Source organism: Schistocerca gregaria, chromosome 2 (genome assembly GCF_023897955.1).
Source record: "Schistocerca gregaria isolate iqSchGreg1 chromosome 2, iqSchGreg1.2, whole genome shotgun sequence".
NCBI classification, from domain to species: domain Eukaryota; kingdom Metazoa; phylum Arthropoda; class Insecta; order Orthoptera; family Acrididae; genus Schistocerca; species Schistocerca gregaria.
Window position 1 is genome coordinate 793,694,078 of NC_064921.1, and position 144,179 is coordinate 793,838,256.

Here is a 144,179-nt window from a genome sequence, read left to right on the forward strand (position 1 = left end):
AAAATTAAAAATTCAAATTTCTGGAAAAATATTAATCCTGGATATTTTATTATGTTTTTCTGTTAAAACTCAGCTATTTTGCTTTACACATGCAAAATTTTACATTCTTACATTAATAAATATGGCTGTAATGATTTTTTATATAAATGTTTACATTGCCCAAAACATCCCCCCTTAATGACCTAGCAGACAATATTGATAGTAAAATCAGGCTTTTTGCAGGTGATGCAGATATATATAATGAAGTACTATTTGAGAGAAGCTGCATAAATATTCAGTCAGAGCTGGATTAGATTTCAACGTGGTGCAGAGATTGGCAGCTTGCTCTAAATGTTCAGAAATGTAAAATTGTGCACTCCACAAAGCGAGAAATGTAGTATCCTATGTCTATAATATCAATGAGTCACTTTTGGAATTGGCCAACTCATACAAATACCTGGGTGTAACACTTTGTAGGGATGTGAAATGGAATGATCACATAGGTTCAGTTGTGGGTAAGGCAGGTGGCATATTTTGCTTTATTGATGGAATACTGGGAAAGTGCAATCAGTCTACTAAAGAGATTGCTTACAAATCACTTAAGCAATTCATTCTTGAATATTGCTCAAGTGCATGGGACCCGTACTGGATAGGACTAACAGGGGATACTGAAGATATATAGACATGGGCAGCATGAATGGTCACAGGCTTGTTTAAAGCATGGGAGATGTCCCAGAGATACTGAAGGAACTGAAATGGCAGACTCTTGAAGACAGACATAAACTATCCTTAGGAAGTTTACTAACAAAGTTTCAAGAACCAGCTTTAAATGATCACTCTAGGAATATACTACAACCCCCTGCCTATCGCTCACACAAGGATCACGAGGATAAGATCAGAATAATTACTGGACACACATAAGCATTCAAGCAATCATTCTCCCCACGCTCCATACGTGAATGGCAGAGGAAGAAACTCTAATAACCGGTGCAGTGGGTCATACCCTTTGCCATGCACCTTACGGTAGTTTGTAGAGTGTAGATGTAGATGTAGATTATGGAAACAGCTATATACCAGACAAGGTATCAGTAGATGTGTTGATGCCATCTGTTAAAAAATCACTAGATAAATGGGAAAAAACTGTTAAAAACTGGAATTTCAATGATATACACACATGAAGATACTGAATAGCGTTTGTTAGTAGAGGACACAAGGAATTGGGAGGCAGATCACAGTTTTAAGCTTCTAATAGAAATGAAAATAGATGGAATGCTGAGTGTGGCTCTTATTGATGGTGACAGTACAGTCGCAGCTCCCTCTGATATACTGTTTCAACATCTTACATAAAACTACATAACAAAAAAATAAAACAATAATAATCCCAGTGACCAAAGTCAGGGTAGGAAATACCTCTGGAACGTTGCTCCCACCAGTTACTAAATTAGCATGTGAGGCAATAAGTCTAGAAAACTTTGAAAAAGAGCAGAAGTTTTTTTTACAAATACCAAAACTTAATGTTGATATGCTGGGAATGGGCATGCTGAGCAAATATGGAGTAAAGACAGATTGTGGACAGAGACATGTATAATTTACAAGAGATGATCTGACTGAAATGACATTTTTTTTACAGTGCCGCATTGAGAGAAGACGCACAAATTGTCATTTAAAAATAGAAGAGTATGAGCGGTCTGATCTTGAGGAGCTGGAAGTGGAGTGCAACAATGAGACAGCCATGAGCAATAATGAACTGGAGTATCAGATAATAGAGGAAGTAAAACGCATCAAAACCATTGTGACAAAATAAATAAGTGGCTGATGCTGAAAACTGTCCTGTTTGTAACATTACCACCAATTAGCACAATGAATTGAAGAAGTTGTTCTAAGACAAAACCACATCAACTGTTTGTCATAAAACATTACCATAAAGGGTTGGTCAAAAGAATTGGCAGTGTAGGAAGAACTTGGAAAAACAGAGCAGTGGGGAGTAATTGAAAGAACTGATTCAGCATATAGCAACCCATTATTTGTAGTAAACAAGCAGGATGCTTTAGTATGAATTGTTTTAGATGACAGACATCTTAGTAAAATTATTGAAGCAGAGACTGATAGGCCAGAAAAAAATGTTTGGTGAATGACCAGTTCCAATCTGACATATGGTTACTGGTACGTACATCTGTTTAAAGAAAGTCAGAAGCACATAGCTTCTTTCTTTGATGGAAGATGTACCAGCATAGAGTTGTGCACTTTGGTATCAGAGTAGCTGCACTAGCATTATTAGAACCTTGGATGCAGTCTTGGGGCCCAAGCTAAGTTCAGAACTGACCATCTGTGTAGACTGTCTGTTGATAGCTACTGAACAATGGGAGGAACTTGATGAATTATTAGGAGTACTTATTAAGACATAAATGATTCTGCAAGTTGCTAAGTCAGAATTTCTACCAAACTGGATCAAGTTTTTGGGACATTACATTTTACAAAAGGGAACTGAGCTGGATCCAGAAGGGATAAGAGTGATAAGGGAACCAACTCCTCTGAAAGACAAAAGGTAGTTGATACAAAAAATATTCCTATGCCTGTGTTATTCTGAATTGCAATGCAATGTTCCTTTGGACACACCTGAATGTATGAAGGAACACGCATTGTAATTCAGAATAACATAGGCACGGGAATATTGTATTTATCTGCCAACACTGGGCAAGTGATTTTCAAGTAAAATGTCTCCCCTGTATGGGAATATAAATAATGGACGTATGAGTACAGATTGTAGATACTAAGTTGAAAACATGTGGAAGCTTGGGTGTGGCCATTAGTCATGCTCAGATAGTCTTAAGAGCAAGAAAGGGACACTGAAGAATAAAACTAGAAAGCAAAAAATTGTCAGATTATGCAAATGTATGTCACAATTAAAAGTTACAAGTCTCAACTTGATCAGAGCAATACTTTGGTTAAAATTGATGTTTCTACAAAAAAATGAACCCACTAAATATTAGACTCAGGAAGCTAAATATTCATATGTAGCCTAAGTTTATGGTAAAATAATTTAATATATGACACCAATAAGTTAAGTCAAGTTGTCAAGCTTTCAAAAAGCAAATTTGCGACGAAAACGTCCTCATTCATGGTAGATTAAGTACCATTTGTATTTGTAATAGAAATTTCTAATTACATGCATGAAATATTACATCTGTACCAAGTTTTGAGACTGTATTATAAATAACAATGGTTCCAAGGAATCTTAAAGAGGCAGTTCAGAGGTCATGTTCGACTGTGGGTTCCATTCTTAAAATTCTAGCTGGCAAATTTTAAATACAGTTGAGTGAAACATTTTTCAGTAACTAAAGCAAACTTAACTCTATTTACATAAAAACTAAGAAGATTGCAAATTGTTAAATGCGACAAAGTTGTCAATTAATATGTGTCTGAGAAATGGGCTACTTAGATACTGTTACCTGTGCCTAAGGTGCCTGATGGCAGATGTTTCATGTGGTGGTCCGCTGCACCCTTATATAAATACAGCCAGGGAGGCAGTAGTAGGACATACTTCGCACTGGGATAGCAAACTATTTGCATCAGTCAAACACCAGTGTGCATTGTACCTCGGGTGATGTCAGAGCTGGGCAGACCTGAATGCATTTTCAGTAAAAGTAGGAAGTGAACTCACGAGGACTGTACACCATCCTGAATTGCTTTGATTTCACAGAAATAAATATTTGTGTACCATTTGTAACATAGACAAAACTGCCTGGCAAGTGGCCAGATTATTTTCAATTTTAAGGTGAGCAATTAACTTTTTGTGATTAAAAGTCAGGGAGATAGACCATTTTACTTGCAACTCCCTGTACAGTTCACTGCTGAGCAGTTAACAATATGTTTCTGATGAGGATATTAGTTACAATATTAAGACTTATATTTTGAGTGTGTGAAATTTTACAGAATATACAGCAATCGATTAAAAATCAAAACTTTTATTTACAAACATACTTCCTGATTCCACTGAGTAAATAACACGTAGAAACATTTTTTCCAGTGATAACAAATAGTAATATGGATTTACAGACTGTAAATTACGGTCAGTATATTCTCCATCACTTTCTGGCTGACCGTAAAAATAATGGCACTGCAGCTTCCAGGATGATAGGAATAAGTGAGAGGAGCGGACGTGTGAGTGTGTGGATTTCAAAATTCAGTTTTGTAAATAATAATATGTATCTATGTATGTAAGACTAGGTAATAATAATAATAATAATAATATGCAACATGTAGTCAAACTCGGTACAACATAACAGACATGCACAGTGGATACAAGCAGAAACAGACACATACAAGATGATACCACAAATGCCTGAAGTGATAATTTTGCAACATGAAATCACCCGAGCAATTAATTCTACGCACAATAGGAAAGCCCCTGGAAAAGATAAAGTAGCAAATTTCTGGCTAAAGAAGTTCACCTCAACACATTCACATCTAACTAAATTATTTAACAGTTACATTGCAGACCCATACACAGTCTCTGATACACTTACACATGGAATAACTTATCTGAAACCTAAAGATCAAGCAGGCCCAGCAAAATATCGCCCCATAACATGCCTACCAATAATATACAAAATATTAACTTCAGTCATTACACAGAAATTAATGACACACACAACACACAACACACAACAAAATTATAAATGAAAAACAAAAAGGCTGTTGCAAAGGAGCACGAGGATGTAAAGAGCAACTGACAGTAGATGCAGAGGGGGCATATCAAGCTAAAACTAAACAAAGGTCGCTACACTACGCATACATTGATTACCAGAAAACTTTTGATAGTGTACTCCATTCATGGTTACTAAAAATATTGGAAATATACAAAGTAGATCCTAAATTGATACAGTTCCTAAACATAGTAATGAAAAATTGGAAAACCACACTTAATATCCAAACAAATTCAAATAATATCACATCACAGCCAATACAGATTAAGCATGGAATATACCAACGAGACTCATTAAGTCCTTTCTGGTTCTGCCTTGCTCTGAACCCACTATCCAACATGCTAAATAATACAAATTATGGATATAAAATTACTGGAACATACCAACACAAAATCAAACATTTGCTATACATGGATGATCTAAAACTACTGGCAGCAACAAATCAACAACTCAACCAATTACTAAAGATAACAGAAGTATTCAGCAGTGATATAAATATGGCTTTTGGAACAGACAAATGTAAGAAAAATAGCATAGTCAAGGGAAAACACACTAAACAAGGTGGTTACATATTACATAACCACAGCGACTGCATAGAAGCAATGGAAAGAATAGATGCCTATAAATATCTAAGATACAGAAAAAAATAGGAATAGATAATACAAACATTAAAGAAGAACTAAAAGAAAAATGTAGACAAAGACTAACAAAAATACTGAAAACAGAATTGACAGCAAGAAACAAGACAAAGGCTATAAATACTTATGCTATACCAATATTGACCTACTTATTTGGAGTATTGAAATGGAGTAACACAGACCTAGAAGCACTCAACAGACTTACACGACCACAATGCCACAAACATAGAATACATAACATACATTTAGCAACAGAAAGATTCACATTAAGCAGAAAGGAAGGAGGAAGGGGATTTATTGACATAAAAAACCTACATTATGGACAGATAGACAATTTAAGAAAATTCTTTATGGAACGGCAGAATCTAGCAAAATACACAAAGCAGTCACTCATATAAATACATCGGCTACACCATTGCAATTTTATAACCACTTCTACAACCCTTTAGATCACATAACATTAACAGAAAGGAAGAAAGTAAATTGGAAAAAGAAAACACTACATGGCAAGCACACGTATCATCTAACACAGCCACACATCGATCAAGACGCATCCAACACATGGCTAAGAAAAGGCAATATATACAGTGAGACGGAAGGATTCATGATTGCAATACAGGATCAAACAATAAACACCAGATAGTACAGCAAGCATATTATTAAAGATCTCAATACCACAACAGATAAATGCAGACTTCGCAAACAACAAATAGAAACAGCAGATCACATCACAAGAGGATGTACAATACTAGCAAATACAGAATACCCCAGAAGACATGACAATGTAGCAAAAATTATACATCAACAACTTGCCATACAACATAAACTAATAAAACAATACGTTCCCACATACAAGTATGCACCACAAAATGTACTGGAGAATGATGAATACAAATTATACTGGAACAGAACCATTATAACAGATAAAACAACACATAACAAACCTGACATCATACTCACCAATAAAAAGAAGAAATTAACACAACTAATCGAAATATCCATACCCAGTACAACAAATATACAGAAGGAAACAGGAGAACAAAATTGAAAAATACATCCAACTGCCTGAGGAAGTTAAAGCCATGTGGCATTAGGATAAAGTTGACATCATACCAATTACACTATCAACTACAGGAGTCATACCACACAATATCCACCAGTACATCAACGCAATACAGCTACATCCAAACATATATATACAACTACAGAGATCTGTAATTATTGAAACATGTTCAATTACCCGAAAGTTCCTAAATGCAATGTAACATATACCATACAGTTAAAAGGAAGTCACGCTTGATCAAGGTTCGCATCACTTTTCATTTTTAACCAGACATAACGCCTGTGAAAGGAAAGAAATAATAATAATAAATGATTCTTACAATTGAGTTAATATTTTCAGTGACATCATGTATGTATACCTTCTGCACATTTCTGAAAGTTTTGGCACAGTAGGAAACATTTTGTCAGTGTAACAAAAAGTTGAGAGATAAAATAATTGCTGGGATATGGATGTTTAAGATCGGACGACCCAAGCATGGGGTAATTTAGTGAAAAAATAATTACTTTGTGGAAAGAAGAATGGCTTTAGTAGTAGTGGAAAGGAAAGAAGTTTGAAGGATAACAGTGTTAAAATTTTGAGAGAGAGAACATATTTGTTTACAAGCAAGGGCGAATCAAAGTTCAAACATTCTGGAAGACCCTTCCTGGACCATTGCTGTTATGATTTCCTGATATTTCAAGAAGAATATTTTATTTTTGAAGATTCGTGTAGAAGTGTTGAAGATATTGGCAATGAGAGAAGAAATTAGTGACAAGCAGATTTGTTTCAAAATGGTAGTATAAGATACAGAGATGATGAAGATAACGAAGAGGTGTGGGACAGTCCAAAATCAGCGGCAATCACACTAAGAGTGTGCAAGTACATCATGATTTATTTCAGCAGCAAACTGAATATTTTCTGTGATGTTTAAGGAAAACAACAAGGACTGTGTATTTTACTGTTTTACAGCATTATTACTGGAGACTGACCAGTACTGTCCTATGTATTGAACTGCAAATTGTTTTCTAAAATGAATTTTCATAATTTGAGAGCTAAGCTTCCAGTCACTTATTTTGAATGAGAAGTGATAAACTGAGGGCTCTCTAATTAAATATATATTAAGCAGTTATCATTGTTGAAAGAGCAAAATCTATGTCTGTGATATTAACCTGGCTCATCTCATCTTGCATCATTTTTGAAACTGTTTAATGTTAGTTTATAATTTGTGTTTTGCTATCAAACAATGTGCCACAAAGTTTTATTCCAGTTTCAGTATTTCTTTTAAGCTGATAGCCACTGTCATCTTGAAATGACTCAGCAGTCTTCAAGAACAGGAAAACCCCAGCGTCAGAGAACGTCCTTCACAACAGAGGCAACACCAAGTCAGACAAGTGAATTTATCAATTACTTCAAATGCACCACTAGCTTTGTCTCTATACTGTAAAGACAGAATCTTTATCCAAATAATAAATATGGATAAATTACATGAATGGTGATACTCTTGAGTCCTAACCACAGTAACAACAGTTAGCACTTTCTCTCACAGCTGTAATCTTTGAAGTCATATGACTTAACAAAATAGTGTGGACAGAGTTTATATATAGAGTATGATTTTTCCCCTTCTTTTTCCCTGGGCCTGATCAAAATGGAAGCATTTGTATTAGATACTTTCTAGTCGTTGTAAATGAGATTAAACATGACAGTAACTTTTGGTTGAACATATGAGATTACAAATACAACTTGTGAAGCATAATCGAAGTTTACATTTGACTGACCACATCTCTTGAAAATGAGAAACTATACAGAAGTGAGTGTATCATTAACTACACTTGATTGCTAGCCAGTATTACCACTAATTTAACTTCAGTCACATCATATGCAGCCTGCCCTTACAATAAACAACATTTCACTATTACAAACAATGGAAACTCCAAGCTCAAATATCTACAAGGAAAATATACATCACTACTCACCTTAAAGGTGACACGTTGAGTTTCAGACAGTTACAACATTGTGCCTATCCACAATTCTGTGTCATCTTTACAGTGAGTAGTAATCTCTCTTTTCCTTATGTTGCTGATTTTGCTACAAAGTGTACAACTTTGCTTCTGCCATTTCCCCCCAACATTTCAGGCTTTAATGAACAAATTGGTTACATATGTATCATTCAAAGTATTTTCCATCACCGGCCACTACTTTCTCCCATCTTTTGGGCAGTGTATGAATTCTGTGTTGAAAAAATTGTTCATCTTTTGAAGCGATCCACGAATCGATCCAATTTGTGACTTCTTCATGAGATCTGAAGTGTTGGTCAGCCAGGCCATGCTCCATTGATCTAAATAGGTGATAGTCAGAGGGAGAATACAGTGGGTGGGGTAGGACTTCCAATTTTAATGTTTCCAAGAACGTTTTGACTTTTGCAATGTGGGGTCAAGCGTTATCAAGCTGCAAAATCGCTCTACCGTGTCTCTCACTGTATTGTGGCCGTTTGTCTTTTAATGCTCTGCTCAAATGGATTAATTCTGTTTGATAACAAGCATCTGTGATTGTTTCACTTGGTTTTAACACCTTGTAGTACACGATGCCGAGCTGGTCCCACCAAATGCAAAGCATGATCTTGGGGCTGTGAATATTTGGTTTGGCTGTCGACGTGGAAGCATGGCCAGGATATCCCCATGATTTTTCGCGTTTAGGGTTATCATAATGAACCCATTTTTCATCCCCGGTCACAATGCAATGCAGAAATCCCCTTCCATTTTTGCCTCTGAAGCAACTGTTCACAAACACGCAAATGCCGTTGAACGTCTCTTGGTTTCAGCTCACACGGGACCCAAGTTCCTTCTTTCTGAATCATTGTCCATAGCCTTGAGATGTTTTGAAACAGCTTGCTGTGTCACTTCCCTTAATCATGCCAATTATTCTTGAGTTTTACGTGAGTCTTCACTCAGCAATGTCTCCAATTCTGCATCTTCAAAAACTTTCTCCCTTCCACCACTGTGCTGGTCTACGACATTAAAATCACGGTTCTTGAAGCATTGAAACCACTCACAACATATTCTTTCACTAATATCGTCTTTACCATATGTACTTGAGAGCATTTGATAAGACTCCACCGGTGTTTTCTTCATATTGAAACAAAACAGTAACACCTCCTGCAAATGAGGAAAATTAGGCTCATAAAATGACATTTTCAATCAAAAACAACTTTATGATGCAGACACAAATCGACTAATGTTTGAATGAGGTTACGTTGACTGAGGTCCAAGCTAACTGACTGCTGTCTGCGATCTGTTTCTTTCGACCGCTACTTACCATTGTCGCCACTTATCGGCAAACGGAAGAAGCAAAGTTGTACACCTTGCAATACAGTCAATCTCAATTTACACTACAGTGATTTGATAACAAATTCTATTGAAGCATATTCATTCTCTTACAGTTTGAATAATTATTATGAAAAACAGAATTAAATTACTTATCCACATCTCTGCTTACAATAACAAACTCTTAATAATTATTAGCTATTATTACAACAGTACTTTAAGCCTTTGTTTATTTATGTCTATGTATGAATTTCTTTATGATCATTGGTTGTAGGAGTGAATGTGGGTGTATAAATGTGTTGTCTTGCTCATCTGAGTCAGGCAATAGAATAGGGCAAAGACAAGCATAAGACAGTTATCAGTTATCAGAGATTCATTAGTCAAGTTTTAATTCATTTTTGGATAAGACAAGCCAGTTAATGAGGGATTCATACTTCAAGTTAGTTTTGGCTGGCAAGGTCATGTTGTGAAGGTCACTAAGATATTGAGTATCTGTAACATCACAGTGAATAGAACTCTTATTATCAGAGCATTATATACAGCATGGAAAGACTACTGGTTTCACTCATATTTGAGAGTTACAATCAAATATGTTGTAACTGTGTCAATGATTTACAAGCTACACTGACTTTTGTAAACAGCCCTAACCAAACCGGAAAGAGTCATGATAGTTAGTAAGATGGAAAGCAGAGCTGTTAGGACCATTTTAGACCTCGTCCAGTTTACCAGTCCCTCATTAGTGTTAGCTGCTGTCTATCGGGCAACAGCAACAGAGGATGTACTAGCATTTCTGGTTGGTTGGTTTGGGGAAGGAGACCAAACAGCGAGGTCATCGGTCTCATCGGACTAGGGAAGGACGGGGAAGGAAGAGGGCCGTGCCCTTTGAAAGGAACCATCCCAGCATTTGCCTGGAGCGATTTAGGGAAATCACAGAAAACCTAAATCAGGATGGGTACTAGCATTTCTGGATTACCTATTATCAGCTGTGGAGTTTGCTTTCGTGACAGATGAGCAGTTGTTACAGATGACAAAGTTGCACTTGATGGGGGGAGTAAAAATGTATGTTATGTACCATGAGGATTTCAGGTATGCGCTGATGCAGGAGCAATTTGAAGAAAGTGTGTTACAACATAACAAGAAGCAAAATAGCTCCAGAGCCTTTTGAAAACAGCTGAATGCAGCATCGCAAAGACAAAATGAGTCTGCAGAAAATTTTCTGGATAGAATACGGAAGGTTAATATGAATATCCATGAACTGGTAGGGAGTGATGAAGCAAACAGAATTATTCTGCAGGAAACAGGACATTAGGTGTTGGATGCGTTCCTAAGGAGACCGCTACTTGATGTACCAAGAAGGATTTAGGACAGAAATAGTAACGGAAGTGTGGGACAGAAAGAACATCTCTTCTACTTACGTGAGGTGTTACTGATGTGGACATTCAGGACACATTCAAAGGGAGCATAGCCAACCACCATGTAAAAGATGTGAAATAGTGCAGCACTGGAAACCAGGTTGCAGAAGTAAGGGACAAAATGGGAAAGGGTACACTAAAAATAATCTATCATTAAATGATGATGGGAACTCCAGATGCAGTTGATAGCATTCCCAGTAAGTTTTGTTACTGTGAAAACATATGCAGAGCCAGAGTTTTGCTTAATCAGCATAAGAGGTGGTAGCGAGCATAGGTTTTTGTTAGACACAAGGGTTCACATGTCTGTTGCAAGTCTGGACATCTTGAGGAAGAGGCAGTTAAACCCTCATCGATATAAGTTACATGGGGCAGGGAATAATGATGTACGGTTGTTAGATGCAGTTGTGTTAAGTTTTCAGACTGGAGCAAAATAGTTCCAGGAGGCTATGGATATTTTGCCCCATGTAGGTTAAGGGTACTTCATGATCCTAAGGTTGGATTTCCTGTATAAGCATCAGGCTTAAATTGACCTTCAGCAATGCACAATAGAACACAGGGGAACATTGGTCCAATGGGACAACTGGGGGAGACTGTTGCCAATGATGTACTCTTACAAGCTTCATCTGTTCAAATGGCTCTGAGCACTATGGTACTTAATGCTTCATCTGTCATGAAATACAAACAATTTAACCGCAGGCAAGGTCATTACTGCTCAGTTCAAGTGATAAAGTGCAGCAAGGCACAGGGCAATCACTTTGGGTGCAAGTGGGAATAGAACTACCTGTAAATGTATTATGTGTAGTAGAACCATTGGAAGAGAATGATAAGCTAGTCAGAGGGAAAGTTTTTGTATGTTGGAGTGTTGTAAGGATACAGGAAATGGGCAGTGAATGAGTAATACCCATCAGAATAGGTAATTTCAGTTCCAATGTATAAGTTTGTTAAAAAGATTGTTAGTAGCCAATTGGGATGTTCTAGACAAGGATGATCTCGGTAAGTTTGGACCCTAGCTAAAAGAAAACTACCCTTATAACTGCATTATGTATGAAGGTGGAACATTTGGAAGGAGCAGAGTGTGTGATAATGGTCAAACTGCTGTTGGTATTTGAGAATCTGTTTAATCTTTGTGGCCCACTGGCTGTAAACCCCAGTGACATAGCACAAGATTCGAATTACATCACCCATGTACCGTAAGCCATGTAGGGTGGTATTCCATCACTTACAACCAACAGTGGAAGAATTCATTAATCAACAATTGAGTGATGACATCACTGAGGTATATACTAGCTCAAGGGTTGCACCTGCCATCGTAGTGCTTTTCCACAATAGATCTGAAAAGTACATACCGTCAATTGGAAGTAGTGCCAGAGGATGAACGAAATACTGTGTTCACAGGTCTTTGGGGTCATTACCAATATCAGTGAACACAATTTTGTTTGAAGAGTGCACCGGCCATATTTCAACTGTTGTTGGATGGAATATTGATTCAAGTTAACATACTGACTATTTATGATGTACTTTGATGATATTACTGTACTTGCAAAAGACATGGAGGAACACGTACGACAGTTGAAAAAAGTTTTTAGGAGATTATGTTCTGTACATCTGATGCTAAGCATCAAAAAGTGCTATTTTGCTTTGAAATAAGTGAATTACTTAAAACTTGTAACTACTATCAACACAGACAAAGCTGACACTCAGCACAGTGGCTGATGGGAGCAACTGTAAATGGGAAATGCTTTTTAAGTTGCTCCCATCAGCCACCATGTCGAGTCTCAACTCTGTGCATGTAGTAGTCAGGATAGAGTGAGACGTTATCCAAGATTTGCACACACAGTGTAAAGTTTCCCAACACCACAGACAAGTAAAAAATTAAAGTCATTTTTTGGACTGAATAATACTAAAGGAGATTTGTAATGCAATTTGTGGATATAGCAGAACCATTTACACATTTACTGAAGGAAAGGATAAAGTTTTATTGGATAAAAGAAAGTGAAACCACGTTTCAAAAACTAAGCACTGTTAATCACTTCTCCCCTCTTGATCTTCCCAGATTAGCAAAAGAAATTTATTTTATCATGTGATGTTAGTAACCATGGTCGTCAGCTGTGTTTTAAATTTAAAAAAATACAGGGTATGGAGCATCCAGTCACATATGCATCACAGCAGTTGACTAAGGGTGAGAAAAATTACTCTGTCACTGGTGGTTACGTCTGAAGGATCCACTGTATAGATTTACGCAGTGGACATTAAAACTAAATGAGTTTGATTCTGAAATGGTTCACAGACTCAGTAAGGAACATAGTGATGCATATGAGAGCAGCAGAAAAGTCAGCATAGTATGGGCAGTGGGTTGTTGCCTTGCTGAATGCAAGAAAGCACATGCTGCAGATGCAGACTGCAAACATTTCACAAAACAACCACAGTTTACCTTTCAGGAGCGGATGTTGCAGAAAACAACAAGATTCAGGCTTTGTGTAGTGGTCCTGCTGTGGTACGTGAAGACATATTGAAGGAAGCACATTATCAAGTATTTACTAGTCACAGGGTTTTTCAAGTCACAGAACAGATGGTAGCTGAGCATTGTCAGTGGAGGACACAGAAAGAGATGTAGATCAGTACATGAAAAACTGTGTGCATGTGCACAATGTGCGGATAAATCAACAATGTGCCACTACAGTTGTCATCAGAAGTGATTACACTTTTTGATACGTTTGGAACTAATATTTTAGGACCTTTTAGCCACAGACCTGTTACTTTTTGACTATTATAGATGATTTCTTTTAGTATGTGGCAACAATCCCTATTCCAAACTGACAAGTGTGCACAGCAGCATGTGTGATGGTGGATAATTCGTTCTTAAAGTTCAGTGCTCCAGAGATAATAATCCTGGATCAGGGCACCAGGTTTATGTCAGAGAAGAAGAAGCCGTTATGTCACCTGTTACTTATTTGTAAACTGTGAACATCCATGTTGTTGTTGTTGTTATCGTCATCTTCATCAGTCCAAAGACTGGTTTGATGCAGCTCTCCATGCTACTCTAATCTGTGCAAGCCTCTTCACTTCTGAGTAACTACTGCAACCTAAATTCTTATCAGTCTGCTTACAGTATTCATTTGTTGGCCTCCATCTGCAATTTTTATTCCCCACACTTCCTTCCAGTACTAGATTGGTGATCCCTTTATGACTCACAATGTGTCTTATCAACTGATCCCTTCTTCTAGTGATGTTGTGCCACAAGTTTTTTTTCTCCACAATTCTATTCAGTACCTCCTCATTAGTTATGTGATCTAACCATCTAATCTTAAGCATTCATCTGTAGAACCACATTTCAGTAGTTTCTGTTCTCTTCTTGTCTAAACTGTTCATTTTCTATGTTTCACTTCCATATATGGCTACACTTCATACAAATACTTTCAGAAAAGACTTCCTGGCACTTAAATCTATACTCTGTATTAAAAAAATCATTCTTCAGAAATGCTTTTCCTGCTATTGCAAGTCTACATTTTTGTGTCCTCCCTACTTCTACCATCATCAGTTATTTTGCTACACAAGTAGTAAAACCCATCCACTACTTTAAGTATCTCGTTTCCTAATGTAATTCCCTCAGTATCACATGGTTTAATTTGGCAATATTCCATTATCTTCATTTTGCTTTTGCTGATGTTCATCTTACAGCCTCCTTTCAAGACACTGTCCATTACATTCTACTGTTCTTCCAACTCCTTTGCTGCCTCTGAGAGAATTACATCATTGACAAAGCCCAAAGTTTTATTTCTTCTACTCCAAAATTTTCTTAGGTTTCCTTTACTGCTTGCTCAATACACAGACTGAATGATGTTGGAGATAGGCTGCAATCCTGCTTCACTCCCTTCTCAACCACTGCTCCCTTTCATGACCATCAACTCTTATAACTGCCACCTGGTTTCTGTGTAACTTGTAAATAGCTTTTTGCTCCCTGCATTTTACTTCTACTACCTTTAGAATTTAAAAGAGAGTATTTTAGTCATAATTGTCAAAAGCTTTCTCTAAGCCCACAAATACTATAAATGTAGGTTTGGTTTTTCTTAAGCTATCTTCTGTGAGAAATCGCAGGATCAGTATTGCCTAGCACGTTCCAACATTTCTACGGAATCCAGACTGATCTTCCCTGTGGCCAGCTTCTACCAGTTTTTCCATTTACCATTCATCTGTAAAGAATTCATGTTAGTATTTTGCAACTGTGACTTATTAAGCTGATAGTTGAGTAATTTTCACACCTGTCAACACCTGCTCTCTTAGATATTGGAATTATTACATTCTTCTTGAAGTCCGAGGGTATTTCGCCTGTCTCACACATCTTGCTCACAAAATGAAAGTTTTGTCATGGCTGGCTCACCCAAGACTATCACATGTAGATATGATTTTAGCCAGCTACCCAGCTGTCTTTGGATTTCATTATGGCATACTTTCCCTACAAGCATCCTTCAATGAGATATGATTTTAAATTAGATTTAAAACTTGCTTCATTAGCTGCCAGACATTTTGTGTCATTGAACAAATGATCAAACATTTTTGTTGCTGAATACTGAACTCCTTTTGTGCCACTGACAGATTTAACAATGGGTAATAAAGGTCATTTTTCCCTTTAGTGTTGTGGTATGTACATTACTGTTCTTCTCAAATTGTGATGGATTATTTATAATGGATTTCATTAGCAAATATATGTACTGTGATGGCACAGTTAAAAAGCTTGCTTGAGTTAGTTAGATAGTAACATGTTCCATTGATCATTTTGCACAATAGACTGTAATGATGTGGAACAAGTCTCTATACATTCATATAGCAATTTAATTCTAAGCATTCCCAATTTTTTTACAAAAAGAAAAAAAGATATACAAATTTAAGTTAGTAATTCCTACTCGCCACCTTCTACACATTACAATAATAGAAAATCTTCTGTGGAATAGGAGGAGTTGTGAAGGAGAAACTTTCTCAGTTTGTTATCAGCTTTACTTTGCTGTCTGTCAGACATTTTATATCACTGGGTAAATGATACAAAATTTTTAATGCAGCATTTTGCTCCCCTTTTTGTGTTAAAGACAACTTTTATGTGGCGTAATGAATGTCATTTCTCCTTCTGATATTGTAATAGCAAATCTCATTGTTCCTCTTGAGCTGCAGTGGATTATTTACAACAAACTTCATGATGGAATAAATATACTGTGAAGCAGTAGGCAGAATGTTCAACTCCTCAAACAGATGTCTACAATATGACCATGGGTAACACCACGTCATTCTCACAGCACATTTTGCCGCAATGAAGACTTCCCTTCTTAAAGATGAGTTAGCCCGTAACATTATTCCATATGACATTATTGAATGAAAATATGAAAAGTATGTCAATTTACTGATACGTATCTCCCCAAGATCTGCAATGACTCTAGGTGCAAATGTGGCTGAACTATTCCTCACCATGTGTTACACTTACCATTGGTGTAGTGCCCCTAGATGTGCAGAACTGAATATGTTGTACCTTTTTAAAATTGAGGGTGAGACCATTTGCAGAAAACCAGTCAACGATACATTGAAGAAATTTGTTTACCATTTCTTCTGTTTCTATATGTATGCTTGGATTGATTACAACACTGGTGTCATCTGTAAAAAGAACTAATTCCGCTTGTTGTATACTAGGCAGAACATCGTTTACATATGCGAGTAACAGTAGTGGACCTAAGATTGAACCTTTGGGAACCCTATACGTGATTTCTCCCGTCATAATTATGTCCCTGATTGCTTGAATTACTAAGTACAAATTACTGCATTCTTTTGGTTATGCCACGGTTATACCATCAATCCCACAAAATGTTAATTTGTCTAGGAGAATACTGTGATTCACACAGTCAATGCCTTAGAGAGGTTGAGAAAATACCAACCAGTGCTATCTTATTATTTAATGCTTGTCATATCTGCTGAGTGAACATGTAATGGCATTTTCAGTAAAGCATCCCTTCTGAAACCCAAACTGCGATTTGCTAAGGATACTATTGTTGCTACGGTGAGATCCTATTCTAGAATACATACCTTCTCAAAAATTTTGGAGAATGTTGTCAGCAGTGAAACATGCCAGTAATTCTTGGTATCTTTATCATCACCTTTCTTAAAGAGTGGTTTAACAATGGCATATTTCAGTCTGTCTGGAAAAATTCCTTGAGTTAGTGATGCATTACAGATTTCGGATAAGACATGGGTTTATTACATGGGAACAAATCTTTAGGCCACTATTCGAAATACCACCAAAACCATATCTGTTATTTTTGAGAGAACATATAATTTTCTTAATTCCAGAAGAAGTTGGCGATACATTTATATGATTGAATTTTATTAGTTTCACTTTCAGGAAACGGCTTTTTTTTGGTCTTGAACTATTTGTACCTATGCTTTCAACTATACTTAAAGAAATGATTATTAAATGCATTTTCTACCTGACACACATCATTTATTGCCCTTCCATTCAGTTCAATAGTGTTATTGTCTTGTTCTGTGGCTGGTTGTCCTGTCTCTCACTTCATTCCATTCCATATTGCCGTAAGTCGGTTGTCAGGAGTACTGATTTCTGACATTATGTTCATGTTCTTTGATTTTTTCAATAACCTTTCTTAATAATTTTGAGTACTTTTAGTGGTGTGCAACTACTGCAAGATCCCTACTTGTTCTTGGCAAAAGATACATTTCCCTTTTCCTTTCACAAGACACTTTAACCCCTCCAGTTAAAGTTTTCACAAATATGTATTCCAAACAATTTGGAGCATTCTACCCTATGTGCTGACTCCAACTCACATGGTACATCAATTGTTGATATGACTATTTGTTGTACAGAACTGACTGTAGAGTATTTTTCCGAAATTTAGGGAGTTCATTTTCATAGGACCACTTAATATTTCTTGGGAAAATACCTTTACCAAGTCTTCTGTTGCTTTCTCTCTAATGAGATTTGTTATAACACTAGCATCATCTGCCGAAAGTATCAATTTTGATTGTTGAATGTTAAGTGGAAGGTCATTTACATCTATAAGGAATAGGGGTGGCCCAAAATTGAACCCTGCGGTACTCCCTTTGTCATTTCCCCCTTGTATTTTTGTTTACACTACTGAACAGTAGTCGCATTGTTCATGTTGGTCGTAAAAAAATGGTTTGTTCATCAGCTATAACTTCATGATATTAATTAGCTCATCTTGTTACTTCTTTACAATTGTCAGTCTTGAGAAGCTTGGACTTCATTTTCCAAACTCTGCAGTATTCACGGGAAACCAAGAGCACAGCAAAACACCCAATTTCAAAAATATATTTGACACTTCTCAAATTAATGTGACATATGTTCTTGCTCTCAAATACAATTACTTCTTGTGTTAATATCTCTTTATAGGTTACAGCCCAATAATCTCCATGTAAAATGTAAAACTGACAAAATTACGATACAGCTACAGGCCATACATATTTCACAGGTAATGAGATTCTTCTCTTATCTCTGATGACATCATTTGTATTGCCAAAGGACACTATTTCCATGGCACACCCCCATGTCTCTATATTAGGACACTGCAACAGTGTGGAATAACAGTGCCTAGCATTGGTCAAGTTGCAACTGCTGTCTCGCCTTGAAGACGCATAGCACCCATCAATGTATCGCGTACACATACAAACAATGACAAAAACTTCCAAACAGTTTGGGAAAAAAATTACTTAACTAATGAAAATACTTACATATATCATGACTACCAACTCGTAGGTGTTGGGTAACACACTGGTTTACCTAAGTGGTTTGTTATAGCACATAGTACAACGATTAATAGGGCAATGGGACAGTTGCATTAGCAACCCCTTAGACCAGTCATCCCCAAACTTTTTCGATTTGCGAATCCCTTCTACAGTGATTTGGGCAGGGTGAACCACTGAATTTGAAATATACATACAGTAGACATAAATTAAATTTAAGCAAAAGGTTTAATAACCTTGAATTAACCCTTAACAATTAAAAGTTACACAATGTGTAGGCCTGGCACATACAAGTTTTCATTTATTTACTCATCTCTTTCTTGGAATTCAGTGAGAAGTTTGCAACTGCTTTCCGTGGCACAGAGCTTCAAAGTTAGCAACCACAGAAGTGAAATCAAGTCTCAAATCACTTTCAGCAAAAAGTCTGTTTCCATGTTTATTTTTTTAAATAGGCATATGAAGAAAACAACTTTTTGCACAGATGTGTGGATAATGGCTTTAACACTGGAAACTGCTTTAAAATTCACCAAAAATCAATTAACAACAAACATTTAGAACTTTTTTGCAATTAAAAATCAGGGGAATTTCAAAAATGTTCTTTTTCATTTACACTTAATGTGGAGTCTAAAATTGTCGACTCTTTGAAGGGATTATGAATCCAACTGTTGTTATTGGAAATAAATCCCTTTAAATTTTCTTTAACCACAGTCTTGCCATTTTTGTCCAAGGAAAGATGGTTTTCCACAAGGAAGTTGTGCAGGGTATGAAAGTACTCCATTTAATTCCTACTGAAATACATTTCCCAAAATTAAATTTTTTAATGAATGATTTGATAGGGTGCACAATATAAATGTTGAAATTTGACCCCTGCAGAGAGAGGTTTCAACTGATAATTTTTGAGAAAATATCCGCAAGTAAGCTAAATTCTGAAGCCAGATTTCATCTTCCATGCACTTTCCTTTTGAAAGGTATGACTGGTAATAAAAACGTAAACTTTGTCTTCGAGCTCATACAGTCTGGAAATAGTTCTACCTTTAATAGCTGCCTAACTTCAATGTGAAACAATTAACATTTATAAATGCTTCCCATTACCTCACAAAGCACTGCAAAGATGCGGGAATCTGTGGCGTGAGCATTAATAAAACTATTTTCATTGCATCGTACAGCACAGATTTCAATTCATACTACAAGCATTTAGAAACAAGAGCTTGTCTCTGAATGCAACACTGGGTCAAAGAAGCATTTGGTGCTACCGATTTTACTTTGACAAAAAGCACAGCTCAGCATCCTGTCATACATTTCGTGTGAGCCAAACAAATGCCTATAAAGCGAGTCCAGCCTATTGAATTTTCCCGAAAGTATTCATCAGTGCACTTAAATATATCTCCTCCTGTAGGTCTCTTTCAAGGGTCTGCAGAATAGTAACTCCTCTTCTACAGCCTCCCTATTAATATAAAGGACGAAAAGCAACAAAATGGCCAAACTGGTAACATCGGTCGATTCGCCAATTTGAATCACAAAAGGAGGACTAGCACAAATTCTTTCCCAAATTTCATTTTTGACATAATCTGACACGTCTTTAATCGCATGGTTGACTGTATTGTCACACAATGGTACCATACTGACTTTTTGTGAAAGTCTCAAAGCATGCACTGTACTATATCATTTATACATGGAAACACTAACTCTTTATTGAATAAGGTTCTGCATTTTTAGTAATTCTGTAGCTAACATGATAGGACACTAAGAGCATTCCCATTGTCGCTGAATGCAGTGGATATAAATGTAGTTAAATAATTTTTCCACTCATTAGCTTTTTTGAGGGGGGGGAGACAGCAGCAGCAGATATGATTATATGGGTGAGGTGTTTAGTTTCTAAATGACATTTACGTAGAGAAGGTTTCAGACCGTTAGTAAGCATGTCACCACAAACAACACACCGGGATCTTGGACAGTGTTTGTCACCTATATACGAAAATCCAAACCTGGTGCAATTATCATTGTACTTTATTTTCTTTGCCCACAGTTCACTTTTGTTGGATTGACACACGTCATGAGCAGCTGAGTGACCTGCTGACACAACACTAACTTGCAGTTTTGTTAAACCCTGTTTCCATTTTGCAATGAGTTATACCTTTTAACCCTTCAGAGGGCATGGCTTTCATACTTCCATGAGGGGGTGCATTGCGACTTTTACACCGTTATTAGTATTACGGTTTGAATCTAAGGAAAAAATCTGTATACAATCGCCAGTTAGCTTTTATTGGAGAAAACATAACATCGCATTACGTGGCTCTCTTAAAATAATCTTTTATTTATTTGTTACCTTCACAATTGTCTATTATTGTCATTGCAATTTATAACAAGTCAATATTCTTTATTGCCTTCATTGTTCCTTTAGTTATATAACTTAACTGCACTGATTCACATGAAAAGAAAGTAACAAGGGAACACATTACAAAATGGAGCACTCAAACTTCCACTCATGTTTATGATTGCGAATAAATTAGTCAACTTCCGTCTGCAGCTCACTTTCACATTGCACACATTTTGTATCTGGGCCACTATGTTTCTTGCATTTCATACATACTGTTTTGATCCCGTTGTTTTTATGCCTGCACATATGTAACAAATTACAGGTTTTGTTGGCCCCTTGGTCTTCTCTTCCTCACACCTATACTTCGTCAAGAAGGCGCGAATATCCTTGGGAAGTGTCTCAAGCAATACTCGAAGATTCAAATGTTCTTCCATTAGGTCCAGAGAAAGATGTTTAAAAAAGATTGGTCTTCTTTCTTTATAATCAGGATTGTTGAATTTGAAAATAATGTTTGCATTTATCCCAGCAATATCTAGATGTCTGTAGAAAAATGCAAGTGGCCATCATCACGTTATTCTGGAAGTACTGTAGGATGAGCACATCTGATCTACAGTGTCTACGACTCTGGCAGCATTTTAGTCCAAATTCACTCTCGATTTCTTCATCTCTTGATCTATTTCACAGCTTTATTGTTTTTAGGAACAGTTGAGACCTATACAAAAATCGTCTTGGAAACCGAACAGACATGACTGGACTTCTCGGGTTTTATTTGCTTCGAATTCTTGAGGTATTTCCTTTTTTTTCCCATGGTTCCCAAGAAAGTAAAACCTTTGCCAAGGAGATTTACAGGCAGAGGGTAGGTACTGTAGCAATTGTCGGTCATAGGATTTCTGTTTTCTCAATTGGTGTTTTTAATCTTTGCACAATGGCATCAGGCTTGTTAGACTTCAGGTAGGGTCCTAGCATCTGCTTGCTACAGTACATTTCAAAGTTCAGGGTGTAAAATGTTTTTGCATCACACAAGGCATAAATCTAAGAGCTCATATTTTGCAGGCTTATTAGGGATATACTGTGCAAATCCACAGCATCTTCTGAAAGGATGCAACATCTCGTCAATAGTGACAAACTTTCTGACAATGTAGTGAGCAAGGCAGTTGATGCCACACTCGTGATGGAACTCCCGAATAGATGCTAGTTTGTCACTTTCTTTTCTTTCATTACGGGTACCCAGGTTGTTGAACCTAAGAGTTCAAAGCAGAAACTGAAAGCTCTAGTAGCTGAAGAGAGCACATAAAATAATCATTCCTTTACCATCTGCATCCCACAGTTCACATCAATTCGTGTCCCCTTTATACCTATTAGATATCATGCACCTAAAAGAGCCTTTATCTCTGGTTTTGTGGTGTCTCTGCAGTCTCGTTCTCTTGAATATTGAACTTCAGCTCTTTTACTATTCTGGATGTATCAGTCTGTATTTTCCACAATGTTGTCAATCATCGCATCAGTAATAAATAAGTAAAATGCATGCATTTCTTTTTCCATAATTTCAGTACTTGATTTTGGACCTGGCAAAAGTTTTAGTATGTTCTTGGCCTTGGTTTTACAAGAGAGAAGAGGTTCACTTATCCAAATAGTTTCTTTATCTTTTCCTATGTAAAATTGGTAATCATCTGTTTGAAACTTCCTGGCATATTAAAATTGTGTGCCCGACCGAGACTCGAACTAAGGACCTTTGCCTTTCGCGGGCAAGGGCTCTACCATCTGAGCTACCAAAGCACGACTCACGCCCGGCCCTCACAGCTTTACTTTTGCCAGTATCTCGCCTCCTGCCTTCCAAACTTTACAGAAGCTCTCCTGCGAACCCTGCAGGACTAGCACTCCTGAAAGAAAGGATATTGCAGAGACATGGCTTAGCCACAGCCTGGGGGACGTTTCCAGAATGAGATTTTCACTCTGCAGCGGAGTGTGCGCTGATATGAAACTTCTTTCAGGAGTGCTAGTTCTGCAGGGTTCGCAGGAGAGCTTCTGTAAAGTTTGGAAGGCAGGAGACGAGATACTGGCAGAAGTAAAGCTGTGAGGGCTGGGAGTGAGTCGTGCTTCAGTGGCTCCGATGGTAGAGCCCTTGCCCGCGAAAGGCAAAGGTCCCGAGTTCGAGTCTCGGTCGGGCACACAGTTTTAATCTGCCAAGAAGTTTCATATCAGCGCACACTCCGCTGCAGAGTGAAAATCTCATTCTGGAATCATCTGTTTCTAGTCTCCCCTCTTCAACCAGGTGGTCATCTGTTTATTGTTTGGAGTCACTGCTGCGGTTTTCTTCTTCAATAACTTCCTCTTCAGACTTAGATTCACATGAATCTGACAATTCTTGTAATTGTTCTTCTGACAATTCTAGCAATACTTTCTCATAGTCTTCAGGGCGTACAATAAGATGGTGCCTATCAAATGCCTTCTTTTTCTCCATTTCCACACTTTTATGAGACCTAACAAAACCTATGTTTTGTAAAAGTAATATACTGTAGCAAATCAATAATAATAATAATAATAATAATAATAATAATAACTATTATTATTATTATTATATTATGATAATGCCGCAGAAACTAAAGAAACAGTAATAGGCCTAACCTCAAAACCTGCAAACCACAAGTTGGGAAACGATGCTGTAGACCAGTGGTTCCCAATCTGTCTGTAATTACCCATCAGGGGCAAAATGGAATTTTCTGAGAGGTAGAAACTAAATGATTCAGTTCTGTTTCAGCCACAACACTACATTAGTTTCAAAAGATAGTTACTATTATCACAATTTTGTATGACTAATACTGATTATATAAGTTACCAGTAATTACTTTTCCTCAGTTAGTAGCATTAATGTGATGAAGGTTACAGGTTCCTCATACAGTTCAACCCCTATGCAGATATGTTGTGCTTTGTCCCATACATTGCTGGTGATAAAAATGAGACACATATGTAACAAACACTCAACATCTCAAGAACATGTCTTCTCCAAGTTGTAGTTAGTACCTGCAGTACATAAGGACTAATTATAGTGCTGTACACCACCACCACCACCACCACCACCACCACCACGGTAGCAGAGTGGTCAGCACAACAGAATGTCAATCCTAAGGGCCTAAGTTCGATTTCCTTCTGGGTTGGAGATTTTCTCTGCTCGGAGACTGGGTGTTGTATTGTCCTAATCATCATTTCAACCCCATCGATGCGCAAGTCGCTGAAGTGGTGTCAAATCGAAAGACTTGCACCTGGTGGACGGTCTACCTGACGGGAGGCCCTAGTCACACGAAATTTTACTACTACTACTACTAATAGTAGTAGTAGTAGTAGTAGTAGTAGTAGTAGTAGTAGTAGTAGTAGTAGTGGCTGTGGTCAGATGTGAAGCATTAACAGCCTGAAGTCTTCCACTTTCTGCCACTTCAGAAGTAAGGTGTGTGATGAAGTGATTTACGAACAGTAAGTAGTATAGTGCACGTTTTAAATTGGTTGGTTTAAAAGGGGTTGCAGAGTGCAGGTCAAGCAAGTGTTGCAATGGAGAGGAGTAATGCAGCAGAAGTATGTTTTGCAACAATGCCCAACCTCACTGTGGATAGCTAGCTTTCTTATCAGATAAGGAGTTTTGTGTAACCTGTGAGGCACCACAAATTCCTTTGTCATTTATTCCCCCCCCCCCCCCCCCACCGCTCGCTCTCCTCCCCCCCTCTCTCTCTCTCTCTCTCTCTCTCTCACACACACACACACACACACACACACACACACACACACACACACACACACACACACACAATCATTCACCTTTCCTTATTTTGAAAATAAAAGTGTTCCAAGAAAAGTCTTTCATTCTACAGCTTAGTAAGGTGCTAAAGTTGGTAACAATGTGTGGGACAGGGCAGAGGGTGGAGGGAGAGGAGGAGGGTGCAGCAACAGACAGCAGGGGGGAGAGAGAGAGAGAGAGAGAGAGAGAGAGAGAGAGTACGAAATAATGTCCGTCTGCACTCAGGTAATGGTCTAAGAAAGGTCAGGAATCACTGCTCTAGACAATAAACAAAGCCAAATAACTTAAAAGCAAACATGCATTCAGAAACCTGACAACATTATTAGCAATTTAATTAGCAGTAAAGTCACAACTACAAGGGTATTTTCCCTGAGCACACAGTAAGACTCTTCCCTTCTCTCAACATTTTGTGCCAAGGTTAGTCCACTGGACTCGCATTCGGGAGGACGATGGTTCAATCCCGTCTCTGGCCATCCTGATTTAGGTTTTCCGTGATTTCCCTAAATCACTTTAGGCAAATGCCGGGATGGTTTCTTTGAAAGGGCACGGCCGATTTCCTTCCCCATCCTTCCCTCACCCGAGCTTGCGCTCCGTCTCTAATGACCTCGTTGTTGGCGGTATGTTAAACACTAATCTCCTCCTCCTCCTCCCAGGTTAGTCAGCTGAATTACCAACACGCACATAACATATCTTCATCCCATTTAATTAGTTTCTCCTACTTGTTGACTGGCACTACATCTACATCAAATGTGAATGCTGCACAAACTCTTCATTTTCTTGTTCATGTACAGTGATATACTCGATACAAACATGTAAGCAAGAATGAAAACCAACCACCACTTAATCATTCACTTTTCTTCTGGGTAATGCTAACACTCTACATTTACTGGTGATCAGAAACTATCTATGTAAACACCTGTGCATGAAAATGATTTAAAACTGACTGTGTGGTGAATGTGCTCACAAATTGTAGGGAAATTTTCATGTCCTAGAGGTTCATCTCAATACTATTTATGGTCTTTGAAACTGGTTTACCTAACTAATTTATGTAACACTGGAAAAAATATACTGTATTTTTATTTTTTTATTCATAATTAAAATGGAATTTCAAAATATTACAATTTCAGGCACAATAGTACAGTCTTTCAGTACAAAGAGGTGTCTTAAAAAATACAGTTAGAAATTATTGCAACAATACCCAATATCAATTCCATACAGGAGCACACAACTGATATACTTACAATGAAACAATTTATGTTGTCCTTAAATTTAAGCAACTGTACGCTATTAGAAATACCTGAGCATTTATTCATTAAGTGCAACATTTTTCTGAAATTGTACAGCTTATTTTCAGGCATTACAGTTACTAAGGCATTACTAATGCAACATTTCCACTTTTCTTAAAGTATGAGCACTACAGGCAGTGATACTCTTAGGTCATTTCATTACACCTGTTAATATAAGCTCTTTAATCACAATGTATTTGAATATACATACACATTATGCGCTCAAAATACAAATGATTTTAAAATTTATGATGCAGTTACAATTTAATTTCATTGGCTGCATAATGTTATAGATCTGCACAATAAAGTCACGAGGTAAAAAAGACAGGTAATTTAAACTCTTTACTAAATATAATTTAATTTGTTTCGATCATTCAGAAAGTGCATTTTCAAAGTAATTAATTATTTCTACTCAAAATTTCGCTTTTCAATGCACTTGTAAATTAAAAACTTCAAAACAGCACGAGAAGAGAACCAATATGTGATTTGATTACAATGAGAGAACACTGCTGCACCTACATGTGATGTTACTTTTATCCCTTGTGCTCTCCCATTAACATTACAGTGGAACTGAGATGTTGGTCTGAGTGGATATGTGGAAACTAAGCTTAATATGATTACAAAATGACATGCAGCTAGTAGGACCATTGACAGTAAGTCGTCATACCCACAACCTATGAAGTAATATCGATGAGTGTCTTAACGAAAGATTTGCCACTTATACACCAATACCCTAACAACATCAAAACAATTAAGTCCACTGATGGAATGCTTGTGTTCTTAATATTTTGTTTTTAAGCATATTAAAATGCCACACACTTTTAAGACAATCTGTGTCAACCTCATGCACTGGCAGCAATGGGAATGCAGTTTTGTTTTTTTATCTGCCAATATGAGGACAATCTAGAGTTCAGATTTTCATCCATGTACCTTCAGTTTTCACTGGAAGTTTCCCTTTAACTGTTTGAAGAGTAAACTTAGTCCAAGTAGGAAACCTCACTAGGGAATAAGAATAAAAGAATTTCTTGTTCTAGGTAAATACAGTGTGCAACCACAGCATACCACCACATGCATTACTCTACTAACACAACAGAAAATGGGTATCTGAACGCAAATTATGTTTATAAAAATACTGCTTATGAAAATAGAATTTTTTTAACTATTCATAAAACCTATGTTTTCATTTTTCATACATGAAAGTGTATAAGAATGTTTGAAAATGGCCACAATTTATAAAAGAATACAATAAAAATCTTTCATTTAAACAACATAAAAATCTTTTATTTAAACAACACATATAAAAGATTTTTCCTTTTATTTGTCTGGTACATCTTTTCAAAACCGAGGAGGTTATCTTTACTTTGGTCTCCCTTATAAACCACAGCTGCCCTAACTACAGAAAAAAAAAATCTTTGTGGAATGTTAACTTGCAGACTACACAAGAATTAAAGTAAGTGCTACCACCTCGTAAATTTCTATACTTAATGAGCATCAAAATCCATCTCAAAACTTTAAAATACTAATCACTTGTGATGCAATGCAGATTTAAACAATGTGAGAAATGGATGATAAAAGGACAACATGAGCAAAAATCTAATACAGATATGAAACAATGAAAAATCCAGGATGGAATGCAACAATATTATGAAAAGGATAGTTGCTACTTACCACAGAACAGTGGAGCTGAGTCGCAGATAGGCACAACAGAAAGACCATCAGAAAGTGCGCTTTCAGTCTCAACAAGGCCTTCTCTCTCTCTCACACACACACACACACACACACACACACACACACACACACACACACACAGAGAGAGAGAGAGAGAGAGAGAGAGAGAGAGAGAGAGAGAGAGAGAGAGAGAGAGAGAGAGAGTTGCTGAGACCAGGCTCCTGCGTCATTCTCGCGTGTTATTTCCTCTACCCTCCCGTGCCACATAAACTTTTATCTCATCCTACCAACCCCTCTCCACCCCCACTCCTTTTCCTCTCTATTCCAATTTGCACCTACTTACTTCACTTAAGGGAGCCATGTGCATTTGCTTGTGTTGTCTATTTCTGACGAAGGCCTTGTTGGCCGAAAGCTCACTTTCTGACACTATTTTTGTTGTGCCTATCTGAGACTCAGTATGTCCGCTATATGTCTAGTAGCAACTATCATTTTCATATAATATTGTTGTAACACAGATATGACATTCATATGAGAAAATAAATATTTTATCTACAGGGATATATAATGGTCATGTTCGGATCAGATATTTGATTATAATGAGATTCTTGTGGCAAAAGATTAGCTTTACACAATTGCCAGCCAAAATAAGTTAATCACTTCATATGAATGTGAAAAATAACAAATATTTCTAGTGGGTGAAATATTCAATTGGTAATCATTAAAAATCTACAGCCCAATGACAATACGCTATTTGAATATTAACAGCTTATAAGTAATTCTGAGGTGAGAATACAAATACTCTTGAATTTGTGTGTAGTACAGATACAAAATGACACTGTGGACTTTACAATGAAAAAATATAAATAAAAAGTGTTGCAGTATACAGAGATGGTGGGCCCACAAATTTGTGTCCAAAAGAATGGCCCTGGTACAATTCTTTCCGAAACAACTTGATTCAGTAGTACTCAGTTTTTACATGACTAAGAAACTGCATACACATATGACACATGAGAGAAATGGAGATACCACTTCAACCTTGAGTAAGAAAATACTATGGTGCTCAAACCAACAGTTGACAGCAACCTTACCTTTCAGAATTTGGTGTTAGGAATTCTGTGCTATGTTACCAACAATGTTTGAAAGTCGGTCTGCCAGAACAAAGCAATCTAGCTATAGCTGTTTGTAGGGTATAGACCTAACAGGAATTTGATGAAAGAGGGGAGAAGAGTGGAACGGAAGAGAGGATGGTGACTATTTAAAAAAAGAGTGAAGGTAATGGTGAAGAAATCTAATTTGAAAGCATTAAGAGTGGTTATTAACTGTTCAATTAACTATACCTACAATAACAGCAATATATACGCATCAATCTTTTTCCAAAGCAAAAAATTAATATACAGAAATTTTGCATTTCTTATCACCACAGTATTTATGTTTATACATAGACAAAACTATAAAACAGACTTGAGACCTAACAGGTGTTTTCTTAACATATCTGATTAAAAAAAGAAGAGGAGCAAGGTTCATCTCATGGCACAACTGTTGCTTTTCAAATCATTGACTATGGATCTAATGGATGAATTGTTCAATTTTTAATCATTACAAAATCTTAAATCCAATGAGGGTGAACTATTTGAAAATAACAGAATATAATTAATTCTGAGGTGGGAATACAATATACTTCAATTAATACTTAAGGTTTTTACAAAAAATTGGAGATTGATAACACTGAGTGTTCCATTATGTCATTTATTCAGTTTGGCCACTTATTTTTATGCGTTGTTCATATGCATTCCACAGGCGTGAACGTATTTCAGCTGCAGAGGCCACTGGGTCATCACTGGCTGATATAGCTCTCCCAGCCACGACTACATCTGCACCTCTTACCAATACAATATCTTCTGGTGTTGTATATTGTTGCCCAAGGCCGTCTGTTGTTTTTCTTTGGCTTAGACTGACACCAGGTGACAACTGAACTAAGCCCGGTGACTGTAACAGGCGGGGACTCTGACAAACTATTCCACATACGAAATCTTCGTGTTTCAAACACATATCCAATGCATCTAAAATACAAAATCAAACATGAGAAAAAATAAGACATGTTTATGATTTTATGATTACTTGTTTCAAAATACACTTTAATGCTTCATTTATTATGAAAAACTCAACCATATTATTTAATGGTGTTATTACTCTGTATTTCCATGATTCATAACAACATTCCTATAGTGAGGCCATTTGAAGTGGCTGCCTTACTTCCTTTGTTGCTCTATTCAAGTTCATCCACGTCTCATTTTCCTTCAGCTTGAAACCCTTCCATATTCTCACTTTGCTTTTAATCACGGTTATTTCTAACATTTGGGATTCCGACACTCAGTTTTTTCTAAATGTCTTCTAACATCATCTATCCATTTGATAGTTCCTACAGGAAATAGTTGAATACCTGTTTGATTAATCTATTTCCACTCATTTTGTATAGGTGTCCAAGAAACATTCCCCTTTACAAGACTTCTAGTTTTTCCAGGTTACAGTTCGTAGCATAGCATTTACTAGCACAGAAACAATCCATTTCAACTGCAGTGTTGTGCCTTTTTTTGCATTCCAAGAGATGCACCTCTCATTGTACATATCTGTCAATCCATGATCTTTCCATCCGTAGCATTTGACCTCCAACAGCTACTTGTCATTTATTTAATATCATTTATCAATAATCAGTTGACAAAAATAATAAATATATGTACATAGTAACATTAAAATGAACAGATTCATTCTCACTGGTTTACACCTTTACCAACTGGTATCACTAAACGTTCATTTATTCACAATAACTGATTGTAATGGCTGTACATCAACTTTAATTTTAAAATGCCACCATAGTTGCATTAGGTACATCTTGCCATGTCAGACAATACGCTACTAGCTCCTTAGTGTAATATACTCATTTATTCTTCTACAAAACCTGTTGCCAACTCTGCCCTGCAAGTCATACCCCCTTCCCCCCCCCCTCTCCCCCACAACCAATTTTTGTACAAGACCTTTCCACAGAACCTGAATGTTTACTAGTCAGTGAGTAGTCACTGAAATGATTTACAACCTAAACAAAGGTGAAATAATGTGTCGCTCAGAGTTGACTAAAGTCACTAAAGAATGATATGTTGTACAAAAATGTAGCAGTTGTTCACAACAAAAGAAAAGTCAAGGGTAAAAAATAACAAATTAGCTGCAGAGTTTTCTGCTCAACAAACCCATTTAAGTAGCTGTTTCACAGATCACATCAAATTAATCTTTTTCTCAATAACAGTAGCTCAGAACTGTGTAGGTTATAAATGGCTAGCCGCCTCCTCCGTGGAAGACGGGGAGGGAAAAGAGAGCAGTATGAGAAAGAATCTACAATAAGCTCAATAGATTATGCTCCATACAATGGAAAAGTTAACGTGCAAGTCGCCAAAGTGGCATCAAATCGAAAGACTTGCACCTAGCGAATGGTCTACCCAACGGGAGGCCCCAGTCTCACAACATTTACATTATTTAAAATGGAGAAGGGGAACTGGTCAATATCCTAGCTTTATGAGGTGTTCTTGCCCTATTTGTGGCCTAAAATGAAGAAAGAGAGAGCCGCTGCATTGTCACTTCTCAGAAAAAAATTGTTTGTTCAGTCTACAGTTTTAGTTTCATTTTGTGCAATGCCTAATGGGTTTCAGTATATGGTGGCATCAGGGTACTTCATAATCAAAGGCACTAAAATATTTGGAAACATTTATAGTTTTTCTGTATGGCAGTCATAATTAAAGTATGATACAAAGTTCAATAAAATCTTCTCTGTCTACATGTTGAATAAAATACTTGATTCCTCAATAACTGTCTCTCCATCATCATCAAGAGTTAAAAATTACTGACTATCTGGGCTGGCATGGTGTTCTGCTTATACAGGGTGTATACACGGACAAAGGGTGGAAAAATCCTGGATTTCGTGGTTATAAATACACTTGTTCATGCTATGTGACAGTTACAATGTAAAATTTATCACTCCTTGGAATTATAAGGTTTTTTTTTTCCTCCCCCCACTGGCACAGAACTTCCCAGCACTTTAGGAAATGAAATCTCGGGGGAGGGGGCAGTGGGGGATCGCTTCTTGGAAAGCTCAGTGATGGGCAGTAACATGTGCACAACATTTTTTTGTATTATGAGAATACAAATACTACAAAACTGGAGAATAGAGACTATACAGCAGTGAAAGTTGAGGACGGCTCCTTTGATTTGTATGAAGCCAAGCATTGTGCTTGAAACCATACCAAAAATGGATGAACATGAAACGATAGCTGCTTACTACTATGGCTCGAAATGGACATTCTTATGAAACAGAACTAATCTAACCAATTAAATAAAAACTTTTATGAAAGCTACAATAAACAAAATATAAATTCCTTTCTGTATTTACTAACTGTCCACCACTCATGGTCTTGTGGTAGCATTCTTGCTTCTCGAGCACGGGGTCCCGGGTTCAATTCCTAGCGGAGTCACGGATCTTCACCTGCCCCAAGATGACAGTGTTGTGTCATCTTCATAATGATTATTCATCCCATTACAGTTGGAGGAAGACAACGGCAAACCACCTCCATTAAGACCTTGCCTCGTACGGGGTCTCGGATCTCCCGCATCGTTCTCTTACTCTCTGTCAAGAAGCATGGGACTTTATTTCCATTCCATTTCCTAACTAGGGAAAAGTGGGAAGAAGTTTACAACACTGCAGACACAAATGAAAAGTTTCTTGCTTTCAGTACCATCTTCTGCTATCACTTTAAACTATGACACTTGACAGAAAATGGAACTGCATACTGAATATGCAAAAACAAAACTTAAGACAAGACAGGTCTCAACTAGCAGAAAAAAAAACTTTACAACTGGTTATCACAACATATTAAGACAAAAAACTTAAGGAATTTTAAAATGGCTCTAAAAATGTATCTTTTAATTAAATTGTGTTATAGTGTCAATTAATATATACAATCAAACTGTATAGAAGCTAGTGAAGCTAGCTGCTTCTGAAATCTGGACGAGCTACTTAAGAATACTTTAGTCATTAACATAATCAGTGTAGGTGTATGTCATATAAATTGTAAATATTTTCTAATCTTTAAATTTGTGTCTTTTGGCCAAATGCAAAAGCCATATAAACTACACTCATGAAGATGCCACAAAAACTGTAAACATTACTCTACATTTTTAATTAATAAGATTAAGTGTTGTAGTAAAAATCCTGTTGCTTTTTAAACTAGAAAACTGTCCAGTCCTTCAGAAGAGCATGTGTATATGTATACATTTGCTCACAGTTTTATGTATATAAACTTACTTCTATTATAGCAGGTATAGAATTCATAATCATCACATTAATTCATGTTGTCTCACCACAACATTGTTGTTGTTGTTGTCTTCAGTCCAGAGACTGATTTGATGCAGCTCTCCATGCTACTCTATCCTGTGCAAGCCTCTTCATCTCTAAATAACTACTGCAACCTACATCCTACTGAATCTGCTTACAATATTCATCTCTTGGCCTCCCTCTATGATTTTTACCTTCCACACTTTCCTCCAATACTAAATTGGTGATCCTTTGATGCCTCAGAACGTGTCCTACCACCCGATCCCTTCTCCTAGTCAAGATGTGCCACAAATTCTTCACATCATCATCTCACAAAAATTGATTTGTCCAATATCAGTTTGTAACTATTACAAAGATGATGAAACATAGCAATAAAATAATCAAATATTCAATCACTCAGTGGAACACTGGTTGATTAATCTTTAGTTAAAACCTTATCACATGAGCTTTTAAATTAATTTACTGTTCACAAGTGAACCCTGTCAACAGAAGCAGCTGTTATTTAACACACTGCAGGAGTTTCAATGCATGCATGACTGAAGGAAGTTTCATTCATGTTTTCAACTGGAAAGTAACACACAGCATTGCTTTAAATGAAGCCTGCAGGCCGACTGATGTTTTGGATTAGGCCCAGACCTATAATTTCACTCCAACATATTATGGAGTATGAATCATATTCATGTAATAAGTGATGATTGATACACGTCATAAAGTATCTTCTGCCCAGCTTTGTCCAAAATATGAGATGTGTTCAGCTTTTCCATTATGTAACTGTTGGTGTAGAACGCCTTCTTCAGTGTTTTCTTTGAGCAATAAGTATGACAATATCATTTTAATTGAAACAACTGGGGATGGTTGGTGAATCATTGTAAATTAACTTGTCTTGTTTCACAGATTTTATTATGTTTACTGCATGACCTAGATTGAGTTTTAAGCCCATTTTCAAATACTTTACTGATTTCAAAGCTCATAACACAGAGATAAACATGATAAGGCAAGGAAAGACATCACAACTTCTTAATGCATCAATCCTCAACTTAATGTAAAAATACTTCAATGACTATTTTTGACAAATTACACATGGAATTACACAATTCAGCAATTACACTAACATGACTAAACATACTTATGAATAAAGTTATGCATCAGATGAGAACTTTTTATCTACTGATTGACCGAAGTCCACAGTTTTACTTCTATCATGTGAAATTACCTAAAAGAGGCAAATAACTGAAAGGGTTTGCTCATTTAATAAGAATTGTGGGGATATACACACCTGTTTTTAATTTCTAGAATCTCTAACTGGCTTAGTTTAACCCCTTCTTCTCAGTATGTAATTCTACTTCTATTATGATTTGTGGTTTTTGTTAAAGCAATGTTCCACAAAGGTTGAAATCAAGCTTCTTCAATCTCCAGCTTGTATGATGTTCTTTAAACGTGGTGCAGATTGACCTCCACATCTGTCCAGTGTAGCAAGATTGACACTCCTTGCATGTAATCTTATAAACCCCACATTTTGTGTTAATTTTTGCAGTGAACAAGCAACTAGCAGCTCCATCCCACCATGGGACCAATAATGCCAGATGACGTGAGAGGTCAGCACCACGTTTGAAACTGTCCATCCTGCATCCCTACAAGCATCAAGGCTCCATCTCCGCTTTCACTCAATGTCCAAAGGCCAGTATCTGTTAAAATTATTGCTTTTTTATTTTTATTTTTTTAAATGCTGTCCTTTTCTTTTATAACACAATGCTGATATAATGATGTTTGCCTTTTCAAACTGTATTTTATACTCTTTTTCTGGTTGATTTTTGGCCAAGACTGACGTCTCCAGTTCCCGATGTTTAATATGTCATGAGTGCTCTGCACAATGCTCAACATCAGTACCAATAGTTTGTTCTATGCACATGCAACCACATTCACAAAGGACACCATACATGCCAGGAACTGAACACCTAAGTTGTCTTTAATGAGGTATAACATATCTTGGAAGCAGGCCAAAACACCACTCTCTGTCTATATCTGTTCATCATGGAGTCTATCTTGCTAGTACCTGCAAGTACGGACAGAATGCAGCCAACTTGGCCTCTTCCACCAGTTCATGAGGGTCTCTTGCAATTTCTCCCTTGCTGTAACTGGTTTCTCCAAATATGAGCTTCAAATGCTGAAATTCACAGTAAATTACATATTTGGATGGACACTGTAATTGTGGTCAAGTTGACGAGGGATGTGGTGCTTCCATTCTTTGACGTTTTAGCTGAACAGTAGGGAGGATGCTAGCTTAGTCATTCATTATACAGGAAGACTATGCACATTGACCGGTACCTAAACAACAGTTTTCACCACCCTGTACATAAGAAAGCGGTCTTAAACAAGTTAGTACACAGGGCAAATATTATTTCTGACAATGACCATCTCAAGTCTGCATTTCAGCATCTGAAGTGCATATTCAGAGAAAATGGCTACAGCAACTGCAGAAGCTTTCGGGTGTCACCAATGAAAGAAACTCAAACAGGTGGAGGGGGCAAATCCAGATACATTGCATTCATACTGTGCAGCAGTTACTAGCAAGATAAGATGCATGCTGAATCGACATGTACTGAGACTGTGTCCTGGCCTGCCTCCAAGATAAGAGAGATGTTACTCCATGTTTATAGAGGTCTTTGAGCTCCTGGCGTATATGGTGTCTGCTGTGAATGTGGTAGCATTTACACTGATTTAACTATTTGCACTTTTGCTGAGTGTTGTGCAGAGCACTCACCTGATGGATGGACTTTATAAAGACTGATCTAGTGACCAGAGTATGGACAGTGGATGATGTTCCCCATGAACAGGTGTATTTGGACAGGACAAAGTGGAAGAGTCTCATTACCAGTACCCAGGAAACTGAAATTGTTAAATAATGATCTGGACGATGATTACGATGGACGATGATTACGATGGACGATGATTACGATGGACGATGATTACGATGGACGACGAATTGCCACCTTGGTACTATATCTTAGCTATATATGGAAATTATTTTAGAAATGTTTCCTAACAAGTATTTTAACAGTGAACTGTGAGGTTTTTGATTATAGGATAGCATGATGATGGTACCTGGTAACAAAATTTGTAATCATCTGACAAAATGAAAGTATGACTGTAGACTAAAGCAAATAAAAATAATTTCACTGTTTGGTTCCTGCTTTAACTGTGTGTTTGAAATATGTAATAATCACTTCTGTATTTGCTGTAATCAGTTTTGCCTTTCTAAATGAAGGCTACACAAGCAGCATATGGATGATAAGGGTAAGAATAGGGATACTAAGATGAACTGTGTCTCAAACTTACCAGATATATACTGCTGGGAAGCTAGATTTCCTTCAGAACTCATTTCCACAACTACAAAACATCCCCTTTTGCGTCCACCAATCTGAGATTTGAGACCATTTAGTATTCCATCACCCGGTAGTACATGGGCTGTCACTGCATCAGCCCATGATACTATGTGATGAGTTCCAGTGGAATACTGCAAGGTACTTATGTGACCTATGTCAGCAAATTTTCTGAAAATGGAGAGAGAGAAGCATTATTTTACCAGGAAGTGGGCTGGTTACACTAGCATAGGTTGAGTCCAGAATGATGGCAGAATGGGGGGGACATGCTGGAGAATAATTTTCAATCTCTGGAGTTCAGGGAAACTAGTGCTTTGTGGGGGCACCTGAACAGCTATATGGTAAAAAAAGGCACTCACATCTTCTGTATCATGTAATATCTCCGACTTCTTATTTTTGCACACATTTCCTTTTATCTTTACCTTGCTCCTTTGTGACACTAGGTGAGTCCCTTCTTAGCCGAGATTCTAAATACCTCCCCCCCCCCCCCACCTCCCAATTATTTTCCTTTTCCTCCTTTGATGGTGTAACGTATGGTTTCAAAAGCTATGAGAGTTGTTATTTATTTTTGTGTATATCTGTAGTACGTCCTGAAAGTAAATTGATGCCAGCACATAGATATCAACAGTTCTTTGTCATTTAAGAAATGTTTTAAACCAACGATGCAGGGGGGTCTCATCAAGAAACTTGGTATTCTTGTGTTCACATAACTGTACAGTTCCTTCTTAATGATCTTTTTCTGGCTCTAATAAAAGTAAGTTTTTAGTTAACTGCAAAGTAAACTACCACAGGACAACAAACATTAATAATGTGAAGCATGTGTAGTTCATAATTGAAGGCTTTGAAGCACAACTGTGCCAACATGTATATTAAAATACATATCTCTATAATGAACTGCAGAATTTAATTTATCAGTATTTTGAATATTTCTCACATGAATTTACATGATATTTAACATTTTTGGAATGACATTTATCAAATGGATAGGAGTTGTCTTGATGTTGCACCATGAATATCAGTCAGTTCTTTGTAACAGATATTTGGAAGTGTGGCTGCTATAGAGTGCAGCTGTTTTGGGTCTCCTGAAGGCTCAGTCCAGTCCCTCCAGCCTACCCATCCCATGTCATGTTTATGTCACAAGCAGAACTTTGAAGACGCCATATTAGATTTCGTCCTAATCACTCTAAGTCCATAATTGGTGGGTTTTATATTATAACTATGTCCTATGAATACATGCTTTTTAAAGCATCAACATATTGAAGATCTCTCAAAAAAGTGAAATTACTGGTACAATTTGTTGTTTTCTTCTTCTACTTTTTTGAGAACTGTGGTAGGGAAGGCAAATGGTCGACTTTGCTTTACTGGGAGAATTTTAGGAAAGTGGTTCACCTATGAAGGAGAATGCATGTAGAATGCAGGTGCAACCTATTCTTGAATACTGCTTGAGTGTTTGGGATCCATATCAGGTTGGACTGAAGAAAGACATTGAAGCAATTCACAGGCATGCTGCTAGATTTGTTACCAATAGGTTCAAACAACACTTAAGCGTTATGGAGATCTTTTGGGAACTCAAATGGAGGGAAGGCTATGATACCTTATTGGAAAAATATAGAGAACCAGCATTTGAAGCCAACTGCTGAAAGATTCTACTGCTGCAAACGTATATAGTGTGTAAGGACCATGAAGATAAACTAGGAGAAATCAGGGCTCATATGGAGGCATACAGACAGTTTTTTTCTCTTTGCTGTATTTGAGAGTGGAACAGGACAGGAAGCAACAAGGTACCCTCTGCCATGCACCATACGCTGCCTTGAGGAGTATCTACGTAGATGTAGACATAGAAATGGTTTACTTATCGAGAGGCTGCAATTGTGAGGTAAGTCCTCTCTGAATAAAAGCAAGTTCTCTATTTCCTTGTCTAAATTTCTTTCCAGGAATTTTTCAGATGACTACCAAACTGGTCTAGCATAAAAAGAGAACTCTTCTTCAGTGACTCACCTTTCTTCTCTCCCATACTCAGTTAACCAATAATTTCATACCAGTCTTGTCCATCCAACCCTTGTCAAATACAGGTGTGAACAATAACACCTGGTGGTATTTCAGAAGATTTTTCACTTTAAAATGATTAATGTATTAAGTTTAGTACAGTCAGAACTACATGAAAGGACAACAGTCTAATGCATTTTTTAATGTTCAATTGTTTTTACAATTACAGTTTTAGCACCTTTCATGGCAATAGTTCTGTTACTCAGTAGATCAAATGTCGGAGGAGTTTCGTCCATATTTGCCATTTGGCTTAGTTCCATACTGGTTTTCTTTAGATGTTGAATAATAGTGATGTAAAGATAATATTCTCTCTTCACACTCTTGTGGCATTTTATGAGATATTTTGGTTTTGGTTCGCAGGCTAAGACCATGACACTTCACAAACCTGTAGCACCAACAAACTCCACCCTTAAAGCCTGCTAAGTTCCTTTGTAGCACTAGCTCATGGGTGGGTATTTGATCATTTTTTGTATTAGTTCCAATGACATTTGGTCAGTGTCCTTTAATCCATTTCAATTTGTCACAATCTAGTTTTGGCCATTTTGTATTTAGTACTCTATTTGCACATTTATTATTCTTAATTTTTTTTCAGTTGTTGTTTTCTAGCTCACCAATGTTGAGTGCTTTTCTCTGTTGGTGGAGAGCCAAAATGCCATTCACAGCTGCTCTGTTTTCATGTTGTTCAGCATATGTTATTACTTTCAATTTATAGCCTGCGAGATATGAATACCTTTCATGTTTTTCCATTAGGAAACTAGCTACAAATAAAAATACTGCACTGTTACAGATAATATAAATCACTTTCAGTTCAAGTTCAATGACACCATAGACTGCAATCATACATGGTAGGCTAGACTGTGTTCTGGGTATGTCATGGCAATACAGGAGGGAGACAATGTTAGCAAGCTTGTGAATCCCCGCAACTTAGCTCATGTTCATCGCATCGGTGCACTGCTGCTGCCAGTCGAATCCAATGTTGCCAGGCAGATACAAGTTTCCAGCGGCATCAAATATATGGCCATTTTTAAGACTAGCGGGAATTTTAAACCAAATACTGGAAATGTTTCTATTAATTTTGAGTATAAGACTTTTGGACGCAATTTTTTGTAGAAAAAAGTACATCTTAAAAGTCCACAAAATATGGTTGTTCTTGGTATAATTTGTGATAAAATATCAATTAACGATGAACTGGCAATTCATGCCTTCAGGTGAACCACAAGATACAGAAACGTACGTATGGAAGTTTACTGCAGTATAGTTGATAAATCACTGACTGACTATAACAAGGTTTCTTTGTTCGCATCTTTCTGTTTCCAATTTTTTTTTCATATTTTAATATGAATGCAAATCGGACTACTGCTTGATGTCTCTAGTTTATTTCCAAATGTTCCTACTGATGAACCTACACTGAAGTGCCAAAGAACCTGATATAGGCATGCATATTCAAATATAGAGATATGCAAACAGGCAGAATACGGCACTGTGGTCAGTACGCCTATACAAGATGACAAGTGTCTGGCACATGTCAGATCGGTTACTGCTGCTACAATGGCAGGTTATCAAGATTTAAGAGAGTTTGAACGTGGTGGTATAGCTGACGCACAAGCGATTGGAAACAGCATCTCCGAGGTAGGGGTCAAGTGGGAATTTTCCCATACGACCATTTCATGAATGTGCCATGAATATCAGGGATTCAGTAAAACGACAAATCTCTGACATCACTGTGGATGGAAAACGATTCTGCAAGAACAGGACCAATGACAACAGAAGAGAATCTTCCTGACAACAGAAGAGAATCATTTAACATGACAGAATGCAACCCTTCTGTAAATTGCTGCAGATTTCAATTTTGGGCCATCAACGAGTGTCTGCATGCGAACCATTCAACGAAACATTATCAGTATGGGCTTTTGGAGCCGAAGGCCCACTTGTGTACCCTCGATGACTGCACAACATAAAGCTTTACGCCTGGCCTGGCCAATAACGAAATTGGACTGTTGACTGAGAACATGCTGCCTGGTTGGAGGAGTCTCATTTCAAATTGCATAGAGTAGATGGACATGTAGAGGTATGGAGATAAGCTCATGAATTAATGGACCCTGAATGTCAGCAGGGGACTGTTCAAGCTGACAGAGGCTCTGTAATGGTGTGGGGTGTGTGCAGTTGGAGTGAAATGGGACCCCTGGCACATCTAGATACGACTGACAGGTGACACATGCTTAAGTATTCCTGTCTGATCACCTGCATCCATTCATGTCCATTGGGCATTCTGATGGACTTGGGAAATTCCAGCAGGACAATGTGACACCCTAAATGTCCAGAATTGCTATAGAGTGGCTCCAGGGACACACTTTTGAGTTTAAACACTTCTGCTGGCCACCAAAATCTCCAGACATGAACATTATTGATTATATCTGGGATGCCTTGCAATGTGCTGTTCAGAAGAGATTTCAACCCCTCACCCCCTCGTACTATTATGAATTTATGGACAGCCATGCAGGATTCATGGTGTCAATTCCCTCCAGCACTACTTTAGACATTAGTCAAGTCCATGCCATGTCTTTCGCGGCATTCCTGCATGATCACAGGGGCCCTACACAGTATTAGGCAGGTATATCAGTTTCTTTGGCTCTTCAGTGTATAAACAAATTAACAGGTATTTTGCACAAATCCATATAAATCCTGTAGAATTACATGACATAATCAATGCTACTATTTACAGAAAAAATGTAGGTAATGATATGTAAATCCTGCAAGCTTCCAGCATCCACACAGCCACAAACATGCACGTTCCCATTGAATGGTGCAATGCCTCATGTCTATTCCATTACCCAAATCAGCCTTTCAGACAACTACAAACCATCAAACAAATTGCTTCTAGCAATGGCTGCAGCTCTGTTCATATTGATAATACTCTAAGAAAAAAAATGAATAAATTTACATCACTTCTGCACACTCACCAACAGCAGTCACTAAGCCTGGTGCAAAATTCTATTTATTGGCAACATTTCAGACAATCTCATAAAAAAGTTAGTCTTGCAAATACAGTCCTGCATTTCATAGCACAAATGACACACAAAAAAAAATTATTCAAAGAAAAATTGCAACCCCTGGCAGACTGGTGAATATAATATAACTTGCAAGCAGTATGAAAAAGTGTATATTGGTCAGTCGGGCAGAGCTGTGGCAATTGGGCTATGTGAACATGAGATACGCTGGCAATTAAGGAAGTCAGATTTAGCCTTTGCTGGTCATTGTTTTTAGCAGAAAGCCAGTCATATGATATAGAATGTGAAGTTCTACATTCTGTGACGAAAAGTAGAAACATGACCTTGCTGGATATCAACAAACACAATGCCAGCCTAGTGTTGAATGATTAGACTCAATTTCCATTTTCCCCCTTGTTAAATTAAGCTTTTGTTACAAATACTACATTCAAACTGTAAATTCACCTTATTTCTCATCATTTATTTCTTTTAATTAATATTAATTAGAGGGCCAAAGGTAAGAACAAATTTATGGCTACTGTGTCTCTTTTTTAATGTGGGTAAGAAGTAATAATAACAAGTATTAAAATCTTGACTGTCAATTTGGAGAAAGGTGATGACATCAGGCTCTGGGTGTGGTAAGTCTACTTCCTTTAGATTTTCATGGATTTATTTACCTCTCAATTTCAATCACTCCTTGGACCAGCATTTTGTTTTCTTTTTCTGCTTTCTATACAGTGCTAACACCTATGCAATAAACGCTTTGTCTGCATTGGTAGCTATTCACTAGTGTCAAAGAACCTCGCTACATGACTGCACTGTGTGCCAGCTGCTTCTAGAGTGAGGTCAAATTTGACAAACTTGATTCGTACATCTATGACTTGTTTGATGGGCTTGTGGATACAAAACAGTTAGAGAGATTTGATTATTACCAAGGGCCTACAAGGACAACATTAGACTAACAATTTACAAAATTATTCCCATGTATCTGTGATTACCCAATGGTTGGTTCAAATGGCTCTGAGCACTATGGGACTTAACATCTGTGGTCATCAGTCCCCTAGTACTTAGAACTACTTAAACCTAACTAACCTAAGGACATCACACACATCCATGCCCGAGGCAGGATTCGAACCTGCGACCATAGCGATCACGCGGTTCCGGACTGAAGCGCCTAGAACCGCACGGCCACACCGGCCGGCTGATTAACCAATGGCAAGAGATTTTAATCTATGGTACAACAATAGTGCCACACAAATGTAACTCGCAGTTATTTGCAGACTATAGATATGCAACTTGTCTTTTCCATCAAAAACTTTCCATTCAGTCCTTTAAATGATAGTAACAACAAACTCCGTGACACACTATATGTAAAGTTTTCATCATTACCTGTCCTCCAAAATGAGGAAATTATGCTCTTTAGCAAGTGTTGTTAATTCCTGTACAAAACTCTTGCTAAAATCTTCAATAATATCACAGTGTATTTTCAAGAGACATATGTGTTCAGCTACAGCTCTGGTCAAAGTTAACAAGTCTGCAGTTTTTGGCATATCTGCAGCTAAGCATAAGTTGCTCTTCTTCTTCGTCATTACAGCAAAAAGTTCTGCAGCTACAGAATTGCCAGCATAGGAAGCACGTTGTGCAAATGACATCGTTAGGCGGTTTGACTGCTCATCTAAAAATGAAAGGAGTCACGATTAGCATTGTGTGCCAACCCATGTCTATCACACAAATATTTCATTAAACACTGGAGAATTATACGATAATGGTAAGTAACACAAATGTAGCATGGTATAAAATGCAAAGCAGAAACACACGAGAAGAGCAGACTTTTTGCTGCAAAAGTGGTTTTCAATGCAGTATCATAGGAATACTCAGTAGTCAAACATGACCCGTCCATTAGCTCCTGCAATATCCCTCATATTTCACAAAAATGTTTAAATATTTAATGATATAATTAGAACATTTATAATCTCTGACATGTTCTTCATTTGCAAATACATTTATTGTTCCGTCAGTCTCCCTTATACGCATTGAATTTATACCATCCCATCCTCATTTGGGATTTCAACAGTTTTTCTTGACCACTAAGGCAAATGACAAGATAGTTTCCTGGTTATGACCATGGTCTACCACATGTCCTATCCTCAAGGACAGCCTGTACTAGCTTCATAAAGCTTGTTGTGTATGCTGTAGCCTGTACCTATATTTTGATTTGTGTTGTATTATCTTGACAAATAATATCACTGTGAGTTAATTCTTGGTTGAATAAAAATAAACGAACAAAGTTAATCAGTGAGTGATGACAATTACCAACTTGTTTCACTGCTGACGACATTTCGCAAAATTTTGAGAAAGTGATGTACTCTTGATTTTGGTGTGTTCACAGATCTGCTGATAATGTGGTTCGCACTCATACGCCAGCAAATAACAACCAGTCGGCACGCTGCAACAAACTGTGGGGGGGAGGGGGGGGAGGGGGAAGCGTTGGGGTGGGGTAGCGGACGGATGCAGGAATATGAACTATGACTGTCTAGCGCCTGACGTGCAACTATGGCTTCATGAGCCGATCTCTTTTGGATACAGCCGAAACTGCACAAGGTAGCAAAAGGAATATTCGCTGTGCAGCGAGTAGCCGCCTGCCGCCTAGTAGCGTACGTTATCTATTGAGTATCTATCGAGTGTATAGTTTTCGTTGCCGTCGCGTGAACTAGGACAGAACCACCGAAATGATGATGAATTGCATTCATATATATGTTCGGAGTGTGGAAGACTCTATGATTGTAACAAGAATCTGATAAAATTCTTGTCATATGCACATCAAGGAAAGTTACGTGTTGTCCCTCCACAATTAAAGGTGCAAAAGCTTTAGACATATTTGGGTAGTTTAAGGGTAAACAGTTCAACCAGGAGCGCAATTTACTACGTCATGAAAGAAACACACTTGCTTCGGAGAATAGTTATATGAAAATGAAAAGTCCGTTGTGCGATATATCAGTCCTTTCGAAGAAATGCAGTTATGATCATTTCTCAATGTTCAAATTCAAATGGTTCAAATGGGCCTGACACTATGGGACTTAACATCTGAGGTCATCAGTCCCCTAGAATTTACAACTACTTAAATCTAATCAACCTAAGGACAGAACACACCCATGCCCGAGGGAAACATGCTGTGTCAATTACATCATAAAAGACTGAATTTGCTACATGAAACACGTCACTGTGTCAAAAAGTGTGGGGCGAATTACACTTCGGACAACGTCACACAGTGTGTCTTTGTACGTCACCATTCAGAGAAATATGTGCCTAAAACAAAGGGCATACAAAACGTGAAAAACTAAGGGCACACACAACATGAAAACCCAAGGAACTAACTAAATAGGAGGCGTCTGTTCTTCCAACAGTTGTCGACGGGACATTAAACACTTAATACCCTCCTCCTCAATGTGACTGAAGCTGGGACGATAGCTTCAAAGTACAATGCACAGTTACTCAACATCTATACTCCGCAAACCACCACGAGGTGCATGACAGAGGGTATGTCCCGTTGTGCCAGTTATCAGGTTTCCTTCCTGTTCCATTTACGTGTGGACCACGGGAAGAATGATTGAATGACTTTGTGCGTTCAGTAATTATTCTAATCCTATCCTCACGATCCCTATTTGAGTGTAACAGACTTTCACGGGATAGTTTACGTCTATGTTTAAGAGTCTCCCAGTGTGGGGGCCTGGATGGCGTGCAAGGGGTGGGGAGTGGTATGTTACAAAAACTCTTTTAGCAACAAACAATTACATTTATCATTTCCTTCGAACATAGATGATGCCGATGATCTGGAACGAATTCTGTCGGATGTCTGTGTTATGCCAGAGGCGGTCAACAACAATGGAACCACGGCCATGTTTTTAGCATTGATCGAGTGAGCTGCTGTCGACAGCTGGTACAATCGCCCGTTGTCTGCTACAGCGTTGCCAACTATATGATAAATTATCGCGATATACGATAATTACAATGTGAACACGATATATGATAGTACATTGCTGATAATTGTGGAATCCATGATAATTTTTGTGATGCTTTAAGATGAAAATAGATATTTGTAGTAATTTCATACAAAAATAATGTATTTTCATGTATTTAAGTCCACACTCCATTCAATAAAAGAAATTTCTTCTTTTTCACCCGTCCGCTCCCCGCAACAGTCCCACATCTCTTAACTGTATATTCTATTCTGGGGAATACTTTCACTTCCTAACGAATATTGTTACACAACCGATATGTGCCATCAACCATTAGGTCATCGTCATAAGTTGCCGGTGAGATTGGGACGTGAATGCACGAGTTCTCTTTGAAGCATACTACATTTTTTTTATTCCTAAGGGAAATTTAAGTATGGCGTTCTTCAAATAAATACTGTAACAGAGTTTATATATATCAAAGTGGCAACAGTAATTTAGATTCTCCATCAATTCCACTGACGAAAGTGAGGCTGCATAGTGAGCTGAAATTAAACGTCTGAAGCAAAAGTTCAGACAGGAATGATTGACTGATTTGTATTTTAAAGAGTGATGGTGTAAAGTCTGCAGATGTGAATTCAATGCGGAGTTGACTGTAGTAAAATATATTAAAAAAGTTACGTGCCGTAAAATGTGTCGGGCCCCTATAAAAGATGCTCGACTTTTCACCACACTCGAAGTGCTCTGATGCGCTTGATACGCAGAGGAAGAAGGCTCAAATATTGCTACGTGGATTTCTAGCAGAACATAAGTGGGGAAGTGTTAACAAACGACTTTTCACGTAGGTGTGTAGAATGTATGAGTCTGGCGACATAACATCTGACTTTCGGAAGAGTATCATCCGCACAATTCTGAAGACTGCAAGAGGCGACAAGTGCGATAATTATTGCACAATCAGCTTAACAGCTCCTGCATTCAACTTGCTTATAAGAATAATATACAGAAGAATGGAAAACAAAATCGAGGATGTGTTGACGATGATCAATTTGGTTATTCTGACTGACGTGTGTTTGATAATGGAAAGAAAAATCAAGAAAGCAGGTTCATAGTATTTGTCGACCTGGAAAACGCGTTTGAGAATGTAAAATGATGCAAGATGTTCGAAATTCTGGGAAAAATAGAGGTAAGCTATAGGGAGAGGAGGATAATGCACAAGAGCCAAGAGGGAATAATGAGAGTGGACAACCAAGAACGAAGTGCTCGGATTAAAACCGGGTAGCTTCAGATGTGGATTTAAAATTCAGGGTGAAACGATATCAATAATATGATTTGCTGATGACATTGCTATCCTGAGTGAAAGTAAATAAAAGAATTACGTGATCTGCTTAATGGAATGAATATTCTGATCAGTACAGAATAAGGACAGAGTAAATAGAGGAAAAACTAAAGTAGTAAGGAGCAGCAGAAGTGAAAGAAACTTAACATTAAAATAGAGGGTCACAAAATAGATGAAGTTTGGAATTTTGTTCCCTAGGTAACAAAATAACCATTGATGGATGGGGTAAGGAGGACATCAAATTTAGGCTAGCACTGGCAAAAGGATGTTGTACCAGTATCAAAGATGGGCCTTTATTTGAGGAAGAAATTTCTGAGAACGCATGTCTGGAGTACAGCATTGTATGGCAATGAAATATGGACTGTGGGAAAACCGGAACAGAAGAGAATTGAAGCATTTGAGATGTGGTGCTACAGACAAATGTTGAAAATTAGGTGAACTGATGGGGTAAAGAATGAGAAGTTTCTGCACAGAATCGGAGAGGAAAGGAATATGTAAAAACTCTGACAAGGAGAAGGGACAGGATGATAAGACATCTGTTAAGACATCAGAAATGACTTCCATGAGGGAGCTGTAGAGGGCAAAAACTGTAGAAAAAGTGCCTTTCCCGATTCTAAAATTGATGAAAACATACAATTAAGTAGAACAAAAGCCACAGGGCTGATAAAGAATGTCATAGGCAAGTGTCATTTTGATGAATTGAATGAAGTTCTACGAAAACAAAAGTTCGGTTGCAAAATTGACGAATCTACTGACATTTTTGTGCGGTATTTTGATGAAGTTAGCTCCAAAATAAATACTAAATTTTGGCAGTTGTTATAAGTTTTGAGAAGAAAGATGCACGTCCGCTCATGTGGATGCTACTGCTAATGGTTTGTATGATCTCCTATGTAACACATTGTCAGTACATAATATTTATCTTGAAAAATTTGGTAGGATTTGCTTCAGATGCGTGCAACACAACGATGTGGATAGAAATTCTGTTGCTAGTCGACTAATTTGAGGTTTTCCTGGCAATTTTATAGAGAAAGGTAAATGCCATCCATTGCAAACAATTAGAAAGGATATGTGAAGACATAGCAACAGGTACATATTCATTCTTTAAGCATAGATCAAAAAGAATAGTCTAGTTTGCGGAATTTCAAGAGTTTTGTAATATTGAACCTAACACGACACTGCATCCGTCTCGAACAAGATGTTGTCTTTGTTAACTTGTTTCACGTATTATTGAAAAGTGGAATGCACTGCAATTATTTTTCGCTTCCAAGTGGGAAGAAGAAAGCCAGTATGCAGCTGAACAGTTACAGTCATTCTGGGGCAACTTTGAACATGTAATTTTTATATTTCTCGAGTGGATTCTGCCCAACTTTGTGTTGCTGAATCAGTATTTTCAAAGAGAGAAATTAGTAATTTGCTCTTCACATGATAGAATGTACGAAACACACAAAGAAATCCTTCTCTGCTACATGTCTCCTGATTATACCAACATAACTGATTCCACATACATAGGTCCAGCGAACTAAGCCCAACTTGTGCTTTATGCATAAGTGTACGAAGGCTGGAACTTTAACAGTTGCAACTATTTATTTACAGTTTGTATAAAATAGATACATGTTTCAAAGTTTTACTGATGTTGAGACTAGTCACCAACATTGTGTATAACGTGTTACCAGCCATGTGGAAATCGTAGAATACCCTTAGCAGTGTCACTTGTGTTGACAGTTCAAGTGGCGCAGTCTATTGTCCGATGAATTTGTAGCAGTTCTGAAGCAAATGCTGTGAAGTGTTTCCTTCAGTTTAGAAATCTAGTTGAACTCACGAGCACTTAGCAGCCCCATCAGTCAAACAAATCAGTAGGCCCTAATACCTTGCACTGTACGCGCTTGAGCATTGTCCTACAAAATGATGGTCAGGTCCTGCAGAAAGTGTCATCACTTTTGTCTCTAAGCTGGTTGTAGGTTGTGTTGCAAAAATGAACAGCAGAGAGACAGAATGACACTTTCTGCATGACCTGACCATCATTTTGAAGGCAATACTCAAGCACATACCAATTTGTCAGACTGATGGGCTACTAAGTGCTATACCACCTACTGCACTCCCCTAACTTGAGCGCTCGTGAGTTCAACTATTTCTAAACTGAAGGAAACACTTCACGGCATTCACTTCAGAACTGCTGCAAATTCGTCGGGCAATAGACCAAGCCGCTCAAACTGTCAACGCAACTGTCACTGCTAAGAGTATCCTACGACTTCCACATGGCTGGCAACTGGTTATACACAAAGCTGGTCACTACTTTGAATGTCAGTAAAACTCTGAAGCAGGTATCTATTTCATACGAGCTGTAAATAAATAGTTGCCACTATTAAAGTTCCAACTCTCGTATTTAGATGTAGGTGTGATTAAGTTCATGAGCCAATCGGAAAACATCTCACAAAAATCTAGTCATTTCCACTACAAAGTGCAACAGTTCCTTATAATGTCTTCTTGTGAGATAAAATAAGTGGTATTATTTCAAAAATTCTGTTCTAAAAATGTTGAGTTGGCTAACACCAGAAATAGCATTGGCAAAAAGTGCTGAAAAGCCATCAATGCTTGTTCCACTTCTATAAAAAGGTTCAGAGAATTTCTTGAAAAGACAAGATGCTTGTGCAAATGACTATCAGAGGAGAGCATTGCCACATGCAGAATTGCCCGAAAATCAAAGAGGTAGACGATTTTCATAAAGAACGCTAGTGACCTTCATGGTAACCAAGAATTCCTCCAAATAGGAAACTGTGCAAGATATATTAGTTTCACCAGATTTCAATGCTGGTTGTGAGAGGGTATTTAAAAAAATGAATTTAGTGAAGATGGTGTTGAGAGATAAGTTACATTCAGGTACAGTAAGCTCACTTCGCAGCTTGTCAAGAATTCTGTACAGTTCGAACCAACCAGTATAATGATTGGATCGATGAACACTTCCAACATTTATGCCAAGGAGAAGGAATCTCCTCGGGATAGTGATGCCTAGGTGGAGTTCAATAACAATGCCTATTAGGGTGAGGTTAATTATATTACATACCCATGCTACTTTTCAATCGGGTTTGCACAAAATCTGTGATGCTTTGGAATCTTCTGAGTTTATCTTGTTCTGAAGTAGATTAGTGCAACAGATCGCGATTTCAGATGTTTGGGTTCGTAATTCGCAAATTTTGTGGATAAAAATTTTAAGAGAAGAAGACTTTGCTATTCGCGATTGAAAACACGTATTGTTTATGTCATATTATCAGCATTATTGTTTCTATGGTTTATGACTTTCAGTATAGGGTAATTTTAGATAAAAATTCCATAATTTTGTCTTCCGAGGTTGGCAATGTTCGTTTGCTACACTATGACTATCCTTAACACCAGGACAGGGGCTTATGGACAGCCTGGAAGGACCATCTGCTCATTTTGCCCTTTTTAAAAATAGTAAAAAAAAATTGGATGTATACTAATTTATTTCATACTATTTATGCAGTTTACGTGACTAAAGTTTCGCTTTTTCTGTAGAATCACAGGGTAGAATGAACATTTTATATCTAATAATTAATCCAAATACATATAACAACAAACTGTGGAATGGTTAACTCCCCTTAGTAAAAACAAGTGTTAGTATTAAATTTTGAATAGCACAATATATTGTACAGAAAACATTTGTAATCTTTATTCCGCTCATTCAAATCTACCTGCTGCAGGGTGACAAATATGAGTATTCAGCGTTGCCTAAACATGGTCCACATACATACTTGCTGTACTTCATACATAATTGCTGGCTCCTATTCTTCCCTGTACATCCTCCAAGTCTCGTGAATGTTGCTATATTGCAATACTGTATCAGCAAATCTGTTTCTACATCTACACTCATGCTCATAAATTAAGGATACTGCTGATACATGGTGAAGCAACACTCTGGTGGGCAGTTTGCGGGTTTAAACCACCTCGGGGTATGACCATACGGTGCATTTGACTTGCGGTGCTGGCAGCAGTCCAGATACGAGGGAAGTGTGTTGGTGCCTGTCGGTACGGTGCAGCCAGTAAGTATGCAGACGTTTTCAGACATGCTAATGGTGACTGTGTGTTGAAAATGGCTCAAAGAACACACATTGATGACGTTATGAGGGGTAGAATTCTAGGGCGACTGGAGGCTGGTAAAACACAGCAGGTTGTAGTATGAGCCCTCTGTGTGCTACAAAGTGTGATCTCAAGATTATGCCAATGATTCCAGCAGATAGGAAACGTGTCCAGGCGCTACAGTACAGGACGTCCACTGTGTACAACACCACAAGAAGACTGATATCTAACCATCAGTGCCCGCAGACAGCCACGGAGTACTGCAGGTAGCCTTGCTCAGAACCTTACCGCAGCCACTGGAACAAGTGTCTCCAGACACAGAGTCTGCAGTCGGCTGAACAGACATGGTTTATCACCTGGAGAGTGGAAAGTGCATTCCCTGGTCACAGGAGATACCATAAAGCCTGGTGTCAAGAACACAGTACATTGTCATTGGAACAGTGGTCTCAGGTTATGCTCATGGACGAGTTCAGGTATAGTCTGAACAGCGATTCTCACCGCGTTTTCATCTGGCGTGAACCAGGAACTAGATACTAACCCCTTAATGACCTTGAAAGGGACCTATATGAAGGTTGTGGTTTGATGGTGTGGTGTGGTGTGGGATGGGATTATGACTGGTGCACGTACACCCCCTGCACATCTTTGACGGAGGAACTGTAACAGGTCACGTGTACTGGGACATCATTTTGCACCAGTATATCTGTCTTTTCAGGGTTGCAATCGGTCCCACCTTCCTCCTGATGGATATTTCACAGCCCCACCGAGCTGCCATCGTGGTGGAGTACCTTGAAACAGAAGATATCAAGTGAATGGAATGGAATGGACTGGACTGGACTGCCTGTTCCACAGACCTAAACCCCAACGAGCACGTCTGGGATGCTTTCAGTCGAAATATTGCTGCATGTCTTCAAACCCCTACGCCATTCAGGAGCTCCAACAGGCACTGGTGCAAGAATGGAGGCTATACCCCGGCTGCTTCTCGACCACCTGATCCAAAGTATGCCAACCCATTGTGTGGGCTGTGTACGTGTGCATGGTGATCATATCCTGTATGGATGTCGGGGTACATGCGCACGAAACAGTGGCATTCTGTAGCACATGTGTTTTGGAATGGTTTTCTCAACTTATCACAAATACTGTGGACTTACAGATCTGTGTCATGTGTGTTCCCTATGTGCCTATGCTATTAGCACCAGTTTTGTGTAGTGCCACATTGTGTGGCACCACATTCTGCAATTATCCTTAATTTATGAGTGTGAGTGTACATCGGTACTCCTGTGTACTCATGTAATGATGGAGTCAACTCTCTTCCCAACTTGCATATGAACTGACGCAGGGCAATGCTTCAGCTAGTCAGAGACTAATGGGTAAACTGTCAAGATCTCTTTGTTGATACTGTCTAACAACTAGACTGTCCATGTTGAATAGCCAACATGATAACATCTCTTAGTCACCATCAGTCAAAATGTAAAATTATTCTGTGGTAAATTGGATACATAAAACTTTGTGAGTAAAGTGCTGACAAGAGAACACACACAATAGTTTTGAAAATATGCAAGTTTTCACAGCCAGTGGTTCCTTTGAGGTTTAGGAAATGGAAAAAGTTACAGAAAATGCACCAAGAACCCCCAGTCAGGGGAAACTTATCGGACAGAATTAGAAGGAAATGCTGAATCGGTCTTCTAATGAAGCTCACCAACACTAGGTATGGACTATACAATAAATGAACCACAAGGCATCAATGCAACCAGGTAAAATAACTCAAAACATTGTATCATTCGCGCACCACAAGGCATCAATGCAACCAGGTAAAATAACTCAAAACATTGCATCATTCGCGCGAGCACCCCCCCCCCCCCCCCCCCACACACACACACACACACACACACACACACACACCTGAGGGAGGACTCTAACCTCCGATGGGGGAGTCGCGCGAACTGCAGCAAGGTGCCTCAGACCGCGTGGCTACCCCACGCGGCAACAGAAAGATGTACTAACAGAGGGGTTTACTGATCAGTGTCTATATGAGTAAAGGCACAAGAGACCAATTTCTGCAGTAACATAATAGCTCAAAAGCAGGCCAATCAAGCATAACGTGTTCATAATAAGGCATATAAGCACTGAACAGATAAGGTTGCTACAGATTAGCACAGTATGGATTCAGTGCAAGCTCCAGAAGGACATTTTGTTTTGCTATTATGGAGACGTAGCAATCTGAAGAGTTAAACTTCTGTTTAAGTACCTAACTACTTGTTTACCAAATGATACTCCACCAGTTTCAAGTTCCTAGTCCTGAAAAAGGGACAGTCATGGCAGATCATTACCCGTTACCTTCTAGCATGTCCACACTAATTGGCCTCAACGATAGTCTCACTGGTGTCTGTAAGAATCAACAACTGCACCAGCACACATACACATACAATAAGAGGTGGTAGGATCTTGTTCCCACACCTCTGTGTTGATAAAGAATATTTCTGAATGATGTAATGATGTGGAAGTCTTTACACCAGTCAATACTGATTCATGTACACACCATGTGTTAAATTTTTGGATTGTTCCATATTTCACATTCCTTCCACCAGCAAATTCATCACTGTCAGGCTATACAATGAATCTAGATTCATGGGACAGCAAAAGGCAGTTCCAATGGGACAAAATATGTTTGAATCTTTGCAAAAGTAAGCATTCCACACAAGAAACTCTATTTAGAGAGAATAAAAACCATTTATTCTCTCATTATTATTATTTCTTTTTCCTGTCTCAGACGTTATATCTGGTTAAAAATGGAAAGTGACAGACCTTGATCACGTGTGACGTCCTTTTAACTGTACGGTATGTTACATTGCATTTAGGAACTTTCGGGTAATTGAACATGTTTCAATAATTACAGATTTCTGTAGTTGTATATATGTGTTTGGATGCGGCTGTATTGCGTTGATGTACTGGTGGATATTGGGTGGTATGACTCCTGTAGTTGATAGTGTAATTGGTATGATGTCAACTTTATCCTAATGCCACATGGCTTTAACTTCCTCAGGCAGTTGGATGTATTTTTCAATTTTGTTCTCCTGTTTCCTTCTGTATATTTGTTATATTGGGTCTGGATATTTTGATTAGTTGTGTTACTTTCTTCTTTTTATTGGTGAGTATGATGTCAGGTTTGTTATGTGGTGTTTTATCTGTTATAATGGTTCTGTTCCAGTATAATTTGTATTCATCATTCTCCAGTACATTTTGTGGTGCATACTTGTATGTGGGAACGTATTGTTTTATTAGTTTATGTTGTATGGCAAGTTGTTGATGTATAATTTTTGCTACATTGTCATGTCTTCTGGTGTATTCTGTATTTGCTAGTATTGTACATCCGCTTGTGATGTGATCTGCTGTTTCTATTTGTTGTCTGCGAAGTCTGCATTTATCTGTTGTTGTATTGGGAGCTTTAATAATATGCTTGCTGTACTATCTGGTGTTTATTGTTTGATCCTGTATTGCAATCATGAATCCTTCCGTCTCACTGTATATATTGCCTTTTCTTAGCCATGTGTTGGATGTGTCTTGGTCGATGTGTGGCTGTGTTAGATGATACGTGTGCTTGCCATGTAGTGTTTTCTTTTTCCAATTTACTTTCTTCCTATCTGTTAATGTTATGTGATCTAAAGGGTTGTAGAAGTGGTTATAAAATTGCAATGGTGTAGCTGATGTATTTATATGAGTGACTGCTTTGTGTATTTTGCTAGATTCTGCTCGTTCCATAAAGAATTTTCTTAAATTGTCTATCTGTCCATAATGTAGGTTTTTTTTGTCAATAAATCCCCTTCCTCCTTCCTTTCTGCTTAATGTGAATCTTTCTGTTGCTGAATGTATGTTATGTATTCTATGTTTGTGGCATTGTGATCGTGCAAGTCTGTCGAGTGCTTCTAGGTCTGTGTTACTCCATTTCTATACTCCAAATGAGTAGGTCAATATTGGTATAGCATAAGTATTTATAGCTTTTGTCTTGTTTCTTGCTGTCAATTCTGTTTTCAGTATTTTTGTTAGTCTTTGTCTACATTTTTCTTGTAGTTCTTCATTAATGTTTGTATTATCTATTACTATTTTTTGTCTGTATCTTAGATATTTATAGGCATCTGTTCTTTCCATTGCTTCTATGCAGTCGCTGTGGTTATGCAATATGTAACCACCTTGTTTAGTGTGTTTTCCCTTGACTATGCTATTTTTCTTACATTTGTCTGTTCCAAAAGCCATATTTATATCACTGCTGAATATTTCTGTTATCTTTAGTAATTGGTTGAGTTGTTGATTTGTTGCTGCCAGTAGTTTTAGATCATCCATGTATAGCAAATGTTTGATTTTGTGTTGGTATGTTCCAGTAATTTTATATCCATAATTTGTATTATTTAGCATGTTGGATAGTGGGTTCAGAGCAAGGCAGAACCAGAAAGGGGTCTCGTTGGTATATTCCATGCTTAATCTGTATTGGCTGTGATGTGATATTATTTGAATTTGTTTGGATATTAAGTGTGGTTTTCCAATTTTTCATTACTATGTTTAGGAACTGTATCAATTTAGGATCTACTTTGTATATTTCCAATATTTTTAGTAACCATGAATGGAGTACACTATCAAAAGTTTTCTGGTAATCAATGTATGCGTAGTATAGCGACCTTTGTTTAGTTTTAGCTTGATATGTCACCTCTGCATCTAGTGTCAGTTGCTCTTTACATCCTCGTGCTCCTTTGCAACAGCCTTTTTGTTTTTCATTTATAATTTTGTTGTGTGTTGTGTGTGTCATTAATTTCTGTGTAATGACTGAAGTTAATATTTTGTATATTGTTGGTAGGCATGTTATGGGGCAATATTTTGCTGGGCCTGCTTGATCTTTAGGTTTCAGATAAGTTATTCCATGTGTAAGTGTATCAGAGACTGTGTATGGGTCTGCAATGTAACTGTTAAATAATTTAGTTAGATGTGAATGTGTTGAGGTGAACTTCTTTAGCCAGAAATTTGCTACTTTATCTTTTGCAGGGGCTTTCCTATTGTGCGTAGAATTAATTGCTCGGGTGATTTCATGTTGCAAAATTATCACTTCAGGCATTTGTGGTATCATCTTTTATGTGTCTGTTTCTGCTTGTATCCACTGTGCATGTCTGTTATGTTGTACCGAGTTTGACTATATGTTGCATATTATTATTATTATTATTATTATTATTATTATTATTATTATTATTTAACCTTAGATCATGGTGTTTCCTTTTATTATTTTTTATTGTTTGTGGTTTGTGATCAATTTAGTCTACAGGCACATGATTGGCAACATTTTAAATTTATACATTTAAATCGATACATCTAATAATTCACAAAAAGAGAAGGAAGATACTAACTCTGGCAAAAAACAGATGCTAATTATGCACAAAATATATGCTAATTTTGCAAAATAAGATGCTACATTTTCAGTCCCTAGCAATAGATAATGATCACCACTGGCTGAAGTTGCTTATTATGATCTTTTTTGAATGTCTCTCACTGTTTGATAATAAGTGCAGTTATGAAACTGCACACTGGTGCACTCAATGGCATTTGATATTTCACACTCCTATTCTACTGATGGCTCACTATACCACAGACTGTTCACTAGGAATAATGAAAGAACATAACTTCAAGAAGAAATTTACGAAAAACAAGACCTAAATCATTTCATTAAGGATAGCCATATTGGAATTTAACAGTGGCCGTTTCATACACAGCAGCATTCCGCCTCAGTGCGTTGGTATTAATGAAGTGAAGAAAGCACATTGCTCAGAAATGTCTGAGTGTATGGTTAGGTGTACCATCCTGAGGGGTGAAACTACATCTGCATCTATACTCTGCAAACCACCATGAAGTGCATGGCAGAGGTTATATCCCATTGTATCAATTATAAAGGTCCCTTCCTGTTTCATTCATGTAAGGAGTGGGGGAGGATTATTTGTTTGAATGCCCCTGTGAATGCTGTAATTATTCTAATCTAATCCTCATGATCCCTATGTGAGTGATAATTGGGGGCTGTAGTATATTCGTAGAGTCTTAATTTAATGGCGGTTCTTGAAACTTCATTAGCAGACTTCCTCGGGATACTTTATATCTATCTACAAGAGTCTGCCGGTTCTGTGACACTTTCCAACTGATCAAACAAACATGAGACCATCCATGCTGCCCTTCTCTAGATATGTTCAATATCCCGTGTTAGTGCTATTTGGTACAGGTCCCCCACTTCCCCAGTAGTCTACCAATAAACCAAACTATACCATCCACTTTACCCACGACTGAGCCCATGTGATCATTCCATTTCATATCCCTACAGAGTATTACACCTAGTATTTGATTGAGGTTGCCAAGTCCAACACTGATTCATTGATGTTATAGTCATAGCATGCTATGTTTTTTTTTGTTTAGTGAAGTGTACAATTTTACATATCTAGACATTTAAAGCAAGTTGCCAACCTTTGCACCACTTTGAAATCTTATCAAGATCTGACTGAATACTTATGCAACTTCTTTCAGAGAGTACTTCATTATAGACAACCGCAAAAAGCCTGATGTTAGTATTAACATTGTCTGCAAGGTCAGTAACATATAACACAATCAGCAAGGATCCCAACACATTTACCTGGGGCACACCTGAAGTTACTTCTACAATGACTCTCCATCCAAGGTAACATGCTGCGTCTTCCCTATCAAAAACTCCTCAATCCAGTCACAAATTCCACTTGATATCCATATAATTGTACTTTTGGAAATAAGCATACGTGTGGTACTGAGTTAAATGATTTTCAAAAAACAAGAAATACTGCACTACATGACTGCCTGGATATCTGCATACAAAGCTTTCAGTGTGTCATGTGAGAAAAGTGCAAGTTGGGTTGCACACGATGGATGTTTTTGGAATCCATGATGGTTGGCATGGAGGAGGTCATTCTGTTCAAGATATCTCATTATGTTTGAGCTCAGAGTATGTTCCAATATTCTACAAGGAATCGATGTTGAGCACACCGGACAGTTGTACAAGGATTAAATTGGGGCAATTCTCCATGTTTTCCTTTTAAAGAAACAGCTGAAAATGGAGTTAAGCATTTCAGCTTTTGCTCTGCTATCCTCAATTTCGGTTCCTGACTCATTCTGAAGGGACTGGACTAACTTTGGTGTCATTAACAACCTGTACATATTACCAGTATTCCCTTGGATTTTGTGAAAGATCATTTGACAATATTCTGCTATGGCAGTCACTGAAAGTTTCTTTACATTGACTGTATACCATGGAGATTCTCTCCCATTATCAGCTGTTCCACTGGGTTCATATCTATCCAGTGCACGGTCAACTATCCTTTTAAACTTGAGCCTGCCCTGAAAGTTTAAAGTTCCTCACAGAGATATGACACTACTGATTTGTTATCTAGTTTTCTGAAGATATATATCTTCACTGACTATAAAATCACAACTATTTATTGCCATTAGATGCAATATATTTCCATTATCAGTGGAGTTCTGAACTATCTGCTGCAGGTAATTCTCAGAGAAGGCATTCAGTAATGTTTCACAAGATTTCTTCACACGCCAACCACTAACAAGACAGTGACTTTCCCAATTGATTGTTGGATGATTAAACTCTCCACCGATAACCACAGTATGACTGTGGAACTTACGTACAAGTAAACTGACGTTCTCTCTTAAGTTTTCAGTTACATCATGAGAGGAGTCTAGTGGGTGAGAAAAGGATCCAGTCATTTTATGCCCACCCCTGTCCAAAGTATGTGTAGTGACTCCAGTAAATGTTTTGAAGGCAAAAAGGATCTCTCTGTAAGGGTAGTATAAAACATCTGTGTCTTTTACCTCAGTAAAGACTATAGTTTCGCAACTCCAAATATTAAATGTCATTTACATCAATTTTTTACCACTGGGAATGATTTGTGCTGAGATTCCACAATAAACAGTAGTGCCCCCCTCCAACCCACCCATCCAATAAAGCTAATCAAGTTTTACATCTATGTTTACAATTACACTTTACAAACCACCATGAGGTGTGTGGCAGATCGTACATCCCATTGTACCCATTATTAGGGATTTTTTCCTGTTGCATTCATGTATGGAGCACAGGAAAAATGATAGTATGCATGCAGTAATTATTCTAATCTTATCCTCACGATCCACATGTGAGTGATATGTAAGGGGTTGTAGTGTATTACTACAGTAATCATTTAGAGCTGGTTCTTCAAACTTTGTTTTGAGACTTTCTCTGGATAGTTTATGCCTGTCTTCAAATTAGCAGCTCACAATTAAGTCTTCAATACGTGTAACCTCTTAGGGTTACAGGTCATAGGAATAAATGAACACAATGTCTCCAATAAAACCACACTGGACACAGCATTATAGTACTGAAACTGACATTTAAATTTATGAATGTCCGAACAGGCTTCATTATGGATAGAATTCTAATTAAAATAATTTTAAAAGAAAATAACCTCAAATATATGGTTTGACCACTTCATAGAAACTGGAATAACTACATCACAACTTCCTTCTACCATGTTCTCAGTTTGCCCAATTCTGATGAAAAACAACTGATATTATAATGGGGCAGACGAGTTACTAACAGGGACTAATGAATAACTACAGTTATAAGTGTTTCTGAGGTATTAAAACTATGACAGACCATGACTTCAACCTGAATATGGCTACAGATGAATGAGAGTCTTTACTTTGGAACAAATTTTTAATCTGACAGTGAGGCTCATCACACCACACAGGCTAGTACAGAGTGGGAGTTTCACAATGTAATTACAATTATGAATGCTAAAATGTGCAGACTTTACCTGCAGGTGCAACTGTAGTATTAATGTAATTGATCAGAGGAATCTGACTTGCTGATATGTATTTTCTTACACTGTCCACAACAGACAGATCCACCTTTCCAGCCTCATGTAAAATATCCATAATCTGACAAAACAAAAAGAAAAAAAATCATTTACAATTAGTGGAGCACAGGGCAGTTGACAAAGAAGACTGTCTTGAAAATAAGAGGAAAGCAGCAATTGCATAAAACTTAAATGATTGTAATAGTATTTCTCTGCATATTCACATATCACATGGCCATAAATACACTGTGAAAATCAGTGTTCTGAAGAATGTCAAACACTGTGTTGTCGTATGGACCTAGGTTACAATATCAAGCTATCAGCTCCCGAGCCAACGCGGTGTACTTTCACGCTAAATTAGAGAATAATTAAGTGTAAATTATGCCACGGAGATGTGTCCCATGTGATAGCTGCATTCCATTCTGAGTTGCTGGAGTCTGTTGTCAAATGTGCCACGAGATGTGTTTGCCTGGGTGCAAATGGTGTGCATTTCTCTTTTGCTGATGGAGACTGTGGCTGAAAGCTTTATGGAAGCGTGTATTAATTGTGCTTATCTGCAACTTAACGTACCTTCTTTACAATAAGTAGCATTATTTCTTTTCACACACTGTTAAGTGTACGTTGCGAAACACACAAAAATAAATTTGTGCAAAATTGAAGTAAACTGAGAAAAATATCCAAATGGGAAGAGTTAGCCGAGTTAACGATGATTAAATTTTACTTCCCAAGACTTTGTATAAAAGCTCATTTATTGTGTGGACATTACTTATGTGACCGCACACCACACACTGTTGTGTTTTACTTTGTGGTACAAATCCACGAGTCTTAGGAGGCAAATGAAGAGGAGTTCCCTTCACCGTCACGGTCAGAAGTTAGTATGCTGTGGCTGTGTAACTGACTGCCATCTGCAGCTTCTTGCCCACACTTCCAATTATTTCCCCTCCCAATGACATACTGTCCTGTGCTCCAACAACTGGATGTAGTGGGATTTTGCATTTTTAGACTTTAGAATATATACAGATCACTTTGACTGCTACATTTACTATCTGACTATGCTGAATTCCCACATCTCCCTGCACCCAGTAGAATATCATATTTCTTTGTCAATTAAATGATGCAGAATGTCTACGACAGACTAGACAATATGGCTTGCAGTGCACTCAGAATCTGAGGAGATGAGTTCCATAGTTCTAATACAGCTCATGTGTTCCACAAACCCTCAGACTGCATTTTCCTCCAGGTCATCTACAATGAGTTCACAAGTAAAGCTTGAGGATGGATTGCAGAGCAGTCAACCAAATCCACAGTTCGGTGTACAAAAGGTGTGATAAAATAATATTATCATCTTGAGCTGGTTCAACTTCTAGGCAAGGATGTAGCCACAGTGCAGGTCCAGATCACAACCCCCCCCCCCCCCCCCCAAAAAAAAAAAAAACCTAAATCAAAATGAAATTACACACGATATAGCTGAAAAATACAAAAAGTAATCAAAAAGTTTCCACTCTACAACAGTGCTGCAGGTTATATGCAACATATGTTGGTATATAAGTGCTTATATGTGGGCAAGGAATTAGAGTGTCATTTGTGTCTTTTTGGTGTGTGTGTGTGTGTGTGTGTGTGTGTGTGTGTGTGTGTGTGTGTGTGTGTGTTAAATGAGGAACTGTAAACTACGGTGATGTTATTACCAAATATGTGCGACAAGTACCAGCATACTGTTTATCTTTTTCTTGGCTGGCAAAGAACAGACAATGGTAGACATCTATCAGACAATGGAGATAGTGTATGGGGCAGCATGTTAGTCAAAAAACCAGAGTTGTGAAATGGTCTGACAAGGGGTGCTTCTGCTTGATGAAAACGCACGTACCCATTTCTCAAATGTCATGACACGGAAATTACAGGAACTCAGGTGGGAAAATACTCTAGCACAGGCCATATAGTGTTGATCTCTTCCCATGTGATTATCATGTTTTTAATCCTTTAAGAGTTGACCATTCCTGTCATTGAGGATAGGCAGCAAGCAGTTACAGACTTCTTCACGCATCAGGACAATGTATTTTATCAAATGGGTATGTTTTACACCTGTTTCTGAGTCATCGGTAGGATGATTGCCTCAACGCCCAAGGCGCTTTTGTCTGAATGGCATGCCAATTGTGCATGATGTGCTCCAGTTTCACACTGTGTCTACAAGATGGCTGACTCCTGAAATGAGAGAACAACATGTTGATGCTTGTGAAGAACTTCTTCGGCACTTTGAATGAGAAGATGGTTTCCTTGTAAGAATTGTTACTGGGGACGAAACCTGGGTTCACTTCCACCAACCGGAAACAAAGAGAGTGAGCAAGGAATGGTGCCACCAAAACCAAAGAAGTTTCAAACAAAACCATCAGCAGGGAAGGTTATGCTGACTCTCCTTTGGGACAAAAAGGCATCATTTTTGGAGCATTACATGCCTAGAGGGACCACTGTCACCAGTGCATCATACACAGATCTCCTAACAAATCATCTGCGGCCTGCAATCAAATCAAAGCGACGTGGATTGCTGTCAGCGGTGTCCTTTTGCAACATGACAATGCAAGGCTCCACACTGACTCTACAACAGTTGCAACAATTCCCACATCCACCATACTCACCAGACCTTGCCCCCAAGTGATTTCCATATGTTTGCACCACTCAAAGACGCAATGGGAGGAAAGAAGTTCCGTTCTGATGAAGAGGTACGCCATGCAATGCATTAGTGGTTGTGCGGACTACCAAAAGAATTTTTTTCTAAAGGAATTTATGCACTTTGTAAGCACTGGAGGACTTGCGCTGAGCATTGGGGAGATTATGTTGAAAAGTGATACAGCTTTGTATCACTTCTGCACAATAAATAATATTTAAAAAGTATTTAAGGTTTTCATTTGACTCACCCTCGTAATACAATTGCTGCCGTTTATTATTTTTGTACTGTGTGCTGTTCTAATAGTTTTTAACTATGGACAAGGCTCTAACAAGAAAGCAGAGAGAAACCACTTCCGATTTGATTCTGATTCGTTCACTAACATTGCGATAACTTAAAAATATGTATGCACTCCTATAATAGCCTAATTACCTATCTCTAACAGTTTAATGTTAACACTGGAGCCATTATCTGGAGATGAACAGAACTCTGAGGTTGCAATATTCAGCATTTCACAAGGCAGCAGAGAGGTAAACCATCCTCCATACAAACATCTTCCATACAACAAATTAGTGCTTAAAAATAAAGTGATTTGCTTGTGTCACCCAGAAGTCACATTGACCACCAAAAATATCACCCAAATGGCAATGGTGCATTTCTTGAAAAAATTTGCTCAAAATTTTATCATTATTAGCACGAAAGGCAAAATATCGGCCAATCTGGTCACCCAGACAATGCTCAGGTATGGAAACCAGTTCCAATACAGAGCAATGGGGTGAAGTTTGTGAGGAACATAAGGTGTAAGCGAAGAAATTAAATTCTATAGTTAGTTCGTTTCTAAGATTTTTTTCAGCAGGGTGTTTGAATTTGTCCTAGCTGATGGTGACCCACCCTCTTCCCCGTGTCCAAAATCTATTTATGCTCTTTCAATATTACACTAACTGAGGTCACTAAATTTTAAAATATGCACGCTTTCATGAACTATTAAATGGTGAGACATGTACAATTAAAGGACAACATGCAACATCAGAATGCCATCTTTTGTTGTGATGCATTTTATTTTATTTGAGAACAATTTACAACAACTAGTTTTACCAACTTTGAGACTGAGCTAGCAACACCTGGATTTGTGAAGCAGGGTGATCAAAATCTATCCATAGGCAATCTTGAGAAATTGTTTTCTGTGGTTTCCTATTTTAAATTTAGGCAAATGCTGGTACTGGTTCCCTACTACAGGCTACAGCCAATTCCTTCCTAACTTCTTTCTTTCTTTCTTGACAGATTCCAGTTCCATTAAAGTAGCAGCTTCTCTGCTTAAATGAAAAGAGCTGTATCGAAGGCAAGCTGAACATCTCTTCAGAGACTCTGGCACTGAAAGCCATATTTACATTGGATCATCATTTTGTGCTATGTATCTGTGTGTAAAGATGGCTCAGTTGCAGAACTAATAGTATGTCTTCACATTTTACTACAAGAACAATGATCTACTGTGAAATGTCTTATCCATAAAATTCTTTTAGCTTTTAGTCCAATCATCACACCTCTAACTTACTTTTAAATAAACATTCTACAAATGACAATGTATGTTTTACACCTGTTTCTGAGTCATCAGTCTTCAGATTAGTTTAAAGCAGCCTGCCACAAATTCCTCTTCTGTGCTTTTTGCATCTCAGAGTAGCTCTTGCACCCTATGTCCTCAATTATTTGTTGGATGTATTCCAGTCTCTGCCTTCCTCTAATACCATGGAAGTTATTCCCAATATCATAACAGATGTCCTATCATGTTATTTCCTGATGTCTTAACAGATGTCCTACCATCCTGCACCTTCTTCTTGTCAGTGTTTTCCATATACTCCTTCCTCATCATTTCTGCAGAGAACCTCTTCATTCCTGAGATTCCCAGAAATTTCTTCCATAAACTAAAGCCTATGTTTAATAGTAGCAGACATCTCATGACGAGGAACATCCTATCTTGGAAGCACTAGTCTGCTTATTATGCCCTCCTTGCTCCACCTGTCATGGGCTATGTTACTACCTAGGTAGCAGAATTCCTTAACTTCATCTAATTCTTGATCACCAATACTGATGTTAATTTTCTCGCTTTTATCATTTCAGTTATTTCTCATTACTTTTGTCTTTCTTCAATTTACGATCAATCCATATTCTGTACTCATTAGACTGTTCATTCTCTTCAACAGATCCTACAATTCTTCTTGACATTCATCGAGGATTTTCTTCTTGACTTTCACCAAGGATTGCAATGTCATCACCAAATCTATCGTTTCACCTTAAATTTCAATCTCACTCTTGAACCCCTTTTTTATTTCTAGCATTGTTTCTTCGATGTATAAATTGAACAGTAGGGGGCAAAAGACTACATCCCTGTCTTATACACTTTTTAATCCAAGCACTTCGTTGTTGATCTTCCAGTTTTCTCGTTAACTCACACTTCTTATAAATAATGTGTATTATCCACCTTTCCCTATAGCCTATCTGTTATTTTTCTCAGAGTGTTGAACATTTTGCACCATTTTACATAGTTGAATGCCTTCTCCAAATTGACAAACGTGTGTCAATTTTTCTACAGTCTTTGTTTCATTATTAATTGCAACGTCAGAACTGCTCTCTGGTGCCAATACCTTTCCAAGAGCCAAACTTTTCATCATCTAACAGATCATCAGTATTATTTTCCATTCTTCTGTACATTATTCTTGTCAGCAACTCGTATACATGAGCTGTTAATTCTCACACTTTTTGGTTCTTGCGATCTTTGGTGTTGTGTGGATGATGTTTTTCTGAAAGTCTAAAGGTATATCGCCAGTCTCCTACATTCTTCACATCTAAGTGAATAGTCATTTGGTTGCCACTACTCCAAATGATTTTAGATATTCCGATGGAATGTTACCTTTCCCTTCTGCCTTGTTTGATCTTAAGAAGTCCAAAGCTCTTTTACTCTTCCATCTCTACTTTTGTCCCATCTTCCATCATTCATCTGACGAGTCCTCCCCCTCATAGAGGCATTCTGTGTATTCTTTCACATATTCACACTCTCCTATGCATTTAACAGTGTAATTCTCATTGCACTCTTGATGTTACCACCCTTGCTTTTAATTTCATTGAGGGTTGTTTGGAATTTTCTATATGAGTCAGATCTTCAATCATTTTTTTCCCCACATTTTTCATGGAACCATTTTGCCCAAGCTTCCCTGTATTTCCTATGTATTTCATTCCCAAGTGATTTGTAAGTCTGTATTCTTGAATTTCCATGAACCTTTTTTGTACTTACTTCATTCATTCATTGATCAACTGAATTATTTCTTTATTATCCATGGTTTTTTCGCTGTTCCTTGTACCTACAGTTTTCCTCCAAACCCCATTCATTATCAGCAAACTTCAAGTGTATCTATTCATTCCTTATTACTTCTGCATCTCACTTCTTTGCACATTGATTCTTCGTGACAAGTCTCAAACTTCAGCCTTCTCTTCATAATTACTAAATTATAATCTGAGTCTGTATATGCTCCTGGGTTTGCCTTACAACACTCCAATACCAGATTTTGGAATCTCTGCCTGACCATAATGTAATCTAACAAATATTCCAGTATCTCCTGGCCATTTCCGAGCACACCACCTCAATTTGCAGTTTGTGAACAGAGCATTCATTTTTACTAGCTCCAATTTGTTGCAGAACTACATTAGTTCTTCTCTCCAATTCCTACTACCAAGCCCATATTCTCTGAAAACCCTTTCTTCTGCTCATTCCCCTTCCAATATCCCAAGACTATCAGATATTCATCTCTCTTTACTTAATGAATTACCCGTTCAATATCCTCTTATACTTTCTCTATTGCTTCATTTTCTACTTGTGATCTTGTTGGCATGTGTACCTAAACTGTTCCTATTGGTGTTGGTTTGTTGTCAATTCTGATGAGAACAGCCCTGTCACTGAATTGTTCATAGCACCCCACTCTCAGGCCCACTTCCTGTTCATGGCAAATCTTATTCCTCTAATAACATTTTCTGCTGCTGTTGATATTACCCTATACTCGATGACCACAAATCCTTGTCTTCTTTCCATTTCACTTCACTGATCCCCACTATATCTAAACTGAGCTGTAGGATTTCCTACTTCAGATATTCTAGCTTCCCTAGCATGCTCAAACTTGGGACATGCCACACCCTAACTCTTAGAATGGTGCCTTTTGTTGGTTATTCTATCTTTTTCTCATGGTCACTTCCACCCATTGCAGTCTCCTCCCAGAGATCCAAGTAGGAGACTGGTGTGGAATATTTTGCCAATGGAGAGATCAACAAGACACCTTTTTTCCAATTACAGAGCACATGTCCTGATGATACACATTGTGTGTCTTTAATGCAGTTGTTTCTATTGCCTTCTGTGTCTTCATGCCATTGATCATTGCTGATTATTCTGCCTTTTAGGAGCAGTTTCCTACCTCAAGGGCAAGCAAGTGCCTTGAAATTCTGTTCACTCATCTGCCTTTGACAAGGCAGTTGGTAGGAGGAGGACGACTTCTTCTGGTGGAAGTCTTCAGCCTCCATTGCTAATTTCAAAATTTAAGCAGTGGCAAGGTTTGAACCTAGTACTCAAGACTTTTTTTTACTAGTCAAAGATGCTACTCCCTTTTTGCCTTCATTTTGTTTGTTATTGTTATCTGGTCTCAGCAGACATCATGGGACACCTCTTCAAGTTCATCACTGAATACTTCACTCAGTCAGCTTTATTAGAGGCAGAACAAACTGAACTACAATTCCGGCATCACTTAGATCTCCAGAAAAAATTGTAGAGGAGTTTATTGGCATCAACGGCTGTATATCCATATTATCATGGATAAATACAAACTCATTTATGAGGCTGCATACATTAGAAGTCTAGCTGAATGCAAATTATTTGCATAAAAGAAATAAATAAAAAATAAATACTTCTTTTTTCAGCATACAATGAAAAATGAACCTTTTAAGGTCCTTTTCAACAAACTGAACCCCTCCTGTCACAAAATCGTGGCTATATCCTTCTTCTAGAGTATCTGTCAGAGTCACACTGCATAAATCTTAAGATAAGTCCACAGGAGGGGCCACTGCACCTGATTTTGAGCACATCCCTTATAACTTAATGGGTGGGCACTCACACTGACATCACATGGATTCACATTGGATGTGACTATGGATCTTTTTTTGATTAAAAAACCCAGACAAGATGGTAGTTCAACTGTCATGGCAACACCTTTCCTTTGCTGTTTGTGAGGCCAACACTTACTCTGAGTAATTTTTTTACTGGAGCCTCATGGCACACTGTGTGTGTTGAAGTCTCTCAAAAGGAGAAATTGTCATGGGAACTGTGTGATGTGGCTGTTGAGAATCTTTCTGTCTAAGCAATTCATTAGGGCCAAGTACAGTCATCCATATGTCAAGTGCATTACTGAAGCAGCTGTTTGCAAGTTGGAATGATGGTTGAGAGGAAATAAGCCTTCGACAAAAAATACATCTGTGGTAAGAGGCTAAACACCTACACATTAATCCTGAGCTCATTGTGATCCACTGTAAAATGGGAGCCATTTTCGAGGTATGGCTTTTTGCTATCTTTCACATTCTGCAAATGTTGATGAGTGTCTAATTGTTTTCTTCAATTGTCCTCAGTCTGGATAATTACATTCTGGTAAGTCAAAAAGAAAACCAGTGTGGTGTGGTCTTAAGGTCTGGTCTTGTTTAACCCTGAATTTCAATGTTCCAGGGATGCAAATAGCATCTATATTATTCTGGATATACTAGCTGACTTTTCTAACCATCATTATACTCAACATAACTGACTTCGATTCTCAATGTTATCTTCTGCATTCATTGGGGCCTGCTGATTTTGCTACACGAGTATCTTTATGAGAAAACTTGCAGTTATGGATGTTTGATCCAACTTCTATTGACATTATGTTTAAGAGCCCTTTGTAGGAAACACTTTCTTCATGACTTGTATGGTAATGTGGATTCTGAAAGTTTAATAGTATAAGCTTCCTTTACTTCTGTCTGTGGTATTCTCCATGTTATCTCAATTTCTTGTACATTCTTCTCCTCAATGAATTTTGGGCAGTGACAATTCTACTCAGCATTTGCAAAGGTTAGTAGCAATGAACAAGGTGTTTCTTTGTACATGTGTTTTGCCAAAGGTTCCCTAGGTCTAACTGGCCATTACATAATATAGCAGTATGACAGCATCACAGGAATTTGTACTATCTCACTGGGTTTGGTTACATGAAGAAAGTCAATTTTACACATTGTGATATACTAGGTGAATTGGAATTATAAATGTAGCTGTTTCTTCAAGCTCACCTTTAGCTTTTTACGATATTTCTTACATTCCTCACACATCCTAAACATTTCTTTTAAAAAGCATTGTTTTAGCATGAATTTGTACACCAACTACCACAGTATGTTGCAAAGCTCCACTGTATTTGCCTAGCAGTTTTGCGTTTTGGACCATATCACTTTAAAAGAAATAAAGATTTTTCTTCAAAGTGTAACTTTGATACTGTTTACCACATTTAAGCAGAAGAACAACACACTAAGTCCATATGGATGTGGAACGATTACACTATTTCAATGATGCCATCTTCTCTTTTCAATATCAAAGTAGACATGACACAGTCAATATTCTGCTTTAATTTGTTACTTTCTTAAGAGCCACTGTTCTTCATGGACTATCCTACAACCCTCCCCCCATGAACCATGGACCTTGCCGTTGGTGGGGAGGCTTGCGTGCCTCAGCGATACAGATATTCGTACCTTCGGTGCAACCACAACGGAGGGGTATCTGTTGAGAGGCCAGACGAACGAGTGGTTCCTGAAGAGGGGCAGCAGCCTTTTCAATAGTTGCAGGGGCAACAGTCTGGATGATTGACTGATCTGGCCTTGTAACAATAACCAAAACGGCCTTGCTGTGCTGGTACTGCGAACGGCTGAAAGCAAGGGGAAACTACGGCTGTAATTTTTCTCGAGGGCATGCAGCTTTACTGTATGATTAAATGATGATGGCGTCATCTTGGGTAAAATATTCCGGAGGTAAAATAGTCCCCCATTCGGATCTCCGGGCGGGGACTACTCAAGAGGATGTCATTATCTTTAGAAAGAAAACTGGCGTTCTACGAATCGGAGCGTGGAATGTCAGATCCCTTAATTGGACAGGTAGGTTAGAAAATTTAAAAAGGGAAATGGCTAGGTTAAAGTTAGATATAGTGGGAATTAGTGAAGTCCGGTGGCAGGAGGAACAAGACTTTTGGTCAGGTGACTAAATGGTTATAAACACAAAATCAAATAGGGGTAATGCAGGAGTAGGTTTCATAATGAATAGGAAAATAGGAATGCGGGTAAGCTACTACAAACAGCATAGTGAAAGCATTATTGTGGCCAAGATAGATACGAAGCTCACACTTACTACAATAGTACAAGTTTATATGCCAATTAGCTCTGCAGATGACGAAGAAATTGATGAAATGTATGATGAAATGTATGATCAAATAAAAAAAATTATTCAGATAGTGAAGGGTGACGAAAATTTAATAGTCATGGGTGACTGGAATTAGTCAGTAGGAAAAGGGAGAGAAGGAAACGTAGTAGGTGAATATGGACTGGGGCAAAGAAATGAAAGAAGAAGCCGCCTGGTAGAATTTTGCACGGAGCACAACTTAATCATAGCTAACACTTGGTACAAGAATCATAAAAGAAGGTTGTATACATGGAAGAATCCTAGAGATACTAAAAGGTATCAGATAGATTATATAATGGTAAGGCAGAGATTTAGGAATCAGGTTTTAAATTTTAGCACATTTCCAGGGGCAGATGTGGACTCTGACCACAATCTATTGGTTATGACCTGTAGATTAAAACTAAAGAAACTGCAAAAAGGTGGGAATTTAAGAAGATGGGACCTGGATAAACTAAAAGAACCAGAGGTTGTACAGTTTCAGGGAGAGCATAAGGGAGCAATTGACAGGAATGGGGGAACGAAATACGGTGGAAGAAGAATGGGTAGCTTTGAGGGATGAAGTAGTGAAGGCAGCAGAGGATCAAGTAGGTAAAAAGACGAGGGCTAGTAGAAATATTTGTGTAACAGAAGAAATATTGAATTTAATTGATGAAAGGAGAAAATATAAAAATGCAGTAAATGAAGCAGGCAAAAAGGAATACAAACATCTCAAAAATGAGATCGACAGGAAGTGCAAAATGGCTAAGCAGGGATGGCTAGAGGACAAGTGTAAGGATGTAGAGGCTTACCTCACTAGGGGTCAGGTAGATACTGCCTACAGGAAAATTAAAGAGACCTTTGGAGAGAAGAGAACCACTTGTATGAATATCAAGAGCTCAGATGGAAACCCAGTTCTAAGCAAAGAAGGGAAAGCAGAAAGGTGGAAGGAGTATATAGAGAGTCTATACAAGGGCGATGTACTTGAGGACAATATTATGGAAATGGAAGAGGATGTAGATGAAGGTGAAATGGGAGATACGATACTGCGTGAAGATTTTGACAGAGTACTGAAAGACCTGAGTCGAAACAAGGCCCCCGGAGTAGACAACATTCCATTGGAACTACTGACGGCCTCGGCAGAGCCAGTCCTGACAAAACTCTACCATTTGGTGAGCAAGATGCATCAAACCAGTCTCAGGACTAAAGACCACAACAATAACAACAACAATCCTACCAGAGCCTCTGGGTTTTTAGGTGTTATTTCTCCCAACAGTACACTCATCATTGAGTGTGTGTTTTATTTTGTGAAGAAAAGACCACTGTATTTCTACGAGAAGTTTCAGAACTGATCAGTTCCAGCAGAGCACCAAAGGTTGCATATTAATCACTGCCATATCTCACCAACTATCCACCCTATTAAAATGCAACTTATCTTGACAAGTTATCTTTGTTTGTCATGTTTTTTGTTGAATGCTCTTACACAGCCTGGGGTGTTTGCCACTTACGAGTAGAATGACACAGGGAGCACATGTGGTTTTATCCAAATACCATGCTTGTACTAAGTATTATCATCTACATCTACATCCATACAAGGCACCTGACGGTGTGTGGCAGAGGGTACCTTGAATATCTCTATCGGTTCTCCCTTCTATTCCAGTCTCGTATTGTTCGTGGAAAGGAGGATTGTCAGTATGCCTTTGTGTGGGCTCTAAGCTCTTTTATTTTATCCTTATGGTCTCTTAGCGAGATATATGTAGGAGGGAGCAATATACTGCTTGACTCCTCGGTGAATGTACGTTCTCAAAACTTCAACAAATGCCCGTACCGAGGTACTCAGCGTCTCTCCTGCAGAGTCTTCCACTGGAGTTTATCTATCATCTCCGTAACGCTTTCACGATTACTAAATGATCCTGTAATGAAGCGCGCTGCTCTCCGTTGGATCTTCTCTATTCATCTGTCAACCCTATCTGGTACGGATACCACACTGCTGAGCGGTATTCAAGCCGTGGGCGAACAAGCGTACTGTAACAGACTTCCTTTGTTTTCAGACTGCATTTCTTTAGGATTTTTCCAATGAATCTCAGTTTGGCACCTGCTTTACTGACGATCAACTTTATAGGATCATTCCATTTTAAATCACTCCTAATGCGTACTCCCAGATAATTTGTGGAATTAACTGCTTCCAGCTGCTGACCTGCTATATTGTAGCTTCAAAAATCAACAAATATTTTTCTCACATATTAATTTCTTCACTCAGTTCACTAAAATTGTATAGACAATTACCATTGTTGAAAACAAAAATTCTGGTATATTCTGCCAAAAAATATTGTAAAAATTTATTTCCAATCCACTATCTTATAATTGTCCCCAACATGGCTGTAACATTTGTCACAAGGTACCAGGTGTGATCAACATAAAACACTGGGTTATTGGAAAAAAATCAGTGTGGCATATGCACTTTGTAGAGGATCAGTTCAGTTTTGTGTGCCAGACAGGCTTAACTTACTGATCAGAAAAAGAGCATCTAATGCAATATAAAATTCACAAAACCAATCAAAATTATATGTTGTAAACAATATTGTGCCATTACCACTATTGATAATGAAGTCCCTTTATTATGATTGGGAGGAGTTAACAGAATATGTATATTAGCCAGAAAGAGTCAATATAAGACAAATGACTAAGACAGTTTTCCCTCTTCTCACTTACCTCTACCAGACCAGGATTTTTTGTCTTCAAGCCAAAATATTAAAATATTAGTTAACTGCTAACACATATTTATAGTTAATTAAATGCACTTCATAAGTTTCTCCATTTGCTAGATAACATAAATAAAGTATTTTAAAGCTTTTATAGTATCTACCAATTTTCAATTGTCTTTAAGAACAACGAGGGAAGATTAGTGTTAAATGCCTCATCACTGATATGAGAGAATAGACAAAGCACGGGACTGAATCGAGGGGAAAGGTTTGCAAATTGACTGTGGTGTTTGTGAAGGAACCAACCTGACTTCCATCTACACTGGTTTGGAAAATCCACAGAAAACTTGAATCAAGATGAGACTGATGGGGATACAAGCCCAACTTTTCCTGATTGTTATTATAGTAAATATTTATTAATTGGTAAACTGATATACCTTTAAACATCCGAGTAATACATTTTTTGTTCTCACATACTGAAATCTCTGATAGAAGCTCCAGGCTGGAATATCAACAATTTTAAGGAAAGATAGATTGCTACTTACCGCAAGAGTGAGGGGGGGGGGGAGTGAGGGGGGGGGAGTGAGGGGGGGAGTGAGGGGGGGAGTGAGGGGGGGAGTGAGGGGGGGAGTGAGGGGGGGAGTGAGGGGGGGAGTGAGGGGGGAGAGGGACTAGACTGCCAACTGGCACAGTGGCAGGATAATGCGAGACAGAGGTGGGGGGGGACAGTTGCATGCTGGTCCAAGTTGCCAGAGTTAACAGTCATGTGTGAGTGAGGTGTGCTGGCTTGTGTGAATGAATGGTGTGTTTTTCTCTTTCTTTTTCTGATGAAGGCTGTGGCCAAAAGCTAATGTTTAAGTGTCTTAACTGTGCCTGTCTGCAACTAAACATGTCATCTTCGCTGTAAGTAGTACACTATCTTTTCCTTACATTGTGAAATTTTCAATTGGGCATTCCACTATTTGTGTTGAAGGAAACAACAGCTCCTCTCTCAGGTTAACAGTTTTATCACACTTACAAGCTATTAAATGTCATCACAATTATATACAATTATTACTTAGCAGCAGGAATGATTCTTCCTTGAAAGGTGATGCCATGAAAAGCCAGTGACTGAAGTGGCAATAGCCATCTGTCCTCAAAGTGAAGAAGGAAGTAAAGTTAGAGTTTAAAGTCACACCTTAATCTAGACTGTTTGATGTAGAGCACAAAGTATGCTGAACAAGGATGGTGAGCAAACCATCTGGTTTTATCCTGGAGTGATTTGAGGGAATCACAGGAAACCTTTAACTCATGATTGGACAGGATGATTTGGACTCCAGGTCTCCCAAATTTCGGTGCAGTGTCTTAACCAGTGTGCCAACTGTTTGATGTTTTAGAATGTGCTCAGTAATGAAACATTCCTTCTGTACAAACTGCTTATGCTGCTCCAGTCACAGGACTATGATTATCAAATGAGAAATAACATAGCATATAGGTTCATACATCCACAAGCCCACCATTCCCCTCCCATCCCCCCCCCCCCCCCCCCCCTCCCTGAAAATGTAGTACAGATTTTTTTTATTCATTGCAAAAGCCTCACATTTCCAGAAGTGGTTGCCTTGACTGGATAACTATCAATTCTTCGGGCTATAGTATCTTTCTTGAGTCACCAATAAAATGTATTTCTTGATGCATGGCCAACTTATTTATATTGAAAATGACAGTTTTTGAGTCTTGTCCCCTTCCTTTCTTCATCCCACTCCCGACACCAAGATGATTTCTGCAGGCACCCATGCATATTGCAATATAACAAGTGGAGTGAGGAAAGAAGAATAGAGAAAAGAGGAAGGGGTTGGGAGGGGAGGGGATGGGCTGGTATCAACACTGGAGAAATTCCTGTGAGAACCGGCACAGCAACTTTTAACCACCAGGATGTAATGTACGACGTAATTTCCCACTTTTAGCTGTAACTTCTTTTTGTTGTGCGTCTATAAAGATATAATACAATGTACCCAGAAAACATAACAGGAAAACAGCAGCAGGCATATATTTAACATTTTGAACAATAAAAACAGTTACAGCAGGAAGAGGGAAATTGTCATTGCTTAAAGAATTTATAGAGTCTGTGATCCTGTATTACAATAAGTTATCCAACATGCTAATTACTCTGGTCACAAAGGACGAGGAAGGGAGACAAGACTTACAAATGGCCACAGAAGTACATCAGCAATAAATAATTGCTAGCATTTTTGTTTTGACAACTGAATGCAAAAACTTCAGCTACTACTAGGGTTGTAGCTTAAGCACTACACTACTTTTACTTCTTCTTTGAAGGAAAAGAAAGTAAGATTGGGTGAAACATCCTCTCAACAGCTAGAGCAAAGGGCAGAGCATAAGTTTGGTCCAGGGAAGGATGCAAAATGAAATCGGTTGTAGTATTTTCAAAGGAACTGTCATGGAATTTGCTTTCAGCAACTTCAGAAAATTTAAATCTGGAGACTGCGAGACTAGTGTTCACCTTTTTTGGTAACAAAGTAAAGGTAAGGCATGGCACCTTGTATCACTCCTGTCTAGAGCCCTAGTATCGGGAGAATGACTCGTGCGTGCATAGTGACAGGTGGTCTGAAGCAGGTTCAATGGAGTATGTAGTCCTACTATGGCACAGACATACAAGAAAAAGGTCAGGAGAATACTTTGTGAATTGTTCTGTTTATTTCTTGAAGTTTTTTTTGTTTGTTTGTTTATGTTTGTACAGTTTTGTATATGGTTTTAGTAGTGTGAATGATACATGAATGTGGTCTAAAGTAAATATGTAGATCGTTGTTCTACTGATAAACACTGTACGAACTAGCATGAGAAATTTTTGAGACAGTGTGAATGCAGACTGGGAATTTTGTATCATAATATGTTAAGTAAGTTTATGGTAAAAGGAAAAATAATTCAAGTGCAAATGAAAATAGTTAATAATGTAAAGTATAGACAAAATATCAGAATGTTAAATATTTATTTCAGGAAAAGTACACTTCGAAAGTCTTATTTGTTGATTGGTTAGTCATGAAAAGTGTGGACTAATGCAAGAGAATAATGTTTTTCTATTGGCCTAAAAGAAAACTGACCAATCAGAACAGAGCATTCTTCATGTGTCTTTTCTCTTGGAGATATAGAATGCTGTCAGCAGTCAAAGAGTTGGAGCCCAGCCTTCCAATGGCTGTGTTCGGGATGAGCTCCAAAGGACATTGTAATTTGCCCGTTTTAGTTGTGCTAGATGTTCCAAAAGTGTTTTAAAGTGAAGGCATATTTATTCCAGTGTTTTTTAGAAAGCATGGCAGATCGGTGACTAAAAACCTGAGTGCATTATACACCGATTAACTTTATAGAATGGCAAGCATTTTCATTAAGAACAATCCGTGCTTAGTAGCTATTCAGATTTTGGGAAATATGTTACCATAAACTTGCTAATGTGAATGAAAGGGTTTGTGCATGACTGTGGTAAGACTAGCATGGGCTTGGCAGTGAAAGCGTAAATTATTGAGGTTCAGAATGTACCAAAGTTTTGCCAGTATTTCCACCTTTCATTCAAAATTAAGACCTTTTCCCAATTCTTGGAATAGTTACGTTGTATGCAGCCTGGTGTAAGTTGCAGTACGGTAGGTTTCTGCTTGGCTTTCCTATTGACAATTGGCTGCAACGAGTTCAAAAAAATGGTTCAAATGGCTCTGAGCACTGTGGGACTTAACATCTGAGGTCATCAGTCCCCTAGAACTTAGAACTACTTAAACCTAACTAACCTAAGGACATCACACACATCCATTCCTGAGGCAGGATTCGAACCTGCGACCATAGCAATCGCATGGTTCCGGACTGAAGCGCCTAGAACCGTTCGGCTACCACGGCCGGCTGCAACGAATTCGCAGGTAGGTGCAGGTAAAAAGAAAAAAGGAACTGCGCCACCACAAAGGGGCTGAGGTAGATTCCAATAATCCATATGCATATAGTTTCATACACACGGTCACCTTTTTTCTTGCCCAAATTTGATGTCATCACTCAATTTCTTTTTGACATAAAATAAAAAAAATACTTTCAAGATTTCAAATTGCAGATAAGAAATAAAGTACAACCACTTGAGCATACATACACATCCAGCACTTTGTCCATAATTGTCACTGTCCTTTCTATTTTTAAATGTCCATAAAAAAATGAAACAATGGTCAGCTGATTTTCTTTCCGAGTTTATATACTGCTGATATTCCTATTTGTTGCTAATTGTCTGTAATGCTTTATATGATTTTCTCAAATCACTTCAGAGAAAAGACAGTTATTTGAGTACTACTGCGGTATTTCTTTGTTGTTATCACTTCATGTTTTCATTATTGGAAAATGCTAACAAATATGCCAGCTATACAGATATATTTGCACAGGGAAACAAACACATTGCTGCAAATACTGTCACTGTAAACAATAACTACAGAGAGACAGGCTCATTCCTTCTTAATCAGGCAGGAATGATAATTAAACAATCTAGGATATACAGTACGCAAACAGAAAATTATTAACACATTACCTGAGAAAGAGTGCATAGACTACTCATTTGTATTCCATACTGAGCAACATTTTGTGTACCGCCTTGCTCTCTATCAACAACAACGACTGCTTCTGTGACAACAAGGCCCTCTTGTGTCAAATCCTGTTTGGGGAAAAAAGGATTTTTTACATGGTTCAAATATTTATAATTAATGTTGTTACCATGACTGAACCTTCTTTCAAATAGAAGCAGTAACAAATGATAGCCACAAAATTGTCACACTTAGCATTAGAATCGGTACAACAAAATTTTGCAGAATATATCATCTATAAATTCTACAACAGAAAATAAGTGCTTCAGTTGTTACAGCTGCAAATGTTTGTTTCAAACAATTAGCAATACTAAATGTTAAAGATGTATATTATGAGACAAGCTCTGTTAATATGTTTGGCCAATAAAGTGTAACTGACTTTCTATCAATTGATTTTACAACACACTCTTTGTATTTAACAAATTGTGTGGTTTGGTATTAAATGTAAAATCTTTATTTTTAGTATGAGTGTGTGATGCAGGTGATTAAGTTAAATACTCTATGATGACTGTCTCAGCAAATAAAAGATTACACCTCCATCTATTAACTCCACTTCTGGCAATAAAATAATGTTTCAATGGCTGATAACATTTATTCCAATTCTATAATTGTACTGTCCACTATGCTTATCTAAAAATTCTTTATGAAGATACTTCAATGTTTTTCTGCTCTCAGTTTTACCTTTTTCAAATCTCACTTAAAATTTCTTAGTTTGTCTGAAGTAAGGGGAATGCACATTTATAGCATTATTGTAAATTTAGAGAAGATTTGTTTTTTGTTGTTGTAGGGCACAAAAACAACTGGGGTCATATGTGCCCGAGTCAAAACTGCAGAACACAAAGACAGAGAGGAGTTAAAAAACAAATGTCAATCCCAATTGACATAGGGGTATACAGTCAAAAACAGGGACAAGAGAAAGGGCTACAAAAGACACCACACAAATGGAGGCCCAAAACAAAGTTAAATAGCCTTTGCCATTTTCCTTTCACGGATAAAAAGTAAAATGCGGTCGACAGCCTACGCGTCATTTGCTAAAATGCTCGATAACTCAGATGGCAATCCCAAATGGGAACAAAAATGTTAAAAAATAGACATTTCATCAGGAAGAGGCAGACAGTTAAAACTTGGGCGCAATGTGTACGATGTGGTGGGGAGCACCTCTTGCCAAATAATGATGGCTAAAAAGGCAGTGCCCAATACACAACCTAGTTAAGATGACCACCTCCCAACGGGAGGGCCGAGAGGAGGTCGTCCAAGTCATTGGGAGAGGCTTGATAATCCCGAGTTTATTTCCATGAGGAAAGGACCAATGGTGATGCCTAAGGGACACCACCTCCTGACAGACAGCAACACGCAGATCTAGTGGGCTGAGGTACGAGGACTGCAGCTTTGGCAGCAGCGTCAGCAGACTCATTTCCTGGCATGACCAGGAACCCACAAACTTCAAACTGGTTCCACCAAGAATGAGTGAAAGTTTTCCTGGACCCGCTGTAGTAAGGGATGGGCAGTGTACAGTGCACATAGACTTTGAGGGACACTGGGAGGGTGAGCAGAGATCACAATTAAAAAGTCTGTTCCGCTGGGTGTACTCGGTGATCTGAAACATTGAAAAGAGCTCGGCTGTAAACAATGAGCAGTGCACCAGAAGCCAATGTCTAAAACAATGTGTGCCAATGACGAAGGCACACCCAACACCATGGTCAGTCAGAATGCGATCAGTCTACATACAGGTGCTATCGCAAAATTCCATGCGAAGGTTCTGAAACTGAATGTAATAGAACGAAGTGGGAGTAGTAACCTTAGGAAGTGAATGAAGGCCAAGATTATCATGGACCACTTCACGAAACCAAGATGGTGAAGGGTTCACACCCACTGGGAAAGTTGCAGGTAGTGTGAAAAGCTACTGAAGTGAACACCGAAAATGGACCCCAGGGGGTAACAGAAGAGGGACATGCCTCATACTGGCAATCAAAGGAATCATCAAAGGAATCATCATCAAAGGAGGTATAGGATGGGTGGCCATGCATGGCAGACAAATGGCATGCATACCTGCTGAGGAGAAAGTCACAGCGGCAGGACTGTGGTAGTTTAGCAGCTTCAGCATACAGGTTCTCAACCAGGCTAGTGTAAAAGGCGTCAGTGGCCAAATTGATGCCATGAAGGTGGATAGTGTTGAGACGGGGCACAAGAGGGACGGACATGCGGACACATACACAAAGAACCCATAGTCGAGTTTTGAACTGCATCCCAGGAAGCACCATTGAGGAAATTGAGGGACTGCTGCCAGGTAAGACACATGGGAGAACCAAGAGTGTTTCCTATAGAGCATGAGCTCCAGGAATTTCATAGGTTCAATGGATGGAAGAGCAAAAGGCCCAAGATGTATAGACAGTGGGAGAAACTATTTGCACTGGCAGAAATTCGTACAGACCATTTTGTCAGGGGAAAAATGAAAGCAATTGTCATTGCTCCAGGAGTAAAGACGATCAAGACATAGTTGAAGATGCTGCTCAGTGAGAGATCTGTGGAGAACTGCAACATATGGCAAAATCAACAAAAAGGGAGCCAGAGATGCCTGGCAGGAGACAGGCCATTATAGGGTTAATGGTGATAGCAAAGAGGACAATGCTGAGGACGGAACCCTGAGTCACACTATTTTTCTGGATAAAGATATCTGACAAGGCAGAACCCACACACACACCTTGAAAACTAGGTCTTTTAAAAATTCGTGAAGGAAACAGGACAGGCAGCCATGGAAGCCCCATGTGTAAAGAGTACAGAGGATACCAGTTCCCCAGCAGGTGTCACAGGCCATCTGCAAATTGATGAACACTACCACAGTCTGGGATTTTCGCAGACAACCATTCATGACATGAATGAAATAACAAAATGGTCACCTGCAGAATGCCGCACTCAAAATCCACACTAAGCAGTCGTTAGTAAATTGTGAGACTCAAGCCACCACGACAGCCGGGCATGAATCATACGTTCCATCACCTTGCAAATGCAGCTGGTGAAAGAGATGGGGCAGTAGCTAGGAGGAGGGTTTTTGATCTTACTGGGCATAGGTATGGTATGATGGCTGCTTCACACCAATGCCCTGGAAATGTGCCTTGTGCCCTCTGCCCAGATGCGGCTGTATTTGTTAAGCAGAAAGTGCTTGCTCGGAAGAGAAAGGTGCTGCAACATCTGAATGTGGACAGCATCTGGCCCTGGGGTGGAGGACTGGGATGAACTGAGAGCTTGATCTAGCTCCCTCATAGTAAAGGTGGAATTGTAGCACTCACGATTCTGGGAAGAGAAGGGTATCGCCCAAACTGCCTCCACTCGTTTCTCATGGAAGAAGGCTGGGTGACAGTGGGAAGAGCTCGAAATTTCTGCAAAATGGCGGCCCAAGGTGTTGGAGGTAGCAATAGGGTCCACAATGACACCGGCAGCGACTGTCAGGCCGGAAACTGGGGAATGGATCTTGGTGCCAGAGAGCGTCAGAGGTTGGTACAAACGACAGAGAAAGGGGTGTAACTGTTAAAAGAACAAGTGAATGAAATCCAGTTAGCTTTTTTGCCATCCCAAACAACGCAGTAGCACTTTGCACGCATCTGTTTATAACAAATGCAGTTTGCCATTGTAGGATGGCATTTAGAATCGCAGAGAGCACATCTTCGTCCGTGAACTGCATCATGGCATACCTCAGTCCACCTAGGGACTGGGACATGGCATGGTAAAGAGGAAGCGCAAGGAACGGAACATTCTGCAGCAGTAAGGATAACCTGGTCATCACAACTGAGGAAATCATATTCTTTGAAGGTCACCAAGGGAGGAGTGAAGCCGCCAGTGAGCCATAGTAAGCTGTCATTGGGTCTGAATGGACCACTCAAGATGATGGGCAAGTTGGGCAGTGCACCAGGATAGGTCCAAATGGGAATACGTGTGCGAGGAGTCGGAAAAGAAAGTGGGTGCTCCAGTGTTAAGGAAGAAGAGTTTAAGTTGGTTAAGGCGGTCAGCCAAGAGGGCACCTCTCTGACAGGTTCTGAGAGAACCCCAATGGGGATGATGTGCATTATAGTCACCGAGTAGCAGAAATGGGGGAGCTTGCTGCCCAACAAGCTGAAGGAAGTCTGCCCTGGTGACATCAAATGATGGACGGACATAAAGGGTACAGAGGGAAAAAGTCAGGTGGGGAAGGAAAAGGCAAACTGCAGCAGCTTTAAGACTGGTAGTCAGCGAGATGGGTCGACTGTGAATATCATCCCGCACGAGCAGCATGATCCCCCACGAGATGTAATGCCGACCTCAAGGGAAGGTCAAAACAAACTGGAAAGAAATGTGAAAGCTCAAAGCGGTTGTGAGGATGCTTTATCATTTCCCATCAGCAGAGTACAAAGGGATGCTGCAATGCTAAAAGCAGTTACAAATCTTTGTGGGACCGAAGGCCACAAATGTTCCATTGGAGGCGTGTCTCTGGCTGCCGAGTGACATCCTGTGAAGACTCGGCTGCTACAGAACACAGAAGCAGGAGGATCCTGCTTCATTAGGTCCACAGAAGTATTGTCTTGCTTGTGCTGTTGGTCTGTGGAGACCAATGCAGAAAAATAGTTGGTGGTGCGCACCAGCAATGAGGAGGCTGGCCGGGCTAAGGCATCACTTGGTAATACCATTGAAGAGGATCTTTGAGTCGGCGAGAAAACTGTTTGCCTTTGTTGGACTTCAAGCCTTTCCAGTTAGCAGAGGAAGACCCAGGGGTTATTTTTGGTTGGAGGGACATAGGAAGTCTTCACGGGAATATTTCTCCCGTCCTTTCCGGCCTACTGGTTGTGTAGCTGATGGCTTTGTCCCTTTAGGCGAGGATTTGATGGCTGCTTGTACAGCTGAACAGGGTGATGGCGATGCTACTTTGGCACTGTGCAATTTCACAAGCTCCGAGCTGAATTCGAGGTCGCATGTCTGTGTGACCATATCATACACGGAGAGAGAGGTAACAAGAACAGAACTGTAAGTGCCAGATGGCTGAACGCAGGGTTTGTGACTAGCCAATAACTTGCGAGCGACTGGTTAAAGCGCATTTTCCTTTACCTGGATCTCCTGGACAACACTCTCATCAAGATACACTGGACAATCCTGAGAAGAGGCAGCATGACCGCTATTGCAGTTGACACAGCAGGGAGGATGCGTCGGACAATCACCCTCATGCGTATCCGTACCACAGGTTACACATTTGGATGGGTGTCAATCAAACGGTCTAGTGTTGTTCAAATGGTGACACTGGTAGCAGCGCATCAGGTTCAGAATGTATGATTGGACTGAATTTCATTGGCTGCTTTGATCTTTGACAGAAGCACCACTTGATCAAAGGTGAGAGAAAGTGTATGGTGGGCACTAAGGAGGAATCTACCTTTTTCATCACCCGATCGACGCCACTGACACCCTGATCAGAGAGGTAAGATTGGATTTCAGCCTCCGTCAGACTGTCCAGCAGCCAAGTGTAAATAACACGGGAAGAATTCAGAATTCTAAGGACCTTGACAGCAACAGGGTAGCCATTGAGAAGCAAGGCAGCAAGCAGTTGTTGTGTCTGCGAATCAGAAGTAGTCTCCAAAAGCAAAGTGCCATTCCATAAATGACAGCAGGATTTCACAGGGCCGGGAATTACACCAACACCTTTCTGAATAATAAACAGATTTACTGTGGTGAAGGATTGACTGTCTTTAGTATGTGATACCATGAAGAACTGTGGTGCAGCTGCATTGGTGATGGTTCACACCTCAGGTCACACCTTCCGAATAACTGACAGAGGGACCAATCAGCAATTTGGGAAGGTAGCACCTCAGGCAGTCACCTCTTCCTGGTCCTGGCCTGTACCAGGGGGTACGTGAGAACCCTACGCATCGACCCAGGCCTAGGAATTATGTGTAACTCAGTCACGTGTTATGCGTTAGACGCATGGGCCGGCCTCCAGGAGCACACAGGGAGGAAGAAGAAAAAGAGGAACCTCAAATGCCAAAGCAGAGGAACAAGAGGAAACAAAGAAAGAAAGAAAAAGGGAATGAAAAACAGTGGTGAGACTGTTCTTATGTCAGCAACAGACAATGAGAACATTCCTAATAGCACCCCAGATGTGTTCCCAAGGGTGGGGAAAAAAGAATAGCATGAGGATAGACATACAGCACGGGAGAGAAAATATGCTGCAAAGGCTTGGGCCCCATGGTAGCCAAGCTCAAACCCATCAAAAAGTGGCGGGCCCACAGGAGGGGGGGGGGGGGGGGGGGGAATTTAGAGAAGATAACTGATAAGGTTCACAAGTATACTCTCAGCTAATTCTGAAGCTGATACAGTTAACATACAGGGAACAAAGGTTATCTACAAACTGTACAGAAAGTAATTTGCTGTTAGAAGAGTTGAACGACCTAAAAGGAAAGCAGTAACTAAGAAGGGAGTGTGAACAATTTGAACCAGTCTCCCATATCATTCCATCTGTATAATGAGCAAGCAGTAATGGAAACTAAGAATAAATTTGGAAAGGGAGTTAAAAGTTCAGGGAGAGGAAATGAAAGCTTTAAGGTTTACCAATGACATTGTCATTCCATCAGAAACAGCAAAGGTCTTGGACAATCAGCTGAACAGAATTGATAAGATCATCTGGAAAAAGAGGTAAAAAGAGAAACATAAATGTAAATAAAACAAAGGTGTGACATGGTGAAAGTAGCAGGTGAGTTTTGCTATTTGGGCAGTAAAGTAAATTATGAACGCAGAAATATGCGGAGTATAAAATGCAAACTGGTAATGGTAAATAATAAAAAAAACCACTATGAAAATGTTAACATATACATAAGTACTGTTTGTAAGTATTTTGAAGTTTAGCCTTATATGAAAGTGAAACCATGGACAATGAAAAGTATAGACAAAAGGAGAACAAAAGCTTTTGAAATGTGGAGCTACAGAAGAATGCTGAAGATCAGGGATAACTAATAAGTAGTGATAAGGTACAGAGGAACTGATCAAGAAACGAAATTTATTGCACGGCCTGAACACGAAAAGGGTTTGGTTGATAGAAAACATCCTCTCGCATCAAAGAATTGTCAATTTTATAGTGGAGGGCAGAGTGGAGGGTAAAAATTGTAGAGGGCCACCTAGGCAGGTTCAAATGCATGAATGGTGACAGCAGTTACCCATAGAGGTAAGGCTAGCACATGACCAACTAGCATTAGAGTTACATCAGACCAGTCTTTGGACTGAAGATAACAATACACCACCACCACCACCACCACCACCACCACCACCAACAACAACAACAAAGATGTACACAATAAAATGACCAAAACTCGAGGTAGGCATATCAACAATGTAGGAAACAACACATTGCTACTTACCGTAAAGCAGACATGTCAAGTTGCAGATAGGCCCATGTAAAAGGCAACTGTCTTATTTGTGGCTGTCTGCAGTTTGACATGTCTTCTAAGACATAGATAAAATGGATAGAATGAGAAATTCTCTCTCAAATTAATAGAGAGTTTTGAGATCTTGTAAATTCATTGTTAAGGTCAATTTTTTGGAGATTTGGAAACCGAGGACAAAGATTTATGAATAAATAAAGTATATGAATCAGATCAACAGGTTTTAACAGCCAAAACATTCAGTATGTTGATCACGCACGAGTTCACTGAACAGCAACTTGTGTTACTGTCTAAATTGTGTATTTTTCTCTTTCAAGACAGAAATGTTGAAGTACTGAGCACACACAAGTGAAATGAGACAGAAATAAGATACATTATCACAATTTTCACTATTATGAAAAATGATCACATGCGAAATTCAGCTCTTCACCTGAAAAAGTTCATAAGCTCATTATTATTTGCTGCAATGGAACTTCACACTACGAATGATTATTGTTTACGGAAAAAGTAAAGAAGATTAAGTTTACACATCTCTGCAACTTTATAATCATAAGTGGTGCAAAACACTCTCACATTGCACAAAGATACAACAATATTTAATTGCTGGACATAATTTATAGAAACTGTGGAAAACATAAATTAGAATTGTTTGTCAAGGACTTCAGCTTTGCTCTTAAATATAAATCTGCTGTCTTAAATACTGTGTGATCTCATTCAGCACTGGCCACCGTGTAAATGTATGTGGCAACAATTATTAACAAATTACTAATCTTGTCATATCCATGTCTGGACATCACTTGCATGTATGTATATAAGATAGTGAAACGATAAGTATCCTAAATGTAACATCTGACACATTTCATCATCTCAGAACATGTAATGCCTACAAAAAACCTTAACATATTGCAGCTTATTAGCAAATGTATACAGTACTGAATGGAAAATGCTTTTTGCTCAATCAAGTTCCTTTCTGAAAAATTACTACTAGTCAAGTTTAACTAATAAATCTAACAATTTAAGAGAAAATGCTTCATACACACAGCTTTTACACAGAAATTTCTATATATGTCTAACAAAATGAAGATAATGTCTGAAGTAAACAATGTCAAACTGAAAGTACTTAGATGTGCTGACAAATGATCAGGAATTATTACACACATATATGTTCACTAACTTACCATCATGCTTGAACTGGAAAATCTCTACCTCTCAAACACAGCAAACTACACACAGTCCATAAAACTACTGTAACGCAGGTTAAACATTTTGCTTGAAAATGGCTGCACAAATGAAATGTGATCATTTATAAAATAAAAATAAAATAGATATAAAAAAGTCAATGCAAGAAACTATTTTCTTTTGTAAGATTTATCATTCCTGTGGCTAGAGATGGATTTCAACTACTATCTTACCAGATACAAAAGCAGTTTCTTACCACTGTGCCACCTCACTCGGCAACAATATCACAGATAAATAAACTCTATGCTATATGATAGGAAATCAGATTTCAAGGTTCTTTTTTTATGTAATCACACACTGCTGTTGATATGTCAGAGATGGCACGTACAGTCTTACAACCAAAACCAGTAGCAAAATAAATTATCATTGCTAAAATAGTAGCTTGTTGGCTGTTCACAATTTCATTATTTTAAATACATTAGAGATATATACTGGTGGGGCAAAACATAATGGCTACCTGCTTAATAGCATCAATACAATACAGTAGTGATTCTGTATGGCATAAATTCGACATGTTCATGGTAGGTTTCCAGAGGTATTTAGCATGAGCTGGTACATGACAGTTCCTCCGGGATCACATCAGTGAAATTTGGTGATCACGACATTTACGTGAGTTCACTATTATGCTTATCAAAGCACTATAGCAACATTATGACCCTGTAGTAGGGTTATCCTACTGGAATATGCCACTGCTATTGGTGATGATGACGAAGCATGAAGGGTTGCAAGTGGTCCACAACAGTGTTCACGTAGTTCACAGCTGTCATGGTGCCTTTAATTACTACAAGCGGTCCCATGAAAGGCCAACGTGAATGCCCTCATAATATAATACTGCCCCCACTGACCCGAGTCAGTAGCATGGCGCATGTTTCCTGCAGCTGTTTCTCTGGATTACGACCTGGTGTTACAAAAAATGGGACTCAGGTGCCTGCATTAGCACTGTACTCTGTCATTAAGTCTGCTATGGACTGCCACTTATCCTATATTACTAAGCAGACAAGTTTCTGAAAATACTTTGTGATGAGGCATGGATGTTCAATACCACATTGCCCATGGGTAATTTTTTTTTTACCATATTTTATCAACATTCCATACGACTAACAACAGCAGCAGCATATGAACAGCCAATCAGCTTCTTTGTTTCCACGATGCTTTTTCCCAAATGCTGGGCCACAGCACACTGCCCTTTTGTCAAGGTCACTTACATCAGTGGATTTTCCCCATTTGTGGCCTGTATCATCACTATGACGATTCCCTGCTAATCTTTCCACTACCAATAGACTTTCCATACCTCATCAAGTAACTGCAATGCCACTTGGTGGCATGCTGTAGGCAGCTGTTTTAACATTTTGCCCCATCATTTTACAGCACAATTTTAATGTTTTGGGAAATTAATATTGAATTCAGTCAGTGGGCGAGGTAGTGTTTGTTATGCAGATGAAGATGACGACTGTATGTACAGAAAAGAAATAGAGGCACGTAAATGACCTGCAATGGTTTTGGGCAAACAAATTGCATTTTCCAAATTGAGCTTTTAACATGTCTAAAATGGTAAGTTTACAATTAGTGTGCATTACTAGCTCTGTCTGGTACTGGAAGATGAAATTTCAATCTACAGGTAGCTCAGTGTGTAATTGAGACAAAGGTGTTGAAATTGTTATAGAGACAAGAAAACAGACTGACCTACAAACTGATTGGAGAGGCTGATAGAATTGTGACTTAATTGATACAAAATGGAAGTGTGTTGGACATGTAGTTAGGCAAATGGATGGCAGATATTCTATGGAAGTATTTTGTTGGAAGCCAAAAGATAAAAGTGACCAAGACAATGAACAAAGGAAAAGTAGGTAGACGACATTAGAAAACATACAAGAGCAACAGAGAGTTGTAGAGTTGATGACTTATGCATGGAAAAATTTCTACACTGCATTTATCCCACAGTGGATGTAAAATTGCTGCTGCTGATGAACTGGACAGATTTCTCTGTTGGTATGATGCACTGATTACAGTAAACTAAAGAAATTAAAACAAATTAAGAAATTGTTAGCTATTACACTAACAAATCTACTCAGCTTCCTATAGTTCATATGGAACACTGCATCATCAACTGCGAACCACAAGACATCAGCCACAAATGAGCAGCTGCCATCAAATCGACAAAGGAGCCTCAGTACAGAGAGAGGGTGAGGACCTGGACTACTGGTCACCTGTTTTGTTTTGTTTTGCTTTAGGGCACAAAAAACAACTGGGGTCATACGTGCCCAAGTCAAAACTATAGAACACGAACACAGAGAGGAGTTAAAAAACGATTAAATGTCAGTCCAATTGACATAACAGAAGACAGCCAAAAACAGGGACAGGAGAAAGGGCTATAAAAGACACCACACAGAAATGGAGGTCCAAAACTATAAATTAAATGGCCTTTGCCGAATTACTTTCACGGCTAAAAAGTAAAACGCGGTAGACAGCCTGCACATCATCGCAAAAACTGCTGATAAATCAGACAGCAAACCCAAGCTGGAACTTAAACTGTTAAAAAAGGGGCATTCCAGCATGAAGTGGTGGACAGTTAATGTTTGGGCGCAATGTGTACAAAAGTGGTGGGGTAGCGCCACTTAGCAAATGATGACTGTTAAAAAGCCAGTGCCCAATACGCAGCCGAGTTAAAGTAATCTCCTCCCAGTGGGAGGGCTGAGAGGAGGTCGTCCAAGGAACTGGGAGAGCCTTAATAAACCGAAGCTTATTCCCGCGAAGAGAGGACTATTGATGATGCCAAAGGGACACCACCTTCTGACAGACAGCAACGCAGAGGGCATCAGACTGAATACAGGTACTCGCGGGCTGAGGTATGAGGACTGCAGCCTAGGCAGCAGTGTCATTTCCTGGCAGAAAGACATGACCAGAGACCCACAGAGACATGACAATGGCTCCACTAAGAGTGAGCAAATGACAGTTTTCCCCGTACCTGCTGCACGAAGGGATGAGCAGTGTACAGCGCACAGAGACTTTGGATGGTGCTGAGTGAGTCTGAGGAGAGGACACAATTGGAAAGGCTGTGTCACCGGATGTACTCCGTGGCCTAACACAAGGTGATGAGCTCGGCTGTAAATACTGATGAGTGTGACGGAAGCCGATATTGAAAGACATGGGTGTCAATGATGAAGGCATATCCGACCCCACGGTCAGTCCGAGAGCCAACAGTGTAGGCAAAGATACCATCGCAAAGTTCCATGCAAAGGTCGTGAAACTGGAGGCGATAGACGGAGGCTGGTGTAGCGAATAAAGGCCAAGGTTAACATGGGCCGCTTCACGAAGCCAAGGTGGTGAAGAGTTCACACCCACTGGGAGTGTTGCAGGTAGTGTGAAGTTAAGCCGCCGTAGCAAGTGGAGAAAGCAGATTCCAGCAGGAGGTAACAGAGAAGAGGTAAGAGCCCCATACTGACAATCAAATGAATCGTCAAAGAAGGAGGCATAGGAGGGGTGGACACGCTTGGCAGACAAACGGCAAGCATACCTGCTGAGGAGAAAGTCACAGTGGTTGGAAAGTGGTAGTTTAGCAGCTTCAGTATACAAACTCTCAACCAGGCTGGTGTAAAGGGTGCCCGTGGCTGGACAGATGACATGAGGGTGGATAGTGTTGAGACAGTGTAAGAGGGATGGGTGTGCACACACAAACAAAACACCCATAGACAAGTTTCAAATGGACAAGGGACCAGTACAAACAGAGAAGGATGGTTCAATTGGCACCACAGGAAGTACCATTGAGGACACGTATGACACTGAGGGCCTGCATACAGTGGGCTGCCAGATAAGATACATGGGAAGACCAAGAGTTTCCTACTGAGCATGAGCCCAATAAATTTTGCAGTTTCAACGAATGGAAGGGCAACAGGCCCAAGATGTAGAGATGTTGGGAGAAACTAATTGCGCCGCCAGAAATCCATACAGACTGTTTTGCCAGGGAAAAAGCGAAAGCCATTCTTGTCGCTCCACAAGTATAGATGATCAAGACAGCACTGAAGACACCGCTCAGTGAGACAGGTCTGTGGAAAACTGCAATAGATGGCAAAATTGTCAACAAAAAGTGAACAGGAGATGCCTGGGGGGAGACAGGCCATTATAGGGTTAATGGCGATAGCAAAGAGGACGATGCTCAGGACGAAACCCTGATGCACAACATTTTCCTGGAACAAGGACGAACCCACACATACCTTGAAAACTCAGTCTTGTAAAAATGCCTGAAGAAAACAGGGCAGATGGCCATGGAAGCCCTACATGTAAAGAGTACGGAGGATACCAGTTAGGCAGCAGGTGTCTTAGGCCTTCTCCAAATCTTAAGACACGGCAAGTCAGATTTCCACAGAAAACCATTCATGACGTGTGTGGAAAAAGTAATGAGATGGTCAACTGCAGAATGCTGTGCTCAAAATCCACACTATGCGTTCATTAGTAAATGTTGAGACTCGAGCCACCACACCAGCAGGGCGTGAATCATACGTTCCAACACCTTGTAAATGCAGCTGGTGAGAGATTTTTTTTGGTTTGGGGTTTAAGGGCGCTCAACTACTGAGGTCATTAGTGCCCAGTCACAATTATAAGAGCACATAGAATCTAGTAAGGGGGGGGGGGGGGGGGGGGACACCAGAAAGTTCTTATAAAGATGCAGATAAAATAAGTGAAAGAGTTAGATGTCTTTGGACAAGCCAGTCAAAGTAATAAAACGAAGAACACGAGCAGCTGCTCGAGCGTCATCAGCTAAAATATCCTGTAAAGTAGATGGCAGAGACAACACGAGATTGACTAAAACGGGGACACGACAATAAAACATGGCGCACTGTCAATGCATGACCACAAGGGCACTGCGGGGCTGGGTCACCGGAGAGCAGATAGCGGTGGCTAAACCGGCAATGCCCAATCCGCAACCTGGTCAGAAGGACCTCTTCTCACCGAGATGGTTGGGAGGAGCTTGTCCAAGCAGTTAGGAATGGTTTTACGGCCCGGAGCTTGTTTCCTTGAAGTGATGACCAAGTATCCCACCACAATGACACAAGCCTCTTACAAACAACCCCACTAATGTCAGATGACGGGAAACAATGGGAGGCTGGCCGAGGCAGGAGGACTGCAGCCTTGGCTGCAGCATCAGCAGCCTCATTCCCAGGCACTCCTACACGGCCGGGAACCCACAGAAAGCTGACAGGAGAGCCGTCATCAGCAAAAGAATGGAGGGACTGCCGGATCCGTTGCACCAAGGGATGGACCGGATATGGAGCTCCAAGGCTCTGAAGAGCACTGAGTGAATCAGAGCAGAGTACATACAATGAATGGCTGTGGCGGCGGGCATACTGAACGGCCTGATGGAGAGCAAAAATCTCAGCCGTAAAGCTGGAACACTGGTCGAGGAGCCGGTATTTAAAGGTGACGGCCCCGACGACAAAGGCACAGCCGACACCATCGTCAGTTTTGGAGCCATCAGTGTGAATAAAGGTGTGACTGGCAAATCGCGCACGAAGTTCGACAAACCGTGAGCAATACACTGCAGCCGGAGTACCCTCCTTCGGGAGCGAGTTGAGGTCGAGATGAATATGAACCGGAGACTGGAGCCAAGGTGGTGTCGGGCTCTCACCCTCTCTGAAGGTGGTAGGGAGGGCAAAATCCAATTGTCGAAGCAGGCGACGAAAGCGGACTCCAGGCGGCAGCAGGGCAGACAAGTACAACCCATACTGACGGTCGTGAGAATCGGCGAAGAAGGACTGATAAGAGGGGTGGTCGGGCATTGACAACAGCCGGCAGGCATATCGACAAAGCAGTACGCCGCGCCGGTAGGTCAATGGTAATGCGGCAGCTTCAGCATAAAGACTCTCGACGGGACTAGTGTAGAATGCTCCAGTCGCAAGACGTAACCCCCGATGGTGGATGGAGTTGAGACGGCGCAAGAGGGATGGCCGAGGAGACGAGGCTCCCATAATCCAGCTTTGATCAGACTATGGACCGATACAAGCGAAGCAGGACAGTGCAATCCGCTCCCCAAGATGAACCACTAAGAACTCTGAGGACATTAAGGGAACGTGTACAACGGGCAGCCAAATAAGAGATGTGCGGAGACCAACAAAGTTTCCTGTCCAGTGTGAGCCCTAGAAACTTAGTTGTTTCCACGAATGGGAGAACAACGGGACCGAGATGTAAGGATGGCAGAAGGAACGCTTTATATCGCCAAAAGATGATGCAAACTGTCTTCTCTTCAGAGAACCGGAAGCCATTAGCCACACTCCACGAGTATAGGCTGTCAAGACAACGCTGAAGGCAGCGCTCCAGGACGCATGTTCTCTGGGCACTGCAGTAGATCACGAAGTCATCGACAAAAAGAGAGCCTGAGACATTAGGTGGAATGCAATCCATAATTGGATTGATCGCTATGGCAAAAAGGGCCATGCTCAAGACGAAGCCCTGAAGCACTCCATTCTCCTGGAGGAAGACATCAGACAATACGGAACCCACACGTACCCACAACTTTCGATCTGTTAAAAAGGAATCAATAAAAAGGGGCAGGCGACCGCGTAGACCCCACCTGTGCATACTGCGGAGGATACCTCCTCTCTAACAGGTATCATAAGCCTTCTCCAAATCAAAGAACACGGCTACCGTTTGGCACTTTCGCAAAAAGTTGGTCATGATGAATGTCGATAAGGTCACAAGGTGGTCAACAGCGGAGCGGCGGCGGCGACGAAAGCTGCATTGAACATTGGTAAGTAGCCGTCGAGATTCAAGAATCCAAACTAACCGAGCGTTAACCATGCGCTCCATCACTTTACAGACACAGCTTGGAAGAGAAATGGGGTGGTAACTAGAAGGAAGGTGTCTATCCTTCCCAGGTTTTGGTATAGGAACAACGACGGCGTCACGCCAACGCATGGGGACTTGACCTTCGGTCCAGACGCGATTGTAAGTACGAAGAAGAAAGCTTTTGCCTGCCGGAGAAAGGTGTGTCAGCGTTTGAACTTGAATGGCATCTGGCCCCGGAGCAGAGGACCGGGACATTGCAAGTGCACGTTCGAGTTCCCGCATAGTAAAGGGGGCTTTATAATTTTCCAGATTCAGCAAGTGGAAGGAAGGTCGCCGAGCCTCTTCTGCCTCTTTCCTGGGAAGGAAGGCAGGGTGGTAATGGGCGGAGCTTGAAACCTACGCGAAAAAGCGGCTGAAGGCATTTGAGACATCCACAGGATCAACAAGTACCTCATTACCTGAAGTCAGGCCAGGTACCGAGGAGTGGGCCTTAATGCCCGACATCCAGCGCAGGCCACCCCAGACGACAGAAGAGGGAGTAAAACGGTTAAAGGAGCTGGTGAAAGAGGCCTAACAAGCTTTTTTGCTGTCTCTGATGACTCTACGGCATTGCGCTCGGAGTCGTTTGTATCCAATACAATTCGCCAACGTAGGATGGCGGCGGAAGGTGCCCCAAGGAGACGGGCATCTACTCCTTGGCCGACGTGGGGAGGATGCAGCTCAGGTATCGGCAGTACGATCCCTGTGTTGTCAGGGGGCTACAACCTGGAGGGTACATGACGACCCCACGACAACGGGCTGACTACTGTGCTGGACTTTGGGTGCCATGGAAAGTCCATCATGATCGTAGGTGCAGATGGGGACGCACTATGGACGCAACTTGTGCAACCCATCAGGCGTCAGGCCCAATTTGAGGAATAGTGGGTGCAGTTACAACGCCGTTACAATGCTGAGTGCCAAGGTCTTAGTGCACTGAGGACCACGTAAGGTGTCCTTGCCCAAGAGGCTCATACTTCTGTAGAATTTTGAAAAATGGAGGTCAAACCCCAAGGGGGACCATCACATGGAAGGCCGAAACGGTTGAAACTCCTTTTAGTCGCCTCTTACGACAGGCAGGAATACCTCGGGCCTATTCTTACCCCGGACCCGCCGGGGGACGGCTGGTGAGAGAGATGGGGTGGTAGCTGGGAGGAGGATTTTTGTCCTTACGACAGTGGCTTCATACCAGCATCCAGGAAATGTGCCCTCTGGCCAGATGTGGTTGTATGTGTTAAGCACATAGTACTTGCTCGGAAGAGAAAGATGCTGCAGCATCTGGATGTGGATGGCGTCTGGCCCTGGGGTGGAGGATCAGGATGAACAAACCATGATCTAGCTCCCTCATAGTAAAAGGCAGCATTGCAGCAATTATGATTTGGAGATAGAAAGGTATCGCCTCAGGTGCCTCCAATTGTTTCGATGGAGGAAGGCAGGGTGATAGTAGGAAGAGCTCAAAATTTCTGCAAAATGGCAGCCAAAGGTTTTGGAGATAGCAATAGAGTCCACGATGACTTCGTCAGTGACTGTCAGGCACGAAATTGGGGTATGGATCTTGGTTCCAGACAGTCGTCAGAGGTTGGCACACATGACAGAGAAAGGGGTATAACTTAAAAGAACTAGTGAAAGAAATCCAGCTAGCTCGTTTGCTATTCCGAAGAACAAAGAGACATTTTGCACACATCTGTTTATAATGAATGCAGTTTGCCAGTGTAGAGTGGTGGTTAAAATGCGGAGAGCATGTTTAAGTGTGTGAATCGTGTTGCGGCATGCCTCAGTCCACCAAGGGACCAGGACACAACATGGTAGAAAGGAAGTGTGGGGGATGGAACATTCTGCAGCAGTATGGATAACATTGGTGAGATATTTGACCTGGTGGAAATCTCATTCTTCGAAGGTCGCTTGGGAGGAGTAAAGCTGCCAGTCAGCCATAGGAAGCTGCCATTTAGGTGTGCACACGGATGGAGTAGGGGGTCAGCAAACAGATAGCACACAGGAAAAGATCACTAGAGTAGGTGTCAGAAAGAAAAGACCACTCAAAACAATGGGCAAGCGGGGCAGTGTAGAAGGATAGGTCCAAACGGGAATAGATGCGCAAGGAGTAGGAAAGTAAAGTGGGTGCTCCAGTGTTAAGGCAAAAGAGGTTAAGTTGGTTAAGAAAGTCAGCCAAAAGGGCACCTCTCTGACAGGTTCTGTGAGAACCCCAACAGGGATATGTGCATTAAAAGCAAAAATGGGGAGGTAGCTGCCCAATAAGTTGCTGTAAGTCTGCCCTTGTGACAGAAAATGATGGACAGACATATATAGTACAGAGGAAAAGTCAGATGGGGAGGGGAAAAGCGAACTGCCGCAGCTTGAAGATTGGTAGTCAGCGAGATGGTTTGACTATGAATGTCATGCTGTATGAGCAGCATGACGCCCCATGAGAGGGAATGCCGACCTTAGGGGGAAGGTCAAAATGAATCAGTAAGAAATGTGAAAGCTCCAAGTGGTCATGATGGCGCAATTTCGTTTCCTAAAGGCAGGGTACAAAGGGACAATGTGACGCTACAAGCAGCCGTAATACCCACTTAGTGGAACCGAAGGCCGCGAATGTTCAATTAGAGGAGGGTGGGGGCATTTAGTTGGCGGCTGCCGAGTGACAGCTGGGGAAGAATTCAAAGTTCTGTGGGCCTCGACACAAACAGGGTAGTTGAGGAGAAGCAAGACAGCAAGCAGTTGTGCTTGAGAATCAGAAGTGGTCTCCAAAAGCAAAGTGTCATTCCGTAAACAAGAGCAGGATTTCACAGGGCCAGTTATTGCATCTACACTTTTCTGAATAATGAATGTATTTACTGTGGCGAAGGACTGACCATATTCAGTAGGTGGAACCACAAGGAACTGTGGTGCAGTGTGAAGGTTCTTTGAATCATCAGCCTCATTGCATTTACATTTTGTAGAAGTTGAGTAGGTAGATGATTGACTCATCACGAGAAAATCCCTATGATTGCCAGTGTCTCCAATGGCATGCTCCTTCCAATTGGGGGGGGGGGGGGGGGGGGCTTCACAAGGAGGCACACTCGCATTAGGTGATTGTTCACACCTCAGGTCATCAGGTCACACCTCTCAAACACCAGATGGAGGCACCAATTTGGGAAGGTTATAACTCAGGCAATTACCCCTCCCTCGGTCTGGCCTGTACCAGGGGGTACGTGCGGCGAACCCTACCTGTTGACCCGGGGCTGGGAATTACGCATTACCCAGTCATCTGGAACGTGTCAGACGTGTGGGCCATCCTTCAGGAGCACGCAGGGAGGAAGAAGAGAAAGGAGGATCCTCCAACGCTGAAGTGGAGGAATGAGAGGAGAAGGGAAACAAAGAAAGGAAAGGGGAGAGAAAAACAAAGTGAGGCTGTTCGCATTTCAGCAACAGGATGCTGAACACCCCCAAGAATACCCCAGACATGTTCCCCAAGAGAGGGGAGGAAGAATAGCAAGAGGATAGACATGCAGCATGGAAGGGAAAAAATGCTACCCCGTGGTAGCCAAGCACAAACCCGCCAAAGAGTGGCGAGCCCCCTGCGGGGCTGGTCATCTGTGACTAGTCATTTTGCTTTCCCCTGGCTAACATCTATGACCAAAAGATGCTTTTATCAAACTGGGTGCTCTACAGGATGTGCACCTGAAGCAGTTTGAGACATTAAGTGCCCAAGACCTGTAATGTTGCTACCTCTAGAAGGGGCAAGATAAAAATAGTAAAATATCTTCTGAGCCCACTATGGAAGAGCTAAAGAGCTGTCCACATCTGAAAGATCAGAACACTGTTTAACAATTTGCACCACTCTTTTTCCTATCCAGGATGTGAAGGCAACACTACAATATCAACTCGACCCAGTACAGACCACCTCTGGCGTTCAAATATGATGTAAGGATGGTATCACTAAATGACTTATTCCCATATTTGGCTCAATAGATTAAGAACTTCTTTTGGTGCTTCTGATATCGACATGACGTAATGCACTTTTATTACAGATGGTAAATCCAGCTTTCACATCTGTAAGAGGCAGTTGTAAAATGTTCCTCATTCTATCAGCCTCTCCAATGCAGTTATCGTCTTCATCCATATAACAAACACTACCTTGTCCACTGACTGAATTCATTATTTATTTCCTGATATTACACAAGAGGTCTGAAAACCTATAGCGTAATCTACTTTTTAACATAATATCCATCAATATTTGGGTGTTTGTCATAATGAACAACCAGCTTTCGAATTTCATTATAAAAATATATTGTCTGGTTACCAGACCACTATTTTATGGCCATTTTGATGTTCTCATTGCGAGAACTAACTCCTTAAATGTTAAATGTTTTTTCAAGTGCAGATAGACAAATGATGGCATCAGAGGTTAGGTTTTTGCAACAACTTTATGCACAAAGTCTCCAGTGATAAGATTAATTGACCTTTACCATGAATGTTCGCATGATAATCCTTAAATGTTGTAACACAGGCTGTCCCAGCTCAAATATCCACCAGGGGTACCCATGCCCTATGGAGCAGCATTGGTACTATCCCTCTCTCTGTGATGGTGCTGTGCTTACAGAATGTTATATCCTGACTGGCAATGGGATACACTTCCATGAAGTGTTCAGTCATTGCTGACAGTGCCAATGCCCTGGGTTCATTTAATACACAGTTCTCGTTAGATCACTGAGGTGAGTAACATGGCATATGGTCTTTCCAGCAAAGGGAAGGTGGGGTGGTGGTGTAAAGTTTTACACACACACACACACACACACACACACACACACACACACACACAAACACACACCCCTCACTTTGTGAGGGAAAGGTTCTAGCCTGTGCATAGGATGGAAAAAAGGTTTCCAATTAGGTGGCCGAATCTGCACCTCAGGGTCTACGAACAAATCATATCATATGGCTTTACTGTGTCTCCTGCACTAGTCTGGAGGATTCCATTATGCACATACCTAAGTACATCCAACCTCACCCAAAAATCATCCTCATTGTCTCCCACACCAACGTGGACCGAGCAAAACGATTGAAGATCCTTAGGAAGAATTTTTGAAGATCTCCTGGAATTCACAACACTATTTTTTCTCTCCTGAATAGTTCAATTGTACTTTGTCCTCACTATCCATAAGTGCTCTTGGTTGGTACACATTTGAAACTTCAGGGAATTCCATGTCTGCCTGATTGACGAGAGGCATTCTTCATTCTACCTGTTGATAGATTGCTTTCTAACTGGCCAGAAGATTTTGGAACAGACATCAGGAGCATGGTAAATCATCAGACACTGCCATGATGTTTAAATGTAGCCAACTGGTTGTACAGCTTCCAATTAGTGTTTTCATCTGAGCACTGCATCTTTTAGCGTTACTAAGATCGGGAAGTGGTCATTTGAGAGTAAACCAGCGATCCCTTTCCTACAGAGCAGTGTCAGCAATGGTGGGACAGCATGCCGACATACAGATGGTGCAGACAGTTCTGTAGCAGAGTTGCAGTTAACAAGAAAAATATTTCAGAAAAGATGAGGCCAACATTTGGGGACAGTTGTTGGAAGAACCACAAAGCATGTTACACAAGTTCAAGCCCCACAAAGGAGGAATGTATAAAGGAAGAATGTGTAAAGGAGCTGTATGGTAATACCCGAGGGAGTCCTATGGTCTGAACACATTTTTACCCTGCATGTCAGGTGCACTCTTTCAGCAAATGGTTGCAAGTCCCTTCTCATCCTGTACAATAAGTCTCCCTTGAACTGCGGTTCTGGTTGACTTTCCCCAAAATCTACCCCTTCTCCTAGACCTCTCCTTCACCCTTCTTCCTTGTCCATCAACTCTTCTGCCTGAAGGAGGAGCCATTGGCTCCAAATGTTTGCAAATCACAACAGTCTTAAGTGCGTGTTATGCTGCTGCTTGGTGAATAGATTTTTTTTAATCTATCCAATTTAATAATTTCATCCTTAACAAAAATGGACAAACCACTTGTAGCCCTCTAGCTGCTGAAATAATTCTTTCTGGAGGTTGCAAACTTTTAATAAAAGAATGTCAGTGTCTCTGAAATGTTTCTGCTGAAGGCAAAATATTCTGGCTTTTCCTGTGCTTGGATTCTCAAGTTCCTCCACATGAATCCTGGAAGCATTTGCATTACACTAGGGTATAGGAGCCATATTGTTGGTGAGGATACTTACTTTCTTTAAGTCAGTGTCATTCTTAAATATGGCCACAGCAGCTCTGCACTTGGCGATCTACACCAAGTAACTGCATCCACTGGCTACCCACAGATGCCATAATGGAAGCTTTCATTCACATTATCATTTGTTTGTGCTTATTTAAAATGACTTTGTTCATGCAAATCTCTCAGTGCAAAATATGTAGAGATTCCTTTCAGTGTGAAAAAGATGCGAAAGTAGTAGAAAACCATTGGTAAATTAGTGCAGTTTATGAATAATACAATGTGAGTGACGGAATGGTAAGAAAATTGGTTAGAGCAGTGATACCAATGTTGCTCCATAAAGCATGGGTACCCCTCATGGGCATCTGAGCTGGAACAGTGCGTTAGAGCATTTAAAAATGATCATACTACTAATGTTCATCATAAAAATCAAACCATCTTTTATCATTGAAGACTTTGTGCATAAAGTTGCAGGGACCTAACCGGATGCCTGTTAGTACTAAGTGGAAGCTGTACAGCCAGTTGGCGGTGCTTAAACATTTTGTCTAGGAATGGGTGGGTCAAATTATGATGATCTACCACACTCCTGATATGTCCATTCCAAAATCTATTGGCCACTTATGAAAACCACCTATCAACAGGAAGAGTGAAGTCCACCTGTTTTGTCAGTCAGGGGCAGGCATGGAGTTCCACAGAATTTCAAATGTGTATCAATCACAAGTACTTTGTAATTGTATGGATAGTGAGGTCAAAGTGCATTCAAATTATTCCTGAGAGCAAAAATTGGTGCTTTGCAACTGTGCCTTATCTAATGAGTTTTCTCTTGCTTAAAGAAGTGTTCTTTATGAAAGTTTTACAAAATGATTAAACCACTGGAAGCTGTGCCTGTACACATATGGTGCATCAAACAAGATATCATTCTATCACATAGCTGGGAAAAACTTTATCAATGTCTTTGTAGCCCTCATCTAGTGGTGTGTGTACCTGCACTTTAAAAAATTTAAGAGTTAGTTCTGCAATGACAACATCAAAATGGCCATAAATCAGTGGTTTGGAAACCAGACAACATATTTTCATGATGGAATTCAAAAGCTGGTTGTTCACTGTGACAAACACCCAAATATTGGTGACATAATGTTAAAAATACATTATACTACACATTTTCATGTATTAATCACACAATGGGAAATCCAGGATGGAATGTAACAATATTAGAGAAGCAAAGTTGCTACTCACCATATAGCAGAGATGCTGAGTCGTGATAGGCACAACAAAAAGATTCACACAATTATAGCTCTCAGCCATTAAGGCTTTAGTCAGCAATAAACACACATGTGTGCGCGCCTTACTGCTATCTAACACTACCTTTCCAGACACCCTATGGATTCCAAACCAACAACCTCCTTCCTAGTTGCCATGACCAACTATATCCTCACCCACAATTACTTCTCCTTTGAAGGCATTATCTACACAAAAATCTCAGGTACAGCTATGGGCACCCACATGGCACCATCCTATGCCAACCTATTCATGGGGCATCTAGAGGAACCTTTCCTAAAAACCCAGATCCTAAACACCTCACCTGGTTCAGATTCATTGATGACGTCTTTGCTATCTGCATTGAAGGGGAGGACACCCTATTCAGATTCCTCCAGGACCCCAACAACTTCCCCATCTGGTTCACCTGGTCCTAGTCAACCCAACAAGCCAACTTCCTGGATGTTGACCTCCACCTCAAAGATGGCTGCATCAGTACCTCTGTCCATATCAAACCTACTAACCACCAGCAACACCTCCACTTCCGACAGCTGCCACCCATTCCATACAACGAAGTCCCTTCCGTACAGGCTAGGCATCCGTGGTGGTCGCATCTGCAGTGATGAGCAGTCCCTATCAAAATATACCGAGGGTCTCACTGAAGCCATCACTGACCGTAATTATCCTCCCAACCTCATAAAAAAATCTCCCGTGCCTTGTCTTTCCAGTTCCCCACCATCTCTCAAAGTCCCACAGTCCAGCCATAGAGGAGCATTCCCCTCATAACTCAGTACCATCTAGTACTGGAACAACTAAATTACATTCTCTGCCAGGGTTTCGATTACCTGTCGTCGGGCCCTGAAATGAGAAATGTTCTGCCCACTATCCTTCCCACCCCTCTCACAGTAGTGTTCCGCCATCCACTGAACCTACACAATATACTCTTCCAGCCTTACACAACCCCTGCTCCCAATCCCGTACCTCATGACTCATACCCCTGTAATAGACCTAGATACAAGACCTGTCCCATACATTCTCCTACCACCACCTACTCCAGTCCTATGACTAACATCACTTATACATGGTGCCAGCCCACCGCCGGTCAGTACATCAGCGCACCTGATGATGGCAACGTGGTTGATTGCTGAAATATTGTGTCCTATGCACACTCTTACCAGGCTGTTCACCCGAGATTTATTTCATCACCTATCCGATCAAAGGCAGGGCTACCTGTGAAACCAGTCATGTGATTTACAAGTCAAGCTGCAACCACTGTGCCACATTCTATGTAGGCATAACAACCAACAAGCTACCTGTCCGCATGAATGGCCACCGACAAACTGTGGCCAAAAAACAAGTGGATCACCCTGTTGCTGAACACACTGCAAAACATGATATCCCTCATCTCAATGACTGCTTCACAGCCTGTGCCATATGAATCTTTCCCACCAACACCAGATTTTCTGAATTGCGCAGGTGGGAACTTTCCCTGCAATACATCCTACGTTCCTGTAACCCTCCTGGCCTCAACCTTCGTTAGTCACTGTACTCACCCATCCAGCCCCTTCTGTGTTCCCATTCCAGCACTACACGGCTGTCATTTCACCACCACACCCAGTCTTAATTTCTCTCTTTTCTGCTACTTACACCCCCCCTCCCCCCACTTCTCTTCTGTCCTCCGAGACATAACAATCTAATTGAAACCTCATTTAAACACGTAAATTGTAACCATAAATAGTAATTTCTGACAGAGGTGTATGCAAATATGTACTTATGAAAAAGTTACAAATAAAATAATCACAGAATTTTAATTACACTAATGTGTAGAAGACTTAATAGGTAGGAACATTTTATATGGAATGAATCTTCTGTAATTAGTAAATATAACAAGTGTATTGTTAACATTTGATACCTAAGCATTTATACATGCTTCAATTAATTCATACACTAGAATTCACTCATGAGTTTAATGTATAAGAGTCAAGGTAATTATTGAAATGTGTCATTGGTTTTACGATCAGAGTTTTAATTGTAATTTTATTAAAAAAACCTTTATAACAATGCCAAGGATTATTCGGTATTGTATTGTGTGTGTGTATATATATATATATATATATATATATATATATATATATATATATATATATATATATATATATATAGGGGGTAGCCATATTGGCATAGTGAGTCAGTACTTTGTGAGTATTTGGACAGAAAGCATGTAGCTTGTCTAGTAGGATTAATTTCATTTCATTATTATAAGTAGGTTACTACTTATTTCAGTTTAGTCAAGATGCTTTGATTTATTTTGAGATCATAATAAATACTCTACTGAAACATTATACTGGATTAAATATTCATTTAACTTTACAGTCAAATTTTACAGTGACTGTTATTCAGGACTTCGACTGTGGCAGATCATCTGCAACTATGAGTATACGACCTTAAATCAAACTTATCCATAGGTACGTTTTACCTCGGTCCAAACTGCAGCACCTCACTGTCCACCACCACCACCACCACCACCACATAATCCCTCCCCCTCCCCACCCCAGCCTCCTACTTACCCTCACCCAGTCGCCACTCCCATAATGCACTGGTGCTGCTGCTCACAATGTGGTTTCAGTTGTTTGAGACCACAGACGTGTGTGCAAGTAGCGTTTGCGTGAGTGTGCATGTGTGTATTGTTGACAAAGGCCTTAATGGCCGAAAGCTATAATTGTGTGAATCTTTTTGTTGTGTCTACCGCGACTCAGCATCTCCACTGTATGGTCAGTAGCAACTTTCCTTCTCTAATATTATTTTCATGTAATAAAACTGTTTCACAAAATGAGTTAATATAAAAATAGTACCAAAAAACAGACCTCTTATGTAATATCATAGAACATTACAACTCTCTTATAGAAATTGAGGGTGTTGTGTAATTCAAAAACAGACAGGTAGTCACTCAGCGCATCCACTCTTATAAGTTTGGCTCATCCTTGTGCTGCAGCAGCCTTTAAATGAAACGCGTCGTTTGACTGAAGTGCCTCATAATGAGAAATCAGAAGAAATGATCCACACCTACTTTAAAGAAATTTTTTATAGGTAAGATCACGTTCAAAACTGTTTTGGTAACGACTTTCAACAGTTAAGACTGTCCTCTTAAAATCTTTAAAAACTTTTTTGGTTGTATGTCATGTTCCATTGTACGTTCATCAACCATTCCATGTTAACATTTTAGCGGAGAGTATGTTACACCTTCCACACAGGTTTGTCAAAAGTAAAAATATACACATCTAAAATGCGCCTTGTGGAACCTGGCATGTAGCACTCCATTGATGCTTGTCAGTTGTTAAAATCCATAATATATAATAAAAGGTCACATTTATGCCAATGTTTATATTTACACAAACAGTGAAGCACATCTTGAAATCTTCTCACTCTAAATACGTAGTTCCACTGGCTGGTGGGTTAAGGGGCTAAACAGCAGGCTCATAAGCTAAGTTCCACAAGGTGCATTTAGCTGTGAAACTATCTTGGTGGCTGAATCAGACAACAGAAAATCTCCAGGCAGGAATAACAACAGTATTATGAGAAGGCTAGATTGCTACTCACCATACAGCAGAGATGCTAAGACACAGAGAGGCACAACAAAAAAAACTTACAGCAAGTAAGCTTTCAGCCAACAAGCCCTTCATCAAAATTAGACAACATACACATATACTCTCACAAAAACACAACTCATAAAGACATGACCACAGTCTCTGGCTGTCAAGGCCAGACTGCGAGCACCTGCACGCGATGGGACAAGCAATCTGGCTAGTAGGGGTAAGGAAGAGGGATGGCAGGATAGGAGTGCGGGACGATAAAGTGCTGCTTGTGAGGAGGAGGAGGAGGAGGTGATGGGGCTGCTAGGTGCAGCCAGGAGGTTAGATGGAGGACAGGGAAAGGGGGGGCAGCAGAAAAAGACAGGGAAGGGGATAGGAAAATGACCAGTGAAGCTTGAGGTTTATGCCATCTGGATCCTTCCTACCAATACCAGCTTTCTTGAATTGCTCATGTGAGATATCTCCCTGCAGTATGTCATATGTTCCCATAACCCTCCTGGCATCAACCATCGTTAGTCATTGTACATCACCCACATGTCCTCTTCCCTGTTCTCACTCTGTCACTACACAGCCCCCTATTCCCCCAATGCACCCACAGTCTCTTTACTTCTCTCCATTTTTGCTGCTCACCTTTCCATCTAACCTCCCCCCCCCCCCCCCTTTCCTGCCTCTCCGTCTAACCTCCCTTCTGCCCTAACTGCCCTACACTCTCTCCACCTTGTCCCTGTATTCTCCCACAAGCAGCACCTTATTGTCCCCCACATCTACCCTGCTATTCCCTCCCTCTCCTTTCACGCCCCAGCCTCCTCCTTATCCACACCACACAGATTGCTTCTCCCACCACACGCTGCTGCTTGCAGTCTGGCCTTGGCTGCCAGCGACTGTGGACACGTGTGCGAGTTGCATTTATGTGAGGGTATGTTGCCTAATTCCGATGAAGGCCTTTCTGGCCAAGCTCATAGTTGACAGTCCTTTTGTTGTGCTTCTATGTGGCTCAATATCTCTTCTATATGGTGAGTAGCAATCTTAGTGACACAGAGTCTTGCGAGGGCTCATTGACTGTTCACAAGGGGGTGGCTGAAGAGTAGGCAGCAATGGGACTCGCAGGCCACGGTTCCTTTGGCCACAACCTGGTATCAATCCTCTGATCTTTGGGTTTCCAGGGTGAGGGAGTACAGACAGGGAGCCTTCTCACTGGTAGATTCCTGAGGAGGAAGCTGCTTCTACAAATGGATGTGGGAAGTAACTCCCGAAGACAATGTCACAGGATCCACAAGGGTGGAGGGCGGTGATTGATCTGGTGCAGAAAAAAACTGAGCTACAGGAGAGTAACAGCAGTGACTGGGCTGCCCGGTTAGATGTGCAGTCTGAAGCACTGCTTTCCAGGCGGGGTCCACTGGGGGCTGAACCGTACAATGGCCCTGGGTTCAGTGTGGGGCGGCAGTGGGATGAGTGGACTGCTGTAGCCTGTTGTGGTGTTGTGAACCACTGAGGGCTATGGCGGGGACGATGCCTCTGCATTGTTTCTAGGTCCCCAGTTCAATACAATACAATACAATACAATACAACAGCAGAGGCTTCTGTGTAATTGGTTAGGTTGAAATGATGCAGGCATTCATAATTTTTCCTCCGTATATGACTGTGGTCAAATGATTTATATTCTCGTATTTTTTCCTCGTTTGAAGACTGTGCAAATTGGTCAACATGGAGTATGCTGCTTAGTACAACTGACACACAAAATTGGTTGTTTAAAAGGACAACTGTACACTGTAATTCTAACTTTTTCTGTAGGACATTTCCTTCAAACACTAAGGTGAAAGCACCTGTATCTATTCAATTGTCCTTACAACCTTTTTGTGCAGATTGGACAAAATGTACACCCTGCCATTCAATACTGGCTCACCATGTTTCAAAGTTTCATGTGGAGCAATAGTCACATTATGTCACCCAGTCATTCATAAGCCTGAATAGCTTCAGACTGTACAGCAGAGGAGGCTGTAATAGTGATCACCTGAACATTTTTCCCAATGAGCCAACTTCTCCAAATTTGTCTTCTATGTGTTCCCCAAAAAAATAATGGTTGTATCATCACAGAGGTATCTGCATCTGTTCTAGTGTACATCACATACTGAGAAAATTGTTTCACTACCATTCGTATAGCTTGTCCCTCTTCTCATGAGGTAGCCAACGTAGACAAAGCAGCAGTATTGTAACTGTCTGCAATGAAATACCAAATGGTACTGAAACAGAGGATGACAGACTAAAGGCTGAAATACTAAATGTCTCTTTCCAAAGCTGTTTCACAGAGGAAGAATGAACTGTAGTTCCTTCTCTAGATTGTCGCACAGGTGAAAAAATGGTAGATATCGAAATAGACGACAGAGGGATGGAGAAACAATTAAAATCGCTCAAAATAGGAAAGACCAGCTGGACCTGATGGGATACCAGTTTGATTTTACACAGAGTACGTGAAGGAACTTGCCCCCCCCCCCCCCCTTCTTGCAGCGGTGTACCGTAGGTCTCTAGAAGAGCGTAGTGTTCCAAAGGATTGGAAAAGGGCACAGGTCATCCCTGTTTTCAAGAAGGGACATCGAACAGATATGCAGAACTATAGACCTATATCTCTAATGTCGATCAGTTGCAGAATTTTGGAATACATATTATGCTCGAGTATAATGACTTTTCTGGAGACTAGAAATCTCCTCTGTAAGAATCAGCATTGGTTTCGAAAAAGACGGTCGTGTGAAACCCAGCTCCCACTATTCGTCCACGAGACTCAGAGGGCCATAGACAAGGGTTCACAGGTAGATGCCCTGTTTCTTGACTTCCGCAAGGCAATCGATACAGTTCCCCACAGTCATTTAATGAACAAATTAAGAACATACGGACTATCAGACCAATTGTGTGATTGGATTGAGGACTTCCTAGATAACAGAATGCAGCATGTCATTCTCAATGGAGAGAAGTCTTCCAAAGTAAGAGTGATTTCAAGTGTGCCGCAGGGGAGTGTCATAGGACCGCTGCTATTCACAATATACATAAATGACCTTGTGGATGACATCGGAAGTTCACTGAGGCATTTTGCAGAAGATGCTGTAGTGTATCAAGAGGTTGTAACAATGGAAAATTGTACTGAAATGCAGGAGGATCTGCAGCGAATTGACGCATGGTGCAGGGAATGGCAATTGAATCTCAATGTAGACAAGTGTAATGTGCTGCGAATACACAGAAAGATAGATCTCTTATTTAGCTACAAAATAGCAGGTCAGCAACTGGAAGCAGTTAATTTCATAAATTATCTGGGCGTATACATTAGGAGTGATTTATAATGATCGTCGGTAAAGCAGATGCCAGACAGATTCATTGGAAGAATCCTAAGGAAATGCAATCCGAAAACAAAGGAAGTAGGTTACAGTACGCTTGTTCGCCCACTGCTTGAATACTGCTCAGCAGTGTGGGATCCGTACCAGATAGGGTTGATAGAAGAGATCCAACAGAGAGCAGCGCGCTTCGTTACAGGATCATTTAGTAATCGCGAAAGCAATACGGAGATGATAGATAAACTCCAGTGGAAGAGACTGCAGGACAGACACTCAATACCTCGGTAGGGGCTTTTGTTAAAGTTTCGAGAACATACCTTCACTGAAGAGTCAAGCAGTATATTGCTCCCTCCTACGTATATCTCGCGAAGAGACCATGAGGATAAAATCAAAGAGATTAGAGCCCACACAGAAGAATACCGACAATCCTTCTTTCCGCGAACAATACGAGACTGGAATAGAAGGGAGAACCAATAGAGGTACTCAGGGTACCCTCCGCCACACACCGTCAGGTGGCTTGCAAAGTATGGATGTAGATGTAGACGTAGAAATAGGAAAATTAGAATGACCATTGTACTGGTTAAACTGGATACATTTTACGTGCAAAAATGTCCACTCGGATACCACTTACTTCAATCAAGGGGCCTTCTCACAGGCACCACCTAGCTACAACAAAAGTCATAAGGCACAACGGCCACAGCCAGGAGTCCTGATGCTCCAGGAAGATGGGCATCTCCCCCATGGCAGGCATAGGGAGCTACCAGCTCAGGCAACAGAAGTGCCATCCTTATGATGTAACTGCATTCTATCACAAGGCTACATAACATCATCGCCAGGTTGGATTGGCCAGCAAGTCCATATACGTGTCTATGCAGTCACTGTGCACAGAGGGTCATCACCACTGTACGCAGTAGGTTCTATTTAAGGCATTCTTCCCCAGTCAGTCCACACTATATAAATTGGATGTCACACCCAGAAGAGGACCAAAATTACTTCAGCCCAAGAGTGATATAAGAGAAATGAATGAATATGTGGGTGAAAGAAAGGGTAACCTAGTGAAATCGCAGAGTCAACATCAAAGGTTGCCACCATGAGAAAGACAGAAGGAAGGAAGGAAGGAAGGAAGGAAGTAGGAGCTACAACAACTTGGGGCCTCATGCTTACCTCATACACTCATGAAAGAGTCGTAGGACCTTTAAGGAAAATTAGTCGTAGGACCTTTAAAAAAAATTAGGAGGTCTCGTCGTCCTCTCTTATTACTATCAGTTCACCTCAGCATTTGGGAATCTTATTGGTTGAAGTAGTGAGTTTCATTTTGGTCCCACAAGAAGCAAGGGAATTAAATGTTCACCTAGAGATTCACTAGCCTTGGTAATTCTAATAAAACTGATGTGAACCATGTGCTCCAGAAGTGGATCACTAATGACTGCTTCGCTTCCAGTCAACATTGGCACACAATATGCACTGATTATATATATATATATATATATATATATATATATATAAAATAAAGTAAGTACGATGGGGCTGGATGTTTTAGCTGTTAGTGACACTCGGGTAAGGGGGTGAGAAAGAGGAGGAAGTGAGAGAATACAAGGTCTACCTGTCAGGAGTCAAAGCAGGAATAGCACAATGGGGTGTAGGGCTTTACATTAGGAAAGAAATGGAACCTAGCATAGTTGCAGTAAAGTATGTAAACGAACAACTGATATGGATAGATTTGACTGTCTCTAGCAAGAAAATTAGGATTGTGTCAGTATATTTGCATTGTGAAGGGACAGATCAAGATAAGATGGATAGTTTTTATGAGGCACTCAGTGATGTAGTTGTTAGAGTAAAGGACAAGGACAGTGTTCTGCTCATGGGTGATTTTAACGCCAGGATCGGAAATCGAACGGAAAGATATGAAAAGGTTATGGGTAAATTTGGAGAGGATATGGAGGCCAACAGGAACAGGAAACAGCTCTTGGATTTCTGTGCCAGTATGGGCTTAGTAATCACAGACTCCTTTTTTAAACATAAGAACATTCACCGGTATACTTGGGAAGGCAGGGGAACCAGATCTATCATTGACTATATACACTCCTGAAAATTGAAATAAGAACACCGTGAATTCACTGTCCCAGGAAGGGGAAACTTTATTGACACATTCCTGGGGTCAGATACATCACATGATCACACTGACAGAACCACAGGCACATAGACACAGGCAACAGAGCATGCACAATGTCAGCACTAATACAGTGTATATCCACCTTTCGCAGCAATGTAGGCTGCTATTCTCCCATGGAGACGATCGTAGAGATGCTCGATGTAGTCCTGTGGAACGGCTTGCCATGCCATGTCCACCTGGCGCCTCAGTTGGACCAGCGTCCGTGCTGGACGTGCAGACCGCGTGAGACGACACTTCATCCAGTCCCAAACATGCTCAATGGGGGACAGATCCGGAGATCTTGCTGGCCAGGGTAGTTGACTTACACCTTCTAGAGCACGTTGGGTGGCACGGGATACATGCGGACGTGCATTGTCCTGTTGGATCAGCAAGTTCCCTTGCCAGTCTAGGAATGGTAGAACGATGGGTTCGATGACGGTTTGGATGTACCGTGCACTATTCAGTGTCCCCTCGACTATCACCAGAGGTGTACGGCCAGTGTAGGAGATCGCTCCCCACACCATGATGCCGGGTGTTGGCCCTGTGTGCCTCGGTCGTATGCAGTCCTGATTGTGGCGCTCACCTCCACGGCACCGAACACGCATACGACCATCATTGGCACCAAGGCAGAAGCGACTCTCATCGCTGAAGACGACACGTCTCCATTCGTCCCTCCATTCACGCCTGTCGCGACACCACTGGAGGCGGGCTGCACGATGTTGGGGCGTGAGCGGAAGACGGCCTAACGGTGTGCGGGACTGTAGCCCAGCTTCATGGAGACGGTTGCGAATGGTCCTCGCCGATACCCCAGGAGCAACAGTGTCCCTAATTTGCTGGGAAGTGGCGGTGCGGTCCCCTACGGCACTGCGTAGGATCCTACGGTCTTGGCGTGCATCCGTGCGTCGCTGCGGTCCGGTCCCAGGTCGACGGGCACATGCACCTTCCGCCGACCACTGGCGACAACATCCCACGTGTTGAGCAATTCGGCAGTACGTCCACCCGGCCTCCCGCATGCCCACTATACGCCCTCGCTCAAAGTCCATCAACTGCACATACGGTTCACGTCCACACTGACGCAGCATGCTACCAGTGTTAAAGACTGCGATGGAGCTCCGTATGTCACGGCAAACTGGCTGACACTGACGGCGGCGGTGCACAAATGCTGCGCAGCTAGCGCCATTCGACGGCCAACACCGCGGTTCCTGGTGTGTCCGCTGTGCCGTGCGTGTGATCATTGCTTGTACAGCCCTCTCACAGCGTCCGGAGCAAGTATGGTGGGTCTGACACACCGGTGTCAATATGTTCTTTTTTCCATTTCCAGGAGTGTAATAACATATCAGGAATTCAGGAAGGCTGTGAGGGACACACGTGTATTCAGGGAATTCTTTGATGACACTGATCATTATTTCATCTGCAGTGAAATTGGGATTGTGAGGCCGAAAGCGCAGGAGGTCAGGTCCATATGTAGGAGGATAAGAGTGGAGAAACTTCAGGAGAAGGAAATCAGGCAGAAGTACATAACAGCGATCTCAGAAAGATACCAGTTAGTTGAATGTAGTCAATTACTGTCATTGGAAAAGGAATGGACAAGGTGCAGGGACACAGTACTAGAAGTGGCTAAAGAATGTCTTGGAACAGTAGCGTGTAAAAGTAGGATGAAGCAAACAGCTTGGTGGAATGACACAGTCAAGGCAGCCTGTAAAAGGAAAAAGAAGGCGTATCAAAAGTGGCTACATACTAGAACTCAGGTAGACAAAGTTATGTTGAAGAAAGAAACAAAGCCAAACAGATAATTGCAGCAACCAAGAAGAAATCTTTTGAAAACTTTGGAAACAGGTTGGAGACTATGGGTCAAGCTGCTGGAAAACCATTCTGGAGTGTAATTAGCAGTCTTCGAAAGGGAGGTAAGAAGGAAATTAAAAGTATTTTGAACAGCTCAGGAAAACTGCTGGTGAATCCTGTGGATGCCTTGGGCAGATGGAGGGAATATTTTGAAGAGTTCAATGTAGGTGAAAATACGATCAGTAATGTCTCAGATTTCGAGGTAGAATGGGATAGGAAGGATGATGGAAATAGCATCACATTTGAGGAAGTGGAGAAAATGGTCAATAGATTGCAGTGCAATAAAGCAGCTGGGGTGGATGAAATTAAGTCGGAACTCAGCAAATACAGTGGAACGTCAGGTCTTAAATGGCTACACAGGATAACTGAAATGGCCTGGGAGTCCGGACAGGTTCCATCAGACTGGACACCAGTCTTTAAACATGGAAACAGAAAAGATTGAAACAACTACAGAGGTATGTCTTTAATCAGCGTTGTGGATAAAATCTTCTCAGGTATTGTTGAAAGGAAAGTGCGAGTATTAGTTGAGGACCAATTGGATGAAAATCAGTGTGGGTTTAGGCCTCTTAGAGGTTGTCAGGACCAGACCTTTACCTTACGGCTAATAATGGATAAGTGTTATGAGTGGAACAGGGAATTGTATCTATGCTTTATAGATTTAGAAAAGGCATATGACCAGGTTCCTAGGAGGAAGTTATTGTCTGTTCTACGAGATTATGAAATAGGAGGTAAACTTTTGCAAGCAATTAACGGTCTTTACATGGATAGTCAGGCAGCAGTTAGAGTTGACGGTAAATTGAGTTCATGGTTCAGAGTAGTTTCAGGGGTAAGACAAGGCTGCAACCTGTTGTTCATATTATTTATGGATCATATGTTGAAAACAATAGACTGGCGGGGTGAGATTAAGATATGTGAACACAAAATAAGCATTCTTGCATATGCGGGTGACTTAGTTGTGATGGCAGATTCGATTGAAAGTTTGCAAAGTAATATTTCAGAGCTAGATCAGAAATGTAAGGACTATGGTATGAAGATCAGCATCTCCAAAACAAAAGTAATGTCAGTGGGAAAGAAATATAAACAGATTTAGTGCCAAATAGGAGGAACAAAGTTAGAACAGGTGGACGGTTTCAATTACTTAGGATGCATATTCTCACAGGATGGCAACATAGAGAAAGAACTGGAAGCAAGGTTTAGCAAAGCTAATGCAGTGAGCGAAGACGAAGTTACCTGTGCACCGTTCAATCTTTCGACCAACTTTGTTGTATGAGAGCGAAAGCTGGTTACCTTATCAACAAGGTTGAGGTTGCAGATATGAAATTAGCTAGGATGATTGCAGGTACTAGTAGATGGGAACAATGGCAGGAGGGTGACCACAATGAGGAAATCAAAGGAAAACTGGGGATGAACTCTATAGGGCGAACAGGCTTAGATGGTGGGATCACGTTACACGCATGGGAGAAGCAAGGTTACCCAAGAGACTCATGGGTTCAGTAGTAGAGGGTAGGAGGAGTCGGGGCAGACCAAGGAGAAGGTACCTGGATTCGGTTAAGAATGACTTTGAAGTAATAGGTTTAACATCAGAAGAGGCACCAATGTTAGCACTGAATAGGGGATCATGGAGGAATTTTATAAGGGGGCTATGCTCCAGACTGAACGCTGAAATCCATAATCAGTCTTAAATGATGATGATGAATAAAGGAAGCTATCCCTATCCTCACAGTCCGAGTGGTTAAGGAAGGGGGAGTAAGTAGCGGAATGGAGAGAAATAAAAATAAAATAAATTAAAAGACTGGGTGTGGTGGTGAAATGATGGCTGTGTAGTGCTGGAATGGGAACAGGGAGGGGACTGGATGGGTGAGGACAGTGACTATAACGAAGGTTGAGGCCAGGAGGGTTACGGGAACACACGACGTATTGCAGGGAAAGTTCCCACCTGCGGAATTCAGAAATTAGCAAAGTTACAATAGAATTGTTTTCTAGAACTCATTCTGCCTTACAATCTCAAGTGCACGGGCTATGTCAAGTATGTTGTTGTGTTGTAATAGTGGCTTTGGTCATCAAATCTAAGTTTGCAGTTTCAAGATCTCAGCTTACGATCGAAATTTTCTCAATATACATGACAAAATGACTGCAAGACCTGGAGAACATTCCAGTCATTCTTCTATTGCCCACATTAAGGAGTACAATGACCCTATAATGCCCCTTTCATCTCAAATATGAATAAAAACAAAACTGCACAGGCAGGTGTATATTACAGGCATGAGATGGCAGTTTAGTGCCTTAGATGCCATTACAAATGTGTGGCACTTTAAAACACTGTTTTTAGTTTTACTTTCGTGAACTCCACTCCAGTTCCCATTAGCATACATAGCTTCCTTACCAATCCCTTCCTCCAAACTGAACAATATGGATTAGCCCTTTTAAGATATTGTCTCTTTCTCCCAACAGAAGGTTAACCATCCCCTCCATCACTCCTTTCTCCACCAAATTGTGTGTTTTACATTACAATATAAATTCTTTAAAGATTAGCTTAATTTCCTTTTCATACAGAACCTTTGTCATTCACGAGAATGAATCGATATACTTCATTTGTAGTACCAGTACAGAGTTTTACTGAATGTTTTGCGTCGATTGAATCTACCAATACCGAATGTCAGCTCTGTCCTGTAATCAGGATATTGCATGTGACATAGTTCACAAACAGAGAAAAGAAAAAAGGAAATATTTCTTTTGTATCTGTAATAGTTTTTGGAATGCAGGTTATGGGGGCACACTTAGTTATAGCAGAGCTTGAGGTCTAGGTACGACTGAAAGATGACAATTTTGTTGCGAGCTGATGAAGTGGCATCTAATGCTTCAGTTAATGTAATATTTATTTCTGAATGGAGTTTTGAATCATCAGAATTCAGTTTGTTAAACTTAACATCAGCGTAGTAGTAATTATTGTTAAGGTGTAAGTAAAAATACACAATACTTTCTGTACTGCTTCCTGTAGGTTTACCAACTGCTTTTAAAAAAGAATTAGCTGTATAAATACACAAATTTACTTTACCTACCCTATAGGTATCCAAGATGCTTGAGCCAGAGGTAACCACATCCTCGATAATTATGCATGTGTCACCTTTCTTAAATTTTCCTTCAATCAGTTTTCTGGTGCCATAGCTTTTGGTTTCTTTCCTTCGTATAAGCATTGGTATGTTTGCATTCACAGATATGAGAGATGCTATAGGTAAAGCTGTATATGGAACGCCACAAATGTGGTTACATTTTGCACGATTTTGTGCAAAGTTCCAGAGAAGTTTTGACAGTACACTCTGAAAATATAAGGTACCAATTACGTTCTGAAAACAAACACATATAGACCTGCACTGCAATATATTTATGAATGAAAGGCATACATCAGCTCTACAAACTGGTGTGTGAAGTGCATAACTACATTTCATTCAGACAGTGTATTAATTCTGTAAATATTAGTTCAATTTTACTGTAATCTATTCATGTATTAATCTCCTGACAAATGATCAGTGAAGTGAGTATCATATTCAATTGTTCTATGGTTTTATGTTAGCCTTCAGTTTCTGACACGTCCCACACCCACGAGAATCATCTCTTTCTTGGGTCTATGGAAGGAAAACAGGATCTAATCTAAACTACATAGAATTAACAACATTCAGCCGTTTTTCAGTGTTAAATCGATGTACTGCACAAACAATGGGTAACAAGGCTGCAGACCACAGTGAAACGTAAACCGAAGTCCTCAGAAGAGGAAGAAACTTTTACGTGAGTGATTAATAAGAGACGCAAAGGTAATTATCACATCTAAAACCAATATAAACATATGAATGGATGTTAATCTATTTCTTTAAAATGCTTTCATTAATAGCTAACCATCAGGGAAGGATGTGACACAATTACTCTCAGATCAAAGTACACTGGGGAATTAATTCCCACTTTCATCTTGTAATCCCCGAATTTTAAAGCATCAATTTCGTATAACTGTACTACGAGGCTTTTAAGTTCTTCGCTGACTGACGACATTTTCACTAAAACGTGAGGAGTATGTTCTAGTCACTTAATATAACACGACAACTCATCCACTACTCCCCTAGCCACTTGCGGCTGTGTACTGTGCAACCGCGTTTATGAAAACAAGCCGCTAAGAAAATCCACGTGACAGCCCGTTACCAACATATGGAAAGGAAAAATTTTGTACAGATGAGACGTGACAAGTTGTCTTGTTAAAATTTAAAGGGTCTGAAGCCGATTTGCTAGCCTAGTTAAATATAGCGCGTGAATAACAGCTGTTATAGTTTATGATTTAGTCAGCACAATCGCTATTTTCATTCAGTTAGAAGACATGTAAACAGCTTGAGTCTAATATTTCAACTTACCCATCATTGTACATAAAGCCACTCCGTCCATGTTAATCGAAAATTTTTGAAAAGGAGACGAAACCTGACAGCTCAATCACGTTTCAAAATATGTTGCTACTTAGTTCCGTGTTCCATTGATCAATCACACCGTACGGTAGCCGTTATGATGTGAAACGTGTCATGTGCACAAGCAATGCACATACGATACAAGATTTCTTAATACAGAATTAAAGATTAATATTTCTATCATTTACCCCATTCCCTTAAATGGCACAAAATGTATATACTATATTTAAAGATTTATTTATTCCTATTCAAGAATTCATGTATGGTATAGGAGTTGTCAAGGAGATATGATTTCGATTCATTTTTGAAGCTATTACTGCTGTCTGCCAGACATATTATTTCATCCAGTAATTTGTCGAAAAAAACAGCATATTTAACCCTATCTGTGCCAAATCTAGGGTGAGTAAAGGATAGTGGAAGTCTTTGTTTTTCCTGCTATTATAATCATGAATGTCACTATTGTTATTAAACTGGTCCGTGTTGTTGACAACAAATTTCATTAGTGAGTAAATGTACTGTGCTTTTACATGGGACCGAATATCGATAGTGGAATTTGAAAACCAGCAACGAGAAGTGGATCTCATCATTTTTATAATGATGAGATACAAGGATGCTAAGTAAATAAATAAATTTCCAGAATCGATTTTGAAGTGCTTACATGTTCATCCAAAAACGGAATTCGGAAATCGATTTACGAAATGTAAACGGCGTTAGTGTGTGTGTCACTAAACCAGCGTAAAATTAAATATTCCCTTCTTAAAACTTGTAGTGAGATTTACGAACTTTCTTGAATCGTAAACAAGTTTCTTCAGAAAAACCTTTAAAAACAAATATTTTGATGTGTTTACATTTGTGAAGTATATTTATTTGTTTTTATAATGCATTTACATTAGTGCGTACTATATATCAAACAATAAGTAAACATGTTTACTGCAAGACAGCTGCTGAATGAATAAGATTTTTTTTAAAAAAAAAAGTTGTAGGAATGGAAGCTTGCACAAGACAGAGTAGCTCGGAGAGCTCCATGAAAAAAATTGAATTACTTGAGTTTTGTTGAACCTTCAGTTGTGAGTTGCGATAATATTAAGCCTAAATCAATGTAAATATTCTTTTATGATTTAAAAACATTAATATGTATATGGTGTATACCTTGTACAACAAATGATCAAAAGGACCAACAAAAATGTAATGGACTGAAGACCTAAAAACAAGACTGGATTTTGCCTCATTTTGCGAAATACAAGTGATTTGTCCAAACATGTTTGACAACTACAGCGTCATTTTCCTTGAGGTTCTTATTGTATTTCATTTTTTATTACTAGTTTGTTTGATTTGTAGAAGATTTATTAATTATCAAACTAGTAATCACATTGTATTGCAAAGGATACAATAACAATACTATAGATGTGGTGACACTTCTTCGCGAAGAAAATAGAATAATTTGCGTTTTCCAAAAACGCCGAAGTCGGTCTTATAATTGTATTGTATAAAACATAAGTATCTGCAAGAGGTGGCTCTTGCCGTCTGTAAGAATCTGGAACACAGACTTTTTTCAGTGAAGAGTTCTCATGCGTTTTTAGAAATGATTGTTATTCCGAGCTAGTTGGGAAATTATGAGGTCTTCTCAATCGCTCTATAATTTTTGCTTGCTTATCGTGCTGTTTGCGATAATTATGCAGTTTTCTTTGGATTGACGTTGGTTTCTACGCCAGTCACGCCACACTACACTGAAGACAATAGGTTAACGTTTCAACGAGTACCATGTCTGAGTCTTGTCGGAAGAGCTCTCACAAAACTGTAAGAAATTCTTGTATTTAAAGACTAAGTTAAACTTGTTGGTCCAAGCATTCATATACAAGCCAAGAATTGTAACTGAGAGTAGCAATGCAGAAGCAGTGCCGGTTGAATCTCTTTTCTAAGCATTTACGGTTATCACTCGTTTCAATACAAGTCCCCCACAGGGAAGACAGGCCATGGCGCTTACTTCACAGCACTTGACCTGCAGGTCTTACGAGTGCCAGCAGCAGTCTTTGGCGTGTAGCGAGTAACGATTTTAGACGAATTTAATAATTCATGACTGCGCGTAACCCATTTCGCGGACCTTGGGGGATATATTCCCCACTAAGTCTGTTTCTTAAGGGAATATGTGTTACCTTTTCTGTTCGCTCCTGGCATCTAGTGGCAACCCGCTGCACTAACTGTAGTTTCTGTTTGTTGTGCAGTAGAATGGGCCACTGTTTCTATGTTTCGATACAGTGCATCGATACCTGGCGACTTTCAATGGTGTTTTTTTCCGCTGTGTGTCAGATAACGGGGCCAGATCCGAACTCGAACCAGACACAGAAACTGTTTCGTTGTTTCAGAATAACGCTGTTTCGGTCCTTTTGTGCTTGGAACGGGCTAATTGTATCGAAACAGTGATGTTATATTTCGCTCTGTCTCGGACGAGATTCAAGCACCGCACAGATACCAGAACACGTTTAACATACTACTTCATAAAACACTTTCAAGAGTGTCGAAATCTTTTTGATACACAACAGCATGAAGCTTAAAATTTCCGAAAATAAAGCTTTGTTTCTAATTGTCTTATTTATTAAATGAAATAATAGTCGAGTGACTAGGGCCTCCAGTAGGGTAGACCGTTCGCCGGGTGCAAGACTTTCGATTTGACGCCACTTCAGCGACTTGCGCGTCGATGGGGATGAGAGGATGATGATTAGGACAACACGACACCCAGTCTCTGAGCGGAGAAAATCTCCGACCCAGGCAGGAATCGAACCCGTGTCCTTAGGATTGACATTCTGTTGCGCTGACCACTTTTTTTTTTAATCTCATTTTTTTCATTTTGGTTCGTTGTATCCGCTCTGGGCGAACGTCGGAAGACACCCGTTTCAGTTCGTTGTTAACCCATTAACTCAGTTTTTTTTTATTGTGCAGGCGACCACTCAGTTACTGGGGGCGGACCCACCTGAAAACTATGTATCTCTCAGTAGAAAAACACTCTCCCACAGTTTACCTTCTCAAGTATTTGACAGCACACTAGTGCGAGTAAGAACTGGAGTGCAAGCTGCATCCTACATCTGCATTATGACTGATGTATAGTCATCTGCGAAAAATGATAATTATATTACATTGACTGCTCACTTCATTAATGAAAACTGCAATCTGAAGTCATATTTGTTGTGTAGTTTTAAATTCCATGACAAGCATACAGCAGAAAACAATTCCAGTGAATTACAAAATGTGACTTCAGCTTGGGGTATTGCCAATAAAATTGTAGCTTGCACTATAGATAATACACCTAATATGATAATAGTAGTGATGATGTTCAATTGGTGGCATGTACCTTGTTTTGCACATGCACTGAATTAAAATGTGCAAGCAAGCCATGAACGAATTACAGCCACAATGGCAAAAGTGAAATCAGTTATGGAATTTTTCAAAAGAAGTGCTCAAGCACTTGAGAAATTACACAATATTCAGAAGCAAATGTGCTTCCCTATTATAACATCGAAACAAAATCGCCCTCTGAGATGTAATTCCACATGTGAAATGTTTGACAGGCTTTTGAAAATGAAAGAGCCTTTGCAAAGCACCCTCGCCATCCTCAGTGGGGATTCACAAACAAAACATTCCAATGATGACTGGTCAGTTATTGGAAAATCTTGTGAAATACTATCTACTGTTGAACAAGTCACAACAGAAATTAGCAGCGAAAGAAATGTAAGTTTGTCAAAAGTTGTCTTAGTAAGCCAAGGTTTACAAAGTCATTGCCTGAGACTGAAAAACTCAGATTACAGCAATGAAGCCACTAATACAATAATTGCTAACTTGAGGATGAAATCTGTACCCACCTCGTTCAAAAGTTTGCAGATAAAGCAACTGCTTGTGAAGCAACATTATTGGATGCTCACTTCAGGAAGCATGGATTTCCAAAAACTCGGCATCTATTAAAAGAAACAAAAGATGCCATAGTTAACATGTGTTGTTCAGTATGACAGAAACACTCTCGGTGTTCTACAGACAATCCACCTCAGCCAAACCAGTTGTGGTGAGCACATTCAACACTAGCAGTGGCAACATTTGGCAAGATGTTGACCAAGCTGTAGGTGGCTTGATCCAAAGTGTAGACAATCCATGTGCTAAAAGTACAGTCGAGTTTGTAAATATATGAAGATGCCACTGATACACAGATCACGAGATCCATTGCTGTGATGGAAAGAAAATCATGTGTTGATTCCTACATTGTTTGAAATAATGAAACTACCTCTTTTATTATGGCCATCTCTGTTCCATGTGAGCACATATTTTCATAGAACAGGTAAACAATAACAGACCGACAACCCTCTCTTTCAAGTGAAAAAGCATCAAAATGATATTTCTTAACTACAACTTAGAACAGGTACAGCAGATCTACTCAGAAATGGAACAGTAAAATTTCAGTTGATTTTGCCCTTCTCTGGACAATGTGCACTGAATTTGTAGTTGAGTGTATTTTGTTTAGTCCACTAAATCCTACATGTAGCTAACTTACAAGAACATTTTTCTGAAATTTTTCGCAGACAGAAGATACGTTTTTGCTCACCATTCAGTGAGTTTAATTTTTTGATTATGTTATTTATTTATGTGTTTGAGAACAATTATCTGATTTATGAATGTATATGTTTGTGTGTTTATTTTTGTAAATGTTCTATGTTTGGTCATTACACTATAGTGTGTATCATAAATGATTCTCAGGCAAATCAACAATGGTACTTCGATACCTCCGTTTTTGGCATACAGATACTGTGATAAAAATTGCATTTCAACAGCAATTTAACTTCATCTCTGAATGCCTGGGGAAGTTTATAATAAAATGATAATACATCTGCTTGCTGTGAGTACTTGATGGAACTCCACATACCGGTACCTCGAACAAACTTCTATAGCAGAACTGTAATTGGTGTAAAGCCAGATCTGCCATGATACAGGTGTCACAAAGGAATTACACTGTATAACTTGTTTTAAATGTTAGTCTGGATTTTATACTTCAAGGAAACATACCGATCTCTGCATTTCAGTTACCTGGAAACATTTTAACATGTTTTACAGTTCTATCATCTGTACAGTCTTAGACATAAAAACTGACTGCCGGCCGACCGCCACAAAGACAAACTCCGAGTCGTTCACTTAAGGTAGCCAATAAAACTGACCGCCCCTGACAACGATGAGTCCTGCCATCTGCACAATCTGGCAACACTGTTAAATACGGAAGTGTTAGGAGGGAGTGTTGTCTACTTCTGAGATGTTTTCGGATTGTATGAGCCTGTGGTCTAGTGGTAATCTTCGTGCATTTTAAACTTATAGTCGCCTGTTCGCGTCCAACTCTATTTTTCTTTTACCACATTTCGGTCTAAAGTTAGGAGTCTGATTGAACATCCTAGATAATTCGCTTAACATTCTACCCACCAGCAAAAACAAGTATTCCAGAAACAATTCCGCAGGACAGCTCGTGGCTGCGTCGCGATCATAATAGCTTACGCTAGAGCGTTTCCTCGCGCTGCAGCGGCTCCCGGCTACCGGCCACCGGCCACATGCCACTCGCCGCCTGAAATCCGGCGCCGCCCAGGTGAACGCGTCGCGACGCTGTCAGTGTATGTATCAACTGTCATTTTCGAATTTGTAGTTCTAGCTATCATCCTGCAGTTAAGCATTAGATTTTGCATACTAGAAAATCATGAACTACAGTTAAGGATTGTAAAATTGAGTCGCAAGTGGAAAAATGTGTAACATCTGCAACACAACATTTACTTTTGGTATAACAGAGGGGTGAATGCACAGGAGGCAGCTAGAAAGATTTGAACTGTGTGTTGAGCGAGTGCTTTTGGGAAAAATACGCCAGAAAAATATATTCTTGTTTCAACAAAGATCGTTTGGCATGAATGATTTTCCACAAGGACGTCTCGACTACTGATATATGTGATAGATTACCATTTTACCATTATGGGACAGTTGCATTCAACAGACAAAGTTCAGAAGTCTGGTGTAGGAGTACTGCTGCTCTAATTAGAAACAACAAAAATCAACAGAGTGACTAATATTGAACGTCATCAGGTCGCTCACTGAGCATTCTTATGCAGTACTGTTACTGGTGACGTGTTACGATGCCTTTGCGTTAACTTCCTAAGAAGAAATGAAAGGCTGAGCCCCACCAAAAGGCGTAAACTCGAGCAAAGAGTGGCGTGAACATAATATTTTACATCTGATAGCTCCAGAAGTGTGTATTGGGCTACGAACTCTGCCCCAAGGGGTATGTGCAACACAGCTGGGATTTGTTGCCAACAACTGAGACGCCTTTCGGTCGCAGTGTAAGAAAATCGGGCAACTAAACTACGTCACCTATGCTACTGCATGATAATGCACTCTCTTGACTTGAGAAACAAAACTATCCAGGAGATTGATAGGAAAGTCGTCTCTCAGGCACTTGTACTGATAGGGAAGTCCTCTCTCAAGCGCTTTTCCTCTCGTCATATACTCGTAAAATTTTACCTTTCCCGCTCTTGATCGATCAACCGTCAAGGCAATTCATTTCTAGACGAAAATACTCTTGAAACTACACTGGCTTAATGACAACGTTAGAACCAGTAGGTTTTTACAGACTTTAGCATTGTCAGATTCTATTAGATATTGTGAGCGAAAATTCTGCTGCTGACTAATTTCTCTTTGATGATTACTGTTGCGTTTAGGAAACTAATGGAAAATGCAATTAAAATAACCACTGTACTAATACAAATTAAATCAGCTTACTACAGAAACATCACCACGGCAGTCTATCTTAATAAAGCATTAAGTGTCTGTAAGACGATTGAGACTATTTCATCTCGAATTAGTAGGATATTACCGACTTTTGACTTCGAAAAGATCTCTATTTACTTCAGTTCCTGTATCATTCCCAAGTATTATGAAAATGTGGCATTTCATGAATAAAATTATGTATTCAGAATAACAAAAAATTTGTCGGCAGAAAACGTAAGTGGCATTATTAATTTGGTAGTACCGTAAGGTTTTCCCCCCCATGAACCATGGACCTTGCCGTTGGTGAGGAGGCTTCCGTGCCTCAGTGATACAGATGCCCTTACCGTAGGTGCAACCACAACGAAGGGGTATCTGTTGAGAGGCCAGACAAACATGTGGTTCCTAAAGAGGGGCAGCAGCCTTTTCAGTAGTTGCAGGGGCAACAGTCTGGATGATTGACTGATCTGGCCTTGCAACATTAACCAAAACGGCCTTGCTGTGCAGGTACTGCGAACGGCTGAAAGCAAGGGGAAACTACAGCCGTAATTTTTCCCGAGCTTTACTGTATGATTAAATGATGATGGCGTCCTCTTGGGTAAAATATTCCAGAGGTAAAATAGTCCCCCATTCTGATCTCCGGGTGGGGACTACTCAGGAGGACGCGTTATCAGGAGAAAGAAAACTGGCGTTCTACGGATCGGAGCGTGGAATGTCAGATCCCTTAATCGGGCAGGTAGGTTAGAAAATTTAAAAACAGAAATGGATAGGTTAAAGTTAGATATAGTGGGAATTAGTGAAGTTCGGTGGCAGGAGGAACAAGACTTTTGGTCAGGTGAATACACAGGGCTATAAATACAAAATCAAATAGGGGTAATGCAGGAGTAGGTTTAATAATGAATAAAAAATAGGAGTGCAGGTAAGCTACTACAAACAGCATAGTGAAAGCATTATAGTGGCCAAGATAGACACAAAGCCCATGCCTACTACAGTAGTACAAGTTTATATGCCAACTAGCTCTGCAGATGATGAAGAAATTGATTAAATGTATGATGAGTTAAAAGAAATTATTCAGGTAGTGAAGGGAAACGAAAATTTAATAGTCATGGGTGACTGGAATTAGTCAGTAGGAAAAGGGAGAGAAGGAAACATAGTAGGTGATTATGGATTGGGGCTAAGAAATGAAAGAGGAAGCCGCCTGGTAGAATTTTGCACAGAGCATAACTTAATCATAGCTAACACTTGGTTCAAGAATCATAAAAGAAGGTTGTATACAAGGAAGAATCCTAGAGATACTAAAAGGTATCAGATAGATTATATAATGGTAAGGCAGAGATTTAGGAATCAGGTTTTAAATTTTAGCACATTTCCAGGGGCAGATGTGGACTCTGACCACAATCTATTGGTTATGACCTGTAGGTTAAAACTGAAGAAACTACAAAAAGGTGGGAATTTAAGGACATGGGATCTGGATAAGCTGAAAGAACCAGAGGATGTACAGAGTTTCAAGGAGAGCACAAGGGAACAATTGACAGGAATGGGGGAAGGAAACACAGTAGAAGAAGAATGGGTAGCTCTGAGGGATGAAGTCGTGAAGGCAGCAGAGGATAAAGTTGGTAAAAAGACGAGGGCTGCTAGAAATCCTTGGGTAACAGAAGAAATATTGAATTTAGTTGATGAAAGGAGAAAATATAAAAATGCAGTAAATGAAGCAGGCAAAAAGGAATACAAACGTCTCAAAAATGAGATCGACAGAAAGTGCAAAATGGCTAAGCACGGATGGCTAGGGGACAAATGTAAGGATGTAGAAGCTTATCTCACTAGGGGTAAGATAGATACTGCCTACAGGAGAATAAAAGAGACATTTGGAGAGAAGAGATCCACGTGTATGAATATCAAGAGCTCAGATGGCAACCCAGTTCTAAGCATAGAAGGGAAGGCAGAAAGGTGGAAGGAGTATATAGAAGGTTTATACAAGAGTGATGTACTTGAGGACAATATTATGGAAAGTGAAGAGGATGTAGATGAAGACGAAATAGGAGATAAGATACTGCGTGAAGAGTTTGTCAGAGCACTGAAAGACCTGAGTCAAAACAAGGCCCCCGGAGTAGACAACATTCCATTAGAACTACTGACAGCCTTGGGAGAGCCAGTCCTGACAAAACTCTACCATCTGGTGAGCAAGATGTATGAGACAGGCGAAATACCCTCAGACTTCAAGAAGAATATAATAATTCCAATCCCAAAGAAAGCAGGTGCTGACAGATGTGAAAATTACCGAACTATCAGTTTAATAAGTCACAGCTGCAAAATACTAACGCGAATTCCTTACAGACAAATGGAAAAACTAGTAGAAGCCGACCTCGGGGAAGATCAGTTTGGATTCCGTAGAAATGTTGGAACACGTGAGTCAATACTGTCCCTACGACTTACCTTAGAAGCTAGATTAAGGAAGGGCAAACCTACATTTCTAGCGTTTGTAGACTTAGAGAAAGCTTTTGACAATGTTGACTGGAATACTCTCTTTCAAATTCTGAAGGTAGCAGGGGTAAAATACAGGGAGCGAAAGGCTATTTACAATTTATACAGAAACCAGATGGCAGTTATAAGAGTCAAGGGACATGAATGGGAGGCAGTGGTTGGGAAGGGAGTGAGACAGGGTTATAGTCTCTCCCCCATGTTATTCAATCTGTATATTGAGCAAGCAGTAAAGGAAACAAAAGAAAAATTTGGAGTAGGTATTAAAATTCATGGAGAAGAAGTAAAAACTTTGAGGTTCGCCGATGACATTGTAATTCTGTCAGAGACGGCAAAGGACTTGGAAGAGCAGTTGAACGGAATGGATAGTGTCTTGAAAGGAGGATATAAGATGGACATCAACAAAAGCAAAACGAGGATAATGGAATGTAGTCAAATTAAATCGGGTGATGCTGAGGGAATTAGATTAGGAAATGAGACACTTAAAGTAGTAAAGGAGTTATGCTATTTAGGAAGTAAAATAACTGATGATGGTCGAAGTAGGGAGGATATAAAATGTAGAATGGCAATGGCAAGGAAAGCGTTTCTGGAGAAGAGAAATTTGTTAACATAGAGTATAGATTTAAGTGTCAGTAAGTCATTCCTGAAAGTATTTGTATGGAGTATAGCCATGTATGGAAGTGAAACATGGACGATAAATAGTTTGGACAAGAAGAGAATAGATGCTTTCGAAATGTGGTGCTACAGAAGAATGCTGAAAATTAGATGGGTAGATCACATAACTAATGGGGAAGTATTGAATAGGATTGGGGAGAAGTTTGTGGCACAACTAAACCAGAAGAAGGGATCGGTTGGTAGGACATGTTCTGAGGCATCAAGGGATCACAAATTTAGCATTGGAGGGCAGCGTGGAGGGTAAAAATCGTAGAGGGAGACCATGAGATGAATACACTAAGCAGATTCAGAAGGATGTAGGTTGCAGTAGGTACTGGGAGATGAAGAAGCTTGCACAGGATAGAGTAGCATGGAGAGCTGCATCAAACCAGTCTCAGGACTGAAGACAACAACAACGTAAGGTTTTTGCTGTGACACTAAGAAGAATTAAAAATCTGGCTTTCAGCGAGTCTTGAAAGTCGAATAAAAGCAGCTTACACCTGGTAGCCAAGCATGTTACCTGGGAACTGGCTTTTTCCTAAAGTGGGAAGACATCCTTTTGTGGTTGAATTGTTGGCAAATGTCAGTCAGACGAGTGCCGTTGGTCTAAGCGTTTCAGTGTGTTGAATTTGTACCAATGATTTTTCTACAGGTTTTTTATGTCCCAAATAGAGAGTTGAAGTCTCCCATTAGTATTTTCACGTCATCTTGGTGAACTTTGCTCATAGTATTTTCGAGTGTGTTCCAGAATTTTTCGACAGTTTCGGTGTTTTTCTTATTTTCGATGTTGGTGGGGGCATGTGCATTGCTAAGTGTATATTTTTTACTGGGGCTCTGAATGAGCACAGTCATAAGTCGATTGTGGCAGCGGTAGCCGAGCGGTTCTAGGCCCTTCAATCGCAGTTTCGAATCCTGCCTCGGACATGGATGTGTGTGATGTCCTTAGGTTAGTTAGGTTTAAGTAGTTCTAGGGGACTGATCACCTCCGCTGTTAAGTCCCATAGTGCTCTCCATTTGAACCTTTTGATTGTTGATGGGTGTGATTTCTTTGACAGAGTTAACGATAGATCTGTGATCGAGAAATGCAATGCCGAAGATTGGTACGCCTTTCACTGCCTTTTGTTGTATTTTGCTCTTGAAGATGCAATGGTTTCCGTAATGCAAGGTTTCATTATCAGTTAGTCGTGGTTCTTGAAGAGCAAGGTGATAATTTTTTGTCGTTTGGTTTCGTTTGTGGGATAATTTAGTTTTCGAGTTTGGATCAATGTATCGATGTTTAGTTTTTAAATGCATGTTTTCTGCTTGTAGGGAAATTTACCAGAGATCTTCGGTATTCTCTGCCGTGCTAACCTGGACTCCCCAGAATCCGAAAATCCAACTGCCGCCTGTCACCAGCTGAGTTGTGTACTTTTTTTTTTTTTTTTTGGTTATCAGTCTACTGACTGGTTTGATGCGGCCCGCCACGAATTCCTTTCTTGTGCTAACCTCTTCATCTCAGAGTAGCACTTGCAACCTACGTCCTCAATTATTTGCTTGACGTATTCCAATCTCTGTCTTCCTCTACAGTTTTTGCTCTCTACAGTTCCCTCTAGTACCATGGAAGTCATTCCCTCATGTCTTAGGAGATGTCCTATCATCCTGTCCCTTACTACCTGGGATAAAGTTGACTTTGCTTGCATAGTTCATGTTTGCTTGGGTTTTATTGGTTTGGCTTGGGTGACACCAGGACCGGACAGGACCAGAGGGTGCTGAAGCCTTTGTAAGCAAATATTTTCAGCTAAGCTCATTGAGCTAACAGACGGTGACCAGAGTAGTGGTGATTTTCACTCTGACGTGTCTGGATTTTGGGTTCAACGATTGAGTAGCCGTTCAGGATTGTGTTAGTATTTGGTTCACCCCAAGTATTTGATTTCCTCGTTACCACCCATATGGGGGAGGGTTTCCCTTATGCACCACATGGGATTATTATTATTATTATTGTCATTATATCATCAGCAAATCCGATATGGTGTATCTTCCCACCACTGAAATAGATGTGTATTGTTCGATTCAGTATTTCCATCACTTAAATATGGGTTATAATTACGTTACATTGCTGCTAGTAGACAAATTTCTCATTTTTCTTAGACTGTTGCTACCTGTTACTCCATCATACGAATTTATGTGCGCAGCATTGTTGAAATACAGACGTTCAAGTTATCCGATTTCTGTAATTTCATTTCGGTACCACATTGTTCTAATCGGATTCAGTCGATCAGTCTTAATGTGGACATCCGACTACGACTCTCATCATATAATAGACTGGGTAAACCACCTTCTAAATCGGACTGTTGAATCTAAATCCCTTATCTATGACAGGGTCTGAATTCTTAACCACTGTGGAAAACAATAATCCAATGTGCTTATTACAAATACGTTATTTAAATATAAATATATGAACTAATGACGTAACAGTTTATTTACAGGAGCAGAGCCCCATCCATCATAGCAGAGCAGTGTGAGATTGGTTTCAGGGCCAAGAGAGGATAAACTGTTGCCGTTTTTTTTCACAATCACTGAATATCAACCAGATAGAGAATATGTGGGCAGAGGTAACAAGGTCATTGCCATGTGGACCTAAAAATGCAAGCCACCTTTGGACGAATGTAGAAAACATATGGTGGGAAGTAAACCATCACACTATATTGTCGACGACTTAATGAAACCAATTCCCCTATGCCTTTGAGAAATCTTACGTAATGATCATGGGTGAGTTGGTTATTAAAAGTATACTCGTCCACAAAACCCATGTGGATAATTATCTGATAATCGGACAAGATTTGCTTTGTCGCAGCTCTTTAGCATACAAGTCCATTTACTTTCAGTCTCCTCCTTAGAATTATTGCAATGCAAAGAAATTGAAAAATCTCATCCATTCGATGCCAACTGAGGAATTGACTAGTGCATGTGTTGTTCAACACACAGTAGTTGTCACCCTCACTGAAAACAATGACTGTTTGTGTGTGTGTGTTTTCGTATTCATGCACAATTTGAATCAATGCTATTAACATTAGAGAGACAACCAACAATAAATATTGCATCAAATATGACTGTAAAGTATTTTAATGCGATGGGAAGCTACAAACTGAATTGTTACACAATCCACGTCCTGCATATTACGTTAAGTAAGATGTATTAAGTCCATAGTATCGTTAGCAGAGACAGTGCGCTCTTGTTGTCGAGGCTCGCGACAAGTGCAGCTATTAGCAGTGCCCAATGGCGGCGCGATTTGCTTATGTTGGCAGAGCGTGGACACTGCATCAGACGCTTCGCCGTAAACAGATAGAAATCACCTTGGCTCTGACTGCAGTGAGCGGACGTCACTGCCTGCGTGTTCTTATAGTAACCAACGTGAGACTCTACTCACAGGTGCCATGGAGGAATTGCAACGGGTATCATGTCATTAGTCGTCAGAATATTAACCAGTGTTGAAATGTCTACTCTATTTGAATCCCAAGAAAATAGGAACCTTCTCACAAAGGAATGTGAGGTGATATCAAAATTTATCCAACATACAAGAATTAACTGCAGGGCTTTCATGTATGCAGTAGTCGCACACAAGGAAATTTTATGTCTTGGAAGCGTATATTTCATTTCCTCTTCTCATATTAACGCCCTTGTTTTAGTATGAAATGAGAAAATAAACACGAAAAACTAAAATTTATGAGAAGCATGTAAGTCACTTCTTCTCATGTCATAACTTTTGTTTTAGTATGAAGTAAAAAAATAAACAATTTATGGTTCTGAAGCATAATATGACACCAGATTCTTATCGTAGGCGCTATCGGAAACGCAAAAAGCAGGGAGCTGTCCATTCTTTTGTCCAAAAGTCTGTTTCCTTTCATGCATTACTCCCGCTAGGAAATTCTTATTTAAGGACTTGTGGGCATCAAGTTCTTCAGCAGAACAAGCCTTATGTTATTGTGCTAATTACAGTATGGAAAAAATGCAACAAAGACGAGTTCCCCTAGAGCAGCGAGAATATTTGCACATGTCTGTATTCAGCAATGACTGCCAGCTGCCACAGCACCTCACAGAATCCTTGCAGCAGGCAACACAACTGTGCTTGCACTTCAGACTTCATGCAGTAAGGCGTCAGGAGATGGATGGAAACGTCAAATTAACGTCGCATTCCGAGTAGTTTTCAATCCAGAAAGAGGTGTTATTAAGGTAGTTGAGCGTTCTAGCTGTTACACTTTTATAATTCCTATATGAATATTGGCTCTGAGCACTATGGGACTTAACTTCTGAGGTCATCAGTAATCTAGAACTTAGAACTACTTAAACCTAACTAACCTAAGGAGATCACACATAACCATGTCCGAGGAAGGATTCGTAGCGGTCGCGCTGTTCCAGACTGTAGCGCGTAGTACCGCTCGGTCACCCCAGCCGGTATATTTGTATACTGACCATTCGTTATTTGACTAAATATGAACTATATCTAATTCGCATATATATGACATGGGTTGCGCCGGCACAAAGCAATGGCTAAGGGTTGGATGCCGTTGAAGTCCCGTTACGTTGATGGCAAGACAAATGTTAGTTAATCACCTCTGTTGCCTCAAAAAACAACTGCAGCTTAAATATCGAAGGACCGACGTCCACACTGTCACAACACGTTGAAATACAGCAACGACGGCAGATGAAAATTTGTGATCGACTGGGCTTCGAACCTATACGTCCTGCTTACTTGACAGACGTGCTAATCACTGCATCATTATTCTTATTTTAAAGTTTGAGAAGACATTCAGCACCAGGAAGGCGGAGGCAAAGAGGGCAGGGGTCGAAGATCCGAGGCCTGGCCACAGTGCCTCCCCACTACCTGTCACTGAGCAGCTACATTGTTCCCATGTACTCCATGTTTGCACCCATATATTCCTTTAAATTGTAGAATAAAATGTAAGTAGTAATTAAGATAAAATAAATTACAGATTGCCGCCTCCAACGGTGTGCGTTTCTTGTAGAACATAACTTATAACAGTGAACAGGGTGACGGAAAAATAAATAACAAACATTCATTCAGAAATATATTCACAGTTTAAGTCGTTGTGCGCTGGTTGACTATGAGGCCTGTAAAGAATCCATATATTTTTCAACAAATGAAAGAAATTTCGGAGCCGGAGGTGTTTTACCAAATTAGAACAGTTATGATTTTAGAACCAATGTAAAAGAATATTCCAGGCAAAAAAGTGAAAGAATAGTATTCTGCTTCTAATCAATAAAACTGTCCACCTCTTTATAGCCCACATAAAGCAATAGATAAAATTTTTAAACTGTTCCTTATATTATTATTATTATTATTATTATTATTATTATTAGTCGTAAAGCTCCCATGTGGAAGACGCTAAGTAAAGCTGGTTCACTTTCCGTTCTTCTTGGTCTTCTGGTTCTTTTTGTTTGCGAAAATTTAGTTCTTCTTTCTTCGCTCCATTTTGTTCCGGTTCTCGGTGCTTTTGTCTCTGGTTTAACCTCCCACTTTTCAACTTTTATCCTAAAATTGTTCCTTGCAGCTATTTCTTCTTTAGTAATTTTTGCTAATTCCAAATCTTTTTTAACTTTTTGGATCCATTCTCCTCCATTAACAAGAGAATCTACGTATTTTACAATTCTTTTTGTTAATCTGTGTTCAGGAAGTCTCATTATGTGGCCATAGAATTTAAGGCGTCTTTTCCTCATGTCTATCTCTATGTTAGAATATTCTTCAATTTTTGATGTTTTCTGTTATCTATATCCATTCTCGGTCCATCTTGGTCCCAAAATTTTTCTAATTATTTTTCTTTCTTCTTTCTTTAGATTTTCTAGATCAGTTTTCCTGTTTAGTGCCAAGGTTTCGCTGGCATATAACATTGATGGTTTAATGACTGTATTGTAATGCCTAATTTTTGCATTTAAAGATAAACATTTTTTATTATAGAGGTTTTGCACTAATCCTAAACCTTTACGAGCTTTTTGTATTCTTTCTTGCTGTGCAAATTTTTCCGAGATAATTTCTCCAAGATATTTGAAGTATGGTACTCCGTTGATTTCTCCGTATTTTGTTTGTAATTTGGAAATTTCTAAATTTGTTGTTGTAAACACTGTCTTTTCAAATGATATCTGTAGGCCGACTTTTTCTGCACATTCTTTTTAGAATTTCTACCTGTTTTATAGCCATGTCACTAGAATCTGCCATTATTGCGAGATCGTCTGCAAAGGCTAAGTAGGGGATTCTTAGGTTATGTTTCTTGGTTCCTAATGAAATTGGTTTCCAGCACTTTTCTTCTTCAAGTTTCTTCTCCCATTCTTCCATGACTCTATCCAGAACTACATTGAACAACAAAGGCGACAACCCATCACCCTGTCTAACCCCAGTTTTTATTTCTAATGGTCTTGAAAGTTTTCCCATAAATTTCACTTTGGATTTTGTATTTGTTAACGTCTGTTGAATGATTTTCTGTATTTTCCGATCCAATCCTTTTTCCTCAAGAATCCTAAATAGTGTGGGTCTGTGGATTGAGTCATATGCCTTCTTGAAGTCGACAAAGACATACACTGTAGGCTTGCCTCGCATCTTCCTTATCCTTGTGATTAATTTTAGGTTTAAAATTTGCTCTGGGCATGATCTGTTTGGCCTGAACCCAGCTTGGAAATCTGAGATTTTGGGTTCTAGCATTTCTTGTGCTCTTTCAAGAAGACAAGCCGATAAAATCTTATATGTGACAGGAAGTAGAGAAATTCCTCTGTTATTATTTACATCATGTTTATCCCCTTTTTTGTGTAATGGATGTATTAAGGCACACTTCCAATCTTCTGGGATTTCTTCGATGACCCATATATTTTGAATAATTCCTACTAGCTCCTTTCTTGAATTAGGCCCTTATATTTGTTATTCTTCTTCAGCTTAAAATATTCTTCTTTAATACAGAACATGTACTCTTCTAAGTTCTAAGTTTTGTTTATTACAACGTTAAATACAAACTGTCCCAGAAGCCATGAATAACTGTTATTCTTTGTGGACGGGTAACATTTCCAGTTGGGGTGTAAAGCTTCAGTTATCGGTATATGACTTTCTGGGGCTCTGTTGATAGTGCTAATTTCTTCGTAGTGTAGTTATAGTGGACTGATGACCTCAGCCGTTAAGTCCCATAGCGCTCAGAGCCATTTGAACAATTTTTGAAGTATACAAATACTTACAAACAGTAGAAGCAGGATTGCAGTGAACTGACCACTTAACCAAGTGCAACACAGAGTACCTGTGTAATGAGTCATTTCAGCTGCATAGCTGAGGGTAATATTTGTTAAGTAATTCATTGCAGAATTAATGTAATACCCGCACAATGATCTCTGTAGTGAAACTGTATCATTAGCAGCCCGCGAATGGAGTACTACGTTCGTTAAATCGGATTACTCAAGCTGTGGCCAAATAAAGACAAGCGACGACGCCACAACACTATCTCTACTTGAGTAGGTAGTCAGCGCTACATTATGTGCGACACCATCAACGTTACTGTAAGCAGCTTGACAGTGTAACACCACCACAACTACTGACAACCTCAACCATTATCATCACGCAGTTGTAAGTCGCAGTGATTACAAGTTGCTGATGTTTGTCAAGAATGGCGGAAAGTGCCTCTGAAGTTCCATTTGCATTACGCCTAGGACGGAGAGAATCCTAAATAACAGTAATAGGTCACCTAGGGAAGAGAAGAGTCCACCTATTGTCTCAAGTTCTTGCAGTTTGATGTTAATGCAGTTCCCGATGGTTTCATACTAACAGGTTCTTTTGGCTTTCAGAATACTCATACGGGAATTATAGAAGTGTAATTGCTAGAACTTTCAACTACACATATTCTGACACATTATCCTGACTGTTTTGCAAGTATTTTTTCTTTTGTCATTACCTGGTAATGTGCTGCTTTTTCCATAGTAGTTGTGACTTATCTGCAAATTTTCTTGCTGATTTGTCACAATCTTTTCCTTTTCTTTGTCTGAAGCCATAAAAAATCCTTATTTAATGATGTCGATGTACCTTGTCTTTGACTCCTCCTTAGGCAGTGTTGTGTTGCTGCAACTGTTGTTGGTGGTTTTGTTGCTGCAGCTACTGTTGTTGTTGGTTCTATTGCTGCTGCTGTTGTTACAGAAACAGCAGCAGAAACAACAGCAGCAGCAATAGAACCAACAACAACAGTAGCTGCAGCAACAAAACCACCAACAACAGTTGCAGCAACACAACACTGCCTAAGGAGGAGTCAAAGACAAGGTACATCGACATCATTAAATAAGGATTTTTTATGGCTTCAGACAAAGAAAAGGAAAAGATTGTGACAAATCAGCAAGAAAATTTGCAGATAAGTCACAACTACTATGGAAAAAGCAGCACATTACCAGGTAATGACAAAAGAAAAAATACTTGCAAAACAGTCAGGATAATGTGTCAGAATATTCAATGCTTCAGAAACAAAGTACTAGATCTAGAAGTAGCTTTAAATAATCTTGCTGATGTCTCTTGTATTTGTTTATCTGTACACTGGTGCAAGGCTAGTGAATTAAGTCTCATAAATATAAGCAAGTTTAATTTAGCATCACATTATTGCTGAAGTGTTTTAAAAATGGTGGAGTATGCATTTACTCTAGAGTAGGACTGCAGTTCAAAGTGAAAACAGAATTGGACCGTCTAAATATAGAAAAACATTTTGAATCATGTGCCATAGAGTTAAAAACTGAGGAGAAGAGTGAAAAACTAGTTGTCATTACAATATATAGAACTCCACTGGGTGACAAAAACATATTCTTCAAAAAAATAGAAGCAGCATTAAACACTTTTTATAGTAATGAAGTGAAATTATTTTTATGTGGAGATTTTAATATTTACCTGTTAATTGAAAGCGATGAAAAAAGACAGCTTTTGAGTATACTCAGCAGCTTCCACATGAAACCACTGTTTACAGATTCCACCAGAATAACAGAACTGTCATCTTCTCTTTTAGACAATATTTTCACAAATATGGAGAATGGTATCACTGAGCACTAAACGTAAACTTAGGTCTTTCGGATCACAATACACTATTAACATACATAAATTACTCTATCCCCAAGGCAATAAAATATAAGTGGGGATACAAAAGGCACTTCTATACAGAAAAAGTGAATACTTTCATCCAGTTGTTAGCTAATGAAACCTGGGAAAATGTCTTTGCACAAACAACAACCGAGGAAACTTTCAATGCTTTTTCTAGTACATTCATGTCCCTATTTGAGATGTGTTTCCCAAAAAAGCTCACAAAGATCAATGTCATGCCTAGGAACACAAGCCAGTGGATAACACCTGCTATTAGAGCATCTAGTCAAACACTAAAACATATCAGTCAACTCAAAAAAGATAACAAAGATGAACACTTCACAGACTATGTTAAGACATACAAGAAAATTTACAGGAAGGTGATCAAAAAAGCCAAGACAATGCATAATGACAGTGTTATTGCTGGGTCAGCAAACAAATCGAAAGCTATATGGAATGTAGTAAAAAGAAAGAAATAGGCTCAAGCAAAAATGTTAGAAATCCAGATGACTTTGTTTTAAAAGATGATCAAGGTGTGATAGTCAGAAATCTTACTTTCGCAAATTACATTAATGACTACTTCATAAATAGTCCAATCAACCTCAGTAAAAATTGTTCTAAGATTAGTAGAACATCAATCCCAGAAGAACAAAGTGTTAATTCATTATTGCTACCTCCCACGAACAAATTGGAAGTTAATGGAATAATAAAAACAATGAAGAATAAAATGTCCTCAGGGATTGACGAGATACCTTGCTCAGTCATGATGAGATGTGCTAGTGTCATATCAGACCCACTCACACACATCATAAACATATCATTTTCAGAAGGTGTCTTTCCACAACGATTAAAAATTGCAAAAGTAAAACCATTGTATAAAAAGGGCAATATACATGAAGTGGGAAACTATAGACCAATAGCTTTATTATCGGTATTTTCAAAAGTAATAGAGACAGTCATGAAAAACAGAATTACAAATTACCTCGAGAAATTCAATCTATTGTCTGTAAACCAACACGGCTTTCGCAAAGGAATGAGTACACAGGCAGCCATCACCCAATTCATTGAAAATATTGTAACGGGGCTAGATAAGAACAACAGTACAATAGGAATTAATTTGGACCAGAGTTATAGAATATTTGCAAAATTGGTTTGAAGTTAACAAATTAACCATAAATATCTCTATAACTAATTATATCCATTACAGGAAAGCAAAGTCACACTCTGATCTAGATCTCAGAATTCAAAATAAAGAAATTGTGAGAGTTTCTACCACAAAATTCTTAGGTGTACATATAGACGAGAATTTAGACTGGAAATCCCATATGCTGAATCTGTTGCATAAGTTAAGCTCTGCTTGCTTTGCTTTACGTGTTATTAGTTTTGTATGTAGTAGGGAATGTAGCAGAACTGTTTACTTTGCTTATATACATTCTGCTATTACCTATGGCCTCGCCTTCTGGGGTCATAGTAAGAAAAATCTCAAAACCATCTTCACTCTACAAAAACGAGCTGTTAGAATAATAACCAACAGTTCAAGGCTAACTCCTTCAAAGCAATTATTTAAACTGCTGAATATTCTACCCCTACCATGCCTCTATATACAGAAAAGTATAATTAATGTAAGAAGAAATATTAACAATTTCCAATCCAACTCGGATCTACATACCTACAACACAAGAAAGTGCAATGACATTCAAATAAAAAGAGTTAACAAGGCTTTGGCGCATGGGTGTGTGTGTTTGTCCTTAGGATAATTTAGGTCAAGTAGTGTGTAAGCTTAGGTACTGATGACCTTAGCAGTTAAGTCCCATAAGATTTCACACACATTTGAACATTTTTTTAATACTTTTAGTAACCAACCCACCCACGTTCATTACATAAGACACCTCGAAGTCGAAGGAGAATTGATTTCATTAAGTCATCGAAAGTGTAGCGCGATGGTTTATTTATCACCGTATGTTTTCTATATTTGTCCAAAGGTCGCTTGAATATGTAGGTCCACATTGCAATGACCTTGTTACCTCTACCCACATATTCTCTATCTGGTTGATGTTCGGTGATCGTGGAACAAACGGCAACAGCTGTATCCTCTCTTGTCCCTGGAACCAATCTCGCACTGCTCTGCTATGATGGATGGGGCTCTGCTCCTGTAAATAAACTGTTACGTCATTAGTTCATATATGTATATTTAAATAACGGATTTGTAATAAGCACATTGGTTTATTATTTTCCACAGTGTTTAAGAATTCATGCACTGTCATAGATAAGTGATCTACATTCAACAGTCCGATTAAGAATGTGGTTTACGCATTCTATCATATGATGAGAGTCGTAGACAGATATCCACATTAAGACTGACGGGCTGAAGCTGATTAGAACGATCTGGTATCTAAATGGAGTTACCGAAATCGGATAATTTGAACGTCTGTATTGCAACAATGCTGCGCACATAAATTCGTATGATGGAGTAAAAGGTAGCAACAGTCTAAGAAAAATGAGAAATATGTCTACTAGCAGCAATGTAACGTAATTATAACCCATATTTAAGTGATGGAAATACTGAATCGAACAATACACATCTATTTCAGTGGTGGGAAGATACACCATATCGGATTTGCTAATGATGATTATAATAATAATAATAATAATAATAATAATAATAATAATAATAATAACAATAACCGCGTTTTTGGATCAATGTACCCAAAAACCCAATACATAGAAAGAGTGCCACAAGACAAATTGCCTATTGTGACAACCCAAGGGAAAATCGTACAAGTACCACATTTTAAGTACTTGGGAGAAATCATCCAGCCATCAGGGATCAACTTAAAGGCCAATGAGGAAAGAATAAAAAAAACTACAGAAAGCACATAAACTCACGTGGAACTATTATAACAAAAAGTCCATATCCATTAACGCAAAATTGAGGCACTACAACACTGTTGTACTTCCGGAGGCACTGTATGCATCTGAAACAACACAAATAGGTGGGCAAACTGAAATCAAAGAAATAGAGAAACAAGAAACGAAAATTCTCAGGAAAATTTTTGGCCCGATATAAGAGCAAGGAATCTGGAAGAAGAGACCAACATCAGAATTACATAAATACACAGACAAGATTACGGATACAATAAGGAAAAGAAGAATGCAGTTCTACGGACATATCCACAGGATGAATGAAAACAGAATTTCAAAGCGAATTCTTAAAGTCATCAACTCAGGCAGGGGAAAAACAAAATGGATAAAAGAAGTTGAAGAGGACCTCAGACAAGCACACATAACAGTAAACGATGCAGAAAATAGAACTGAATTCAGGAACACCATCAAAAAACATAAATTTGACACCACAACACACAAGAGACCAGGATGCAAATGGACAGCGTAGCGAAAGAAACAACACAGTGAACACATTGAGAAAATTTGGGCTCAGAAAAAACATAAACAATCATCATAAAGGAATTCAAGTTCAAACGCTCTCTTAAATAGGAATAATCGAAAATAATAATAATAATAATAATCGCGTGTGGTCGATAGGGGAAATCCTCCCCCATGTGGGTGGTACCAAAGAAATCAAATACAAGGGGTGAACCAAATACTAACACAATCCTGAACGGCTACTCACTGCACAGTTGAAACCAAAATCCAGACACGCCTGAGTGAAAATCACCACCACTCTGGTCACCGTCTGTTTTATATATATATATATATATATATATATATATATATATATATATATATATATATATATATATAAACATGAACTATGCAAGCAAAGTCAACTTTACCCCAGGTAGTACACAACCCGGCTGTCGACAGGCGCAGTTGGATTTTCGGATTCTGGAGAGTCCAGGTTAGCACGGCAGAGAATATCGAAGATCTCTGGTAAATTTCCATACAGGCAGAAGACATGCATTTAAAAACTAAACATCGATACATTGATCCAAATACGAAAACTAAATAATCTCATGGGAGAAATCGACCGACAAAAAATTCTCATCCTTGCTCTTCAAGAACCACGACTAACTGATAATGAAACCTTGCATTATGGAAACCATTGCATCTTCAAGAGCAAAAAACAACAAAAGGTAGCGAAAAGTGTACCAGTCTTCGGCATTGCATTTCTCGAACACAGATCTATCATCAACTCTGTCAAAGAAATCACACCCATCAACAATCAAAAGGTTCAAATGGTTCTGAGCACTAGGGGACTTAACAGCGGAGGTCATCAACCCCATAGAATTTATAACTACTTAAACCTAACTAACCTAAGGACACATCAATGCCTGAGGCTGGATTCGAACCTGCGACCGTAGCAGTCGCGCGGTTCCGGACTGAAGCGCCCACCAACAAGCGACTTATGACTACGCTCATTCAGAGCCCCAGTAAAAACTACACGCTTAGCAATGCACATGCCCCCACCAACATCGAAAATAAGAAAAACACCGAAATTGTCGAAAAATTCTGGAACACACTCGAAAATACTATGAGCAAAGTTCACCAAGATGACGTGAAAATATTAATTGGAAACTTGAACTCTCTATTTGGGACAGAAAAAACCTGTAGATAAATCATTGGTACAAATTCAACACACCGAAACGCTTAGACCTACGGCACACGTGTGACTGACGTTTGCCAACAATTCAACCACAAAAAGATGTCTTCCCACTTTAGGAGAAAAACAGTTCCCAGGTAACATGCTTGGCTACCAGGTGCAAGCTGCTTTTGTTCGCCTTTCGAGACTCGCTGAAAGCCAGATTTTTAATTCTTTTGTAGCACAGGTACAAGCAGGCAGATACAAAACTCAATAAGGGAATCGTAGGACAACGCTCGAGCAAAATTCGTCTTGCTACTTTCAGTAACCCTTAGTGTCACAGTGAAAACCTTGCGGTACTGCCAAATTCATAATGCCACTTTTGTTTTCTGCCGACACATTTTTTGTTGTTGTGAATACATAATTTTATCTATGAAATGCCACATTTTCATAATACTTGAGAGTGGTACAGGAAAGTCAAAAGTCGGTAATATCCTACTAATTCGTGTTGAAATAGGCTCAATCATCTTACAGACACTTAATGCTTTATTAAGACAGACTGCAGTCGAGATGTTTCTGTAGTAAGCTGAATTTAATTTGTATTAGTACAGTGAATATTTTAATTGCGTTTTCCATTAGTTTACTAAACGCAACAGTAATCATCAAAGAGAAATTAATCAGCAGCAGAATTTTCTTTCACGATATGTAACGATGTCACTAAACCAGAGTAGTTTTAAGAGTATTTTCGTCTAGAAATGAATTGCCTTGACGGTTGATCGATCAAGAGCGGGAAAGGTAAAATTTTACGATTACATGCCGAGAGGGACAAGTGGTTGAGAGAGGACTTCCCTATCAATAGAAGTGCCTGAGAGACGACTTTCCTATCAATTTCCTGGATAGTTTTGTTTCTCAAATCAACATAGTGCGTTATCATGCGGTAGCACAGGTGATGTAGTTTTTTTGCTCGATTTTCTTACACTGCGACCGAAAGGTGTCTCAATTGTTGGCAACAAATTCCAGCTGTGTTGCACATACAACTTGGGACAGAATTCGTAGCCCAAAACATACTTTTGGAGCTATCAGATGTAAAATATTATGTTCACACTACCCTTTGCTCGAGTTTACGTCTTTTGGTGGGGCTCAGCGTTTCATTTCTTCTTAGGGAGTTAACGATAAAAGCATCATAATACGTCACCAGTAACTACTGCATAGGAATGTACAACGAGCGACCTGATGACGTTCAGTAAGTCACTCCGTTGATTTTTTGTTGTTTCGAATTAGAACATGCAGTACTCCTACGCCAGACTTCTGAACTTTGCCTGTTGAATGCAAATGTCGCATGTAAATCATCTAACAGTGTTGACAGATTGTGAAGATGGCCGGACTTAAGGTTGTCAGGGGCGGTCAGTTTTATTGGCCACCTTAAGTGAACGACTCGGACGTAGTCTCTGTGGCGGTCGGCCGGCGGTCAGTTTTTATGTCTAAGACTGTATATATTATGAGATTATCCAGGTAACTTGTGAACGTTTTATGAAAAACTGCCATACTTCACCACTGTGCTGTTTGCTCCAGTCTGTTGTAATTTTCTGTTCTGTGTGCATCAGTCATTGCATCCTGCTCTGTGTGACAAAAAATGGAAAATTTAATTATGACTAAGAAAAGTCTGTGTGGCACACTCATAAGTGTTTGTGCCTCACTTCCCAGAATATTCTCTCAATAAATTATATCTCATGATATGACCTTTCAGGAGCACATACAGATTACCACTCATAAAACCTATTAAAATTAGGCAATAGAATACAGGGAAACAAGTTTGACAAAAACTGTTATGTCAAACATATTAAGTCTGTCCTCAGCCAGTTGGAATGTATGAAAGTCATGACATGAAAGCAGCACATTTGCTATAGTAAATACGGAACCTCAAAGATGCCTAAGTGAAAGTTTCATAGTTTCTGCGATATGATTGGCGCTCTCACACCTCATTTGTGTTTTATGACAATATTTATACAGTAGACACCCAAGATGATATAATGTGACAGCCTATACTTTTACAAAACACAAACTGTTTCACATTTTCGAAACAGTGTTTTGAAACATTACTATGTACTGTTTCATTTGTTTCGAAACAGTTACGTGTTTTAGTTTGCCCATCTCTATTATGAAGTATAACCTTCCGGGCTGTGGGAAGTATATATCGCACCATACAATGTAATAGTTATTGGGAAGTATGATTACCACCAAAGTAGTTTCCGGAAGGGGCTTGGGAAGTATACATACCACAAAATTAATCTGTCATATGTGGTCCTTGGGAATCATACTTCCCAACTTAGAGGTATCCCAAAGCTTTTGGAAATATGTCTTTGTGACTTACGTCTATGCCTGACATCGAGTGGTAGTACACTGCATCAGGTGTATGAAAACAGCTACAAAAATCAATTTCTATTTATCATGAGATCACTACTATTGTCGGAGCACATTGCTTCGCTTCTCCTATACACACATATTATTGTGACCTGTATCAGCTCATACCTTTATAGTATGGTAAAGTTTCAAGAATTGTTTCCACATTGTGGTAAGTAAACTTGAATATCATTAACAATTATTTTTAAATAAAGTAAAAGAAAACAAAATAAAAACAGAAAACACTGTTCATTATTTTTACGTGCAATGGCAACATATAACAGCTCATAAAAGAAACAGGTGCGGTGACAATGGGGGGGGGGGGGGGGGGGGGGGGGGAGGGCAAGGGGTTATAGCCCCCCCCCCCACCCAATGGAATATCGTATTACACTGGGTAAATCAATCATTTTTTATAACTATGTAGCAACATAGGTTGCAATGTATTTCAAATACATTTTAACCAAAAAGCTTACTATCTAAACCAATAAAATATCATTTAACTTAAAATGGGTGTCTTATTATTTATTAGTAATTGATGTATATTAATGTACGAGTACCACTTATAATAGTCAAGGAAGCTAAATATGGTGGGTATGGCTACTAACACTTAAATTGCCAAACCCAGACAAAATTCTCTGGGTCAAGTTGTATTATCTTCTGAGGCACACACATTCTGTAGACACGCTTTTACCCTAAACTCCGACTTTAAGGAACACCAAATTTTACCAATTTGTCGGTGGAGGATCTCAAATCTCCTTTTGTTAAGCAATATTCCATTCATTTACAAACGTGTGCTGTTTTCAGAGGGTATGGTCAGGTAGAAACCTAAGAGTACAGATTTAATTGCCATTGGCTCTTTATTTCCATATATCTGGTGGTTTCTGGGTGCGTTGCTAGCCTGGAACCGAACAGTACAGCTTTAAATGCTTCAACTAAGACAAGCCACAGAAAAGTTTATACTTTTTCTTCTCACAGATATTTGTCTTTTATTTCCTAATATGTAGCAACTGCTGAGTGGGTGGTTAGGCAGGACCCTAAGAGGACTGCCTAAACTGCTGAGAGTGAACCGAGGAGCAATAAGATTAACATTCTTCGTTGTCACAAAGTCGATAGCCGATCAAGCGGTTGTCGATATTGCACATGACGGCTAAGTAACGTCACATTTGCAGGAATTGTGAAAAGAGCATTACCCAAAGTTTCCGTACAAAGAAACCCCAGCTGCCCCAGTTTAATTCTGGTGAATTAAGTAGGTACTTGTATGAGTGGTGTTGATAAACAGATGGAAAGGCCCAATGGTATCCCTGTTTCATTCTATACTGAAGTTGTGGCTGAGTTCCTCTTTTAGCAATAGTGCACTGAAACATTCCTTTAACAAAAAACTGTCACTAATAGTTGGTAAAAAAACACTGTTCACAGCTCGCTCAGCAACTGGACTTGTGTGAACTAGATGGCTATATACCGAAGGCTGGAAGTGCGCTACTTCTAAGGAAGCAGCACACTTTTATAAGCAAGATTTTATCACATGTGATTATTGTGAACTTTTTCCTTTTCTGCCAAAGCAATCTGGCAACTTTTATTACTTAATGAAAAGAGCTCATTAGACAGTACTATACTGTGAGCAGTACTACAAAAAGCTTAACATACAGGTATTTAACACTGTGATATTTATAAATTTGTGTACATTTCGATATTAGAATATGTATACTGTTTTCTGAAACTAAGGTTTGCAACACAGTCAAACACAGGGGATATACAAATTAAAACCTGTTAACTCGCACATATTTTGTCCTGGGATGAGATAAAGGTGACATGCAGTAACAGTACAGTTACATACAAGATAAACTTTATTCCATAATCAATGCCGCAGGATGAACACGTCAAAGTTCACTGCAGCACACTGAATCATAGGCCCCCTCCTCTCCCTGCAGAAGTAAGGAGCACTAGGACATAGCAGGAGAATGTCGCTGTTGTGATCATCTTCATGCCTGTGTGCGTGAGCAACTATGCTGTGCCCAGCTGCAAAGCAAGGGCGGTTGGGCCGTTTCTTGTTGAAAATGGGTGAAGGGCATAATTACTTTGATCCTGACCCATGGCATATAAATGGTATTTGTTGTGGTGAATGTGGGCTTGACAGTGGCGGGGCAGAATTATCAGGATCCACAGGATTGGTTGCAGGTCATTGTGATGATGAGGAACCCATCAAATGAGAGTTGTGATATGAGTGCAGCTGTATCCACATCACTCAATAGTTTCTGACTGCAAGAGGAAAGTTGAATGAGAAAGTTAGTTAGTTAGTTACGTGTTCCATTGATCAATAGCATGGAAAAACTGTTATGATGTGGAACATGTCAAATGCACACAGGAAACAAGCTTTTTTACTTTTTTTTACATTATAGTGTTATACCTAAATATTTCCATTATCTATCCCATTCCTTTAAATGGCACAAAAATCATATATTATATCTCCAGATTTATTTACTCGTATTCAAGAATTCATCTATGGTATAGAAGGAGTTGTCAAGGAGATGTGCTTTCAGTTTGTTTTTGAAACTATTACTGCTGCCCGTCAGACATTTTATTTCATGTGGTAATTTATCAAAAAGTTTAATAGCAGCATATTTTACCCATTTCTGTGCCAAAGATAGGT

The 144,179-nt window shown here is 39.6% G+C and overlaps 1 protein-coding gene across 2 annotated transcripts; it reads right to left on the reverse strand.

Annotated features, from left to right (window-relative positions):
• Positions 1–26,016: 26,016 nt before the first annotated feature.
• LOC126335060 (uridine 5'-monophosphate synthase) lies at positions 26,017–115,696 on the reverse strand. 2 transcript variants are annotated; one of them, XM_049997944.1, is made up of 7 exons: positions 115,569–115,696; positions 114,234–114,491; positions 77,342–77,464; positions 59,931–60,054; positions 43,090–43,375; positions 36,624–36,838; positions 26,017–29,970 (listed from the first exon to the last, which is right to left on the reverse strand). In XM_049997944.1, exons 2-7 carry the CDS (start codon positions 114,366–114,368, stop codon positions 29,657–29,659), a joined length of 1,197 nt encoding a protein of 398 aa, XP_049853901.1. In that variant the 5' UTR covers positions 114,369–114,491; positions 115,569–115,696; the 3' UTR covers positions 26,017–29,656. The 2 variants fall into 2 exon arrangements, with proteins under 2 accessions (XP_049853901.1, XP_049853900.1); XM_049997943.1 differs by lacking the exon at positions 115,569–115,696 and adding an exon at positions 115,066–115,360.
• Between the last annotated feature and the right edge of the window lie 28,483 nt (positions 115,697–144,179).

Excerpts from the sequence above, each read along its gene's own strand:
- LOC126335060 (XM_049997943.1), bottom strand. The coding sequence starts at position 115,215 with ATGTCGTCAGTCAGCGAAGAACTTAAAAGCCTCGTAGTACAGTTATAC. Across the intron at positions 43,376-59,930 it reads TACTACAGTTGCACCTGCAG|ATGAGCAGTCAAACCGCCTA; the intron begins GTAAAGTCTGCA and ends TTTCATTTTTAG. Across the intron at positions 36,839-43,089 it reads TTCCTCATTTTGGAGGACAG|AAAATTTGCTGACATAGGTC; the intron begins GTAATGATGAAA and ends CTCCATTTTCAG.